The sequence below is a fragment of the Ranitomeya variabilis genome, chromosome 2, assembly GCF_051348905.1.
Source record: "Ranitomeya variabilis isolate aRanVar5 chromosome 2, aRanVar5.hap1, whole genome shotgun sequence".
In the NCBI taxonomy this organism is placed as follows: domain Eukaryota; kingdom Metazoa; phylum Chordata; class Amphibia; order Anura; family Dendrobatidae; genus Ranitomeya; species Ranitomeya variabilis.
The window spans coordinates 71487245-71628477 of record NC_135233.1 but is presented as its reverse complement, the minus strand read 5'-3'; the positions used below and the strand labels follow the sequence as shown (position 1 = coordinate 71628477).

The 141233-nt window shown below is 46.5% G+C and overlaps 1 protein-coding gene across 1 annotated transcript; it reads right to left on the bottom strand.

The window, feature by feature from the left end:
* Nucleotides 1-27448: 27448 nt before the first annotated feature.
* On the bottom strand, nt 27449-87250 carry CNRIP1 (cannabinoid receptor interacting protein 1). Its single transcript, XM_077282552.1, has 3 exons — nt 86924-87250; nt 80794-80938; nt 27449-30660 (listed from the first exon to the last, which is right to left on the bottom strand). Exons 1-3 carry the CDS (start codon nt 87100-87102, stop codon nt 30496-30498), a joined length of 489 nt encoding a protein of 162 aa, XP_077138667.1. The 5' UTR covers nt 87103-87250; the 3' UTR covers nt 27449-30495.
* Nucleotides 87251-141233: the final 53983 nt, after the last annotated feature.

Below are 141233 nucleotides of genomic sequence, written 5' to 3'. Positions count from 1 at the left end.
ACTACCAAACGTCCCTTAAGGTTGTAGCACCCTCGGCCAATGAAGCTAGTCAGCAACGCAACATCCCTTCCGTCACTGTAAGGCCACCATTTTCCGCACCACCGGCAGTATCTGTGCAGGTTTCTTTGCCAGCCAAAAGCAGTCAGGGTCAGGGAATCACCAGTTTTGTAGGAGGAAATATTGCATCTAGGGCACCGGCGGAAACAATACCGTCTCCAACCGTCTCTCAGTCTGCCATGTACACCGGCACACTCGAAAGTTCCACGATCTCCAGCTCTCCAGTCCAGCTCACCCTACATGAGACTCTGGTTAGAAAAAGGAAGTACTTATCCTCGCATCCGCGTACACAGGGTTTTAACGCCCACATAGCTAGACTAATCTCGTTAGAGATGATGCCCTACCGGTTAGTTGAAAGCGAAGCTTTCAAAGCCCTGATGGAGTACGCTGAACCACGATACGAGCTACCCAGTCGACACTTTTTTTCCAGAAAAGCCATCCCAGCCCTGCAACAGCATGTTAAACAGCGCATCGTCCATGCACTCAGGCAATCTGTGAGTACAAAGGTGCACCTGACTACAGATGCATGGACCAGTAGGCATGGCCAGGGACGTTATGTGTCCATCACGGCACACTGGGTGAATGTGGTGGATGCAGGGTCCACAGGCGACATCAATTTAGGGACAGTTGTGCCTAGCCCACGGTCTAGGAAACAGTTGGCTGTAGGCGTTCGCACCCCCTCCTCCTCCTCCTCCTCGTCCTCCTGCAGAAGCTACAGCTCTTCCACAGAACGCAGTCGGCCAACCACTCCATCGGCAGATGACACTGTTGCACACCAGTTGTCCCATTATGGGCCAGCTACTGCCAAGCGTCAGCAGGCTGTATTGGCTATGAAGTGTTTGGGCGACAACAGACACACCGCGGAAGTTCTGTCCGAGTTCTTGCAACAAGAAACGCAGTCGTGGCTGGGCACAGTAGATCTTGAGGCAGGCAAGGTAGTGAGTGATAACGGAAGGAATTTCATGGCTGCCATCTCCCTTTCCCAACTGAAACACATTCCTTGCCTGGCTCACACCTTAAACCTGGTGGTGCAGTGCTTATTGAAAACTTATCCTGGGTTCTCCGACCTGCTCCTCAAAGTGCGTGCACTTTGCTCACATATCCGACGTTCGCCTGTACACGCCAGCCGTATGCAGACCTATCAGCGGTCTTTGAACCTTCCCCAGCATCGCCTAATCATAGACGTTGCAACAAGGTGGAACTCAACACTGCACATGCTTCAGAGACTGTGCGAACAGAGGCGTGCTGTTATTTATTTGTGGGAGGATACACGGGCAGGCAGTAGGATGGCAGACATGGAGTTGTCAGGTGTGCAGTGGTCTAAGATACAAGACATGTGTCAAGTCCTTCAGTGTTTTGAGGAATGCACACGGCTGGTTAGTGCAGACAACGCCGTAATAAGCATGAGCATCCCCCTAATGCGTCTGCTGATGCAAAGTTTGACGCACATAAAGGAGCAGGCGTCTGCACCAGAGGAAGAGGAAAGCCTTGATGACAGTCAGCCATTGTCTGGTCAGGGCAGTGTACAGGACGAGGTAGCGGGCGAAGAGGAGGTGGAGGACGAGGAGGATGATGGGGATGAGTATATTTTTAATGCGGAACCTTTCACGGGGGCACAGGAAATTGGTTGCGTGTCACGGCCGGGTTCTGGTTTTTTGAGGGACACAAGTGACGTAGATTTGCCTGCAACTGCCCCTCAACCAATCACAACCGGAGATTTGACAACTGGAACTTTGGCCCACATGGCGGATTATGCCTTACGTATCCTAAAAAGGGACACACGCATTACGAAAATGATGAACGATGACGATTACTGGTTGGCCTGCCTCCTTGATCCACGCTATAAAGGCAAATTGCAAAATATTATGCCACATGAGAACTTGGAACTAATATTAGCAACCAAACAATCAACTCTTGTTGACCGTTTGCTTCAGGCATTCCCAGCACACAGCGCACGTGATCGTTCTCACACGAGCTCCAGGGGGCAGCAGACTAGGAGTGTTAGGGGTGCACACATCAGAAGTGGCGTTGGACAGAGGGGTTTTCTGACCAGGTTGTGGAGTGATTTTGCTATGACCGCAGACAGGACAGGTACTGCTGCATCAATTGAAAGTGACAGGAGACAACATTTGTCCAGTATGGTTACTAACTATTTTTCATCCCTTATCGATGTTCTCCCTCAACCGTCATTCCCATTTGATTACTGGGCCTCCAAATTAGACACCTGGCCAGAATTGGCAGAATATGCATTGCAGGAGCTTGCTTGCCCGGCAGCAAGTGTCCTATCAGAAACAGTATTCAGTGCTGCAGGGTCAATATTAACCGAAAAAAGGACTCGTCTGGCTACCCAAAATGTTGACGATCTAACATTCATTAAAATGAACCACAACTGGATTTCGAAATCTTTTGCCCCACCTTGCCCGGCCGACACCTAGCTTTCCTATGAAAAGCTCTTGCCTGTGAATTACTTTTCTAATGTCTAATTTGCTGCAGCTGATTGTACAGCATACGACATGTTTACACCTCCCTAAATGGCCAAACTCCCCACACGGGGCCGTGGTATCGCGACTTGGCGCAAGCACCCGTGAGACTGCTGTTTGTCTGAAGAGGTGGGTGTGCTCGCTTTTGGTTGACGGCATTGCTACTGGGTCCCTCATAGTACAATGTAGTGTCTCTGGCGGTGGTGGTGCGCACCCAACGTCAGACACACCGTTGTAACATGAGTGGCCCTGGGGCGGTCCCGCCGGCCTCAAGAGAGTTCCCCCCTACCCCAGCTCAAAATGGGCTCTACCACGTGCAAAATTATGTCGCACAGCTCCACCAATCTTTAGTCTATTCGCTGACATCATTCAATGTCTGGCACTGACAATACAAATTTGTAGACATCTATGATGCAACTTAAAGTAGTCTGTGTCTGTGTCCTATATTGGCACCATTAAATAGTTACTGCCAAATTACTATGTCAGAAACTCAGCAGATGAGCCCACCCCTGTACCTAAGTATGCCACCTTTTTTTTTGTTTTGGTTGTTTTGCGAGACATTAACATCTATTTATATTTTGGGAGTACTGGGACAGACACTCCTTGCACTACTCCTCCACTCACCACCAAGCTGCCTGTGTATCCATGTAACCGCTGTAAAACTGCCATGAGCCTATTGTTTGTTATTTTAGGCCTTTGATAGCCTGTCTGCGGTCCCTACTTTAAATACTCCTCCACTCACCACAAAGCTGCCTGCCCGTGTATCCATGTAACCGCTGTAAAACTGCCATGAGCCTATTGTTTGTTATTTTAGGCCTTTGATAGCCTGTCTGCGGTCCCTACTTTAAATACTCCTCCACTCACCACAAAGCTGCCTGTGTATCCATGTAACCGATGTAAAACTGCCATGAGCCTATTGTTTGTTATTTTAGGCCTTTGATAGCCTGTCTGCGGTCCCTACTTTAAATACTCCTCCACTCACCACAAAGCTGCCTGTGTATCCATGTAACCGCTGTAAAACTGCCATGAGCCTATTGTTTGTTATTTTAGGCCTTTGATAGCCTGTCTGCGGTCCCTACTTTAAATACTCCTCCACTCACCACCAAGCTGCCTGTGTATCCATGTAACCGCTGTAAAACTGCCATGAGCCTATTGTTTGTTATTTTAGGCCTTTGATAGCCTGTCTGCGGTCCCTACTTTAAATACTCCTCCACTCACCACAAAGCTGCCTGTGTATCCATGTAACCGATGTAAAACTGCCATGAGCCTATTATTTGTTATTTTAGGCCTTTGAAGCCTGTCTGCGGTCCCTCCTTCCACTAGTCCTCCACTGACCAGACCACTGCTGCCCGTGTACCCCTGGAACCAATTATAAAGTGCCTACAGCCAGCCCATTTTTTTATGTTAGGCCTTTGAAGCCTTTCTGCGCTCCCTCCTTCCACTAGTCCTCCACTGACCAGACCACTGCTGCCCGTGTACCCCTGGAACCAATTATAAAGTGCCTACAGCCAGCCCATTTTTTTATGTTAGGCCTTTGAAGCCTGTCTGCGGTCCCTCCTTCCACTAGTCCTCCACTGACCAGACCACTGCTGCCCGTGTACCCCTGGAACCAATTATAAAGTGCCTACAGCCAGCCCATTTTTTTATGTTAGGCCTTCGAAGCCTTTCTGCGCTCCCTCCTTCCACTAGTCCTCCACTGACCAGACCACTGCTGCCCGTGTACCCCTGGAACCAATTATAAAGTGCCTACAGCCAGCCCATTTTTTTATGTTAGGCCTTCGAAGCCTTTCTGCGCTCCCTCCTTCCACTAGTCCTCCACTGACCAGACCACTGCTGCCCGTGTACCCCTGGAACCAATTATAAAGTGTCTACAGCCAGCCCATTTTTTTATGTTAGGCCTTCGAAGCCTTTCTGCGCTCCCTCCTTCCACTAGGCCTCCACTGACCAGACCACTGCTGCCCGTGTACCCCTGGAACCAATTATAAAGTGCCTACAGCCAGCCCATTTTTTTATGTTAGGCCTTCGAAGCCTTTCTGCGCTCCCTCCTTCCACTAGTCCTCCACTGACCAGACCACTGCTGCCCGTGTACCCCTGGAACCAATTATAAAGTGCCTACAGCCAGCCCATTTTTTTATGTTAGGCCTTCGAAGCCTTTCTGCGCTCCCTCCTTCCACTAGGCCTCCACTGACCAGACCACTGCTGCCCGTGTACCCCTGGAACCAATTATAAAGTGCCTACAGCCAGCCCATTTTTTTATGTTAGGCCTTCGAAGCCTTTCTGCGCTCCCTCCTTCCACTAGGCCTCCACTGACCAGACCACTGCTGCCCGTGTACCCCTGGAACCAATTATAAAGTGCCTACAGCCTATTTTATTTTTTTTATTTAATATTAATAAAGCCAGGATGAACTACGATATACCACGCTATGAGCTACCCAGTTGACAATTCTTTTGCGTGAAAAGCCATCCCACCCCTCCACCTGCATGTTAAAGACCGCATTGTCCTTGCATTCTGTCAATTTGTCAGTCCAAAGGTATACCTGACAACAGACACATGGACCTGTAGGCCTGGCCACGGAAGGTTACGTGTCCTTTGTGGCTCAATGGGTTAATGTATTGGATGCATGGTCCACACAGGGGACAGCCTGCAAAGTCTGTCTGCAGTCCCTAATTCAAGGTGTCCTCAACTAAATAAAACTGAGCTCCAACCTTCTGTTCCAAATTACCATTTTAAAAAATGCAATAGGCTTTTCCGGCCTACTAAAGGTGTCTGTCTGTGTGCCCCTGCCTGGTGTTGTCCTCAACTAAATAAAGCTGAGCTTCAACCTTCTGTTCCAAATTACCATTTTAAAAAATGCAATTGGCTGTTCCGGCCTACTAAAGGTGTCTGTCTGTGTGCCCCTGCCTGGTGTTGTCCTCAACTAAATAAAGCTGAGCTTCAACCTTCTGTTCCAAATTACCATTTTAAAAAATGCAATTGGCTGTTCCGGCCTACTAAAGGTGTCTGTCTGTGTGCCCCTGCCTGGTGTTGTCCTCAACTAAATAAAGCTGAGCTTCAACCTTCTGTTCCAAATTACCATTTTAAAAAATGCAATAGGCTTTTCCGGCCTACTAAAGGTGTCTGTCTGTGTGCCCCTGCCTGGTGTTGTCCTCAACTAAATAAAGCTGAGCTCCAACCTTCTGTTCCAAATTACCATTTTAAAAAATGCAATAGGCTTTTCCGGCCCACTAAAGGTGTCTGTCTGTGTGCCCCTGCCTGGTGTTGTCCTCAACTAAATAAAGCTGAGCTTCAACCTTCTGTTCCAAATTACCATTTTAAAAAATGCAATAGGCTTTTCCGGCCTACTAAAGGTGTCTGTCTGTGTGCCCCTGCCTGGTGTTGTCCTCAACTAAATAAAGCTGAGCTTCAACCTTCTGTTCCAAATTACCATTTTAAAAAAATGCAATAGGCTTTTCCGGCCTACTAAAGGTGTCTGTCTGTGTGCCCCTGCCTGGTGTTGTCCTCAACTAAATAAAGCTGAGCTTCAACCTTCTGTTCCAAATTACCATTTTAAAAAATGCAATAGGCTTTTCCGGCCTACTAAAGGTGTCTGTCTGTGTGCCCCTGCCTGGTGTTGTCCTCAACTAAATAAAGCTGAGCTTCAACCTTCTGTTCCAAATTAGCATTTTAAAAAATGCAATTGGCTGTTCCGGCCTACTAAAGGTGTCTGTCTGTGTGCCCCTGCCTGGTGTTGTCCTCAACTAAATAAAGCTGAGCTTCAACCTTCTGTTCCAAATTACCATTTTAAAAAATGCAATAGGCTTTTCCGGCCTACTAAAGGTGTCTGTCTGTGTGCCCCTGCCTGGTGTTGTCCTCAACTAAATAAAGCTGAGCTTCAACCTTCTGTTCCAAATTACCATTTTAAAAAATGCAATTGGCTGTTCCGGCCTACTAAAGGTGTCTGTCTGTGTGCCCCTGCCTGGTGTTGTCCTCAACTAAATAAAGCTGAGCTTCAACCTTCTGTTCCAAATTACCATTTTAAAAAATGCAATAGGCTTTTCCGGCCTACTAAAGGTGTCTGTCTGTGTGCCCCTGCCTGGTGTTGTCCTCAACTAAATAAAGCTGAGCTTCAACCTTCTGTTCCAAATTACCATTTTAAAAAATGCAATAGGCTTTTCCGGCCTACTAAAGGTGTCTGTCTGTGTGCCCCTGCCTGGTGTTGTCCTCAACTAAATAAAGCTGAGCTCCAACCTTCTGTTCCAAATTACCATTTTAAAAAATGCAATAGGCTTTTCCGGCCTACTAAAGGTGTCTGTCTGCGTGCCCCTGCCTGGTGTTGTCCTCAACTAAATAAAGCTGAGCTTCAACCTTCTGTTCCAAATTACCATTTTAAAAAATGCAATAGGCTTTTCCGGCCTACTAAAGGTGTCTGTCTGTGTGCCCCTGCCTGGTGTTGTCCTCAACTAAATAAAGCTGAGCTTCAACCTTCTGTTCCAAATTACCATTTTAAAAAATGCAATAGGCTTTTCCGGCCTACTAAAGGTGTCTGTCTGTGTGCCCCTGCCTGGTGTTGTCCTCAACTAAATAAAGCTGAGCTTCAACCTTCTGTTCCAAATTACCATTTTAAAAAATGCAATAGGCTTTTCCGGCCTACTAAAGGTGTCTGTCTGTGTGCCCCTGCCTGGTGTTGTCCTCAACTAAATAAAGCTGAGCTTCAACCTTCTGTTCCAAATTACCATTTTAAAAAATGCAATAGGCTTTTCCGGCCTACTAAAGGTGTCTGTCTGTGTGCCCCTGCCTGGTGTTGTCCTCAACTAAATAAAGCTGCGCTTCAACCTTCTGTTCCAAATTACCATTTTAAAAAATGCAATAGGCTTTTCCGGCCTACTAAAGGTGTCTGTCTGTGTGCCCCTGCCTGGTGTTGTCCTCAACTAAATAAAGCTGAGCTTCAACCTTCTGTTCCATATTACCATTTTAAAAAATGCAATAGGCTTTTCCGGCCTACTAAAGGTGTCTGTCTGTGTGCCCCTGCCTGGTGTTGTCCTCAACTAAATAAAGCTGAGCTTCAACCTTCTGTTCCAAATTACCATTTTAAAAAATGCAATAGGCTTTTCCGGCCTACTAAAGGTGTCTGTCTGTGTGCCCCTGCCTGGTGTTGTCCTCAACTAAATAAAGCTGAGCTTCAACCTTCTGTTCCAAATTACCATTTAAAAAAATGCAATTGGCTTTTCCGGCCTACTAAAGGTGTCTGTCTGTGTGCCCCTGCCTGGTGTTGTCCTCAACTAAATAAAGCTGAGCTTCAACCTTCTGTTCCAAATTACCATTTTAAAAAATGCAATTGGCTGTTCCGGCCTACTAAAGGTGTCTGCCCCTCCCTGGTGTTGTCCTCAACTGAACAAAGCTGAGCTTCCACATTCTGGCTTTCGCCCTATACTATCAGATATTAAACTGCATTTGGCCTACTAGTGTGGTTAGGCCCTTGAAACAGTGTCTGCTGCTCTTGGGTTTGCTACTCCACTGAACAAAGCAATGCCGCCTGTTTAGTCCTGTTACCAATTTTGAACTGCATTTAGCCTACTTTATTCTTTGGCCCTATATCTGTTTCCTCCTCATCCTGCCCATTGCCCAGCCACTGCTAAATGAGTCTGCTGGTACATTGACCTAGACCACTACATTCCCCTTGTACTCTACACAGCCAGAATCTGACCCTGCTGAAAGTAAGGTTCCCCTTCCCGCATGTTATACCACCTTACACAGGGACAAAGAGGAAGGTGCAGATGAAAGTGCAGGTTCCTTCATCAGGTGGGGGGGGCATACTCGTTGGCGACGTCACTGGCACAGGGCCCCTCAGAGTACGCAAAAGTGTCGCTGCTGGTGGGAGGCGCCCCCGCCATGCAAACACACCGCCGTACTTTGAGGGGCCCTGTGCCAGTGCCAATGCGAACGAGTGGGCCCCCCCCTGCTTGCTCAGGATCACAGCACTTGCAACGTTGAAATACTTACCTCTCCCTGCTCCACCGCCGTGACGTAGTCCGCATTTCCTGGGCCCACGAAAAACTTGAGCCAGCCCTACTCCCCCCACAACTTTTGCCAAATGACCCCCAATTCCCTATGCCCAACTATTATTATAAAGTTAATTACGATTGGCAAGCTTCAGAAACAAGAATGGATGTTTTTGGCATTAAAATGGGCACTGTAGGTGTTTTCCTGGCCTCCACTCACTGCCGACTATGCTTCCCCATTGACTTGCATTGGGTTTCGTGTTTCGGTCGATCCCCGACTTTTAGCGATAATCGGCCGACTGCACTCGACTCGACTCTGGACAAAATCGGGTTTCCCAAAACCCTACTCGATCTTAAAAAAATGAAAGTCGCTCAACCCTACTTATGACCATGTGATATTTCAGTTTTTCTTTTTTAATAAATTTGCAAAAAATGTCTACATTTCTGTTTTTTTTCAGTCAAGATGGGGTGCAGAGAGTACATTAATGAGAAAAAAGGAACTTTTTTGAATTTACCAAATGGCTGCAATGAAACAAAGAGTGAAAAATTTAAAGGGGTCTGAACACTTTCCATACCCACTGTACACGAGCCAGGAACAGCCAATTGTGGATACACAGCATTGTATTTTAATTAACCAGATGTCTATTTTTAGCAAACCAAGAAGAATAGACTGTTACCTGTATGTTTGCTTTTGAATTTATATGTTGGTCAAGAAAACAGACTTTTGTTTGTGTAAGCCTGTAATATTGACATTTCAAATAACATATTGTGCTCTTATCCTTGATTACTAGTGATATTTACTGATATGCTAATTATGCATTGTGTAGGCCAGAAAGTTTGGTAATTTCGAAAAACAGAAGAGGAAAAATATGCAAATAGATTAAATAATTAAGTAATGCTACTTGATCTCATCTCCATTCTTACCCTTTATGTCATTACTGAATGAAGGACACTTGTTAAGTATAAAGAGGTTACATGCCTCTATAGAGAGACAGCCAGAGATTCTGCTAAGACAATAATGCAAACATCCAGGGGACCCTACAGAACTGCTGCCAATAAATCATGCCTCCATCACGACGGTCACGGATCTATCAATTTACAACAAACAATCTAGAGGACCTCGGCCCGGTTGGAAGAATTAAGATCTGCTCCTCTGACCATCACTGAACCATGGATATGTTTGGAGATAGGCAGGATTGGGACCCGCCTGTTGCATGGCTCCATGAAGATGTTCGGAGAAGCCAGGTCATGACTCTCAGGTCAATTGGCCTTGTACCTCAATGGACTGTCATCTTCCTACATTTGTCATTACCTCCTCTCTGTGTGTGTGCTGTTGTGGATTCTGTTTTTGGGCTCCCTCTAGTGGTTACGGCTGGTACTGGGTGACTTTGGTGGGTTGCGGCCTCTGGTTTCCACCTGTCCATCAGAGGCTGGGTGTTTCCTATTTAACCTGGCTTTCTTGTCATTCCCTTGCCGGCTATCAATGTACTCAGATGTGCTCAGTTTGGTTCCTGACTACCTGCTCCCAGATCTTTCAGGATAAGCTAAGTTTTGTTTTTCAGTTGTTTGGTTTTTTGTCCAGCTTGCTAATTATGACTCTATGCTAGCTGGTAGCTCTAGTGGGCTGAGGTTCTCCCCATGTGCCATGAATTGGCACATGGGTTCTTGTAATCTCAGGATGGTTTTTGATTAGGGTTTTTTGCTGACCGCTCAGACCCCTTTTGTATCATTCTGCTTTCTAGTTATAGCGGGCCTCAATTTGCTAAATCTATTTTCATCTCTATGTGCGTGCCTTCCTCTCATTTCACCGTCAATACATGTGGGGGGCAACTATACCTTTTGGGGTTCATTCCTCTGGAGGCAAGCTAGGTCTTTATTTCCTCTGTAGTGCTAGTTAGCTCTTAGGCTGGCGCGTGGCGTCTAGAATCAACGCAGGCACGCTCCCTGGCTATTTCTAGTTGTGTTTGTCAGGAGTAGGGCAGCGGTCAGCCCAGGTTCCATCACCCTAGAGCTCGTCCGTTATTTATGTTACTTTGCTTGTCCAGTACTATCCCTAGCCATTGGGATCCATGACAGTATAGCCGGCTTTCTTGTCATTCCCTTGCCGGCTATCAATGTACTCAGATGTGCTCAGTTTGGTTCCTGACTACCTGCTCCCAGATCTTTCAGGATAAGCTAAGTTTTGTTTTTCAGTTGTTTGGTTTTTTGTCCAGCTTGCTAATTATGACTCTATGCTAGCTGGTAGCTCTAGTGGGCTGAGGTTCTCCCCATGTGCCATGAATTGGCACATGGGTTCTTGTAATCTCAGGATGGTTTTTGATTAGGGTTTTTTGCTGACCGCTCAGACCCCTTTTGTATCATTCTGCTTTCTAGTTATAGCGGGCCTCAATTTGCTAAATCTATTTTCATCTCTATGTGCGTGCCTTCCTCTCATTTCACCGTCAATACATGTGGGGGGCAACTATACCTTTTGGGGTTCATTCCTCTGGAGGCAAGCTAGGTCTTTATTTCCTCTGTAGTGCTAGTTAGCTCTTAGGCTGGCGCGTGGCGTCTAGAATCAACGCAGGCACGCTCCCTGGCTATTTCTAGTTGTGTTTGTCAGGAGTAGGGCAGCGGTCAGCCCAGGTTCCATCACCCTAGAGCTCGTCCGTTATTTATGTTACTTTGCTTGTCCAGTACTATCCCTAGCCATTGGGATCCATGACAGTATAGCCGGCCCACAAAGTGTTAATTGTTTGGGCTGAAGCAGGAGAAAAAGAAGTGTTGAAGGGAATTTTTTTTTTTCCCCTCAGAGTTTTGCTGCCTAGCCCTTAATTGCTGTCTAGCTGCTTCTTACCTCCTCTTAACCCTTGAATGGCTCTGACCTTAGCTGTTTAACATGGATATCCAGAGTTTGGCTTCCAGCCTGAGTAATCTTGTTGCAAAAGTTCAAAACATACAGGATTTTGTTGTTCACACTCCCATGTCTGAACCTAGAATTCCTATTCCAGAGTTTTTTTCTGGAGATAGATCTACCTTCCTGAATTTCAGGAACAATTGCAAATTGTTTCTTTCTTTGAAATCTCGCTCCTCTGGAGACCCTGCTCAGCAGGTTAAGATTGTAATATCTTTCCTGCGGGGCGACCCTCAGAATTGGGCATTTGCATTGGCACCAGGGGATCCTGCATTGCTCAGTGTGGATGCGTTTTTTCTGGCACTGGGATTGCTCTATGAGGAACCTAACCTGGAGATTCAGGCTGAAAAGGCTTTATTAGCCCTCTCTCAGGGGCATGATGAAGCGGAAGTATATTGCCAAAAATTTCGGAAATGGTCGGTGCTTACTCAGTGGAATGAGTGCGCCCTGGCTGCAAACTTCAGAGATGGTCTTTCTGAGGCCATTAAGGATATTATGGTGGGGTTCCCTGCGCCTACAGGTCTGAATGAGTCTATGGCTATGGCCATTCAGATTGATCGGCGTTTACGGGAGCGCAAACCTGTGCACCAGTTGGCGGTGTCTTCTGAACAGGCACCTGAGACTATGCAATGTGATAGAATTCAGTCCAGAAGTGAACGGCAAAATTATAGGCGGAAAAATGGATTGTGTTTTTATTGTGGTGATTCAGCTCATGTTATATCAGCATGCTCTAAACGCACAAAAAAGGTTGATAAATCTTTTGCCATTAGTACTCTGCAGTCTAAGTTCATTTTGTCTGTAACTCTGATTTGTTCAGTCTTCCATTTCCGTCGATGCCTATGTGGATTCGGGCGCTGCCCTGAGTCTTATGGATTGGTCATTTGCCAAACGCTGCGGTTTTAGTCTGGAGCCTCTGGAAGTTCCTATTCCTCTGAAGGGAATTGACTCTACACCATTGGCTATGAATAAACCGCAGTACTGGACACAAGTGACCATGCGCATGACTCCCGTTCATCAGGAGGTGATTCGCTTCCTTGTACTGTATAATTTACATGATGTACTAGTGCTTGGTCTGCCATGGTTACAAACTCATAATCCTGTCCTGGATTGGAAAACAATGTCTGTGTTAAGCTGGGGATGTCAGGGGGTTCATGATGATGCACCTCTGATTTCATTAGCTTCATCTACTCCTTCTGAGGTCCCTGCGTTTTTGTCTGACTATCGGGATGTTTTTGAGGAGCCTAAGCTCAATTCGCTCCCTCCTCATAGGGATTGTGACTGTGCTATAGAATTAATTCCTGGCAGTAAGTTCCCTAAGGGTCGTTTATTTAATCTGTCAGTGCCAGAGCATACTGCTATGCGGAATTATATTAAGGAGTCCTTGGAAAAGGGGCATATTCGTCCATCTTCGTCCCCTCTGGGAGCAGGTTTTTTTTTCGTGGCAAAAAAAGATGGTTCCCTGAGGCCTTGTATAGATTATCGCCTTCTGAATAAGATTACAGTCAAATATCAGTATCCATTGCCATTATTGACTGATTTGTTTGCTCGCATTAAGGGGGCTAGGTGGTTCACTAAGATAGATCTTCGCGGTGCGTATAATCTTGTGCGGATAAAACAGGGTGATGAGTGGAAAACCGCATTTAATACGCCTGAGGGCCATTTTGAGTATTTGGTAATGCCTTTTGGACTTTCTAATGCTCCTTCAGTTTTTCAGTCCTTTATGCACAATATTTTCCGTGAATATCTGGATAAGTTTATGATTGTGTATTTGGATGATATTTTGGTGTTTTCTGATGACTGGGAGTCTCATGTCCTACAGGTCAGGAAGGTGTTTCAAGTCCTGCGGGCCAATTCTCTGTTTGTGAAGGGCTCAAAATGTCTCTTCGGAGTCCAGAAAATTTCTTTTTTGGGGTACATTTTTTCTCCTTCTACTATTGAGATGGATCCCGTCAAGGTTCAGGCGATTTGTGACTGGACACAACCTACATCTGTTAAGAGTCTTCAGAAGTTCTTGGGATTTGCTAATTTTTATCGTCGGTTCATTACTAATTTTTCCAGTGTTGTTAAACCTTTGACTGATTTGACTAAAAAGGGTGCTGATGTTGCGAATTGGTCTCCTACGGCTGTGGAGGCCTTTCAGGAACTTAAGCGCCGGTTTTCTTCTGCTCCTGTGTTATGTCAACCAGATGTTTCACTTCCTTTTCAGGTTGAGGTTGATGCTTCCGAGATTGGAGCGGGGGCGGTTTTGTCACAGAGAAGTTCCAATGGCTCGGTGATGAAGCCATGTGCGTTCTTTTCTAGAAAATTCTCGCCCGCCGAGCGCAATTATGATGTGGGTAATCGGGAGCTTTTGGCCATGAAGTGGGCATTTGAGGAGTGGCGTCATTGGCTTGAGGGTGCTAGACATCGTGTGGTGGTCTTGACTGATCACAAAAATCTGATTTACCTTGAGTCTGCCAGGCGTCTGAATCCTAGACAGGCTCGTTGGTCGTTGTTTTTTCTCGTTTCAATTTTGTGGTTTCATACCTGCCAGGTTCAAAGAATGTGAAGGCAGATGCTCTTTCCAGGAGTTTTGTGCCTGACTCTCCTGGAGACTCTGGGCCTACTGGTATCCTTAGGGATGGGGTAATATTGTCCGCCGTCTCCCCAGACTTGCGACGTGCATTGCAGGAGTTTCAGGCGGATAAACCTGATCGTTGTCCACCAGAAAGACTGTTTGTTCCGGATGATTGGACCAGTAGAGTCATCTCCGAGGTCCATTCTTCTGTGTTGGCTGGTCATCCTGGAATATTTGGTACTAGAGACTTGGTGGCCAGGTCTTTTTGGTGGCCTTCTTTGTCAAGGGATGTGCGCACCTTTGTGCAGTCTTGTGAAGTGTGTGCTCGGGCTAAGCCTTGCTGTTCTCGGGCCAGTGGGTTGTTGTTATCCTTGCCTATCCCAAAGAGGCCTTGGACGCACATTTCCATGGATTTTATTTCAGATCTCCCTGTCTCACAGAAAATGTCCGTTATCTGGGTTGTGTGTGACCGCTTTTCTAAGATGGTTCATTTGGTACCCTTGCCTAAGTTGCCTTCCTCCTCTGAGTTGGTTCCTTTATTTTTTCAGAACGTGGTTCGTTTGCATGGGATTCCGGAGAATATCGTTTCTGACAGGGGATCCCAGTTTGTGTCTAGATTTTGGCGGACGTTTTGTGCTAAGATGGGCATTGATTTGTCTTTCTCGTCTGCATTCCATCCTCAGACGAATGGCCAGACGGAGCGAACTAATCAGACCTTGGAAACTTATTTAAGGTGTTTTGTTTCTGCTGATCAAGATGACTTGGTTGCCTTTTTGCCACTGGCCGAATTTGCCCTTAATAATCGGGCTAGTTCTGCTACTTTGGTCTCTCCTTTCTTTTGTAATTCGGGGTTTCATCCTCGTTTTTCCTCTGGTCAGGTGGAGCCTTCGGATTGTCCTGGAGTGGACGTGGTGGTGGACAGGCTACATCAGATTTGGAATCAGGTGGTGGACAATTTGAAGTTGTCTCAGGAGAAGACTCAGCAGTTTGCGAATCGCCGTCGCCGCGTGGGTCCCCGACTTCTTGTTGGGGACTTGGTGTGGTTGTCTTCTCGTTTTGTCCCTATGAAGGTCTCTTCTCCTAAGTTCAAGCCTCGGTTCATCGGTCCTTATAAGATCTTGGAGATTCTTAACCCTGTGTCTTTTCGTTTGGATCTCCCAGCATCGTTTGCTATTCATAATGTGTTCCATCGGTCGTTATTGCGGAGGTATGAGGTGCCCGTTGTTCCTTCGGTTGAGCCTCCTGCTCCGGTGCTGGTGGAGGGAGAATTGGAGTATGTTGTTGAGAAGATCTTGGATTCTCGTGTTTCCAGACGTAAACTCCAGTATTTGGTTAAGTGGAAGGGTTATGGTCAGGAGGATAATTCCTGGGTGGTCGCCTCTGATGTTCATGCGACTGATTTGGTCCGCGCCTTCCATATAGCTCATCCTGATCGCCCTGGGGGTTCTCGTGAGGGTTCGTGACCCCTCCTCAAGGGGGGGGTACTGTTGTGGATTCTGTTTTTGGGCTCCCTCTAGTGGTTACGGCTGGTACTGGGTGACTTTGGTGGGTTGCGGCCTCTGGTTTCCACCTGTCCATCAGAGGCTGGGTGTTTCCTATTTAACCTGGCTTTCTTGTCATTCCCTTGCCGGCTATCAATGTACTCAGATGTGCTCAGTTTGGTTCCTGACTACCTGCTCCCAGATCTTTCAGGATAAGCTAAGTTTTGTTTTTCAGTTGTTTGGTTTTTTGTCCAGCTTGCTAATTATGACTCTATGCTAGCTGGTAGCTCTAGTGGGCTGAGGTTCTCCCCATGTGCCATGAGTTGGCACATGGGTTCTTGTAATCTCAGGATGGTTTTTGATTAGGGTTTTTTGCTGACCGCTCAGACCCCTTTTGTATCATTCTGCTTTCTAGTTATAGCGGGCCTCAATTTGCTAAATCTATTTTCATCTCTATGTGCGTGCCTTCCTCTCATTTCACCGTCAATACATGTGGGGGGCAACTATACCTTTTGGGGTTCATTCCTCTGGAGGCAAGCTAGGTCTTTATTTCCTCTGTAGTGCTAGTTAGCTCTTAGGCTGGCGCGTGGCGTCTAGAATCAACGTAGGCACGCTCCCTGGCTATTTCTAGTTGTGTTTGTCAGGAGTAGGGCAGCGGTCAGCCCAGGTTCCATCACCCTAGAGCTCGTCCGTTATTTATGTTACTTTGCTTGTCCAGTACTATCCCTAGCCATTGGGATCCATGACAGTGTGCCACAGATGGGGTAGTCGATCCTGGTAGCTCTGAAGTAACAGCTGTTATTATCCTGGTGAGTCAGCGGAAGGGTGAGTCTCTCTAATGTGCACCATCCTTGAGTATTTTGCTGGGACTGTTCTACATGTTATCTGCCTGTCTTGTGGTTCAATAAAGTATTGCCACACTGTTTTACCCTCACACTGCGTTGTCTGAGTAGCGTTATTCCCACGTTAAAAGGAGGGTGGGCATTCAGCAGTTTGATCCCTGGTCCATGCGGTTGCGCTAGCAGACCTGGGCACCCGCCGACCTCCCCCCCGTGTCTCCACACCAATGAACCCTGATATGGTGGGAAATTGCATTGGTTATGGCAACAGGTATACAATGTGAAACAGATAAAAAACAGGTGAATTATACAATACAGAGTGTACAGCTGTACTGGATGGAAGCTTTCATCCAACATATCCAATTTCACCAGTTGGAATGGGGTTTAGAGACACCCAGCCTATGGAATGTATAGCATTAGGGAGGTCTCTAGACAGTTCCTTTGACCATTATAGTTACATTATGGTGAAGGAATGATTAAAGAGGTATGTCCTAGTAAATATTGGTCAATATTATCATCTAAAACCTAATAATGCAGATTTGGTCTCTTGAAATTCTTTTGGGGTAATTCTTTTGGGGTTATCAACAGTCTTTCCATTCTATATATTTCAATATTGCATTTCATATTAAACATCGGATTTCAACCCAAAACCTTTAATCTGTAAAAAATAGTGAAAAGGAACCTAAAAGTATCTACAGTAGAATGGGTTTTGCCTTCCTGAAATTTATTTTCCCCACAGCATTCAGGACATTTTATGTAATTATATTGGCCATCCTGGCATGTCTTCAGTAAAACCTGAGTATTCTTAGAAAAAAACTAGTCACCGGACACTAGAAAAATTGATACTGCCTCTTCAAAAGTAGGAATTAGTCCTACCGGTATTAGTGTTTCCAGGAGTCCATCATGACAGCACCACCAGGAGGTTGTCCTTCATATCCTTGATAGGGACAGGAACACAGAAGAGGTTAAATAGCCCCTCCCCACCTCCACCCTTCAGTGATATTCCAAGGTACCATACCAGGATGGATGCAACGCAATTTTATTGAACTTCCTCTCTATACATGTTCATATCACACATCAGACAGGAAATTCAAGGGAGGGTAAATAAGGGGTGCTGTCATGATGGACTCCTGGAAACACTATTACCGGTAAGATTAATTCCTACTTTCCAGGACGTCCCTCCTGACAGCACCACCAGGAGAATTACCAAATAACTCCTATTTAGGGTGGGATTACAGCTTGGAGGACTTTCCTCCCAAAGACCATATGTTGATTTGACAGAATGTCTAGCTTGTAGTATTTGCAAAAGGTATTTGAGTTAGACCAAGTTGCCGCCCGGCAAATTTGGTCCATGGATGCACCCACACTCTCTGCCCATGAAGCAGAGATTGCTCTCAGTGAGTGAGCTTTAAGATTCTCTGGAGGAGATTTACCAGCTTAAATATACGCGGCACAAATGGTAGATTTAATCCATCTGGCTAGAGTAGCTTTTGAGGCTTTTTTCCCTCTGTTCTTCCTGGTCATCTGGATAAAGAGGTTTGAGTCAATTCTCCATCCTTCTGTAAGTTTCAAATATTGTAGAACTGTCCTTTTGACATCCAAAGAATGGAGAGAACGTTCTTTGTCGTTGTTGCAGTTCTGGCAGAACGTAGCTAATATAATTTCTTGATTTCTGTGGAAGTCAGTCATTACTTTGGGGAGAAACGTAGGATCCAATTTCAAGATAATACAATCCTCCTGGATTTTTAAGTATGGGTCTATTATGGACAGAGCTTGGATCTCACCTATTCGCTTTGCTGACGTTATTGCAACCAGAAAGACAGTTTTGAATGTTACAGACTTTAGGTCTGCTTGATCTAGCGGTTCGTATGGAGTTTTCCGTAATTCGTTTAGTACCAAACTGAGATTCCAGGGGGGTACTGAGCTTGGGTTCCCTGAAAAATGCCCACGGGAAAATTGCCCACGGGAAAATTGCCCACATGAAAAATGCCCACAGGAAAATTGCCTACACAGAAAATTGCCCACACGGAAAATTGCCCACACGGAAAATTGCCCACACGGAAAATTGCCCACACAGAAATTTGCCCACAGAAATTTGCCCACATGGAAAATTACCCACATGGAAAATTGACAATTGCAGCATCACAAAGTTTCAGATCTATGATATTTGAGGTGCAAGGTGAGGATGTTCACATAATATGTGATCAACTTGTGATTTACAGTTGACCTAGTGCAAAACTGCAAAAATGATGATCTGTGGTTTGCAGCAGTCTGTCATTATCAGCAATAGATAGATCTAGTCTGCTCTCATCTCTCACTGATTCTGCCTTACTCCTCCCACCAGCCCAGAGCAGCAGCACATGTAGAACCAGCAGCAGTGTGATCCAGAGAAGCCATCACTGCTATCAGTACCCACAAAAGTATCACTGCTGCTGGCAGAGATAGTTGGTCCTGGAAGCCCAGAGGGCACAGCAGAAAGGTGAGATTCTGTCACTTGTACCACTTTGGGTTCTTGCTGAGAATGTATGATATGCTTTTGCAGTGGAGTCCGATGGGCCCCAGTGCGAAATTTGGACCTTCCCCCCACACACACACGTTGGTCAGATGTATGGGCCCCTGTAGTGCTCTAAATTCTATAAAGACGTATGAATTGCCCCCTCCCCCTTCATTATGTAGTAATGTCCCCCATACTGGTATATATGCCCATCATCCTGGTGAATATGTCTGCATCCTGGTATATATGTCCTAATGCTGGTATATATGGTCCCCATCCTAGTATGTATGGTCCACATGATCTCCATCCTGGTATTTATGCCCCCTTTCTGGTATATATGTCCCTATCCTGGTTTCCATGGTCCCCAATCCTAGTGTATGTGTCCCCGTTCTGACCCTAATGCATAATTAAAAACAATAACATTCTACTCACCTTTCCTCTGCTCCCACGTCGCCCAGTGTCTTTTGTAGCCACCGCACAGCCCGGCAGCTGACATCGGAGCGCCATTTCATGCACCGCTCCCTGTGGCTGCACCTCTGATGTCAGCTCACAGCCAACGCGCCGGCAGCATGTATCGCAGTGCAGGGACCCCATGGGTCTCTGCAGCATGATGCATGTCATCTGGATCTGCATCTTCAGTGAAGACGCAGATCCAGCAGAAGCAGGCACCTGTACCCCCTTGTCTGGTTGTGGACTTGATGCCTGCGACCACAGTCGTTACACATCTGTGTTTATTTGTATTGTGAACCAATAGTCTTATCTATCCCCATATTAGTTAATTTATTTTCAATAAAAGTGTATTTTGAGTTCATCTAAAGTATTCTATTTCTTCTTGTAGTGCTAACAATGGAGTTTTCAAAAAGCCAGAGAAACAACAAAGTTATGATTTACTTGGGGTTTGAATAACTGCATTTCGTATCAACGCAGTGGTGACTTGGACATGCCGACTGCACCTGCTCTTCAAAGTGCCATTCAAATCTCAAAACAAAAGATGGCAACGTAGTTCAAGAACCAACAGAACATTGTCATGACTCCTGCCCTCAAAAAGCAGAAGCAAACGTTGCCAGAAGCAAAATGAGAGAAGACATGAGAGCAGTAAGTGCTACTCCTCGCAACGTGATGGGAAAGGTGTTGTCTGTGTTGAGTAATGATGTATTGGCCCATATGCCAAGACAATCATCTCTTGCGAGAAGCCTGGTCTATCATAGAACAGATGGTAATTTGCCTAACCCAAAAACTAATTCTACATTATTCTTCTGCCCTGCAGAGCATCTCACATATACCTGCATACTATCCCCCTGTCCTGCAGAGCATTTAACCTATAGATCTATGCTGTTCTCTGCCCTGCAGAGCATCTCACCTATAATTCTATATTATTCTTTTGCCCTGCAGAGCATTTCACATATTCCTGCATACTATCCCCTGTCCTGCAGAGCATTTAACCTATAGATCTATGCTGTTCTCTGCCCTACAGAGCATCTCACCTATAATTCTATATTATTCTTCTGCCCTGCAGAGCATCTCACATATACCTGCATACTATCCCCCTGTCCTGCAGAGCATTTAGCCTATAGCTCTATGCTATTATCTGTTCTGCAGAGCATCTCACCTATAACTCTCTACTGTTTTCCTGTGGGTATTCATGTCTGTGGGCACTTTTCACATATCATGTGAACACCTTGCACCTCAAATATCATAGATCTGAAACTTTGTGATGCTGTAATTGGCAATTTTCCGTGTGGGCAATTTTCCATGTGAGCAATTTTCCGTGTGGGCAATTTTCCTGTGGGCATTTTTCCTGTGGGCAATTTTCCTGTGGCATTTTTCCTGTGGGCATTTTTCTGGTCACCCTGAGCTTCGTATTGTTGGTCTAATGCGTTGCGTAGCTTTAATGAACCTTACTACCCAGGGATGGTCGGCTAGTGGATAGTCATAAAAGGCGCCCAAAGCGGAAATTTTTATTTTTAACCCCTTCATGACCGTGGGATTTTTCATTTTTCCGTGTTCGTTTTTCACTCCCCTCCTTCCCAGAGCCATAACTTTTTTTATTTTTCCGTCAATTTGGCCATGTGAGGGCTTATTTTTTGCGGGACGAGTTGTACTTTTGAACGACATCATTGGTTTTACCATGTCGTGTACTAGAAAACGGGAAAAAAATTCCAAGTGCGGTGAAATTGCAAAAAAAGTGCAATCCCACACTTGTTTTTTGCTTGGCTTTTTTCCAAGGTTCACTAAATGCTAAAAATTAACCTGTGATTATGATTCTACAGGTCATTACAAGTTCATAGACACCTAACATGACTAGGTTATTTTTTACCTAAGTGGTGAAAAAAATTCCAAACTTTGCTAAGAAAAAAAAAAAAATTGCGCCATTTTCCGATACTCGTAGCGTCTCCATTTTTCATGATCTGGGGTCGGTTGAGGGCTTAACTTTTGCATGCCGAGCTGGCGTTTTTAATTATTCCAATTCGGTGCAGATACGTACTTTTGATCGCCCGTTATTACATTTTAATGCAATGTCGCGGCGACCAAAAAAACTTAATTCTGGCGTTTTGATTTTTTTTTCTCATTACGCCGTTTAGCGATCAGGTTAATGCTTTTTTTATTGATAGATCAGGCGATTCTGAACGTGGCGATACCAAATATGTGTAGATTTTATTTTTTTTTATTGATTAATTTTGATTGGGGCGAAAGGGGGGTGATTTAAACTTTTATATTTTTTTTATTTTTTTCACATTTTTTTAAACTTTTTTTTTAAACTTTTGCCATGCTTCAATAGCCTCCATGGGAGGCTAGAAGCAGGCACAGCACGATCGCCTCTGCTACATAGCAGCGATCTGCTGTTCGCTGCTATGTAGTAGAAAATCAGGTGTGCTGTGAGCGCTGACCACAGGGTGGCGCTCACAGCTACCGGCAATCAGTAACCATAGAGGTCTCAAGGACCTCTATGGTTACAATGGAGAAGCATCGCCGACCTCCGATCATGTGACGGGGGTCGGCGATGCCGTCATTTCCGGCCGCCCGGCCGGATGCGGTAGTTAAGTGCCGCTGTCTGCGTTTGACAGCGGCATTTAACTAGTTAATAGCGGCGGGTGAATCGCGATTTCACCCGCCGCTATTGCAGGCACATGTCAGCTGTTCAAAACAGCTGAATGTCCTGGCTTTGATGCGGGCTCACCGCGGAGCCCTGCATCAAAGCAGGGGAGCTGACATCGGACGTACTATCCCGTCCGATGTCAGTAAGGGGTTAAAGTACTAGGTCGTAAACCTGTGTTGAAGCCTGCTTGAAGGAAATTTAACATCTGAGGAATATTTGGTCCTTGAAAGATGGATATTGGAGTTTTGCTGTGTGTGCAAAATTTTTTTCCAGATTTTTAAATATATAGCCAATGTCACTGGCTTCCTGCTTTTTTTTGCATGGTTGAGATGACTGAATCTGATAGACCTTTTGATTTCAGGATCTCCTTTTCAAGATCCACGATGAAAGTTGTAGCATCTCTAGGTTTTGATGGACCAGCGGTGCCTGCGTCAGAAGGTCCCACCTTGATAGTAGCAGGATCTTCCAATGTCATCCACTTCAAAGGGGGAAACCAACTCCTCTTGGGCCAATATGGCATTATTAAGATTACTGCTGTAGGACTTTCCTGTATTTTCCTCAAAATTCTCGGTATTACGGCGAGTGGTGGGAATGCATAAGCAAGTTCCATGTTCCAGTTTTGTGCTAAGGCGTCTACCCCGGTTGGATTGTCTCTTGGATTTAATTTAAAAAACTCTTGTCTTTGTATTTCGCCTTGAGGCGAATAAGTCTATCTGTGGAGTGCCTCATCGCTGGGTTAGCTGAACAAAGACTTTTTCGTTTAGAGACCATTCCGAGGGTTGCACCCTTTCTCTGTTGAAAGTCTGCTATCTGGTTCTTTGAACCTTTTAGATGTACCGCTGTGATGGACTTCACAGTGCGTTCTGCCCAAGAGAATATTGATTCAGCTAATCCCTGCAGGTGATGGTGCCTCGGACCTCCTTGATGAAGAAGGAAAGATACCGTGGTTGAGTTGTCCGAGAAGATCCTGAGATGACGCCCTTGCACCTCCTTTTGACATCTTTTCAGTGCATCCCAAACCGCTGAGTTCCCTGTAATTGGAGGAACTGTTGCGTACAGATGTGGGCCATGTTCCCTGAAGGTAACGTCCTTCTATGTGAGCTCCCCAGCCACTTAAGCTTGCATCTGTGGTTACATTTATGCATGTAGACACTCTCCAGGGTCTCCCTTTTTTGAGGTTCTTTATGTTGACCCACCAAGATAGGGATTGTTTTACCTCTCTGGATAACAGCATCTTGTTGCCCAACGAATCTTTCTTGCCATCCCATACTGAAAGGACCTCCCATTGAAGGGTTCTTGAATGAAACTGGCTCCACTCTATGCTGGGAATACATGAGGTCATTAGACCTAGAATCCTCATGGCTTTCCTGATGGATATGTGTCTGCGTTTTATTATTATTGAAATTCTTGCTTGATGTTTGTTGTTTTTGATCTGGTAGGAAAGAGTATTCCCGTTCAGAGTCTAGCAGTACTCCCAGGAATATTTTCTCCCTTTCTGGAATGAGATTTGATTTTTTTGAATTTATTATCCACCCCAGTCTCTCCAGGAGCAACGTGGTCAATGTTAAAGATTCTTCCATCTGATGTGGCGAGTCTGATATCAACAACAGATCGTCTAGGTATGGGACGATGAGAACGTTCTTTTCTCTTAAGTGAGCCATGACTTCTGTCATGAGTTTTGTGAATATCCGTGGAGCCGAAGCGAGACCGAATGGTAGGCACTGGAACTGGAAATGATTAATTTCCTCATGGTCTTTTATTACAAATCTAAGGAATTTCTGGTGTGGGGCATGGATGTTTACATGGTAATATGCATGTTTTAGATCTATCGTGCACATCACGGAGTTCTTTTTTATTAAAGGTATAATTGATCGGAGAGACTCCATCTTAAAGCGTTTCTAAGCTACCCACTGATTTAATGGCGTTAAGTTTATTATTGTACGGTATTCTCCACTCGGTTTTTTTATGGAGAACAGACTGGAGTAATGTCCATGAAACTGCTGGTGATGGGGTACCGAAACTATGACCTGCAGTTCTGAAAGCTCTTGTATATCTGTTAACAATCTTTGATGGACTGCTGGCGACTCGGTACGTGTTAGGCAGTACCTTTTGGGAGGTAGTTGAGTGAAAGCTATCTTGTACATTTGGGCGACCGGCTGAAGGATCCACTGATTTTGAGTGATATCCTGCCAGCCCTCTAGGAAGTACTGCAGTCTCCCTCCTATATTGTTGGTGTCATTGTCTGCTGGGTCCCGACGATTGGTCTCGAAAGGAACCTCTTCCTCTGCCGCCTTTAGGGTAGCTCCATCTGCCAGACTTCCCTTTCACTTTATAGTCCTGCCTAGGGTGGGAACGAGTTTTCCGAAAGAATGGCATTTTCTTTGGCTTTTCTTCAGGAAAGCCCTTCTTTTTATCAGATGCTTTCTCAAGCAGTTTGTGTAAGACGTGACCAAATACATGAGATCCTGAGAACAGAGTCGAACAAAGCTTGTTTTTCGACAGTATCTCCCGTCCAAGATCTCAGCCACAAGGCCGCCTTGCCGTATTTGACAGCGCATTATTTCTAGCTACAAAACGCACTGACTCTGCTGAAGCATCTGCCATGAAATCAGTCGCCATTCTTAGTATTGACAGTGATTTTAGAATTTCTTCCCTGGGAGTTGTCTTTAATGTGACCTTCCAGCTTGTCTACCCAGAGACTCATGGATCTTGCTACAGAGGTAGCCGCTATGTTTGTTTTCATAATGGCAGCTGATGACTCCCAGGCTTTTTTAAGGAGATCTTCCGACCTTTTATCCATCAGGTCTTTTAAACCAGATGAGTCTTCAAAAAGGAATAGATGTCTTCCTTGACATAAAAAAAAGCGCAAAAAAAAACGCATGCGGATTTCTGGCAGAAATGTCCGGATTTTGTCAGGAAAATTTCTGCAAGAAATCCTGACGTGTGCACATACCCTAAATGCTGGGCTCTACTTAACCCTGCACACACCACTGATTGCCAGCTTTTTGTGTACTGTATGCATAGGCAAAAAGCTGCCAATCAATGGTGGGAATTGGATTATTCAGAGCTCATGAATATGGAAGATACATGTCAGAAGCTTTACTAGACATCTAGTTGATAATTTCCTGCTAAAATAGTGATTTTATCAAAACTACAGCTAGCAGCTCAGTAAGTGTTACCCTGCTGTAAACAGGATCTCTGCTCCATAAATCACGCTGCTCTCAGATTAAAACTGGTAACAGATTCCTTTTTTGAAGGAGTTTTTTGTAGGAATAGAAAACAAAAATAAAATGTCATTATAAATCAATCTAAATAAACTTTAATTACAAAATTAATAGGACAGGTGCCTGTGAGCATGTGTAGTAAGAGTTTTGCCCCCTCCCTTTATGTGTGGAAAGATGTGTTCCGTGTGGATATTGTAATCTACAGTACAGACCAAAAGTTTGGACACATCTTCTCATGTGGAGGCCAGGTCATCTGGCGTAACACCCCATCACTCTCCTTCTTGGTCAAATAGACCTTACACAGCCTGGAGGTGTGTTTGGGGTCATTGTCCTGTTGAAAAATAAATGATGGTCCAACTAAACGCAAACCGGATGGAATAGCATGCCGCTGCAAGTGGTAGCCATGCTGGTTCAGTATGCCTTCAATTTTGAATAAATCCCCAACAGTGTCACCAGTAAAGCACCCCCACACCATCAAACCTCCTCCTCCATGCTTCACGGTGGGAACTAGGCATGTAGAGTCCATCCGTTCACCTTTTCTGCATCGCACAAAGACATGGTTGAAACCAAAGATCTCAAATTTTGACTGATCAGACCAAAGCACAGATTTCCACTGGTCTAATGTCCATTCCTTGTGTTCTTTAGCCCAAACAAGTCTCTTCGGCTTGTTGCCTGTCCTTAGCAGTAGTTTCCAAGCAGCTATTTTACCATGAAGGCCAGCTGCACAAAGTCTCCTCTTAACGGTTGTTGTAGAGATGTGTCTGCTGCTAGAACTCTGTGTGGCATTAACCTGGTCTCTAATCTGAGCTGCTGTTAACCTGCGATTTCTGAGGCTGGTGACTCAGATAAACTTATCTTCAGAAGCAGAGGTGACTCTTGGTCTTCCTTTCCTGGGGCGGTCCTCATGTGAGCCAGTTTCTTTGTAGCGCTTGATGGTTTTTGCAACTGCACTTGGGGACACTTTCAAAGTTTTCCCAATTTTTTGGACTGACTGACCTTCATTTCTTAAAGTAATGTTGGCCACTTGTTTTTCTTTACTTAGAATTTGTACTATGGCAAGAAAAAAGCAGCTAACAGTCTATTCAGTAGGACATCAGCTGTGTATCCACCAGACTTCTTCTGTGCTACATGTCTGATACGGTCATTGCTGATATAGGTGGTACGCAACTAAGCATAGTAATGTGCACTCTGTGCATACTGCTGCCAGATCCTATGTGGATCATCTCCTGAGTCCATAGAGAAGGGTAGTAGATAGAAAATCCAATGTAGTTGTCGGATTAAAACCAATTTTATTGCTTGTGTTTTAAAACCAGGACAAAACTGTAGTCAATTACAAAAATAAAAAACTGCATAGGTTAATCAAATGCATTTTTGGTCCAGTACTGAGACCTTCCTCAGGTTTACTAATTCATAGCAGTAGAGATTAGGCTGCCTGGTTTATATACAGTTTTTTGTCACTCATCACAAGACCAGTCTTTTCTTATTTTTGCAATTACCTCGGTTTTATCCTGCTTTCAACACACCATCAATAAAAGCCGTTTTAATCAGACAGCGCCACTGTACTTCCTGTTTTTCTATCTAATTTCCCCTTCACATTCTAGGAAAGGTTTTTCAGAGTAACAAATCGGCATTAATTTTAAAGTAATATAGACAAAATGAGTGTAATGTGCAATTTAAATGTATTTAGAAACAGGAGACAATGACATGTACAGTATTTGTTAATCATCATATTTCCACCAATCTCTCCATCCCATTGGTCCAGTTTTGTAGGGCATGGGACAAGGACATGTATGGGTTCATCACCATTTTACCATCAAAATCTTCATCCTGTTAGTCCAGTTTTGCAGGGAAGGAGGCAAGGACATGTATAGGTTCATCAGCATTATTCCACCAATATCTTCATCCTATTAGTCCAGTTTTGTAGGGTATGAGACAAGGACATGTATGGGTTCATCACCATTTTACCACGAAAATCTTCATCCTATTAGTCCAGTTTTGCAGGGCAGGAGGCAAGGACATGTATAGGTTCATCAGCATTATTCCACCAATATCTTCATCCTATTAGTCCAGTTTTGTAGGGTATGAGACAAGGATATGTATGGGTTCATCACCATTTTACCATCAAAATCTTCATCCTGTTAGTCCAGTTTTGCAGGGCAGGAGGCAAGGACATGTATAGGTTCATCAGCATTATTCCACCAATATCTTCATCCTATTAGTCCAGTTTTGTAGGGTATGAGACAAGGACATGTATGGGTTCATCAGCTTTTTCTGCAACTTATTTTTAAGAACTACATACATTAGAATAGCATAAGCAATGCCATGTAAAAAAAACCCCACACCAACACATTTTGCAAAACTTATTTATGTAACTTTACCAAAACAGACAAAAAAGACACATGGATAAAGGGAAACTATCATTTTCTGTTTTATATTTATTCACCTTCACATTCTGATTACGATACAGTGCAGTACATCATTTCCCATGGGTGTATGATATGCCTATTAAAATATCAAAATCTTCTGTATTAGGGTTCTCAGCAGCGTGATAAGTATTGAAGTCCAAATAATAATATCTCCATATTTTTAACACCAAAGCAAACATGTAAGATTTGCTGAGGTGCAGACACAACATAAAATTATAGCAATGAAAGAAACAAGAACAATTACATAAATTACATAAAAACATGATGCTTGTCAAGACAGCCAAGATAGAAAGGCACAAAGTAAAACATAGTAGTGATAGTTTCCCTTTAAACGCTTGATAAATAAAGGCAATGACGGCTATTCTCTAGTCTTCACATTTCATCTATCAGGATTTGATAATCATAAATACTAATGTTCCAAAGCCAAGAAGCAATAACACTTTAGACATAACAGTATATACAAAAATAATACATATCTACTAACACTACTGTAAACAGAAATAGGATATAAATATAGAAGAATCATGTCACAGAGCAATACTTCACATTGTCTCTTCTGTGACCAAAGAATTCCTGATCTTATCACAAGTAATGATTATGGGCTGTCCACTTTTTGGGAACAATATTTTTATTTACTTAAATACATTGATTTTGAGCTAAAACATTTTTTTTTTAGCAATTGGGTTTCATTAGAAATTTGTCACCGTTTGACTTTTGCAGGCTCTTTGTTTCCTCCACATTCAACTTTGATGTGGTCTATGGCCATAAATCAACTGAAAGGAGATCAGAAAAAGATAAATACAAAAGTTACAAACTCTGAATCAGACCTTCAGAGAATATCAGATAACTTATTCTGCAGCCAGCAATGAGCAGAACATCACAGAGGATATAGAAGGTAAACCGTGCAAAATTGTTATTGACGCCCAATTACAAAAAATTTTTTTAGCCCCAAATACATGCATTCATGTAAAAGAAAAACTGACCTCAAAAGTGGACGACCAAACCTGACCAACTTCTTACACATCATCATGTAATGTGTCAGTGATTTGGTTTACTCCCCTTCCCACAAGTGCAATAAAGAGAATGAAGGTCCATATGTTGTGGTTGTTTTGGTCATTTGGATGTGATGCAGGTAAAGACTTGAAGGTCCAACACTCCAGACCTTAACTTTAATAGTTCCTATCTTTTAATTTAAAGAGCATTTGCCTCTAATGTACAGCTATGGCAAAAATTAAGAGACCACTGCAAAATGTTCAGTTTGTCTGATTCTTCTCCTTATAGGTATATTTTTCAGTAAAATGTAAATTGTTCTTTTGGTCTATAAACTTCTAACAACATGTCTCCAAATTTCCAAGCAATACATTTTGTATTTTTTTTCTGACAAAGAAAAATGGTAAAAAAAACAAAAACAAAACAGTGCTTTCAGACCTCAAATAATGCAAAGAAAACAAGTTCATAATCATTTAGAAACAACAATACTAATGTATTAACTCAGGAAGAGTTCAGAAATCAATATTTTGTGGAATAACCATGATTTTTAATCACAGCTTTCATGCATCTTTGCATGCTTTCCACCAGTCTTTCACACTGCTCCTGGCACAAAAATGTAAGCAGTTCTTCTTTGTTTGATGGCTTGTGACCATCCATCATCCTCTTGATTACATTCCAGAGGTTTTCAATGGGGTTCAGGTCTGGAGATTGGGCTGCCCATGACAGGGTCTTTATGTGGCGGTCTCTTAATTTTTGCCAGTGCTGTAGTAAATGAACTGTAAATGACTTCAGTATTTCTCGTCTTGAACTTTTACCAAGTTTTTCCAGACTTCTAAATAACAAATGTGTCTGCTTCACCTCTCCAAAATTGCAATTCAGGATTCTGGAAAAGCTGGATGATATAATGTGTATTAGATGTGGTGGTGGCCATATTTGTTGTCAATTAACACGGGGTAAACAGCTCGAGACCATATTCAGAAGACCATAACATGGGTGATGTATATTTTAGCACTGATGGGATTGAATGCCTACGGATATAGTAAAGAAAACTTTCCCTTCCAGATGAGATCCAGTTCCATTCTTGATACTTGGCTTCCACACAGAGGAGTTGAATTTAGTAGACCATAAGGAGGACAGATAAAGTATATTATTTACCTGTTATTTGTGCTTTTATCATTTTTGGACAAATGCTCTTTACATAAAATGTAATGGGATATCGCTAAGATATAATTTAACATTAGAGCTGGTTGGGGTCCAGTATCTGTGACGGCCAACAATTTGTATGACAGAAATGGTCCTTCTTTGTAGAGAACCAAAGCGCAACTCTACTTTACTGAACAAGTGGATGCAGAAAAAAAACTGTGAATGTGCCAAAGCAGTAAGAAACTGCTTGAAGGCATATCTGACCTCAAAATACAGTCAGACCATATTAATCAGGAAGTGATGTGCCTTCCATTACAATATCAAGAAACCCTTTAAAACTGTACCTCCTGAAACACAGGTGGGGTGGTCGGCGCTCTGGCTGATACACACATACATACACACACACAAGACTGCAACCTCTCACTTCACTCTGAACCAATAATATTACGTGAACATGAAGAAGCAAATTTGGGCTACACAGCAACATGAGATCACCCATGATTTGAGGTCAAATTGATAGTGCACATTTTTTTGAATAAGGGAAAACTTACCCAGGAATTAAGGAAAAAAATTGTGAGATGTCAAACTGCTGTGTAGCCCTACCTATAAGCATTTAGGGTCTCAATGATATTAGTTGTCCATAGCGAACTGACAATATAATGTCTCTTACGGTCACCACCAACGACGTAGGGGATTGGTTTAACTCAAGTAAACATTATTCATCAAGGATTTTTTGGGTTCCTAATATGCTATTTACACTGTTTTCTGGCTTTAGTAGGCTTGTTGTGCTGGTCAAGTTGCATTCTCATGAGAAGATTGTCCAGCTTTGGTGGCTTCAGTGGAACATCTCTTTGTTGATCCACATCAGGCTGCGGGTCTCGTTGGGCTTACACTCGTATTCAATACTGCTAAAGCTGTTGCCCCACTGGCAATGATCTCTTTTATGGTAGTTGTAAAACTTCACTTGCCATACCGTCTCAAAGCTTCCAATGTCTTCAAACTGTGAACAAAGCAAAAGATAAAAAAGAACAAATTATATAAAGATTTCCCCCAAAGATATAGAAGCAATTTATGCTATAAAACCCCTACTTTTAAGGCCGGGATCACACACAGCGAGATAAGGCCGAGTCTCGCAGGTTAAAACCAAGCTCTGGCACCGGCACTCCAGAGTGGAGCGTGCGGCCGCATAGCAATACATGGAGCTGCACGCTCCGCTCTGGAGTGCCGGTGCCAGAGCTTGTTTTTAACCTGCGAGACTCGGCCGTATCTCGCTGTAGTGTGACTCCGGCCTAAAGGGAATCTGCCATCTAAATCATGATGCCGAAAACACTGGTACCATAAAACCGAGTCCCACAACTCAAGCTCCACCATCTTTAGTATCAAAACAGGATCCTACATTTCAAAAGCATAGTGCAGCAAGAATCTTGCGTGCCCTGCCAAAGATGAGCTAGCAAACAACACAGATAACCAGAAATACTAAAAAGCAGCTTCAGCGATCTAAGGACAAGCAAGTCTAAGGATGAAGATGGATGCTGATAGTTCAATGATAAAGGCAAACTCAAACCTGTAATAAGATCCGAAAAAATGCAGTCAGAACATATGACTAATACCTCACAGCCTCACACCTACCATGTACATGAAGCTGACGATTTTTCATATCGGGAGTCCTCTTCATTGAACTCAGCTTGCATAAAATGTCAGAGCAATCTTTTGCAAAGTGCGTACGTTTAGTGAGTTACAGGCAAACTTGTGTATGTGTACTGTAAAGGTGACTAAAGGAGACCACGGTGTCTGGCAGAGACTTGCCATATTCTCCACAAACAGAAGACATGAGTGCTTGGTTGAGCTGAGCATACTGGTGTATAAGGAGGAAGGAGGAGAGGTCACGAAAAATACCTGCTGGTTAAATAAGTAGTCAGGCGCCAGATATCTAAGCTACGCAGGCACCATAACAATTTGGCATCATTAGGGAGTCACTGTGTAGTGGTAACGAGATGGTGGCATTATGTAGGCTTTGTAGAGTGTTTTCATTGGTAGTATGGTCTTTGTACAGAGCGTTTTTCTCAATAACAGCATAAAGGTAATATTTCATCACAATGTAGATATTTCATCCTTGTATAGTTGCATTATTTGATACCTACTGTACACTCCTCAACATTAAAATGAAAACACTATGAAAGAAAAGTTCCGGAATTATGAAAATCTCATGATGGATAACAAAACCATAAATAAGACGCTGGGTGAGAAGGAGACAACTGTTGGTTCAATAGTAAGAAAATGGAAGAAATACGAAATGACAGTCAATCAACATCGATCTGGGGCACCATGCAAAATCTCACCTCGTGGGGTATCTTTCATCATGAGGAAGGTGAGAGATCAGCCTAAAATTACACGGGGGAACTTGTTAATGATCTCAAGGCAGCTGGGACCACACTCACCAAGAAAACCATTGGTAACATATTACGCCGTAAAGGTTTAAAATCCTGCAGTGTACGCAAGGTCCCCCAGCTCAAGAAAGCACATGTGCAGGCCTGTCTGAAGTTTGCCAGTGAACACCTGGGTGATTGTGTGAGTGATTGGGAGAAGGTGCTGAGGTCAGATGAGACAAAAATTGAGGTCTTTGGCATTAACTCAACTCGCCGTGTCTGGGGGAAAAAAAATGTTGCCTATGACACAAAGAACACCTTCCCCACTGTCATGCATGGAGGTGTCATGTTTTGGGGGTGTTTCTCTGCTAAGGGCACAGGACTACTTCACTACATCAATGGGAGAATGGATGGAGCCATGTACTGTAAAATCCTGAGTGACAACCTCCTTCCCTCCGCCAGGACATTAAAAATGGGTCGTGGTTGTGTCTTCCAGCAAGACAATGACCCAAAACATACAGCCAAGGCAACTAAGTAGTGGCTCAAAAGTAAGCACATTAAGGTCATGGAGTGGCCAAGCCAGTATCCAGCCCTTAATCCCATAGAAAACTTATGGAGGGAGTTGAAGCTTCTAGTTGCCAAGCGGCAGACTCAAAGTCTTAATGATTTAGAGAGGATCTGCAAAGTGGAGTGGACCAAAATTCCTCCTGACATGTGCGCAAACACCATCATCAACTACAAAAAAAGTCTGACTGCTGTGCTTGCCAACAAGGGTTTTGTCACCAAGTGTTAAGTCTTGTTTGCCAGAGAGATCAAATACTAATTTCTCAATGCAAAATGAAAATAAATGTATATAATTTATACAATGTGATTTTCTGGATTTTATTTTTGATATTCTATCTCTCAATGTTAAAATTATCCTACCCTTATAATTATGGACTGTTCATGTCTTTGTCAGTGAGCAAACTTACAAAATCAGCAAGGGATCAAATAATTATTTCCCCCACTGTAATAATGATTGGCTCAATCAAAGATAGTGAAGGTAGAGACTCCGCCTTAGGTATCATGTATATTACTGTGTGCAATTTTCCTATAATGCAGTATGCAATACATAATAGTAGTGCACAGTATATTGGGGGCTGAATAGTTTCATGTGTGGTGCTACCTTTGCACTAAAAAGCACCATTTCCGTATACAGCAATATATGGTCAAGTTTTTAGTAATCTATTTAACATGATGCATTTTTTAAGGCATAATGTTGGAGGGAGCTTATACGCTTTACAACTCTCTCTCCAAACTCCCCTTCACAACTGACCCTTTAGGGTTGGCTTAGCATAAAGTGCTTTCATTGGGTTGAGGGGAGAAAGCAGCCTATTTGGGGAGTTTTTGTGTGAAATTATGTCCAATTTGGCTTTTTTGTCTGTTTTTTGTTGCTCCAATACAGACAAAAGGAAGTAAACATGTGTAATTGCAATAATTTTCTGGGAGAAATACTGTATTTCTCAGACTATAAAACAACTTTTTTCTTCCAAAATTATGGAGGAAAATGGGGAGTGTGTGTCTTATAGTCTGGCTGTGGATGGGGTGGAAGAGTGGGTCACAGGAGGCAGCTGTGGCTAACTGTGCCCGCTGCTAAAGAAAATGAATATTCACTGCTTCCCACGTCCCTAGTCCCTCCCACCTCTATGCACTGAAGCTGGCGCCGAGAGGTGGGAGGGACTATGAGCGTGAGGAGCATTGTATATTAATTCTGTGTAATAGGCACACTGTTAGCCGACGCTGCCCACCTCCTGTAACTGCTGGGCAATCACGTGTGTCCGCTATTAATAAGAATGAGTATTCACTGCTCCCTACACCCATGGGAGTGTGGAGCAGTGAATATTAATTCTCTTTAATAGAGGGCACATGTGATCGCCCAGTCTCTGCAGGAAGCCGCTGGCTACTGCTAACATTGTGACCACTACTAAACAGAATGAATGTTCTGCTCCTCACACCCATAGTCCCGGGTGATCTCGGCATGTGATGGAGCATAGTAGTGACGTCATGCGCATGCTGAAATCAGTTGCTGTAGTCATAACAGGACGCAACGCAACGAGGGAGAGGAAGAAAGGTAAGTAGAATCTTTATTTTTGTATGTGTGCACTATAATGGGAGCCATGTTTACCAAAATGGGGATGGGGGCCATGTTTACCATGTGGATGAGGAGGTCATGTATACCAGGATGGGATGGATGCCATGTATAACAGGATGGGGATAGGGACCACGTATATCAGGATGGGGATGGTGGCCATGTATGCCAGTATGGGGATGGTGGCTAGGTATACCAGGATGGAGATGGTGGCCATGGATACCAGGATGGAGATGTAGCCATGGATACCAGGATGGGGCTGGAGGCTATGCATACCTGGATTGGGGGCCATATGTACCTGGGTGGGGACATATATACCAGAAGACATATATACCAGAATGGGGATCATATATACCAGGATGGGGACATATGTATACCATGATGGGGGATATTAGTACAGAATTGGGGGACATTATATATATAATAGTGTAATAACAGTGCGTTATGACCACATTTTTTAATTTTCATCCTTAAAAACCTAGGTGCGTCTTATTGTCCGTTGCGTCTTATAGTCAAAAAAATACGGTACTTAATTTTATGGAATAATTTCAAGGGTGCAAACACTTTCGGCCATGACTGTAAATGCTCTTTGATAACCATGGCTAAAATTAATAATAATAGACGTGATGCTGGGAGCTCGTACACCACAGCGGCATGCATCAGTTCTCATTGTTAAACATTGGCTAAAGATAGTAGCAAAGTACAAAAATACAGCAAAGTCAGCAAACTAAAACTCATGGACAGAAGTTTAGTTTTACCATTAAAAACAACACTACAGTTACAAACTGAGTGCCCATAATATACTGAACCTTTAAGAAGACACGTTACTAGGTTAAAAGTGACCAATTTTTGCTCTTATTTTATTCCTGCTCCTCCACTGAATAGTCTGTGTTTTTTAAATTTATTTTAAATCCCCCAAATGATTTCCGAAAAAAAAGTAAAAGCAGCATTTTTTAAATAAAAAAAAGTGACCTATTCAATTTTGAATAAACTTTGAGAGATCTATATACAGTATATTAAAAAAAAGTGCTAGCATTTAAAAAACTGCTTCAGAAAATTAATAGTGTATAGAGCAGTGATGGCGAACCTATGACACGCGTGTCAGTGCTGACACGCGTAGTCATTTTCAGTGACACGCCGGCCGCAGCCCCATAGAAATTGCATCTTTACATTGCATGGCATCCGATCCGATTTTTTATCGGATCGGATGCCATGCAGGAGGTCTGTGGGTCCAAACAACAGAGCTCCGGCACAGAGCGTCTAGGCCTGGGACTTCCGGTAGGCCCGGCACAGCTCCCGGAAGTCCCAGGCCTCCGCGCGGGTCGGATGCCATGCAGGAGGTCTGTGGGCCCAAACAACAGATCTCCGGTGCAAAGCGTCTAGGCCTGGGACTTCCGGTAGGCCCGGCGCAGCTCCCGGAAGTCCCAGGCCTCTGCGTCGGAGCTGTGTTGTTTGGGCGACATTGCGCTGCTCCCTGCTCCCTGCTTCGCCGGCCAGAAGTCCCAGGCTGCACTTCTGAGGACTGAGGAGATCGCTGTCTGGAGGCCCTGTGATTGCTGTCTGCAGGCCCTGTGATTGCTGTCTGCAGGCGCTGTGACAACTACTGCAACCATCATCCAGTGAACTGTGGGGTGTCATTGGCCATTACTAAGATAAGTGAGGGGGAGGCTGGAAGAGGCCTGTGCTATGGGTGCCGTTTCCCGCCATTAGGAACGCCATCTTGCAGTACAGACTCCATTTCACCACCATTACTGTTTGTGGTGCATCCTTATTAACCCCTATTTCTGCTAATTGCCTGCAGGGCTAACTATAAATCTTCTCTCATGGAGAAGCCACAAAATAAAAAACCAAAGTTAAGTAAAGGGAGTGGTAGTAGCAGTAGCCGACCCTTTCAAGAGACATGGACTGAGATGTATGGCATTATAGAAAAAAATGGCAGATCATTTTGCGTTCTATGTAGTGAAACGGTAGTAAGCAGAACGTGGAATGTAAATAGACATTTTGAAACTAATCATTCCCAGCTCTTGAAAAAAAGTGAGGATGAAAGGAAGGAATACATTTCCAGGCAGCTACACCTTCATAAGAGCCAATCTAATTCCATCCTTAAATTTGTAAAAAGCTCTACAAATTTAACATCTGCAAGTCTGAGCATTGCTCACTCCATAGCTCAGCATGGAAAAGCACTCAGTGAGGGAGAATTTATTAAAGATACTCTCTTAAGATGTGCACCAGTTCTATTTCATGATATGCAGAATAAAGATGCAATTATTAAGAGAATATCTGAGTTACCACCGCAACAGCTGGAGTGCCACAGGTTCGCCATCACAAGAATTCCCCCTCCTCCTCACTTATCTTAGTTCACGGCACCCCACACAAGTTAAATAATAGCAAGACCAACAAAAGAAACCAACTGACAGATGAACAAAGAAGTCACGAAGCAGGTAAGTTAAATAATTATAATTATACATATTTGTTATTTAAACTATACATGTCGCAAAATTATGGGTTTTTTTATCAAGGTGACACACCACCCAAGTTATGTTCGTTTTTTTGGCGAATTTTGACACACCAAGCTCAAAAGGTTGCCCATCACTGGTATAGAGGAATGGTACATTAAGCATTAGCACAAAAATAAATGCTTTTAGAATGTTTTTTTGTTTTTCTTCCCTTGTATCCAATTTTTTTTTATGACACCACAAGGTGAAGTATAGCAATGTTTTGGATAATGTACTCTTTGTTCAGTTTTTTCATCCAAAAAAGACAATCCATACATGCCCTCTATCTCCTCGAGGGCCTCCACCTGCGCCTCCAACCTCTGCCTTAATGAGACATGCATTCCAACAGTGCAGAGCGAATCCCCATTACCTCTGTACTGCACAGCCAGGGCTCACCGCAGTCAGGCAGTGTTAAAACTGATCTGCCTTGGAGATCACAGTCATACAGCTGAAGAGTTGTGGACAGCTCTCCAGGCTGAGTTTGATCAATGGCTGTCTCAGCTGAACCTGCATCCAGGGAAGGCCGTGCCCGATAACGGTCCAAACATGGTGGCGGCCCTACGGCGAGGCAAGCTTACACACGTGTCGTGCATGGATCACATCCTCAACCTGGAGGTACAGCATTTTCTCTGCCATTGTCTTGGCCTGGGTGAGCTGCTCCAGAAAGCACATAAGCCGTGTGGTCATTTCCGCCGTTCGCACCCCTCTGCTCATCGACTTGCATCGATACAGAGGTTTTTGTCCATGCCAGTTACCAGGTTGATATGCTATGTGCCGACACGGTGGAATGCCCTCTGCACATGTTGCGGCGACTGTGGCAGCAGCAAGGAGCCCCGACACAATATGTCATGTTGTATAGCTTGGGCCAACGCAGTACAGACGTGGCGCATATCACGTTTACAGAGTGGGCACAGATTAAGGACCTCTGTACCCTTCTGCAGTTTCAAAATGGCTACTAAGATGGTTAGCGTTGACAACGCTGTCATCAGCATCACTATTCCGGTAATGTATATGCTGGAGCAGACTTTGAATAGCATGTGGGAGTAGATGGTGGTCCCAGAAGAAGAGGAAGAAGCGGAGAAGGATGCGGAAGGGATAACATTTTCTCTAATTTCTAGACCGTCGTCACACAGGCGGGTGCCAAGAGAAGGTTGATTACTGCGATTGAGGGGGGCTGGTGACAACAGACAAACTGTTATCGAAGGTGCAAGATCTGAGGAACAAATTGAGGAGGACGAGGTGATGGGCGAGCAATTGTCATATGAAGAGGATAATCCTCCTCTCTCTGTTGTTCGTGGTTGGCGGGAGAGGACGGAGAAAACGAGCCTCATTGTTACCAAGCTACCAACACAGCATGGGCTTGGACCTCATGGTAGAGCCTGACATATGAGTGTCTTCTTGTTGCACTATCTGCAACATGATCACAGTATAGATATGATTAGGAAAATTCTCGAATTAATCAGCGAATATTGTAAATTTGGGGATCGTAATCCGAACCGAACATTGAAATATTCGCTCATCTCTAGTTATCACCTTTGGTCTGTTCGAAACAGCTATCAGGAAGTTTGTTAACCCTTTAAGTGCTTCAAAGGAATTAATGCAAAATAGAATGAAACATATTTTTTTTTTCAATACAAACATTTGCTAATATATTGTCCTTGGGTGGCCATGGAAATCTGTCAGCACCCCATCATTATTGTAAGAAAGCATACAGTATTGTTGGTCATTAAGGGGTAACATAAAATAACAAATGTTCGTAAAAACTCAGATACGGACAGATGCAATCAAAATTATTCAACCCCCAATGAAACCACAAACTAGTTTTATTCTCAAAATGTACAAACTTTCTGCTATTTGTAATAAAGCAAACAAGAAAAACGTTAACAGTTCAACACAACTAATATAATGAGAGGTTTCTCGAAATTCAACACAAAATGGCATGTCTAATGACTACTGCAGCCTCAAGCGTTACTTTAGTAGTGGACTTAGTAGAGCACCTGCTGGCTGTTATGACCTGCTGCACCTGTGATGCATAACTAGACACCAGCTACTTCCATTGTTTCTGAGGAATCTTAGCCCATGCCTCTTGGTCAAGAACGGGAGGTTGGAGAATATGGCTTCCATTATAAAGGGATAGTCTTTATAAGACTCGCAGGGGTATCAATGAAGAAATACAAAATTCTACCAATGCAAAACCCCTTAAAGGGGTTGACCACTACTAGGACAACCCCCTTCTTAAACTAAATGTTCAGCTGCGATAAAATAAACAAACCTATACTCCCATCCCGTGTCGGCTCCATTCCAGCGGTGTCAGCACTCGCAATTTCGGGGCTGTGATGCGGTGGAATGACACATGATGCCTGGTGACTAGTGTTGAGCGATACTTTCCGATATCGGAAAGTATCGGTATCGGAAAGTATCGGCCGATACCATCAAAATATCGGATCCAATCCGATACCGATACCCGATCCCAATGCAAGTCAATGGGACGAAAATATCGGAATTAAAATAAACCCTTTATAAACTTGTAGGTTCATTCTACATGAAGGAAAACAACTAAGAATAATGTAGGATGTATTGGGGGACGTGGCGGAGATATTAAAGGGACAGAGGTTTAGCCCAATGTAATAGAATAGCAGGATTTTTATTTTTTTTTTATGAAGTTCGGCGTTAGAAAGAATTTGACTATGTTATTTTTTTTTTTTTTTATGTCAGATATTGATGTTTCACTACTTCCACGCCCTTCACCTTCTTTTTTACTTCTCCCACGCTTTCTTCTTAATTATCCTCATCATCAGCTTCTTTGACATCAACTTCTTCACCTTATTCATCTTCTTCTTCATCTTCTACCTATTATTTTTTGGGTTACATTGTTCATATTCTTTTTATTTTACTATTATCTTCATCATATTCAACTTCTTCATCATATTCTTATTTGTGACAGGCATTCCCGTAGTTGTTATCTATAAAAGTTTGAAGATTACACCTTCCGTTCTGCCTGTCACAAACCAGTTACATTTGTCCGCGTTCAGTTTGGCCTGCAGCATCAGGCTTTATCCAGGGGCACCACGAGGAGGAACGGACTCACCCCCATACACTGCTTAGTCTTCTTCTGCTTATAATTTACATAATATTTTTTTGCTCTGATATTTTGTGTTATGCTTAATGTCCTTCTGCTCTTTGTTCTGCAGCCTCTTGTTCTTCTGCTTCTCGGTCTTCCAGGTCGTCGTCGTCTCCAGGGTCGTCGTCTCCGGGGTCGTCGTCATCGGGGTGGTCTCCGGGGTCGTCGTCATCGGGGTGGTCTTCAGGGTCATCGTCTCCAGGGTCGTCGTCATCACGGTGGTTGTCGTCTCTGGTGTCGTCGTCATCTTAGGGGTGTTCTTCCGGGTCATCGTGTTTAGTCTCTTGAACTTGGAAATGTAGCAGAAGGTACAAGAAGGCTGAGAAAATGCCGAGAACCAGCTGATGGAACTGGAACTCGGATGGCTACCCGAAGGTCCAAGAGCCAATGGAACTACCGAGGACCAGCTGACGTTACTGGAACCCGGTTACTAAGCAGGAGGTACCCGTGCCTGAAAGCACTACCAAGGACCACCTGACGTTGGTGGAACTCGGATACCCAGAGGGAGGCACCTAAGCCAAAGGCTCTGCCCGGAACCAGCTGACGGTACTGGAACCAGGATGGGGAGCAGAAGGTACAAGAGCAAAAGACACTGCCGAGAACCAGCTGACGGTGCTGGAACCCGGATGGGTAGCCGAAGGTCCAAGAGCCAATGGAACTACCGAGGACCAGCTGACGTTACTGGAACCCGGTTACTAAGCAGGAGGTACCCGTGCCTGAAAGCACTACCAAGGACCACCTGACGTTGGTGGAACTCGGATACCCAGAGGGAGGCACCTAAGCCAAAGGCTCTGCCCGGAACCAGCTGACGGTACTGGAACCAGGATGTGGAGCAGAAGGTACAAGAGCAAGTGTCTGCGTGGCTTTTGCAGGACACGTTGCCGGCTGCACAGCAGGGGAACAGCTGGCGGTGCTGGACCCCACTGACACATTGGCGAGGTGTTTGGCTCTGTGCAGCCAGCACTTCCGGACAGCAACGAGCGGTGTTGTAGCCCGGGCTCTGCAGGGGGAGCAGAGTGTAGGCCGAAGCCTACTTGAACCAATTTCAAAGGTAACCTTTAACCCCCCCTCAGGGGTTAGAAAGTAGAAGAGCCACAGCTTATGCAGCAGTAGTGCTGCACAAGTCAAAGGTTGCTCTTTTAATTTCGCTCCTTGCACACGCTGAATGAAACACGTATAACATTTAGCCCTTTATACAGTCAAACTGTGTTGGAGGCGCGAGTTCCCTTTGTAATGAGACGCAGCACAGGTGTCAAGAATCCCACCTTGGTGCTGGGTGCAGCCTCCCGAGCGTTGTTATTTGCTGTACAGGAGTCTGCGCTGTCGTGTTATCCCCTGGCCTAGCGCCGTTAGCGCTGCCCATCTTCTGGCATCATGTAATGTCGGCCGGTGCGGTTCGCGATGCCCATGAATCCCAGCCCCGCAGTGTCTTAACATTGTTAAAACACTGCGGGGCTGGGATTCAGGGCCTGGCGCAGCACATATGTTCGCCTCTCACACTCGGGTCCTTACACCCGCTTCAGACTGTGCGGCGTCATCTGATCCCTTATCGCATGCCACGGCCATGAAGCCGCACAGTCCGAAGAAGGCGGAAGGAGAGGAGGGACAGGCGAACTGATGCACTGATCCTGCCCATCAATCACACCCTCGCAGTCCCAATAAATAAGACACCGAGGGGCGTTGTGTGGGTCAGGGCGGCCGCAGAGGCGCAGGCAGCCAAACAATGATGCCAGAAGACGGGCAGCGCTACCAAGGGGGTTGCAGCGTGTCATTACAAAGGAAAGTCACACCACCGGGACGGTTAAATGGTCACACAGAGGACACATTGCAGACGTGTTTTCAGTTCCACATGTGCGAGGAGAATACGTTTCTGAGCCACCTTGCACACATGCAGCATTACCGCTGTACAAGGTGGCTGGATAACGTAAAAACGCCTGGGGGAGGGGGGACAGGTTCCCTTCAATTTCAGTTCTTGTGTCTGCGTGGCTTTTGCAGGACACGTTGCCGGCTGCACAGCAGGGGAACAGCTGGCGGTGCTGGACCCCACTGACACATTGGCTGGTGTTTTTCTCTGTGCAGCTAGCACATCTGGGCAAAAACTGGCGGTGTGTTAGAGCCCAGGGACAGCAGGAGGAGGAGCAGGAGGAGGAGGAGCAGGGGGAGGGGAGTGTAGGCCGAAGCCTGCACAGGCGGCAGCTTTGGGTGTGTTGTGTCTGCGTGGCTTTTGCAGGACACGTTGCCGGCTGCACAGCAGGGGAACAGCTGGCGGTGCTGGACCCCACTGACACATTGGCGAGGTGTTTGGCTCTGTGCAGCCAGCACTTCCGGACAGCAACGAGCGGTGTTGTAGCCCGGGCTCTGCAGGGGGAGCAGAGTGTAGGCCGAAGCCTACTTGAACCAATTTCAAAGGTAACCTTTAACCCCCCCTCAGGGGTTAGAAAGTAGAAGAGCCACAGCTTATGCAGCAGTAGTGCTGCACAAGTCAAAGGTTGCTCTTTTAATTTCGCTCCTTGCACACGCTGAATGAAACACGTATAACATTTAGCCCTTTATACAGTCAAACTGTGTTGGAGGCGCGAGTTCCCTTTGTAATGAGACGCAGCACAGGTGTCAAGAATCCCACCTTGGTGCTGGGTGCAGCCTCCCGAGCGTTGTTATTTGCTGTACAGGAGTCTGCGCTGTCGTGTTATCCCCTGGCCTAGCGCCGTTAGCGCTGCCCATCTTCTGGCATCATGTAATGTCGGCCGGTGCGGTTCGCGATGCCCATGAATCCCAGCCCCGCAGTGTCTTAACATTGTTAAAACACTGCGGGGCTGGGATTCAGGGCCTGGCGCAGCACATATGTTCGCCTCTCACACTCGGGTCCTTACACCCGCTTCAGACTGTGCGGCGTCATCTGATCCCTTATCGCATGCCACGGCCATGAAGCCGCACAGTCCGAAGAAGGCGGAAGGAGAGGAGGGACAGGCGAACTGATGCACTGATCCTGCCCATCAATCACACCCTCGCAGTCCCAATAAATAAGACACCGAGGGGCGTTGTGTGGGTCAGGGCGGCCGCAGAGGCGCAGGCAGCCAAACAATGATGCCAGAAGACGGGCAGCGCTACCAAGGGGGTTGCAGCGTGTCATTACAAAGGAAAGTCACACCACCGGGACGGTTAAATGGTCACACAGAGGACACATTGCAGACGTGTTTTCAGTTCCACATGTGCGAGGAGAATACGTTTCTGAGCCACCTTGCACACATGCAGCATTACCGCTGTACAAGGTGGCTGGATAACGTAAAAACGCCTGGGGGAGGGGGGACAGGTTCCCTTCAATTTCAGTTCTTGTGTCTGCGTGGCTTTTGCAGGACACGTTGCCGGCTGCACAGCAGGGGAACAGCTGGCGGTGCTGGACCCCACTGACACATTGGCTGGTGTTTTTCTCTGTGCAGCTAGCACATCTGGGCAAAAACTGGCGGTGTGTTAGAGCCCAGGGACAGCAGGAGGAGGAGCAGGAGGAGGAGGAGCAGGGGGAGGGGAGTGTAGGCCGAAGCCTGCACAGGCGGCAGCTTTGGGTGTGTTGTGTCTGCGTGGCTTTTGCAGGACACGTTGCCGGCTACACAGCAGGGGAACAGCTGGCGGTGCTGGACCCCACTGACACATTGGCGAGGTGTTTGGCTCTGTGCAGCCAGCACTTCCGGACAGCAACTAGCGTTGTTGGAGCCCGGGCTCTGCAGGTGGAGCAGAGTGTAGGCCGAAGCCTAATTGAACCGATTTCAAAAGTCACCTTTAACCCCCCCTCAGGGGTTACAAAGTAGAAGAGCCACAGCTTATGCAGCAGCAGTGCTGCGCAAGTCAAAGGTTGCTCTTGTAATTTTTCTCCTTGCACACGCTGAATGGAACACGTATAACATTTAGCCCTTTAGACAGTCAAACTGTGTAATGGAGGCGAGAGTTCCCTTTGTAATGAGACGCAGCACAGGTGTCAAGAATCCCACCTTGGTGCTGGGTGCAGCCTCCCGAGCGTTGTTATTTGCTGTACAGGAGTCTGCGCTGTCGTGTTATCCCCTGGCCTAGCGCCGTTAGCGCTGCCCATCTTCTGGCATCATGTAATGTCGGCCGGTGCGGTTCGCGATGCCCATGAATCCCAGCCCCGCAGTGTCTTAACATTGTTAAAACACTGCGGGGCTGGGATTCAGGGCCTGGCGCAGCACATATGTTCGCCTCTCACACTCGGGTCCTTACACCCGCTTCAGACTGTGCGGCGTCATCTGATCCCTTATCGCATGCCACGGCCATGAAGCCGCACAGTCCGAAGAAGGCGGAAGGAGAGGAGGGACAGGCGAACTGATGCACTGATCCTGCCCATCAATCACACCCTCGCAGTCCCAATAAATAAGACACCGAGGGGCGTTGTGTGGGTCAGGGCGGCCGCAGAGGCGCAGGCAGCCAAACAATGATGCCAGAAGACGGGCAGCGCTACCAAGGGGGTTGCAGCGTGTCATTACAAAGGAAAGTCACACCACCGGGACGGTTAAATGGTCACACAGAGGACACATTGCAGACGTGTTTTCAGTTCCACATGTGCGAGGAGAATACGTTTCTGAGCCACCTTGCACACATGCAGCATTACCGCTGTACAAGGTGGCTGGATAACGTAAAAACGCCTGGGGGAGGGGGGACAGGTTCCCTTCAATTTCAGTTCTTGTGTCTGCGTGGCTTTTGCAGGACACGTTGCCGGCTGCACAGCAGGGGAACAGCTGGCGGTGCTGGACCCCACTGACACATTGGCTGGTGTTTTTCTCTGTGCAGCTAGCACATCTGGGCAAAAACTGGCGGTGTGTTAGAGCCCAGGGACAGCAGGAGGAGGAGCAGGAGGAGGAGGAGCAGGGGGAGGGGAGTGTAGGCCGAAGCCTGCACAGGCGGCAGCTTTGGGTGTGTTGTGTCTGCGTGGCTTTTGCAGGACACGTTGCCGGCTGCACAGCAGGGGAACAGCTGGCGGTGCTGGACCCCACTGACACATTGGCGAGGTGTTTGGCTCTGTGCAGCCAGCACTTCCGGACAGCAACGAGCGGTGTTGTAGCCCGGGCTCTGCAGGGGGAGCAGAGTGTAGGCCGAAGCCTACTTGAACCAATTTCAAAGGTAACCTTTAACCCCCCCTCAGGGGTTAGAAAGTAGAAGAGCCACAGCTTATGCAGCAGTAGTGCTGCACAAGTCAAAGGTTGCTCTTTTAATTTCGCTCCTTGCACACGCTGAATGAAACACGTATAACATTTAGCCCTTTATACAGTCAAACTGTGTAATGGAGGCGAGAGTTCCCTTTGTAATGAGACGCAGCACAGGTGTCAAGAATCCCACCTTGGTGCTGGGTGCAGCCTCCCGAGCGTTGTTATTTGCTGTACAGGAGTCTGCGCTGTCGTGTTATCCCCTGGCCTAGCGCCGTTAGCGCTGCCCATCTTCTGGCATCATGTAATGTCGGCCGGTGCGGTTCGCGATGCCCATGAATCCCAGCCCCGCAGTGTCTTAACATTGTTAAAACACTGCGGGGCTGGGATTCAGGGCCTGGCGCAGCACATATGTTCGCCTCTCACACTCGGGTCCTTACACCCGCTTCAGACTGTGCGGCGTCATCTGATCCCTTATCGCATGCCACGGCCATGAAGCCGCACAGTCCGAAGAAGGCGGAAGGAGAGGAGGGACAGGCGAACTGATGCACTGATCCTGCCCATCAATCACACCCTCGCAGTCCCAATAAATAAGACACCGAGGGGCGTTGTGTGGGTCAGGGCGGCCGCAGAGGCGCAGGCAGCCAAACAATGATGCCAGAAGACGGGCAGCGCTACCAAGGGGGTTGCAGCGTGTCATTACAAAGGAAAGTCACACCACCGGGACGGTTAAATGGTCACACAGAGGACACATTGCAGACGTGTTTTCAGTTCCACATGTGCGAGGAGAATACGTTTCTGAGCCACCTTGCACACATGCAGCATTACCGCTGTACAAGGTGGCTGGATAACGTAAAAACGCCTGGGGGAGGGGGGACAGGTTCCCTTCAATTTCAGTTCTTGTGTCTGCGTGGCTTTTGCAGGACACGTTGCCGGCTGCACAGCAGGGGAACAGCTGGCGGTGCTGGACCCCACTGACACATTGGCTGGTGTTTTTCTCTGTGCAGCTAGCACATCTGGGCAAAAACTGGCGGTGTGTTAGAGCCCAGGGACAGCAGGAGGAGGAGCAGGAGGAGGAGGAGCAGGGGGAGGGGAGTGTAGGCCGAAGCCTGCACAGGCGGCAGCTTTGGGTGTGTTGTGTCTGCGTGGCTTTTGCAGGACACGTTGCCGGCTGCACAGCAGGGGAACAGCTGGCGGTGCTGGACCCCACTGACACATTGGCGAGGTGTTTGGCTCTGTGCAGCCAGCACTTCCGGACAGCAACGAGCGGTGTTGTAGCCCGGGCTCTGCAGGGGGAGCAGAGTGTAGGCCGAAGCCTACTTGAACCAATTTCAAAGGTAACCTTTAACCCCCCCTCAGGGGTTAGAAAGTAGAAGAGCCACAGCTTATGCAGCAGTAGTGCTGCACAAGTCAAAGGTTGCTCTTTTAATTTCGCTCCTTGCACACGCTGAATGAAACACGTATAACATTTAGCCCTTTATACAGTCAAACTGTGTAATGGAGGCGAGAGTTCCCTTTGTAATGAGACGCAGCACAGGTGTCAAGAATCCCACCTTGGTGCTGGGTGCAGCCTCCCGAGCGTTGTTATTTGCTGTACAGGAGTCTGCGCTGTCGTGTTATCCCCTGGCCTAGCGCCGTTAGCGCTGCCCATCTTCTGGCATCATGTAATGTCGGCCGGTGCGGTTCGCGATGCCCATGAATCCCAGCCCCGCAGTGTCTTAACATTGTTAAAACACTGCGGGGCTGGGATTCAGGGCCTGGCGCAGCACATATGTTCGCCTCTCACACTCGGGTCCTTACACCCGCTTCAGACTGTGCGGCGTCATCTGATCCCTTATCGCATGCCACGGCCATGAAGCCGCACAGTCCGAAGAAGGCGGAAGGAGAGGAGGGACAGGCGAACTGATGCACTGATCCTGCCCATCAATCACACCCTCGCAGTCCCAATAAATAAGACACCGAGGGGCGTTGTGTGGGTCAGGGCGGCCGCAGAGGCGCAGGCAGCCAAACAATGATGCCAGAAGACGGGCAGCGCTACCAAGGGGGTTGCAGCGTGTCATTACAAAGGAAAGTCACACCACCGGGACGGTTAAATGGTCACACAGAGGACACATTGCAGACGTGTTTTCAGTTCCACATGTGCGAGGAGAATACGTTTCTGAGCCACCTTGCACACATGCAGCATTACCGCTGTACAAGGTGGCTGGATAACGTAAAAACGCCTGGGGGAGGGGGGACAGGTTCCCTTCAATTTCAGTTCTTGTGTCTGCGTGGCTTTTGCAGGACACGTTGCCGGCTGCACAGCAGGGGAACAGCTGGCGGTGCTGGACCCCACTGACACATTGGCTGGTGTTTTTCTCTGTGCAGCTAGCACATCTGGGCAAAAACTGGCGGTGTGTTAGAGCCCAGGGACAGCAGGAGGAGGAGCAGGAGGAGGAGGAGCAGGGGGAGGGGAGTGTAGGCCGAAGCCTGCACAGGCGGCAGCTTTGGGTGTGTTGTGTCTGCGTGGCTTTTGCAGGACACGTTGCCGGCTGCACAGCAGGGGAACAGCTGGCGGTGCTGGACCCCACTGACACATTGGCGAGGTGTTTGGCTCTGTGCAGCCAGCACTTCCGGACAGCAACGAGCGGTGTTGTAGCCCGGGCTCTGCAGGGGGAGCAGAGTGTAGGCCGAAGCCTACTTGAACCAATTTCAAAGGTAACCTTTAACCCCCCCTCAGGGGTTAGAAAGTAGAAGAGCCACAGCTTATGCAGCAGTAGTGCTGCACAAGTCAAAGGTTGCTCTTTTAATTTCGCTCCTTGCACACGCTGAATGAAACACGTATAACATTTAGCCCTTTATACAGTCAAACTGTGTAATGGAGGCGAGAGTTCCCTTTGTAATGAGACGCAGCACAGGTGTCAAGAATCCCACCTTGGTGCTGGGTGCAGCCTCCCGAGCGTTGTTATTTGCTGTACAGGAGTCTGCGCTGTCGTGTTATCCCCTGGCCTAGCGCCGTTAGCGCTGCCCATCTTCTGGCATCATGTAATGTCGGCCGGTGCGGTTCGCGATGCCCATGAATCCCAGCCCCGCAGTGTCTTAACATTGTTAAAACACTGCGGGGCTGGGATTCAGGGCCTGGCGCAGCACATATGTTCGCCTCTCACACTCGGGTCCTTACACCCGCTTCAGACTGTGCGGCGTCATCTGATCCCTTATCGCATGCCACGGCCATGAAGCCGCACAGTCCGAAGAAGGCGGAAGGAGAGGAGGGACAGGCGAACTGATGCACTGATCCTGCCCATCAATCACACCCTCGCAGTCCCAATAAATAAGACACCGAGGGGCGTTGTGTGGGTCAGGGCGGCCGCAGAGGCGCAGGCAGCCAAACAATGATGCCAGAAGACGGGCAGCGCTACCAAGGGGGTTGCAGCGTGTCATTACAAAGGAAAGTCACACCACCGGGACGGTTAAATGGTCACACAGAGGACACATTGCAGACGTGTTTTCAGTTCCACATGTGCGAGGAGAATACGTTTCTGAGCCACCTTGCACACATGCAGCATTACCGCTGTACAAGGTGGCTGGATAACGTAAAAACGCCTGGGGGAGGGGGGACAGGTTCCCTTCAATTTCAGTTCTTGTGTCTGCGTGGCTTTTGCAGGACACGTTGCCGGCTGCACAGCAGGGGAACAGCTGGCGGTGCTGGACCCCACTGACACATTGGCTGGTGTTTTTCTCTGTGCAGCTAGCACATCTGGGCAAAAACTGGCGGTGTTAGAGCCCAGGGTCAGCAGGAGGAGCAGGGGGAGCGGAGTGTAGGCCGAAGCCTGCACTCGAGCAAGTTGAAAGGAAACCTTTAACCCCCCCCCCCCCAGGCGTTTGTAGCTGAAAGAGCCATTGTGTACAGCACTAATGCTGGAAAAGGTAAACTTAGCTCTTTTAATTATGGTCCTTGTACATGCGGAACCTAACATTTATGAAATGTGTCCCCACACAGCGTTAAACCGTCCGGTAGGTGGAACTTTCCTTTGTCGTGTGACGCAGCACAGCCATCATTTTTACCCCCTTGTCGCCGTTCGCCCCCTCCTCAGCGTTGTTTGAATCTGTCCCGGAGCCTGCGCTGTTAGGTTAGCCCATGGCCATGCACACATGTTGCGCTGCCCGTCTTCTGACCTCATTTGGTGTCAGGCTGGCTGCGCCTGTGCGGGTGCGCTGGCCGAGATCACGCCTCGCAGTGTCGTCTAATGTAATCCCACCGCGGGCCTGTGATCCGTGCCCGTGCGCAGTGCATATCCTCTCCTCTCACTCCCCTCCCTACGGCTTCTTCAGACTGTGCGGTGTCACGGCCGTGGCATGCTATTAGGGACCAGCTGACATCGCACAGTCTGAAGAAGCCGTAGGGAGGGGAGTGAGAGGAGAGGATATGCACTGCGCACGGGCACGGATCACAGGCCCGCGGTGGGATTACATTAGACGACACTGCGAGGCGGGATCTCGGCCAGCGCACCCGCACAGGCGCAGCCAGCCTGACACCAAATGAGGTCAGAAGACGGGCAGCGCAACATGTGTGCATGGCCATGGGCTAACCTAACAGCGCAGGCTCCGGGACAGATTCAAACAACGCTGAGGAGGGGGCAAACGGCGACAAGGGGGTAAAAATGATGGCTGTGCTGCGTCACACGACAAAGGAAAGTTCCACCTACCGGACGGTTTAACGCTGTGTGGGGACACATTTCATAAGTGTTTGGTTCAGCATGTGCAAGGAGCATCACGAAAAGAGGCACTTTTTCCCTTTGCATCATTACTGCTGCACAAGGTGGCTCCTTCAGTAACAAACGCCTGGGGGGGGGGGGGGTCAGGTTCCCTTACATTTAACTTGTTGTGCCTGCGTGGCGGTCGCAGTACACGTTGCCGTATACACAGCAGGGGAACAGCTGGCGGTGCTGAACCCCACTAACACATTGGCGAGGTGTTTGGCTCTGTGCGTACAGCACTTCTGGACAGCAACTAGCGGTGTTGGAGCCCAGGGACAGGAGGAGGAGGAGGAGGTGGAGGAGATAGGAGGGATTGCCACACACACAGCAGGGGAACAGCTGACGTTACTGAACCCCAATAACAGAGGAGGGACTGTTGACTGTGCGTACAGCACTTCTGGACGGCAACTGGCGGTGTTGGAGCCCAGGGACGGGTGGAGGAGGAGGAGGTTGGAGGAGGTAGGAGGGATTGCCACACACACAGCAGGGGAACAGCTGACGTTACTGAACCCCAATAACAGAGGAGGGACTGTTGACTGTGCGTACAGCACTTCTGGACGGCAACTGGCGGTGTTGGAGCCCAGGGACAGGTGGAGGAGGTGGAGGAGGAGGAGGTTGGAGGAGGTAGGAGGGATTGCCACACACACAGCAGGGGAACAGCTGACGTTACTGAACCCCAATAACAGAGGAGGGACTGTTGACTGTGCGTACAGCACTTCTGGACGGCAACTGGCGGTGTTGGAGCCCAGGGACGGGTGGAGGAGGAGGAGGTTGGAGGAGGTAGGAGGGATTGCCACACACACAGCAGGGGAACAGCTGACGTTACTGAACCCCAATAACAGAGGAGGGACTGTTGACTGTGCGTACAGCACTTCTGGACGGCAACTGGCGGTGTTGGAGCCCAGGGACAGGTGGAGGAGGTGGAGGAGGAGGAGGTTGGAGGAGGTAGGAGGGATTGCCACACACACAGCAGGGGAACAGCTGACGTTACTGAACCCCAATAACAGAGGAGGGACTGTTGACTGTGCGTACAGCACTTCTGGACGGCAACTGGCGGTGTTGGAGCCCAGGGACAGGTGGAGGAGGTGGAGGAGGAGGAGGTTGGAGGAGGTAGGAGGGATTGCCACACACACAGCAGGGGAACAGCTGACGTTACTGAACCCCAATAACAGAGGAGGGACTGTTGACTGTGCGTACAGCACTTCTGGACGGCAACTGGCGGTGTTGGAGCCCAGGGACAGGTGGAGGAGGTGGAGGAGGAGGAGGTTGGAGGAGGTAGGAGGGATTGCCACACACACAGCAGGGGAACAGCTGACGTTACTGAACCCCAATAACAGAGGAGGGACTGTTGACTGTGCGTACAGCACTTCTGGACGGCAACTGGCGGTGTTGGAGCCCAGGGACGGGTGGAGGAGGAGGAGGTTGGAGGAGGTAGGAGGGATTGCCACACACACAGCAGGGGAACAGCTGACGTTACTGAACCCCAATAACAGAGGAGGGACTGTTGACTGTGCGTACAGCACTTCTGGACGGCAACTGGCGGTGTTGGAGCCCAGGGACAGGTGGAGGAGGTGGAGGAGGAGGAGGTTGGAGGAGGTAGGAGGGATTGCCACACACACAGCAGGGGAACAGCTGACGTTACTGAACCCCAATAACAGAGGAGGGACTGTTGACTGTGCGTACAGCACTTCTGGACGGCAACTGGCGGTGTTGGAGCCCAGGGACGGGTGGAGGAGGAGGAGGTTGGAGGAGGTAGGAGGGATTGCCACACACACAGCAGGGGAACAGCTGACGTTACTGAACCCCAATAACAGAGGAGGGACTGTTGACTGTGCGTACAGCACTTCTGGACGGCAACTGGCGGTGTTGGAGCCCAGGGACAGGTGGAGGAGGTGGAGGAGGAGGAGGTTGGAGGAGGTAGGAGGGATTGCCACACACACAGCAGGGGAACAGCTGACGTTACTGAACCCCAATAACAGAGGAGGGACTGTTGACTGTGCGTACAGCACTTCTGGACGGCAACTGGCGGTGTTGGAGCCCAGGGACAGGTGGAGGAGGTGGAGGAGGAGGAGGTTGGAGGAGGTAGGAGGGATTGCCACACACACAGCAGGGGAACAGCTGACGTTACTGAACCCCAATAACAGAGGAGGGACTGTTGACTGTGCGTACAGCACTTCTGGACGGCAACTGGCGGTGTTGGAGCCCAGGGACAGGTGGAGGAGGTGGAGGAGGAGGAGGTTGGAGGAGGTAGGAGGGATTGCCACACACACAGCAGGGGAACAGCTGACGTTACTGAACCCCAATAACAGAGGAGGGACTGTTGACTGTGCGTACAGCACTTCTGGACGGCAACTGGCGGTGTTGGAGCCCAGGGACGGGTGGAGGAGGAGGAGGTTGGAGGGATTGCCACACACACAGCAGGGGAACAGCTGACGTTACTGAACCCCAATAACAGAGGAGGGACTGTTGACTGTGCGTACAGCACTTCTGGACGGCAACTGGCGGTGTTGGAGCCCAGGGACAGGTGGAGGAGGTGGAGGAGGAGGAGGTTGGAGGAGGTAGGAGGGATTGCCACACACACAGCAGGGGAACAGCTGACGTTACTGAACCCCAATAACAGAGGAGGGACTGTTGACTGTGCGTACAGCACTTCTGGACGGCAACTGGCGGTGTTGGAGCCCAGGGACAGGTGGAGGAGGTGGAGGAGGAGGAGGTTGGAGGAGGTAGGAGGGATTGCCACACACACAGCAGGGGAACAGCTGACGTTACTGAACCCCAATAACAGAGGAGGGACTGTTGACTGTGCGTACAGCACTTCTGGACGGCAACTGGCGGTGTTGGAGCCCAGGGACGGGTGGAGGAGGAGGAGGTTGGAGGAGGTAGGAGGGATTGCCACACACACAGCAGGGGAACAGCTGACGTTACTGAACCCCAATAACAGAGGAGGGACTGTTGACTGTGCGTACAGCACTTCTGGACGGCAACTGGCGGTGTTGGAGCCCAGGGACAGGTGGAGGAGGTGGAGGAGGAGGAGGTTGGAGGAGGTAGGAGGGATTGCCACACACACAGCAGGGGAACAGCTGACGTTACTGAACCCCAATAACAGAGGAGGGACTGTTGACTGTGCGTACAGCACTTCTGGACGGCAACTGGCGGTGTTGGAGCCCAGGGACGGGTGGAGGAGGTGGAGGAGGAGGAGGTTGGAGGAGGTAGGAGGGATTGCCACACACACAGCAGGGGAACAGCTGACGTTACTGAACCCCAATAACAGAGGAGGGACTGTTGACTGTGCGTACAGCACTTCTGGACGGCAACTGGCGGTGTTGGAGCCCAGGGACGGGTGGAGGAGGAGGAGGTTGGAGGAGGTAGGAGGGATTGCCACACACACAGCAGGGGAACAGCTGACGTTACTGAACCCCAATAACAGAGGAGGGACTGTTGACTGTGCGTACAGCACTTCTGGACGGCAACTGGCGGTGTTGGAGCCCAGGGACAGGTGGAAAAGCAGAGGAACACAATGTAGGCCGAAGCCTGAGAAAGTCGAAAGGGAACCTTTAACCCCCCCCCAAGGCGTTTGTAGCTGAAAGAGCCAGCTTGTGCAGCACAAAAGATGCAAAAGGAAAAGGTGGCTCTTTTCATCATGCTCCTTGCAAACACAGAACTAAACACTTATAAAATGTGTCCACTGATACCGTAAAACCGTCCCGGAGGTGGGACTTTCCTTCGTAATGTGACACAGCCCACCCGTCATTCCTACCCCCCCGGCGCCGCGCACCGGCTCCTCAGCGTTGTTTTATTCCGTCAAGGAGCCTGCGCTGTTATGTTATCCCGTGGCCAGGCACACTTAGCGCTGCCCGTCTTCTGGCATCATTTGGTGTCTGGATGGCTGCGCCTGTGCGGCCGCGCTGGCAGAGAGCCCGCCTCACAGTGTCTTCTGATTTAATCCCACTGGGGGCCTGGGATCCATGGACATGCGCAGTGCATATCTGAACCTCCACCTCTCACTCATCTCCCTATGGCTTCTTCAGACTGTGCGGTGTCACGGCCGTGGCATGCTGTTAGGGACCAGCTGACACCGAACAGTCTGAAGAAGCCATAGGGAAATGAGTGAGAGGTGGAGGTTCAGATATGCACTGCGCATGTCCATGGATCCCAGGCCCCCAGTGGGATTAAATCAGAAGACACTGCGAGGCGGGCTCTATGCCAGCGCGGCCGCACAGGCGCAGCCATCCAGACACCAAATGATGCCAGAAGACGGGCAGCGCTAAGTGTGCCTGGCCACGGGATAACATAACAGCGCAGGCTCCAGGACGGAATAAAACAACGCTGAGGAGCCGGTGCGCGGCGCCGGGGGGGTAGGAATGACGGCTGGGCTGCGTCACATTACGAAGGAAAGTCCCACCTCCGGGACGGTTTTACGGTATCAGTGGACACATTTTATAAGTGTTAAGTTCTGCGTGTGCAAGGAGCTAAACAAAAATAGCTACCTTTTCCTTGGGCAGCATTACTGCTGCACAAGGTGGCTCTTTCAGTAACAAACGCCTTGGGGGGGGGGGGACAGATTCCCTTACATTTCAGTTGTTGTGTCAGCGTGGCGGTCGCATGACACATTGCCGGCTACACAGCTGGGGATCAGCTGACGTTACTGAAACCCAATAACACTGGGTCGTATGTTTTGACTGTGCAGACGGCACGTCTGAGCCTCAACTGGCGGTGTTGGAGCCCAGGAATTTAAGTTCAGGTGGTAGAAAGATGAACACAACAGGAGACCTGGATAACGTATACAGTGACCTAATTATTCAATCAGGAGGAGGAGTGGCAAATTCCGGCGAGATCCAGGCCTTGTTCATTTTCAGGAAAGTAAGCCGGTCAACGTTATCGGAGGATAGTCGCATGCGACGGTCAGTTAGTACACCACCTGCAGCACTAAAGACACGTTCCGATAATACACTGGCCGCAGGGCAAGACAGCACCTCCAATGCATACTGGCTTAGCTCTGGCCATGTATCCAGCTTTGAGACCCAAAACTTGAAAGGGGAAGAGCCGTCTGGGAGTACAGCAAGAGGGCAAGACATGTAGTCTGTCACCATCTGACGGAACCGTTGCCTCCTGCTGACTGGAGCCGTCTGTGATGGTGTAGACTTTTGTGGCGGGCACAGAAAACTGTGCCACAGTTCGGCCATACTGGTCTTGCCTTGGGCAGAGGCACTGCTTCTGCTCCCTCTTTGTGCAGAGCCTCCACCACGGCCTGGACGCACTGAGCTGCTTTGGAATGCACTAGCAGCACTTCTCTCAGTTGGAATGGAGAAGATGATGGAATTGACCAGTGTGTCTTGGTACTCCCGCATTTTTCGCTCCCGGTTCAACGGTGTGATGAGGCTTTCTACGTTGTCCCGGTAGCGAGGATCGAGGAGGGTGAACACCCAATAATCAGACATGTTGAGAATGTGGGCGATGCGGCGGTCGTTTCTCAGGCACTGCAGCATGTAATCCACCATGTGCTGCAGACTGCCAACTGCCCAAGAAACGCTGTCCCCTGCTGGAGGCGTGATCTCTGCCCGCTCGTCATCACCCCACCCTCGCTGTACACACTGACTACTGGACAATTGTGTAACTCCCTCCTCTGGACGGATGTCTTCCTCCTCCATTGACTCCTCCTCATCCTCCTCACAAACGGTCCCCTGCCTACGCGTTTGTGAGGAACCACGTGGCGCTGACTGTCCAGAAGATGATGGAAATGGTGAATCCTCATCCTCCACCTCTTCCACAACATCATCCCTTAGCGCTTGCAGTGATTTTTCAAGCAGGCAGATAAGGGGGACAGTCATGCTGACTAGTGCATCATCTGCACTCGCCATCCGCGTGGAATAATCAAAGGGACGCAAAACCTGGCAGACGTCATTCATAGTGGCCCACTCTGTGGTTGTGAAGTCTGTACGGCGCTGACTGCGACTTTTTTGCGCCTGAAGCAGCTGGTACTCCATTACAGCTTGCTGCTGCTCACACAACCGCTCCAACATATGTAACGTGGAATTCCACCTGGTAGGTAGGTCACATATGATGCGATGTTCCGGCAGGCGGTGTCGGCGCTGCAGAGCCGCAATGCGCGCTTTTGCCGTGCTGGAACGCCGCAAGTGAGCACACTCTAGGCGGACCTTGTGCAGCAGTGCATCAAGATCCGGATAGTCCCTCAAAAAGCTCTGCACGACCAAATTGAGCACATGTGCCAGACATGGGATGTGAGTGAGGTTGCCGAGGCCCAGAGCTGCCACCAGATTTCGGCCATTATCACACACTACCATGCCTGGCTGGAGATTCGCTGGCACAAACCACACATCGCTCTCCTGCTTGATGGCATTCCAGAGCTCCTGCGCTGTGTGGCTACGATTCCCCAAGAAAATTAATTTCAAGACGGCCTGTTGACGTTTGGCCACGGCTGTGCTCATGTCGGTCGTAACAGGTACACGTTCATCACGGGTCCATGTGGAGGTGGACTGTGACGGCTCCTGCAGCGATGATTCTGAGGAACTGGTGTAGGAGGAGGAGTCAATGCGTACAGAATGGATTCCTGCAATCCTTGGAGTGGGCAGGACACGTCCTGCGCCACTCGCACGGTCTGTACCCGGCTCAACGACATTAACCCAATGGGCAGTGAGGGAAAGGTATCGCCCCTGTCCATGTTGACTGGTCCACGCATCGGTGGTGAGGTGGACCTTGCTACTGACGGCGTTCAGTAGCGCGTGTTTTATGTGTCCCTCCACATGCTTCTGCAGGGCAGGGACGGCTTGCCTGCTGAAGTAAAAGCGGCTGGGCACATTGTACTGTGGGACTGCCAATGACATGAAGTCACGGAAGCTGTCAGTCTCCACCAGCCTGAATGACAGCATTTCCAGTGACAGAAGTTTGGCAATGCCTGCAGTCAGAGCCTGTGCTCGTGGGTGGTTTGACGAGAAAGGCCGCCTTTTCTCCCATGCCTGTACTACCGATGGCTGTAGACTGGGCTGGGAGTGTGTGGATGACTGGGAAAGTGGCGCTGCGGGTGGAATTACAGCGGGTCTCTGGACAACAGGGGCAGAGGTTCTTCCACGGCGATCCTGGGAGGACGCCGAACCAGCTGCGTGTGAGGTAGAGGAAGAGGCAACACGAGCTGAAGAGGTGGTAGCTGCCGCTGTTGGTTGGCCTACCTCTTCAGTGTGTTTTTCTAACTCCGCCGGGTGCCTGTTGCGCACATGTTTCCACATGTTGGAGGTATTGAGGTTGCTGACATTTTTCCCTCTTTTGACTTTTTGATGACACACGTTGCATCTGACATAGCAAATGTCATCTGCAACTGTGTCAAAAAAGGACCAGGCACTGCAAGTCTTGGGAGCGCCCTTTTTGGCTTTTGGAAGAGACATGCTCCTAACGGGTGCCAAAGCGGAGGCTGCAGGATCCGCAGTCTTCCCCCTCCCTCTCCCTCTTTGGGCCGTACGGGGAATCTCTTCCTCAGAGCTGCTCCCACCACCTTCCTGTCCCTCACGCCAAGATGGGTCGAGGACCTCATCATCTACACTACCCTCTGCCCCCAACTGCTCCTCCTGGGTAGTCTCAGCAGCAGAGCACGCACCAGTAAGTGGCACCTGAGTGTCATCATCAGCTGATGCGGCCTGCGATGTGGTGACCGGAGCCACTGGCCCACCCGCCTCTTCAGAGGAAGACAGAAAAAGCTGTTGGGCATCACTGCACCCTGCCTCTTCTTCCATTTCTCCAATGCTGCTTGGCTGGCCCCCTGTTTCCAAGCCAAGAGATTCAGAGAACAGAAGTAGAGACGGCTCCTGTCCTGGGCTCTCTGTCTGCCTGGGCAATTTGGCAGGTGGTGAAGAGACAGATGGCTGCTCTCCAGTGCTCTGTGTCTGAGAGGATGTGGCACTAATGGAAGTTGATGCATTAGCTGCCATCCATCCGACAACAGCTTCAATTTGTTCTTCACGCAGCAGCGGTGTACGGCGCTCTGACACAAAGCTTCGCATGAACGACTGTTGCCTGGTGAATGTGGGTGCTGATGAGTCACCGGTGCCCGCAGCAGGCACAGAATCCCCACGTCCCCTCCCTGCTCCGCGCCCACGCCCACGCCCACGTGCCTTACTCACTGCCTTCTTCATCTTGGTTGACTGATAAAGATAAGCAGAAAAGTACTAACGGATTTGTGTGCTTATTCCTGAGCAACTCCTCCTAACAGGTATAAGAAGCACTAATTATCTAAAGTGTGGACTAGACTTTAATATGAGCTAATGTGGCCTACAGAAATGTAAAGTGGTGTAACTGGTGTGTTTGGTGAACTGTATTATTTATTTATTTTTTGGGGGCTGAACTGACAACAGATAGAGCTGCAGTCACACGGAGACCGTGCAGACAGACGTAAACGGCGCTGCAAGGCCCAAAAACCCTCCTCTACTTTATCCTATGTAGTGTTTTTCCACAAATTAGCTGGAGACGGGTGGAAAGACACTAATAGGATTTTTTAAAATAAATTAGCAGCAGACTACACTACTTTGAAAAAAAAGAAAATTGATTTGGCGGTATGACGCAGTGAAAAACCCTGAGCTGGAGACAACCAGGCTACAGCTGCTCACAGATTACAGGGCGAGCTGCAGTCACACGGAGACCGTGCAGACAGCCGTAAACGGCGCTGCAAGGCCCAAAAACCCTCCTCTACTTTATCCTATGTAGTGTTTTTCCACAAATTAGCTGGAGACGGGTGGAAAGACACTAATAGGATTTTTTAAAATAAATTAGCAGCAGACTACACTACTTTGAAAAAAAAGAAAATTGATTTGGCGGTATGACGCAGTGAAAAACCCTGAGCTGGAGACAACCAGGCTACAGCTGCTCACAGATTACAGGGCGAGCTGCAGTCACACGGAGACCGTGCAGACAGCCGTAAACGGCGCTGCAAGGCCCAAAAACCCTCCTCTACTTTATCCTATGTAGTGTTTTTCCACAAATTAGCTGGAGACGGGTGGAAAGACACTAATAGGATTTTTTAAAATAAATTAGCAGCAGACTACACTACTTTGAAAAAAAAGAAAATTGATTTGGCGGTATGACGCAGTGAAAAACCCTGAGCTGGAGACAACCAGGCTATAGCTGCTCACAGATTACAGGGCGAGCTGCAGTCACACGGAGACCGTGCAGACAGCCGTAAACGGCGCTGCAAGGCCCAAAAACCCTCCTCTACTTTATCCTATGTAGTGTTTTTCCACAAATTAGCTGGAGACGGGTGGAAAGACACTAATAGGATTTTTTAAAATAAATTAGCAGCAGACTACACTACTTTGAAAAAAAAGAAAATTGATTTGGCGGTATGACGCAGTGAAAAACCCTGAGCTGGAGACAACCAGGCTATAGCTGCTCACAGATTACAGGGCGAGCTGCAGTCACACGGAGACCGTGCAGACAGCCGTAAACGGCGCTGCAAGGCCCAAAAACCCTCCTCTACTTTATCCTATGTAGTGTTTTTCCACAAATTAGCTGGAGACGGGTGGAAAGACACTAATAGGATTTTTTTGAATAAATTAGCAGCAGACTACACTACTTGGGAAAAAAAAAAAAAAAAAGGAACAGTATGAGGCAATGAACCACCCTCCCTGAACTGAATACAACCAACTATGGATGGCCTATGTGGCTGCACTCAGACTGGAGACTGGGCTGCACTCACACACACACACACACAGACCCTGCAGATCGCTGTGAAAACAGCGCTACAAGGCAAAAGCAAGGTGAATAGTAGGTGAACACAGCGGTTGCTAAATTAGCCTTTGGAAAGCACAAAGAAGCAAATCGCTATCTCTAAACTGTCCCTCAGTCAGCAAACAGCGTCCTGTCACTAACTGAATTCACAGCAGAGTGATCGCAAAATGGCGCCAGCGACTTTTAAACTGCATCATGACATCATTACACCAGCCAATCACAGCCTTGCCAGTAGTTTCATGCCCTCCATGCTAAACAGGATGTGCCCACACTTGGAATCAATCTCATTGGCTGAATTTCTGCTTTTTGAATCTTAGAACTTCCGATTCCGGTATCCGATACGCGGCAAGTATCGGAATCCCGGTATCGGAATTCCGATACCGCAAGTATCGGCCGATACCCGATACTTGCGGTATCGGAATGCTCAACACTACTGGTGACCAATCAGTGCTGGCATCACTGTCTCCGCCTTCGTATGAACTGAACATTAAGAGGAAGTCCGGGCTGCAGCTGATCTCGGACTTCCTCTTCATGTTCATTTTTGACAGGAGGCGGAGACAGTGACGCCAGCACTGATTGGGTGCCGGGCATCACATGTCAATCCAGCACATCACATACCCGGAACGGCGAGGGCCGACATGGAGCCGACATAGGAGGGGAGTATAGGCTTGTGTATTTTATCGGGGCCAAACATTTAGTTTAAGAAGGAGTTGTCCTGGTAGTGTACAACCCCTTTAAGCCGAATACATAATGCACTCTACTTGGATCACTACACATCCTAATGGCAGAACTTCCAATACTAGAAACAAGGAATTTCTATACAAGGACTCATATAATATACCATAGGTTTAGTGTAGGAGCCTCCTGTGTCATGTTGAGTCTTCCAAAGCAGGTGTCATTCTTTACAGCAGTTCTTCTCTTCGGTGTTGAGTGATGGCGGTCCCAAGTAGCGGACCCCACTATGTGACATCTATGTGCCCTAGATGTTCACTCTACACATACAGCACTGTAAGCTCTAACGAGAAATGAGAAGAGCTAATACACGTCTGGTTGGTAATGAGCAGATCCCTCTGCTACGTAACACACCGGTTTAATGAGGCCAAGTCCATGGTGACTTTTCATAACATCTGGTAATAACAACCCTCATAGAAACTCCATTTCCCACTAATTACAGCTAAGGAAATCACTGTAATTGAAGTTTTTTTTTCAGTCTCTGGCTTCCTGTCCATTCATTTTAACATTGCAATGAATAGAAACACTGATCTTCAACTTTCCATGTACTAATGTACCGTAATTCTTCAGATTCAATAAAATCCTAAAATCAAAATGACAGTGTACATGGAAGATGTATGTAAGTCCAGTATTATGCTGCACTCTACCTCATGCCACGTCTGTGCTGTAAAGGTACCTTCACACTAAGCGACTTTGCAGCGAGAACGATGACGATCCGTGACGTGCAGCGTCCTGGATAGCGATCTCATTGTGTTTGACACGCAGCAGCGATCAGGATCCCGCTGTGATATCGCTGGTCGGAGCTAGAAGTCCAGAACTTTATTTCGTCGCTGATCACCCGCTGTCATCGCTGGATCGGTGTGTGTGACACCGATCCAGCGATGTGTTCACTTGTAACCAGGGTAAACATCGGGTTACTAAGTGCAGGGCCGCGCTTAGTAACCCGATATTTACCCTGGTTACCATTGTAAAAGTAAAAAAAAAAAAAACACTACATACTCACATTCTGATGTCTGTCACGTCCCCCGGCGTCCACAGGGTTACGCGCTGCTGCTCAGAGCTTCCTGCACTGACTGTGTCAGCGCCGGCCGTAAAGCAGAGCACAGCGGTGACATCACCACTGTTATTGCCGGCGCTGACACATTCAGTGCAGGAAGCTCTCGACAGCAGCGCAGCATTAGCAAGCGCTCCTGCCGAAAGCAGTTTTAACCCTGTGGACGTGACAGACATCAGAATGTGAGTATGTTGTTTTTTTTTGTTTGTTTTTTACTTTTACAATGGTAACCAGGGTAAATATCGGGTTACTAAGCGCGGCCCTGCACTTAGTAACCCATGTTTACCCTGGTTACCCGGGTGCTGCAGGGGGACTTCGGCATCGTTGAAGACAGTTTCAACGATGCCGAAGTCGTTCCCCTGATCGTTGGTCGCTGGAGAGAGCGGTCTGTGTGACAGCTCCCCAGCGACCACACAACGACTTACCAACGATCACGGCCAAGTCGTATCGCTGGTCGTGATTGTTGGTAAATCGTTTAGTGTAACAGTACCTTAAAGGAATGACAGTTTATGTATACAGCACATTGCTGTGTTTATCATTGCTTTCTATTGGTAAAAAAGGCTGCAAAAATGCACAAAATTGATATGCTGCATAGTTTAAAAAATGCTGCAGTGCTCGAAATCAGTCAGGGAAGAAAAGCAGCTTGGGCAGGAGATTTCTGAAATCTCATAGTTTTACACACACAGTAAAATGCACAAAAAAAGGATAAAAAAAAAAATTATGCAAAAATGGCGTGTGTGAGCATAGCGGAAACTGTGGCTTGTTCCTGTATATTACATTCATTCACGGGAATACTGTGCATATAAAGCAAAATTTCTCTGGCTGGGGCTTCTTCTGGACAGAACAGCTGATAACAGGGATTCTCTTATCCAAAACCACAGCAAACAGATGAGAAGTACTAGGTTTGTACATTTATAAATATTAGTTGGCCTCACAGATCCAGATTCTACAGCTCCCATTAAAATGAATACAACATGTACAGATTATATATAAATATATATATATAAGACATATTGAGATCATAGATGGAGGTCTCTAGCTCGGACCCTTCTCTTTTGCAGCAAAGAATGGCTTCTTCTCTGGGGGACTTTGTGTAAAAGAGTATGATGGGATACCAAATGTTACCTGCAGTGATTCCTGCAGGAGGTATGAGCAGCCAATTGGTCGGAGTTTAACTGGTAGACCTTCCGCGATCAGGCCTGGTGAGATGAGTCACAGAGAACCAGTGCAAGGTACGTAGGGTCCATGTCAGGAGGGTCAGTGTCGGCACCCGGCGCACCCAGGCAAGTGCCGGGGCCCTGAGCAGGCTGGGAGGCCCACTCGCTGTCAGGGACACCGGTGCGCTCTGGGGGCCTGGTGTTTGTGCCAGAATGAGCCGCGAATGAGCCCCCCTTCCCGTTTGCTCAGGGCCCCCGCACTTGTGATAGTTACCTCTCCCTGTTTCACCACTGCGGCATCTTTTGACTGACATTCAGGTCAGAGGGTGCGATGATGTCACGTCTGTGCACCCTCTGCCTGAGCAGTCACAGTGCAGAGAGCCAGAAGACGCTAAGGAGTCCAGAGCAGAGCAGCGACCAGAGGTGAGTATTTCATTTTTTTTTTATGTTTGAAGCATTATAAATGGTGACCATCATACACTGGAGCATCATATATAGGTACATCATATATGGGGCCCATTATACCCTGGAACATCTTATCTAGTGCCCATCATACACTGGAGCATTATATATTAGGCCCATTGTACACTAGAGTATCACATATGGGGGTCCATTATATATGCAGGATCATACGGAGCCCATTATATATGGAGCACCATATATGGAGCCCATTATATATGGAGCATGATATGGGGACTATTCTGTATGGAGCATTATATAGGGCCCATTCTGTATAGAGCCTTATATGGGGTCCATGATATACTGTATGGAGTATTATATGGGACTCATACTGTATGGAACAATATATGGGGCTCATTATACTATATGGGGTCCATCCTATATTGTATGAAACATTTTATGGGGCCCATTATATATGGAGCAATTTATGGGGCCCATCATATACTGTATGTAACTTTAGATGGGACCCATTATGTATGGAGCAATATATAGGGCTCATTATTCTTTATGGAGCATTATATGCGGCCCATTCTGTATGGAGCAATATATGAGGCTCATTCTGTACGGAGCAATATATGGCGCGCATAATATTATATGGAGCAATATATGGGGCTTATTATTCTGTAGGGAGCACTAAGTGGTGCCCATAATACTGTATGGAGCAATATTTGGGGCTCATTATACTGTATGGAGCGCTATGTGGTGCCCATAGTAATGTATGGAGCAATATATGGGGCTCATTATTCTGTATGGAGTACTATGTGGTGTCCATGAAACTGTATGGAGCAATATTTGAGGCTCAATATTCTTTATGGAGCACTATGTGGGGTCCATTATTCTGTATGGAACAATATTGGGGGCTCATTATTCTGCCTGGAGCACTATGTGGTGCCCATAATACTGTATGGAGGACTATAATCTCCAGTTTCTGAGCTATTAATATCACTCATGCAATGTAAGAAGTAAGTGAAATCTTTGCATTATATGGAGCCCATCATATACTGTATGGAACATTATATGGAACTCATTATGTATGGAGCAATATATAGGGCTCATTATACTGTATAGAGCATTATATGGGGCCCATTATTCTGTATGGAGCATTATATGGGGTCCATTATTCTGTATGGAGCAATATTTGGGGCTCATTATTTTGTATGGAGCACTATGTGGTGCCCATAATACTGTATGGAGGACTATACTGTCCGATTTCTGAGCTATTGATATCACTCATGTAATGTGAGAAGTGAAATCTTTGGCATTGTATTATACCCATATTTCTCTGCCATATCGGTGCATTATGAATCATGGTATGTATTAAAGGGGCCCACTGAGACTATTTCGCCCAGGTCCACATAAACCTGGAGCCGGCCCGGCGTGTCAGGTCAAAGAAGTGTGACTAAGGAGCGCCTTACAAATTTTAGAGATTGGTAAATATGTAAACAGAAGCTACAGGATTGAAGTCTGACAGACCACGAGCATTCCCTGCAGAAACAACCTGCAGATCAGATGCCACTACTACTAAGCCTCCACCTGCATCTGACCATTAAAGAGAATCTGTACATATGGCTCTTTCAAAGACAATTTCAGCAATACCGGTCCGTTACGTCTATTACTGAGAAATCAGCATTTTAATTGATATGCAAATGAATCTGAAGAGGTATTTGTAGATCTGAAGCCTCAGTCACTTCAGCTCTATTCCCCACCCAGTGCCGCCTCCTCCTGCTTAACTAATGGCTCATTTGCCTGAAGGAACACAGCAGAGAGGCTGTCAGTTAAGAGGATGAGGTAGCACTGGGCAGGAATAGAGCTGGAGTGACTGAGGCTTCAGATCTACAAATAGCTCTTCAGACTCATTTTGTATAATTCAAACACTCATTTCTTAGTGATGGAAGAGTAAACTGGCCACGTAAAGGTATTTTTGGACATGTGTATAAAAATAGTTGGGGTGATGACAAATACCCTCTGAGCTTTACATTTTTATGTGAGCCAAAACCGCTAAGAGTTATGCGCGAGTCAAAGTAACCGCATGGTTGGTTAGCATCAAACTTTGGCTGCGTTGCTCATTATGGCAACAGCACTATGCATCTATCGTTAGCATGGCTACTATGTTACACCGCTGACATGAACACCGTAATGGGCAATGATTGTGAAAAATGGTGATCACGCACAATCCTTGTGTGGTCTTTCCATTCCAGTATTACTAAATCTCACCTATGTACTAATACATCACCATGCCATATGATGTTGCGTGACTTACTGATCATAGTACATGTTGAGAACTACCTGGACGAGTTATTAGCTACAGAGTAAATCTTTAAAAGATCTGATCTAAATGCATCTTGTTAGCGTAACATTTTTATCGGAGATTTTCACACATGGCATACGGAGGCTCCCAAATCCCTCGTTGCTAATTAAGCAAAATATAATCCCAGATGGTGAGAACCTTGGCGGCAGGATGGAGGCTGTGATCGTCTACAGTGAACGACAATTTCTAGAAGCCTGGTAAATTCTGGTTTACGAATGTGTCATCAGAACCCTCATCTCTTGTGAGGCGACGTACACAGCAGGTGTATACAAGATAAGCAATAAACTAGATAAAATTAACATTTCCTGCCATATAATAAACAATTCTTTACTTTACTACTTTAGTTTGATTTACATTAATAACAAATATAAAAATATTGCGTTATTGTTTACTCTCATTGTCGTCATTACTGGAATGGCGCCGGAGGTCAGTAGGGGCTGGTATTTTAGAAGGGGAAATATAGAAATTGAGAAGGTGTTGTCCGAGTAGTGGAAGGAAAATATTTCCATACCAATGTGTGCTATTATACTTTTTTTTAATTATGTGTTTTTGAAGCCATAAATAAAAAGAAAATTATGTCATTCTTCATCAGATGCCCTAAAGTAAATGTTTCCTAATGGAAGAGATTGAAAATTTAAAAATAAAACCCACCTTAATGCTAAATTACATAAATATACATCTTTGTGATGGAGCGATATGAGCACTACAAGACCCCTGCAATCAGGAGGATCATGTAATCATGGGATGCTGATGAGGGGTATTCCCATCTCCAAGATCCTATCCCCGTATGTAGTAGATGTGATAACAATATTAGCAAATACCTCCAATTAGAAATGTTAGAAATGTAGTATTTTTTATTTAAGATTTACTTCCACATTATTATTTATTATTATAGCACCATTTATTCCATGGCGCTTTACATGTGAGGAGGGGTATACATAATAAAAACAAGTACAATAATCTTGAACAATACAAGTCATAACTGGTACAGGAGGAGAGAGGACCCTGCCCGCGAGGGCTCACAATCTACAAGGGATGGGTGAGGATATAGTAGGTGAGGATAGAGCTGGTCATGCAGCGGTTTAGTCGATCGGTGGTTACTGCAGTTTGTAGGCTTGTCGGAAGAGGTGGGTTTTCAGGTTCTTTTTGAAGGTTTCGATAGTAGGTGAGAGTCTGATATGTTGTGGTAGAGAGTTCCAGAGTTGGGGTGATGCGCGAGAGAAATTTTGTATGCGATTGTGGGAAGAGGAGATAAGAGGGGAGTAGAGAAGGAGATCTTGTGAGGATCGGAGGTTGCGTGCAGAAAAGTACCGGGAGACGAGGCCACAGATGTGTGGAGGAGACAGGTTGTGGATGGCTTTGTATGTCATGGTTAGGCTTTTGTACTGGAGTCTCTGGGTAATGGGGAGCCAGTGAAGGGATTGACAGAGGGGAGAGGCCGGGGAGTAGCGGGGGGACAGGTGGATTACTCGGGCAGCTGAGTTTAGAATAGATCGGAGGGGTGCGAGAGTGTTAGAGGGGAGGCCACAGAGCAGGAGGTTACAGTAATCGAAGCGGGAGATGATGAGGGCATGGACTAGGGTTTTTGCAGACTCTTGTTTTAGAAATGTGCGGATCCGTGAAATATTTTTGAGTTGAAGGCGTCAGGAAGTGGAAAGGGCTTGGATATGTGGTTTGAAGGGGAGATCAGTGTCAAGGATTACCCCGAGACAGCGAGCTTGCAGAACTGGGGAGACTGGACAGCCGTTTACTGTAATGGATAGGTTCGCTGGGGGGGGGGGGGGTCGCATAAGATGGGGGAAAGACGATGAATTCTGTTTTGTCCATGTTAAGTTTTAGAAATCTAGCGGAGAAGAAGGATGAAATAGCGGATAGACATTGAGGGATTCTGGTTAGTAGGGTGGTGATATCTGGTCCAGAGATGTAGATCTGTGTGTCGTCAGCATAGATATGATACTGAAAACCGTGAGATTCTATGAGCTGTCCCAGGCCAAAAGTGTAAATGGAGAAGAGCAGGGGCCCTAGAACTGAACCTTGTGGGACTCCGACACATAGGGGGCGAGGTGAGGAGGTGGTGTGTGAGTGGGAGACGCTGAAGGTCCGGTCAGTTAGGCATGATGAGATCCAGGATAGGGCCAAGTCTGTGTTGCCAAGGGATGAGAAAGTCCGCAGCAACAGTGAATGGTCCACTGTGTCAAAGGCAGAGGACAGGTCGAGGAGGAGGAGGATAGAGTAGTGTCGCTTTCTCTTGGCGGTTAATAGGTCATTGATGACCTTAGTTAGGGCAGTTTCACTGGAGTGATGGGACCTTAAGCCTGAATGTAAGCAGTCGAAGAGGGAGCAGGAAGATAGGTGGGAGTACAGTTCAAGATGGACGTGTTGTTCCAGTAGTTTTGAGGCATAGGGGAGAAGTGATATAGGGCGATAGCTACTGTAGATACAGAGGATGGGTAAAGAGAGGGCTTTTTGAGGATAGGTGTTTTATTGAGGCATGTTTAAAGCTTGAGGGGAAAACACCAGTTGTTAGTGATAGGTTGAAGAGTTGGGTTAGGGTTGGGATGAAGACTGTGGCGAGGTTTGGGATGAAGTGGGAAGGGATTGGGTCAAGTGCACATGTGGTGAGATGCGATCTTGAGAGTAGAGTGGAGAGTCGATCTTCTGTAATGGTGGAGAAGTTTGTTTTGGAGGTGGAGGGCTGGGTAGTTGGGAGGAAGGGGTCTGGGGGTTGTTGACTAAAACTGTCTCTGATGTTCTCAATCTTCTGCATGAAAAATGAGGCAAAGTCTTCAGCTGAGATGAGTGGGGAGGGAGGGGGTGCTGGAGGACGGAGGAGAGAATTGAAGGTGTTGAATAACTGTTTAGGGTTGTGAGACAGGGAGGATATGAGAGATGAGAAGTAGGTTTGTTTTGCTGTGGCGAGTGTGGTCTTGAAAGTAGTGAGGGACTGTTTGAATGCAATGAAGTGCTCGTTGGAGTGGGATCTTTTCCATCTCCCCTCAGCAGCCCTGGAAGCTCACCTCAGTTCTTTGGTCAGGATGGTGTGCCATGGCTGTCTGTTGATTTTGCGAGCTTTGGTGTGTGAGAGGGGCAAGAGATTCCAAAGCTACAGCTATTGTGGTGTTATATAGAGCGGCAGCGTCATCCGCATTGTGTAGGGGACTATGTCTGTGAGAGGGAGGAGGGATTCAGAGAGTGAGTGTAGATCAAGGTGTTTAAGATTTCTGTGAGGGTGTGCAAGTTTGTGGGGTGGGGATTGTAGACAAGGAGTGGAGAGGGAAGAGAATGTGAGTAGATTGTAGTCAGAAAGAGGAAGAGGAGAGTTAGAGAGGTTAGATAGGGAGCAGAGGCGGGTGAAGATGAGGTCCAGTGTCTGACCATCTTTGTGAGTGGCTGCAGAAGACCATTGAGTGAGGCCGAAGGAGGAAGTGAGAGATAGAAGATTAGTGGCAGCTAAGAGTGAAGTGTCAATGGGTATGTTGAAGTCGCCCATGATGATAGTGGGGATGTCCGCAGAAAGGAAATGAAGTAGCCAGGTGGTGAAGTGGTCAAAGGTGGTGGTGGCTGACCCTGGGGGGCGGTAAATGACAGCCAGTTGGAGGTTGGAGGGGGAGTAGATGCGCACAGAGTGAACCTCAAAAGGAATGGAGGGTAACAGAGGGTGGCAGTGGGATGTGGGTAAAGGAGCAGTTATCTGACAGGAGAAAACCAACTCCTCCACCATGCTTGCTGCTGGGGCGGGGTGTGTGAGAAAGGTGGAAGCCACCATACAAAAGTGCAGCAGGAGAGGCTGTGTCAGAAGGGCTGAGCCCGGTTTTGGTGATGGCGAGGACGGAAAGTTTGGTAGTAATAAAAAGATCATGGATGTGGGAAAGCTTGTTGCAGACAGAGCGAGCGTTCCATAGAGCTCCCGTTAATGGGACTGGGGAAGTGGGGGCCGGGCATAATGGGTATAAGGTTAGAGAGGCTACGGAAATTTGTGATAGATCGTGGATAGGAGGTAGAACTGACTGTGGGGATGTGGTGAGGAGGACCAGGATTTGGAGAGATATCACCAGCAGTGAGAAGGAGCAGAGAAAGTGTTAGCAGGTGGGAGCAGGAGAGGGCATGAGGTGGCTGTCTGTGCTTTGAGACAGAGGATTGTATGTTGAGGAACAGTTCTGAGGAGGAGGATTGAAGAGATGAACAGTTCCTTACTAGGAGTAGGGATTAGGGGAGTTAACAGAAAGTGAAGGATTATAGGGGTGAAAGTGAAAATAAACATGCTTAGGTATACATGGTTACGAGCACTAACAGCTAACTAACTGTCACTATATGAGTGGTGTAAGGCTGCAGTAGCATCGTACGCAGTGAAGGAGCAGTGACCCACAAATTCAAACACAAAAGTCTCTTTTAATGTGTTTCTTCACAGCATTAAAGTCCAATTCACATAAATGCATATAACTTCAGAGGATATTATCAGTGACCAGTTTACACCAGCTGAAAGCAATACATATCACATGGCTTTAGATTTGCTGTACCTGAACAGGCCAGACTTCCCTTGTCCAGTTTCCCTGGGCGACCGCACGTCATCTCACAGTCTCTATACTTTTCCATACACACAGCCTCATATGTTGCAGACACTACACACGCCAGCCCTCCTCTGACTAGTTCTCGTGGGTGTCCTGCATCGCTGTATCACAGTCTCCTTACAGACTCTTTACTCACACAGTCGTACACAGTTCAGGATATCCTCCGGATAGTAGCCGGGCACCATATCCACCTGTTTGCAATCGTTGCACATGCTAGTCCTCTTTCGGGCACAGGACATCCAACTCCGGGCACAGGACTGTCCACATCCGACTCCTTTGGGCACAGGACATCCACCTCCGGGCACAGGACTGTCCACATCCGAGACCAGTACCATAGAAGACTTGCATCTCTGTGTACGCTGCGGGTGCCAGGCTATTTAGCTGCCCTGGGTGCTGGCTCTGCTGGCCTGTGCCTCCATGCACTCTGCAGACCAGCACACACCAGACTGACACGGACGTGCACACCTGACCTGACACACCCATACCCCTTACTGCAGGGTTTTTAAACACATCCACAAACCTGTGGCCTTCAGCCACATGGAAAACCCGGACCGGAAATCCGTGACTCTCATGCACACCTATGGACTTCATCCGTCTGCATGCACATTCTGGGGAGAACAAACAGAGCCCCCTAGCTGTATCAGAGGCCCCAGCCTCACAGTGGTTGTAACTATGGATACCTAAACTACTGCACTGCCCTGCACATGGAGTAAGCGACATAGAGAATCAGAAGAACTATACTACATTTCTAATTGGAGGTATTTGCAAATATTATTATTACACCTAATACATATTGGAATAGGATGTTGGAAATGGGAATACTCCTTTAAGGTAGCACAGTGCCTAAAATGGAACACAGGCGACTTTAACTCTATGGTCTGGATCACACTTGCAAGAAACTCACACGAGTCTTGCATCTCAATACGCGGCACTGCGGCTGGCACTCGGGAGCGGAGCATGCGGCTGCATGTATTTCTATGCAGCTGATCCCTCTGGTCCAAGTGGCGGCAGTGTCGGGTATTGAGATGCGAGACTCGTGTGAGTTTCTTGTAAGTGTGATCCTGGCCTATTAGACAAAGCCAGCCAAAGAGCAAACACCATGAACTAGTAGAGCAGGTAAAATCATAGAAGGAAGAGTGCACGTCAAACTATCTAAAAATTAGTTTACTTAACCATAAAATGAAAAATGTATTGATATTAAAAGGGTTCCTACACTTTATTTTTTTAAGACAGACACATGTGTGGTGTTCGGGGAGCAGAAGCACTCTGCACCTACACATATCGGCCTGTAAAGGAGCAGAGCATTGTACAGACTCCATAGAAAGGCTATCAGCCCCTACACTGCTCTGCGTGCGTTCAGTGTACCTACAGAGGGTGCAAAGATTGCAATTGCACATAATCTGGTGCTGGTAAAGACGTGAGTGCACCATTATGAAAAATCCCAGTAATAGGGCCCTTGTTTTAGATTTTGCACCTGCAATTATTTTTGTCTGCTTGGGGAAATTGCAAGTTCCCTGTACTTTGTTTGCAGACACACTGGAAGAATATATTTAAAATGTGTTGTTTGTTTTTTAAAGTGACCGCTCAAAATAAAAAACCTTAAAACCTTTCTGTTACAGAGGAACTCTGCAGGTTTTCTGTTCCAAAAAAGTATTTTGGGGTCTTTGCACCTGTTTTTAATGTAATTTAACATTTTTAACCTTTCTTTATCCTCTTGATTTACGGTTCTAATTTTCCCTTGTTTTCCCCTTTTTTACATTTTTTTCCAGTTGGAAGAATATAGTCTACCATATCTTCATTCTTCCTTGGTATCGATGGTTACTGCTATAATCAGCTACCTTCAACAGTGTGATGCAGCAGCAAAAAAGCCAAACACAGTTCTGGGATGTATAAAGAGAAGCACAGAGCCTAGATCACGTGAAGTGATTATCCCCTCTGCTCCTCCTTGGTCAGGCCTCATCTGTGTCCAGTTCTGGGCACCACATTTTAAAAAAGACTGGAGCAAGTTCAGAGAAGGACGGTGAGCGGACTGCAAAATATGTCCTACTAGGATCAGTTAAAGGATCTGGGAATGTTTAACTTGCAAAAAAGAAAGCCAAGAGGAGACTTAATAGCTGTCTACAAATATCTGAAGGGATGTCAAAGTGTAGGGATCATCATTATTACTCTCATTTGCACATGGAAACACTAGAAGCAATGGAATTAAATGAAAGGGAGAAGATACAGATTAGATATTCGTAAAAAAACTTTTGACAGTGAGGGTGATCAATCAGTGGAACAGGCTGCCACCAGAGGTGGTGAGTTCTCCTTCAATGGAAGGCTGGATCGACATCTGTCTCAGATAGTTTAGTGAATCCTGTGATCCTCTATAACAGAAGTCCCCAAAGTTTCTGACCTTGAGCGCAACAATCAGCTATGAAAGAGGGTCGCTAGCCACATCCAGCCCCTGCCCACTCACGGTAGTGACACCCAGAGCCCCCATTACCGGTATAATGACAGCCAAAGCTTTTCCACTGAAATCACACCACACCTATCTCATCCCCATTCACATCTTCTCTTCTGTGCAGGGCTACACAAAAAAGTCACCAAGGAGAGAACTGCTTTTAATAGCGGTTTGTATACCTGGTGCTAATGCACCAATCTGGCAGACAGCCACGAGCCACATATCACGGGCCCGTGACCTGCTCTATAATATAACATTATGGCAAAATGTATTAAAAATACATATTTATTAGTAAGTGACATGCAAAGTCAATTTCCAGGCTGTTTAGCCAACAAAAAGAGATATTTTTGGTTTAAAGAGCTCATTGGCAACACAGCACAAACACCCTATTGTTCACATCACGGGGAAGGTGCCTTTTGTTGTTACATAATTGGGAACAATTCTGGGTTTTATCAGTGCTATAATGATATTAATGAAGCATTTCAGACTGCACACGGCCTCCTTCTTGTCTTTGTGTTATTAGAACATGGAATTTCCTCACTTTGTTGGGATATTTCCAAATAACTAAACATTAAGGCTCTTGCCAAATGTTCTATTTACTAAAAAATATCCCTTACTTCAGTCCTACCAGGCACCATCATCAATCTGTTGATAGAATTATAAGGACGTCTAATAGGTAGACTCGAAATATAATTTAGGACACCTAAAACAAACGGAATTGACTATTTAATGACAACGTGGTTAGATGGGACATTGCTTGAGCCTTATTTATCAAGAATGTCCCAAAAAAAAAACCAGTCTAGTTGTCAATAGCGACCAATCAGAGCTCGGCTTTCATTTTTTAAAGTCTGAGAAAATGAAAGCTGTACTGTGATTGTGTCAGGTGGGTGTCACATCCCCCTTGAAGACCTGAAGTTAGACGGTTACGTTGGGTAATGAATCGCAGGTCGTCTTTAAAGATGGTGTGATTTGTGTCCCATATTAAATGGAGTTTGTTTTCTCTGGTGCTGAAGATGTTAATAACCCTTTCTATTCTGGTCAGAAACATGCAGCTCCATTTCAGCTGCTTCTGATCTGGTCATTACCTGTTCCTATAAAAACTCGCCACACCTTCTTGTTCCTGCCGGTGAAAGCTTTGTCTTCCTGTGCTGTGTGGTAAAGCTAATTGGTTGGAGTGGAGTTGTTGTAGTATTGATCTGTGGTTTGCTGTAGTACGTGTGTGTGTGTTTATCTCCTGGTCCCTGTTTCCATTTAGTTTATTCCTCCCTATCCCTTTCCTCCTCCCTATTGTAGTTAGTGCTTCTGCATGATAGAGTTTTTCTGCTATCCCTGTTTTGTCTTTGTGTCTTGTTTACATTACATTTCTGTCCCATGCCTCATGGGGTGGGGGAGAGGACAGATCAGGGTTTAATAGGGTTTAACCTCAGCTGCCTGACTAATCCACCTTTCCCCCCGCTATTCCCCGGCCTCTCCCCTCTGTCAATCCCTTCACTGGCTCCCCATTACCCAGAGACTCCAGTACAAAACCCTAACCATGACATACAAAGCCATCCACAACCTGTGTCCTCCATACATCTGTGACCTCGTCTCCCAGTACTTACCTGCATGCAACCTCCGATCCTCACAAGATCTCCTTCTCTACTCCCCTCTTATCTCCTCTTCCCACAATCACATACAAGATTTCTCTCACGCATCCCCCCTACTCTGGAACTCTCTACCGCAACATATCAGACTTTCACCTACCATCGAAACCTTCAAAAAGAACTTGAAGACCTACCTCTTCCAGCAAGCCTACAACCTGCAGTAACCACCGATCGACCAAACCACTGCACGACCAGCTCTATCCTCACCTACTGTATCCTCACCCATCCCTTGTAGATTGTGAGCCCTCGCGGGCAGGGTCCTCACTCCTACTGTACCAGCTGTGACTTGTATTGTTTAAGATTATTGTACTTGTTTTTATTATGTATACCCCTCCTCACATGTAAAGCGCCATGGAATAAATGGCGCTATAATAATAATAATAGGAACATAGTAAGGTCGGAGACTAGGGCCTCTCTACCTTTAAGAGTACCCAAGGGAAAGGGATACTTAGGGTCCCAGGTACAATGACAGTATGAGGCCCCCCTTCCTTACTGAAGACCTTCACAGTGTGACAGATTGGTTTCTATGGACAACAAACAGCTCCTATATTACCTACCATGCGCCCTGTGAATGGAAGCTGTCAAAGGAAATTGTTGTGACTTGCCATGCAAGTTTATGGGTCCGTGAAAAAAAAAAAAAGAAATATATATATATAACCCCACTCAAATAATACCCGAGTGTGGTCACATTTGCTAGGACTATCAGAATGGAGATTTTTTTTTATTTTAATATACTTCACATGAGAGAAAAACCCTTTTGCCACTCAAATCCTACTCTGAACAAACTCTGAGTAGCATAATCGTACTTTTTTTCTCGGATGGAGAACATACGGTCTTTGTGTGTGACCCTAGCATATATGCCCGATAGTGGCCACAGTGATCGTGGATGTCTTCTCAGCTGTCCCTTGATCTTACTTACCCTAAGTCACTTCTCATTTTGGTTCCCTCAGCAAATGTCATAAAAACCCTGGAAGCTAATGGGTCATAGCATATTTTTTGTATGGCATGAGAAATCATGCAAGATAAACTCCCACTACAGTATTTAAATAGTTTTCCACCAATTCTTCCACACCTACATGACAGTTGTAGGACACAGCATGTAAGCACGTACAGGTCTTTGACTTTTGTTTCCTCAGCCAAATTCCTGCTTTACTTAACTCTGTAAAACTTATTAGACAATGTATGGCCTCATCCAGGCAAGTGTATTGGTAACAAGTTTTAATTTTTGGGACAAATGCTATAAGAATAAGGCTGGTTTCACACTAGCATTCAGCAGAGCTGTGGATGGTAGCCTTCTTCCTCCGTTAAGCCCAACTACTGCCGCACCTCTTCCTTCAGCTCCATGCAGCTGACTTAGGCGGAGCTGAAGGAAGTGGTGCGGCAATAGGCAGGGCCGAAAGCTAGTGTGAAACCAGCCTAAATAGGAGACTTCAATCCATTTTAAACTGTGGGATGCAGACATAAGCAGATTAGCCCAACAGAATGTGAAAGATGGCACCCAGTTTTCTTTTGGTTTAATGCTTTATTGGAAATCCATCCATATATGATATCTATGATTAAGGAATTATATTCCGAAAGGCGTAAGCTGTATATTGAGGATCACACTTGTATGTCATTTGTGCACATGGATTTCCAATAAAGCAGTGAACCAAAGAAAACGGAGTGCCGACTTTCTTCTTCTGTTAGACCTCCTTGCCTGCTCCGGCTGTCGTGCACCCAAAATGCAAGTGATGAGGGTGTGGTGAGCTGTCATTTTCGGTGTTTAGCCCCACTGAATGTCGGTAAAATTGAAAATCCACAGCAGAAATCTGATCGGAGGGTTTCCGGTGCAAATTAAAAAGGTTTTCCAACTACTCGAACGTCCCCTTCTCATTGGTATAAAATAACAGCAGCCTATCTTCACCTCCGCTGCCATTCCAGCGAAGGACCACATCACATTTGAAGCGACTTTGAGGGGTCTAGATGACAGAAAATACCCAAAAGTGTCACCATTTTAAAAACTGCACCCCATAAAATCATCAAAACCACATTCAAGAAGTTTATTAACCTTTCAGGTGCTTCACAGGAATTAATGGAATGTGGAAGGAAAAAATGAACATTTTAAGTTTTTTACAAAAATTTTGCTTTAGCCCCAATTTTTTTACTTTCACAATGGTATCAGGAGAAAATGGGCCCCAAAATTTGTTGTGCAATTTCTCCTGAGTGCGCCAATACCCTGTATATGGGGGAGAACTACTATTTGGGCACATGGCAGGGCTCGGAAGGCAAGCAGCACCATTTGACTTTTCGAATGCAAAAATGGCTGGACTAAAGAGCAGACGCCATATGTCGGGTTTGGAGAGCCTCTGACGTGGAGTGGAAACCAACCCACAAGTGACCCCATTTTGGAAACTACACCCTGAAGGATTTTATCCAATGGTATAGTGAGGGTTTTTAAACCAAACGTACTACACAGAATTTGATAACGTTAGGTCGTCATATTCAATATGTCATCATTAGTGGTGAGCGCAAGTGCTCGCTACTTGAGTTTGCATCGGAGTACTCATTTCTCTCTCCTCTGACATGTACAGTGGGGGAAATAAGTATTTGATCCCTTGCTGATTTTGTAAGTTTGCCCACTGACAAAGACATGAACAGTCTATAATTTTAAGGGTAGGTTAATTTTAACATTGAGAGATAGAAAATCAAATATAAATTCCAGAAAATCACATTGTATAAATTATATAAATGTATAAGCATTTTGCAGTGAGAAATAAGTATTTGATCCCTTACCAACCATTAAGAGTTCTGGCTCCTACAGACCAGTTAGATGCTCATAATCAACTCGTTACCTGCATTAAAGACAGATGTCTTACATAGTCACCTTTATAAAATGCTCCTGTCAAAAGACTCAATTAATCAGTCAGACTCTAACCCCTACAACATGGGCAAGACCAAAGAGCTTTATAAGGATGTCAGAGACAAGGTCATAGACATGCACAAAGCTAAAATGGGCTACAAAACACATAAGAAACACGCTGTGTGAGAAGGAGGAAACTGTTGGTGCAATAGTAAGAAAATGGAAGAAATACAAAATGACTGTCAATCGCCATCGATCTGGAGCACCATGCAAAATCTCACCTCGTGGGGGTATCCCTAATCATGAGGAAGGTGAGAGATCAGCCTAAAACTACACGGGGGGAACTTGTTAATGATCTCAAGGCAGTTGGGACCACAGTCACCAAGAAAACCATTGGTAACACATTACGCAGTAAAGGTTTAAAATCCTGCAGTGCCCGCAAGGTCCCCCTGCTCAAGAAGGCACACGTGCAGGCCATCTGAAGTTTGCCAATGAACACCTGCATGATTCTGTGAGTGATTGGGAGAAGGTGCTGTGCTCAGATGAGACAGAAATTGAGGTCTTTGGCATTAACTCAATTCACCGTGTTTGGAGGAAGAGAAATGCTGCCTATAACCCAAAGAACACCTTCCCCACTGTCAAGCATGAAGGTGGAAACATTATGTTTTGGGGGTGTTTCTCTGCTAAATGCACAGGACTACTTCATCGCATCAATGGGAGAATGGATGGAGCCATGTACCGTAAAATCCTGAGTGACAACCTCCTCTGCCAGGACATTAAAAATGGTTCATGGCTGGGTCTTCCAGCAAGACAAGGACTCAAAACATACAGCCAAGGCAACAAAAGAGTGGCTCAAAAAGAAGCATATTAAGGTCATGGAGTGGCCTAGCCAGTCTCCAGACCTTAATCCCATAGAAAACTTATAGAGGGAGTTGAAACTCCCAGGTGCTAAGTGACAGCCTCAAAATATTAATGATTTAGAGATGATCTGCAAAGAGGAATTGACCAAAATTCCTCCTGACATGTGGGCAAACCTCATCATCAACTACAAAAAACGTCTGACTGCTGTGCTTGCCAACAAGGGTTTTGCCACCAAGTATTGTTTGCCAGATGGATCAAATACTTATTTTTCACTGCAAAATGCAAATAAATTTATATAATTTATACAATGTGATTTTCTGGATTTTATTTTTTATATTCTATCTCTCAATGTTAAAATTATCCTACCCTTAAAATTATAGACTGTTCATGTCTTTGTCAGTGGGCAAACTTACAAAATCAGCAAGGGATCAAATACTTATTTCTCCCAATGTATATCATGTCAGAAAAGGGAGAAATGTTTTTAATAGAGGTAAAAAAAAATGTTTTCTTGTGTTATTCATTGAATAACGGCGATCGGGGACTGGAAAAAGGCCCTAATCGTGTTCTCCACGGTCTCAGCTAAATTTCCAACAATGGTGAGTGCTCTACCCTTATTCCCAATCGCGGTTATAAGCAATGACTGAATAAGGCCCCTTAAGGGCCGCCGTTTTAATGCATATCAGCAGTCGTTAAAGGGATTAATATTTTTTTTCATTAAATGTGTGTATATGTATATGGTGTGTAGTGTGAGTGAATATACTCACGTACCGCTGCTCTCTCTGGCATCTAGCCCCCTTCTGCCTCACTTGTCGGTGACGTCACCGCACTTCCGGCTCATGTGTAGATTGACTCAGAGAGTCTGAAGTCTCTTCTGGTTGTGTGCCTGCGATGAGTTTTTGGTAACTTTCATGCTGCAAATTTTTGATGTATCAAAAACACAGCGTCTTACAGTCTCAGCAAAAAGGATGGGATTTATAGAAATTTCATGCCCATTCTTCTTCTTTTCTACTCAGCATAAACTGACCTGTGATGCGGGTTTCAAATCCGCAACATGTCAATTTCTGCTGCGGGTATGGTGAGTTTTCTGTGCAAATTTTCCGCATAGAATTGCATGAAATGCAAACAATTCACATGTAGAAAAATGCACATGCATTTACACAGTGGATATGCATGTAATCTGCACATGACTATCAACATTTTGCTAAAGCCAAATACCGAGAAGTATCACCAGGATTTATTTAAAACATGACACACCAATTGGAGATACATAGTCTTACATTGTAAAAGAGTCTTCTGGGTCACGCACAGCACAGAATGACCCAGAGAGCCTGCAGATCGGTGACATCACTGAGAAGTGGAGGAGAACGGCGCTGGATCCCGGAGAGAGAGGATTTAGGTGAATATATTAATACACTCAGATTACAAAATATAAGGAGAAGTAGCTCCTCTGTCAACATGACGTCACAGAAAGCAGAAGAATTGCCACCATGAGTGGTCTGTGACCACTTTGAGCCATGAGAAATCGGTGCAGGGCATAACAGGCAAATAGGGAGTTCTCTGTGAGGAAGAGCAACGTCAAGTGGGAGCCTCTAATAAAACCTCTGAAGGTGCCAATGCCACCACTGCACATCAAGTTAGGCCTCATCAAGCAATTTGTCACGGCTCTTGACAAGGAGTCAGCAGCTTTCAAGTACCTCCAAGATCTCTTTCCAAAGCTGTCTGAGGCAAAGGTCAAGGCTGGTATCTTCGTCGGACCGCAGATCAAGAAGATCATAGAATGTGACGAGTTCGCCAAGCTGCTGAACAGGACGAAACAAGCAGCTTGGAACGGTTTCGTTGCGGTGGTTCATGGCTTCCTGGGTAATCACAAGGCTGAAAACTATGTGTAGTTGGTTCAGATTCTACGCCATAATGGGATGCAGAATGTCTCTCAAGTCCATATCCTTGATGCTAATCTTGACAAGTTCAAGGAGAACATGGTAGCTTAGGCTACTTTCACACTAGCGTCGGGCTCGGCCCGTCGCAGTACGTCGGGCCGAGGTTACCGACACTAGCGTTCTCTGCGCCACACAACGGGGGCAGCGGATGCATTTTTCCAGCGCATCCGCTGCCCCATTGTGAGGTGCGGGGAAGTGCGGGGAGGTGGGGGCGGAGTTCCGGCCGCGCATGCGCAGTCGGAAAAAGCGGACCGTCGGCAGCAAAAAACGTTACATGTAGCGTTTTTTTTGTGCCGACGGTCCGCCACAGCACGGCGCAACTGTCGCACGACGGTTGCGACGTGTGTCAATCCGTCGCAATACGTCGCTTAATGTTAGTCTATGGGTAAAAAACGCATCCTGCAAGCACTTTTGCAGGATGCGTTTTTTCTGCAAAACGACGCATTGTGACGGATTGCAGTTAACGCTAGTGTGAAAGTAGCTTTACTCAAAGGAGCAAGTCGAGTGCTTTCATCAAGATATATTGGACTGTGAACATCGTTACCAAGGACAGTATAACGAAAACATGATGGGGGACTACATTTGGGGGCTTCTTCGAGAAAGCAATTGGCAGTACACTTGCAAATCTAGAAAAACTACTCATTTCTGAACCTTTGTAAGTGATTTTTGACTCTGTCTATTTACCATGCAAGTGTTGTTTTTTTATCAGGCCGCATGAACGAAAATATAATAATTTCCTTTTTCTGTCACAATAAATACAAAATTTTTTCTGGCCTTTGGTCATAAAATCAAAGTTTGAGCTGAATGTAGTCCTTTTCCATAGTCTTTAAACGTAAGTAGTTGAAATATTACACTTGGAAGCCAGGAACAAAAATTGTGTTACATAGTGTAAGTGCTTGGCCCCGAAGAAAAAAAAATTCCTGGATGACCCATTTAATTTTCATATTCCAGTGCCAATATTACAAAAGATATAAAAATATCATGAAGCCCCACCCGTCAGGTTCTTACAATGACAATAATAATGCTAATCCACATCTTCCACCATTGAGAAGAAATACTGACGTTCCACTGGTCCCCCTTCTCCAGCTTACCATTTGGCCATGATAGAGCAGTGACTTTACATACAAATAAACAGGACTGTCGGAAAGAGTCAAGATCTCACATTCAACTACTTGCAAGTCTCTATCCAATTCTATAACCCAGAATAGTTATATGGATCTCCTCATCCTCATCTTCATCCTCATAACTGTATTATAGATCTAGAATTAAGATCATAGAGATCATATTTTTATGATCTTTATAACTGATCTGTCAGAAAAATGAAGTGTTGTCGAGGGGAAAAAAAAAAAAATCAAATAGCTGAAAAAAAGTAAATTCCTAAAAAGTTATAATTCACTTGCTTGGTACCTGGATCATGACTTGGAGCGGTTGCCTCTCCCCACTTTTGGTGTGAGTCACTCCCTCCGTATCATAGAAGGCTGTGTAACAAGCCATCTGAGGATCTCTGGATTTTTCTTCTAGGGGAATCACCAATCCTCCTAAATTCATTGTCCTGAAAGAGATGTAAAAAAAAAATATATATATATATATATATCATCAATAAATAATGACATGGGAGAAACTGGCCCTGGGGTGGTTTGGCTTACACCTTCTTCTCTAGCGGTTTTTGGTTGTTCTCCAAATACTGTGGCCCTTGTGCATAATGCATTTTATTGAACTATATCATAACATTCCGGCCTGTATCACTGTCAGTGTATGAGCGCCGTAACTGCACACAATCAATGCAGGATTTCACAGCCCATTAGGTCCTCAGCCTGGGGATAGGGTCAGGAGAGTCCCATCTAATTATACATCCTGGTAATCTGAAATAATCATCCTCAGGAATGTGTAATGCTTCAATGAAATGTTGAAGTGATGCATGTATTAATCAGGACACAATATAGGACTGATGGTAATAATGACTTTGATATAAGTAGGGGTAAAGACGAGGTTATAAAGCCTGGCCATTTGGTTCATTAGTGGGGAAAGCACTGGATAACCTTCAGGGATGGTGCTAGTAAATGCACACCAAAACTGAACATCATTTTCAACACATTAAAGCCTATACTATACTATCATTGACCTACAAAACCGTCCATAACCTTTCTCCTTCGTATATCTCCGAACTAATCTCCCAATATTGTCCAACATGTAATCTCTGGTCCTCTCAAGACCTCCTGCTATCCTCCACACTTATACGTTCCTCACCCAATTGCCTCCAAGACTTCTCCCAAATATCTCCCATCCTCTGGAATTCTGTGCCCCTATACGTCCGGTTATCCACCACATTCAGAACTTTCAGACAGAACTTGAAAACGCACCTCTTCAAGAAAGCTTACAGCCTGCAATGTCTCCCTGCCACCTCACCACCACCGAGCTGCTGAAACCACCCAGCCTACTGTCTCCTTCACGATTACCCTGTAGACTATAAACCTGCAAAGGCAGGACCCTCTCGTTTTTGTACCATTCTGTCATTGTTAGTTTGTTCTCTGCAGTTTATATTTGTAAAAAGATTTGTATAAGATTATTATTATTATTTGTACTTTGTATGTAACCCCTACTCAAGTGTAGCACCATGGATGCAATGGTGCTCTAAAAGTAAATAATAATAATAAAAAAATACCTTATGCTTCATTCAAATATCTGATTTTTTTTGTTATACATGAATAAAACTGAGCAATTTTGGTCCAGTTTTCCCTGTGATTTTCTCATTTGCCAGAAATACTTTGCAAAGTTTCTCCAAACCATTAAAGTGTTAAGGACAGACAGCAGATGTATTGAACACAGATGGCATCAGTGTACTGTTTGTGATGTCCACGGACTCATAGACTTGTATGGTTGATTTTTAATCTGTGACTCAAATAAAAAAAAAAGATATGCGAATATCACCATAGACCAGACCTGGGTAAAGTGCGGACTGAGACTTCCGAAGGGCTTAAACAGACCCCACTGTGCCCTCCCCTGACCCCCATCCGTTCGCCCCCCCACTGTCACCGCTATCCGCATTCTTGGGATGCAGACAGCGGTGAATAAATTGGTGAAGGAGGGGCCGCGGGCCCTTTCTTCCACCAATCAGCGTGTGAGACTACTGACACGATCACATCATTTCTTTGCATCAGCTGTGCAGTGCGGAGTCAGTACATCAGAGACAGGAGCAGAGAGTCGGGGGGATGGGGAAGAGGTGAATATGTGGTGGTTTTTCATGCGTTTGACATCTTTGAGTGTACATAGGGAGGCTATTCGGGGCTTGTACTATGTGAGGTTCAGGCTGCATATGATCGGGTATGTGGGGGCTCATACTGTATATAGAGGGGCTATGTGGGGCTCAGGCTGTATACGGGAGGCTATTTGGGTCTCTTTCTGTATATGGGAGGCTATGTGGGGCTCAGGCTCTATACAGGAGGCTATTTGGGGCTCATACTGCATATGTGAGGCCATATGGGGCTCAGGCTGTATACGGGAGGCTCTTTGGGGCTCCTACTGTATACGGGAGGCTCTTTGGGGCTCATACTATATATGGGAGGCTCTTTGGGGCTCATACTGTATACTGGAGGCTATTTGGGGCTCATACTGTATATGGGAGACTAGGTGCGGCTTATACTATATACGGGAGGCTATGTGGGGATCATACTGTAGGTGGCAGGTTATGTGGAGGATCATGCTGTATACAGGAGGTTATGTGGGGGCTCATATTGTATGTGGGAGGTTACGTGGGGGCTCATACTGTATGTGGGAGGTTATGTGGGGGCTCATACTGTATATGGGATGTTATGTGGGGATGCATGCTGTATATAGTAGGCTTTGTGGAGGGTCATACTGTATATAGGAGGCTATGGGTGGGCTCATATGGCATATATGGGAATGGCAGCATACTTAATTCTGTTCAATGTTAAGTGATGCAATTAATACTAATATAAAAATTAATTTTAATTAATATATTAATATTGAGCAGAAATAATAACAGCCTATTAGTTCGGACTAGCAGTCATCAAAGCAAAAGGTGGCTACTTTGAAGAACCTAGAATATAAGACATAATTTCAGTTGTTTCACACTTTTTTGTTAAGTATATAATTCCACATGTGTTCATTCATAGTTTTGATGCCTTCAGTGTGAATGTACAATTTTCATAGTCATGAAAATACAGAAAAATCTTTAAATGAGAAGGTGTGTCCAAACTTTTGGTCTGTACTGTATGTGAAAAAAATTGCAGCAAAAAACAAAGTATGCTGACCTCCCGAGCCAGGGCTGTGCTAGCAATGTTGGAGCTGCGTCCACTGACGATTGAATAATATTGCTATGTCACATGAGTGCTGCAGCCAATCAGTGACTGAAGCTCACACTTCCCTTGGATAAAACAGTAAAGGCTCATTCAGACGTCGGTGCAAATTGATTGGAATACGGCTCGCAATGCACGGACTGGCCGCGGAATAGAAATACATACAGGAGACCCGCAGCCAGTCCGTGCTCGGACCGATTTGCATGGACGTCTGAATGAGCTCTTACGTGAGAGAAGTGTGAGGTTCTGCAGCCACCGATTGTTGCAGGGCTCATGTGACATAATAATGTCACGCGAGAAACAGAGCAAGCCGCTCCAACATCACTGACACAGATGCGGCTCTGGGAGGAAGTACCGTATATGTTGCTTTTATTTCACATGGAGCACGGTTTATTTATGAACTGTTGCCCAAGTTGTGGACTACCCCTTTAAACATAGGAAACCGTATTTAACCTTGTATCATTTTATTATTGATGTAGAAAAACGGATGTCACAGATGTCAATACAGATGAAAAATCGTGCGTTTTTTGGATGAAAAGCTGATGTTTTTTCATAGGCTCCTGTGAACTTGGTCTTAGAAAGTTGTAATTAAAATGATGTAGATTATTTACTAGAAAATGGTATTGATATTAGTATTAAGAAAACCATAAGATAATCATATATGTAATATATAAGATATAATTAAAATAGCAGAAATGGGTCGGAACACCTGATGGTGTGAGTGCAATGTGTAGGTGCACATTCACACTGTGGTCATTAGCAGCCAAAACCTAGGATAAAAGCAAATAAGTAATAGTACACGTAAATAACGCAGCGTATTTGGTTGAAACTATTGTTATTAAAAAAGTGTAAAAGCCATCCCACCGCGACATGGAGTACCCAATCAGGATGGTCCTATCTCTAGTATTCAATCCCTGTATGTGCCATCAGGCCTCAATAGACGGGCACAGAGACCAATCTAGGGGAAACTGTAGTGAAACTGTTGTGAATTCTGCTCTTGGGTTCCCTCCGGTGGTTGCTGGTGGTAATGCAGTTGTCCCTGGGCTGCAATCCTGGTCAGGTGTCTCTGCTGATTGCAGTTCTGACTGGGGTATTTAGGTGTGCAGGATTCATTAGTCCTTGCCGTTGTCCACTGTTCATGGAGGTTTTGCATCTATGTCTGGTTCCTCCTGCCCTGCTGCCAAATCAGCCAAGATAAGTGTCTGGTTATTGTTTTTGCAGCACACATGCTGTGTGCTTTACAATTCAGTGTTGTTCATTGTTTTTTTTGTCCTGCTTAGACTGTGTTAGGATTTTCTCAGTCAAGTTGGATTCTCAGGAGATGCAGATATACATTCCATGTCTTTAGTTAGATGTGGAATTTTTGTATTATCTGCTGTGGATATTTTTAGGGTTTTAATACTGACCGCTTAGTATTCTGTCCTATCCTTTCCTCTCTCCAAATGCCTACTCCAAACACGAATTTCACCTCTAACTCCTAACCAGGCAGTAAGAACTATCACTGGCAATTCCCAAGTGCCAGTGGCAGCATATATAGCAAAGAGAAGTGGCCACCACTGAACAGCTGAGATAATTCAGGTTGGAGAGCTCCAGGAGATCAACTGAGTAACCCTCGTACCGACAGCAAGGAAAAAAACTGAACTGTTGTGAAGATGGTGAAGCAGGTCTAATCAGAGCGGGTGTTTGCGAAACAGGTCGCCGCAAGCTTGTGGCCCCTCTCTTGCGCAGTATTGCGTAACACCAGGTCTGACTGTTTTGCACTTTTCCATGGAAAGCTATATAGCTTAAATACACAGTCTAAAAAGGAGGAGGGAGCAAAAGATATATTTGTCTACAAACCCTTGACAGATCTACAATTATTGTCTAGAACTACCGAAATTTTCTTCTATTTTTTTTTTTCCTAGAAAGCGCACACAAGTCCTTACAGTAATATTCTAAGGAAATGACCATCGATCTGGAAGCAGCAAAACTATCATTTTCCGTTAACTTGATCCTAATTAAAGAAATACAAAAATAATGTAGAAATATTCCAATAATCCCCACATCTATTAATCACTGCATAATTTAACTACTTGAGCCTATGGGAAATATTAATATTGTATTTAGTAATTAATAGCATAGAAATGAATAGCTATTATATTATACACATGCCGGGGCTGGATGACCTGGTTGTATTCATTCTTGGCTGCACTGCATATAATAAATACACCCCCTGCCATGATCATCTGCAAATCCCCAAACATCTGTGCAAAATTGTGTTACACAACCCCCAAAAAACCGGACAGGAGCTTCTCGCACTAGTGTAGTGTGAGCCCCAGATGGCGGGTGCCGGGGGCAACCAACCACCCACTCCGGCCTAGACAGGGAATGTGGATTCAATGATGTAGAAGGGGAAGACAAGCTTTCATCTACAGGATACTAAGCGAGGCCATTAATATGTATCAACCTCGTGTCTCCATGACCTCTATGAGGATCTGATTTCTGAAAAGGCCTAATGGGCAAGGATGGATTCAGAGGCTCACAACATGGCTGAGCCAAACGATGTCTCTGACATTGATTGATATCGATCTCCATCACAATAATCGCCCCATACGCATCATCCGTACTGAACATATAAAGGCCCATTCACATGGTACTTCCATTTTTTTTTTTTTTGCTACAAAGACTCACCAGATTTGCAAAAGCTCTGCAGTTCTACAGGGATCAAAATGCCCAACGTGTGAACACAGCCTTTACTGCAAACTGATCAATTATCAATATTTATCCTATAAACATGGCAATATTGACAAGACGTGGCCCCGGGCCTGAAGGCAGGAAACCAGGATGTTATTTGTACACACTAATAAATACACAGGGTGCAGGGCGGTAATCCCGGGCACTGGCAGCAGGAATGTGCGGAGTGTGCAGTGCTGATGACAGCTCAGGAGGAAGAAGAGGAGGAAGAGGAGGAAGAGGAGGAAGAGGCAGATCACAGGGACGAGCAGGGAATGCAAAGGGAGAGGGGGCAGCGCTGAGCCCACCACAGGGACCAGCAGGGGACAGGGACCGCACAGGGCGAGGGGGCAGTGCTGAGCCCACCACAGGGACGAGCAGGGGAGAGGGGGCAGCACTGAGCCATCGCATGGACCAGCAGGGGACAGAGACCACACAGGGCGAGGGGGCAGCGCTGAGCCCACCATAGGGACGAGCAGAGACCCGCAGCGCAGCCCTGCACCACTTACTTGGCTCTCACCGCTCCCGGCTTCAGGGCGACCTCGATCTTGTATTTGGCTCCAGTTAACAGTTTGATCGTCCTGTTCTGGCCGAATCTCTGCCCGTCCACCTTAAAATACACTGGGCCGTCATTAGGCTGGATCTTAAGGGAGACCGAGATTTTCACCAGATTAGGGATCTCCCCCATGTTGGAGCAGAGGACACTGACAGCTCGGGGAGGAGGAGGAGGAGGAATCACACGCTCCCTATGGGACCAGCACTGGCGGATGATGCAGGCAGCAGGGCAGAGCCATCCACTGGCGGCGGCGGCACAATGCACGAACGTGAGAGCGCTGTAATCCTCTGCTGCATTATAATCCAATCTCTGGGAAGGGGGAGGGAAGGCAGGATCTCCTCCCTGCAAGACGGCAGCACCGGAGACAAGGAGCACACTGACTGCACCGGAGGCAAGGAGCACACTGACTGCACTGGAGAGGAGCACACTGACTGCACCGGAGAGAAGGAGCACACTGACTGCACCGGAGACAAGGAGCACACTGACTGCACCAGAGACAAGGAGCACACTGACTGCACCAGAGACAAGGAGCACACTGACTGCACTGGAGAGGAGCACACTGACTGCACCGGAGACAAGGAGCACACTGACTGCACTGGAGAGGAGCACACTGACTGCACCGGAGACAAGGAGCACACTGACTGCACAGGAGATAAGGAGCACACTGACTGCACCGGAGAGAAGGAGCACACTGACTGCACCGGAGACAAGGAGCACACTGACTGCACCGGAGAGAAGGAGCACACTGACTGCACCGGAGAGAAGGAGCACACTGACTGCACCGGAGAGAAGGAGCACACTGACTGCACAGGAGAGAAGGAGCACACTGACTGCACCGGAGAGAAGGAGCACACTGACTGCACCGGAGAGAAGGAGCACACTGACTGCACCGGAGAGAAGGAGCACACTGACTGCACCGGAGAGAAGGAGCACACTGACTGCACAGGAGAGAAGGAGCACACTGACTGCACAGGAGAGAAGGAGCACACTGACTGCACCGGAGAGAAGGAGCACACTGACTGCACAGGAGAGAAGGAGCACACTGACTGCACAGGAGAGAAGGAGCACACTGACTGCACCGGAGAGAAGGAGCACACTGACTGCACCGGAGAGAAGGAGCACACTGACTGCACAGGAGAGAAGGAGCACACTGACTGCACAGGAGAGAAGGAGCACACTGACTGCACCGGAGAGAAGGAGCACACTGACTGCACAGGAGAGAAGGAGCACACTGACTGCACCGGAGAGAAGGAGCACACTGACTGCACAGGAGAGAAGGAGCACACTGACTGCACAGGAGAGAAGGAGCACACTGACTGCTCCGGAGAGAAGGAGCACACTGACTGCACCGGAGAGAAGGAGCACACTGACTGCACCGGAGACAAGGAGCACACTGACTGCACAGGAGAGAAGGAGCACACTGACTGCACAGGAGAGAAGGAGCACACTGACTGCACCGGAGAGAAGGAGCACACTGACTGCACAGGAGAGAAGGAGCACACTGACTGCACAGGAGAGAAGGAGCACACTGACTGTACCGGAGAGAAGGAGCACACTGACTGCACAGGAGAGAAGGAGCACACTGACTGCACCGGAGAGAAGGAGCACACTTACTGCACAGGGAATAAGGAGCACACTTACTGCACAGGGAATAAGGAGCACACTGACTGCACCGGAGAGAAGGAGCACACTGACTGCACAGGGGATAAGGAGCATACTTGATGCTCTGCACAAGGGCATATTGACTGCTCTGTGCACAAGATAAGGAGCACATTGGCTGTTCTGCACAGGAGATAAGGACTAAGCACAGTGGTTTTCTAGCATACACTTTCTTCCAGATTTATATTTGCAGTAACCTCATTTTCCTCACTTGTAGGCATTGCTCCTACCATTGTCCAGTGTCTTGTCTGCACCAACTGATTGTACACATCACTGGTATACAGTTGTGGCCAAAAGTATTGACACCCCTGCAATTCTGTCAGATAATACTCAGTTTCTTCCTGAAAATGATTGCAATCACATATTTTTTGGTATTATTATCTTAATTTAATTTGTCTTAAATGAAAAAACACAAAAGAGAATGAAGCAAAAAGCAAAACATTGATCATTTCACACAAAACTCCAAAAATGGGCCAGACAAAAGTATTGGCACCCTCAGCCTAATACTTGGTTGCACAACCTTTAGCCAAAATAACTGCGACCAACCGCTTCCGGTAACCATCAATGAGTTTCTTACAATGCTCTGCTGGAATTTTAGACCATTCTTCTTTGGCAAACTGCTCCAGGTCCCTGATATTTGAAGGGTGCCTTCTCCAAACTGCCATTTTTAGATCTCTCCACAGGTGGTCTATGGCATTCAGGTCTGGACTCATTGCTGGCCACCCTAGAAGTCTCCAGTGCTTTCTCTCAAACCATTTTCTAGTGCTTTTTGAAGTGTGTTTTGGGTCATTGTCCTGCTGGAAGACCCATGACCTCTGAGGGAGACCCAGCTTTCTCACACTGGGCCCTACATTATGCTGCAAAATTTGTTGGTAGTCTTCAGACTTCATAATGCCATGCACACGGTCAAGCAGTCCAGTGCCAGAGGCAGCAAAGCAACCCCAAAACATCAGGGAACCTCCGCCATGTTTGACTGTAGGGACCGTGTTCTTTTCTTTGAATGCCCCTTTTTTTCTCCTGTAAACTCTATGTTGATGCCTTTGCCCCAAAACCTCTACTTTTGTCTCATCTTACCAGAGAACATTCTTCCAAAACGTTTTAGGCTTTTTCAGGTAAGTTTTGGCAAACTCCAGCCTGGCTTTTTTATGTCTCGGGGTAAGAAGTGTAGTCTTCCTGGGTCTCCTACCATACAGTCCCTTTTCATTCAGACGCAGGCGGATAGTACGGGTTGACACTGTTGTACCCTCGGACTGCAGGGCAGCTTGAACTTGTTTGGATGTTAGTCGAGGTTCTGTATCCAACATCTGCACAATTTGCGTTGAAATCTCTTGTCAATTTTTCTTTTCCGTCCACATCTAGGGAGGTTAGCCACAGTGCCATGGGCTTTAAACTTCTTGATGACACTGCGCACGGTAGACACAGGAACATTCAGGTCTTTGGAGATGGACTTGCAGCCTTGAGATTGCTCATGATTCCTCACAATTTGGTTTCTCAAGTCCTCAGACGGTTCTTTGGTTTTCTTTCTTTTCTCCATGCTCAATGTGGTACACACAAGGACACAGGACAGAGGTTGAGTCAACTTTAATCCATGTCAACTGGCTGCAAGTGTGATTTAGTTATTGCCAACACCTGTTAGGTGCCACAGGTAAGTTACAGGTGCTGTTAATTACACAAATTAGAGAAGCATCACATGATTTTTCGAACAGTGCCAATACTTTTGTCCACCCCCTTTTTTATGTTTGGTGTGGAATTATATCCAATTTGGCTTTAGGACAATTCTTTTTGTGTTTTTTTCATTTAAGACAAATTAAATGAAGATAATAATACCAAAGAATTTGTGTTTGCAATCATTTTCAGGAAGAAACTGAGTATTATCTGACAGAATTGCAGGGGTGTCAATACTTTTGGCCACAACTGTACCTGTGGGCAGTTTAATCCATCTTGACATCTCAGCTGCTAGAGATGGATTGCACAACAGGCAGCGGACAGCGAGTTGTACAGACGGGTGTCAACTATTGGCCAACACTTTGGAATAATATTTTAAGGTTAAGAACAGAATTTTTAAAGGGAACGTTTCACCTTGAGAAACATTATTTACCTGCAGATATAGGGTTAATCTGCAGATAAATAGCGCATAAATCTTGTGTAGCCGGCTTACAGGAAGCAAAGAAATGGAGCAAATTAAGTTTTACTGTCCCTGCTGTCATAGAGGCGGTGCACTCCAGACCAGAAGGGGGAGCTCTAAGCCTGTTTAAGGTGAACTCCCCTATAAGAACATCCTGATTTGGAGGGAAAGAGTTCAGTTCCTGTCAGAGAGACAGAGGGAAAGGAAGCAGAGGAGCCGTGTAGCCTGAAGTGCTACAGCTCCTGGAAAGAGACATTTTGAAAGCAGAATTGATTGTAGTGAGCATGAAGGAAAGCAAAGCACAGGAGAGGATATCAGAAGGGGACCAGCCCCGAGCAGGCTGCCTCCTTCTGAGGCGCAGATCGCCGGTAGCCGGAACACTGAGGTAGGAAGGACCTCTACGCCTTACTTCAGACATCAGCAGGACAGCTAATTGCACGTTACCTGTCTGCATCCACACCCAGGAGGCACGGTGGCACCCCTCAGAGGCTGGGGCATGCTAGAGTCCCTATAAACCGCCTCAAGCCACCAGCCATACGGGTTTTGTCCTGTCCGACTACGGGGGACAGAGAGAGAGACACAACATCTTTGAGGACCTTATTTGAAGCTTATGCTTATGTGGTTGTGTGAGCTTTTGGGGTGTTTGCTATTTAAGTTACCTTGTCTGTATTCCCTGTCTATTTGTCGTTTTGCTATTTTTGTACAATCCACCTTCCTGGGGGAGAGGGAGCCACTGACAGGGTCTGTTCAGGAGACAGGGATACGCTGGCGGCTCAGGCCTCCTAACCATTATAGGTACCCCTGAGATAAGGGCAAGTCAGGGCCCCTTTATAGAGTCAGGGACAGGAGCGGGTCCCAGTACGCCGGCCTGCCCCGTTATCGCCATTTACGGCGTGACAATATCACTGACCTAAAGATTTTTCTCGATCCAATATGGATCCTGTTGCTGCTTTGGCTGGACAATTGCAGCAACTCAGTCTAGAGGTGGCTAACCTCCGCTCGGCAGTTGTACAGCGCACTCCAGTGGCCACTGCAGGGGTTGCTACACCTCCACAAGCTTCACTGGAGCCTAAGATTGCATTACCTGACAGGTTCTCTGGGGGGCGCGAGAAGTTTGTTACATTCAGGGAGGCCTGTAAGTTATACTTTAAGTTGCGTCCCCACACTTCAGGTTCTGAGGAGCAGAGGGTCGGGATTGTAATCTCGCTCTTACAAGGTGATCCCGAAGGCCTGGGCTTTTTAACTTCCCGCTGTCGCTTTGCCGTCACGGACTGTGGAGGAGTTTTTTCGAGCCTTGGGTCATGTGTATGATGATCCTGACCGTGTCTCCCTCACTGAGTCCACAATACGTCACCTCCGGCAGGGAGATCGGCCACTGGAGGATTACTGCTCTGAGTTTCAGAGATGGGCTACTGATACTATGTGGAACGATCCCGCACTTCGCAGTCAATTCTATCAGGGATTATCTGATAAGATAAAAGATGCCTTCGCCCTACAGGAGAGACCAGCCACTCTGGAGGCTGCTATGTCTCTAGTGATTCGTGTAGACCGCCCCCCACCTGTGCCAGAGACTTAAGGAGCCGCTTTTTAAGGGTGACTAGAATTTGGAGTTACCAGAACCTGAGTCTCTAGCCCCTTTCTGCCATTGGACGTACTATTCCGTCCATGTGGGGTGGGCCTTCCCAAGGATGGAATAGTACGTCCAGCACGATCAGCCGCGCTCACGGGGGGAGCGCGGCCGATCGCGGCCGGGTGTCAGCTGACTATCGCAGCTGACATCCGGCAGTATGTGCCAGGAGCGGTCACGGACCGCCCCCGGCACATTAACCCCCGCCACACTGCGATCAAACATGATCGCAGTGTTCCGGCGGTATAGGTAAGCATCGCGCAGGGAGTGGGCTCCCTGCGGGCTTCCCGGAGACCCCCGGAGCAACGCGATGTGATCGCGTTGCGAGGGTCTCTTACCTCCTCCTCCCTGCAGCAGGCCCGGATCCAAGATGGCCGTGGCATCCGGGTCCTGCAGGGAGGTGGCTTCACAGCGCCTGCTCAGAGCAGGCGCCGGGAAGCCTGAATCTGTGCACCTCAGATCGCCGATCTGACACAGTGCACAGCAAAGTGTCAGATCGGCGATCTTACACTATAACATGATGCCCCCCCCCCCCCCCCGGGGCAATGTTATAGTGTAAAAAAAAAATATTCACATGTGTAAAAAAAATTAAAAAAATTCCCCCCCCCAAAAAAAAATATATATATATATGTATTGCTCCTATAAATACATTTCTTTATCTAAATAAAAAAAAAACAATAAAAGTACACATATTTAGTATCGCCGCGTCCGTAACGACCCGACCTATAAAACTGTCCCACTAGTTAACCCCTTCAGTGAACACCGTAAAAAAAAAAACGAGCCAAAAAACAACACTTTATTATCATACCGTCAAACAAAAAGTGGAATAACGCGATCAAAAAGACGGATATAAATAACCATGGTACCACTGAAAACGTCATCTTGTCCCGCATAAAACGAGCTGCCATACAGCATCATCAAAGAAAAAAATTATAGTCCTCAGAATAAAGCGATGCAAAAATAATTATTTTTTTCTATAAAATAGTTTTTATCATATAAAAGCACCAAAACATAAAAAAATGATATAAATGAGGTATCACGGTAATCGTACTGACCCGAAGAATAAAACTGCTTTATCCATTTTACCAAACGCGGAACGGTATAAACGCCTCCCCCCCAAAAAAATTCATGAATAGCTGGTTTTTGGTCGTTCTGCCTCACAAAAATCAGAATAAAAATCGATCAAAAAATGTCATGTGCCCAAAAATGTTACCAATAAAAACGACAACTCGTCACGCAAAAAACAAGACCTCACATGACTCTGTGGACCAAAATATGGAAAAATTATAGCTCTCAAAATGTGGTAATGCAAAAAATATTTTTTGCAATAAAAAGCGTCTTTCAGTGTGTGACGGCTGCCAATCATAAAAATCCGCTAAAAACCCAGCAATAAAAGTAAATCAAGCCCCCCTTCATCACCCCCTTAGTTAGCGAAAAATTAAAAAATTACAAAAATGTATTTATTTCCATTTTCGGGCTAGGGTTAGGGCTAGGGATAGGGCAAGGTTTAGGGTTGGGGCTAGGGCTAGGGTTAGGGCAAGGGTTAGGGCTATGGTTAAGGCTACAGTTAGGGTTGGGGCTAAAGTTAGGGTTAGGGTTGGGGCTAAAGTTAGGGTTAGGGTTTGGATTACATTTACGGTTGGGAATAGGGTTGGGATTAGGGTTAGGAGTGTGGTTAGGGCTACCGTTGGGATTAGGGTTAGGGATGTGTTTGGATTAGGGTTTCAGTTATAATTGGGGGGTTTCCACTGTTTAGGTACATCAGGGGCTCTCCAAACGCGACATGGCGTCCGATCTGAATTCCAGCCAATTCTGCGTTGAAAAAGTAAAACAGTGCTCCTTCCCTTCCGAGCTCTCCCGTGCGCCCAAACAGGGGTTTACCCCAACATATGGGGTATCGGCGTACTCAGGACACATTGGACAACAACTTTTGGGGTCCAATTTCTCCTGCTACCCTTGAGAAAATACAAAACTGGGGGCTAAAAAATAATTTTTGTGGAAAAAAAAGGATTTTTTATTTTCACGGCTATGCGTTATAAACTGTAGTGAAACACTTGGGGGTTCAAAGATCTCACAACACATCTAGATAAGTTCCTTGGGGGGTCTAGTTTACAATATGGGGTCACTTGTGGGGGGGTTTCTACTGTTTAGGTACATTAGGGGCTCTGCAAACGCAATGTGACGCCTGCAGACCAATCCATTTAAGTCTGCATTCCAAATGACGCCCCTTCCCTTCCTGTCATGTCGGACGCTGTTCAGACCAGGTCGTCCGACAGACAGCGGTAATTCCTCTTTTGTCCACTATGTGATCATTGGCGTCTGCTAGATTTTATCTAGCTGATCCGGGGTTAATTTATCTGGTGCTCGGATTGGAAGCTGGGCCATGCCCACTGCCTTTAAATAGTTCTCCTGAACATTGGGCGTCGCCGATTATAGCTTCTGTCTAGTGATTGGTTATCTCGGTCTGGAGTGGTGAGCTAGGAGTTGGAGTATCGTATCTGGTGGTGTATTTCCCTTTGTCTTATTTACTCCTTCCTATATTTGTATTTGTTTTGTCCTGTGCATTTATAGTGTGTTCCTGAGTGACTGCGGCGTGGTGTAGATTTTCCGTTATCCTTGTCTGTGCTTACTGTGGGTATTGGTGTATGATCTCTTCACTGGGTGGTGGGTTGTGGTTTCAGCCTAGGGTTGCAACAGGAGACAGGGTGAGGGTGGAGGCCTAGACATGCACACCATCAGTGTAAACTCTAGGTAGTGGGTCAGTCAGGATTTCCCTGGTCTGAGGGAAATTGCAGGGGCCCAGGTTATTAGCTCTTGCCCACCTAGGCTTCCCGTGTCATTTCCGAGCTCTGCCATACGCTCAAACGGTGGTTTCCCCCCCCCACATATGGGGTATCAGCGCACTCAGAACAAATTGGACAACAACTTTTGGGGTCCAATTTCAACTGTTACCCTTGGAAAAATACAAAACTGGGGGCTAAAAAATAATTTTTGTGGAAAAAAAAAAGATTTTTTATTTTCATGGCTCTGCATTATAAACTGTAGTGAAACACTTGGGGGTTCAAAGTTCTCACAACACATCTAGATAAGTTCCTTGGGGGGTCTAGTTTCCAATATGGGGTCACTTGTGGGGGTTTCAATGTTTAGGCACATCAGTGGCTCTCCAAACGCAACATGGCGTCCCATCTCAATTCTTGTCAATTTTGCATTGAAAAGTCAAACGGCTGAAATTGATGGTCAACTTTTAACCCTTATAACCCCCTAACAAAAAAAATTTTTGTTCCAAAATTGTGCTGATGTAAAGTAGACATGTGGGCAATGTTACTTATTAAGTATTTCGTGTGACATATCTCTGTGATTTAATTGCATAAAAATTCAAATTTGGAAAATTGCAAAATTTTCAAAATTTTCGCCAAATTTCAGTTTTTTCACAAATAAACGCAGGTAATATCAAAGAAATTTTACCACTATCATGAATTACAATATGTCTCGAGAAAACAATGTCAGAATCACCAGGATCCGTTGAAGCGTTCCAGAGTTATAACCTCATAAAGGGACAGTGGTCAGAATTGTAAATATTGGCCTGGTCATTAACGTGCAAACCACCCTTGGGGGTAAAGGGGCTAGGGGAACCTATGTAGTTAGGTGGCGCAACTCACTCTAAAGGGGCAGCAGTAGTATGGCATAAGGGAGGTGTATGTTTTTTCTGTGGCAGAAAGGGTCATTATGCGTATGTGTGTCCTTCTAGAAGACAACCGCCGGAAAACTAGTGAGTCCGGGTTGTGGGGAGGTTGGCAACTCGGGTATACTTGTGTCCTCCATTGGTAAGCCACAATTTTTCTTACCTGCCGAGATTCGTCTTGGTGAAAATAAGCTCATAGTTTCTGCCTTCTTAGACTCTGGGGCAGGGTTTAATTTAATCGATGCTGGGTTCGTTCTGGCCCAGGGGTTTAAAACTCAGGAGTTGCCTAGACCCATACCCATAATTGCGATTGACTCTGCACCTTTGAGCCAAGGGACTTTCACCCAGATTGTCCAAGGGGTGAGTGTTATGATCTGGTGGCCTAGGAGCAGCATGAGACGTACTCTGGAGAAGGTGGTACCTGTACTGACCGTAGACCCTGAACTTAACACCGCAACTAGAAGTAGCTGTGGGATGTACCTAACACTTCCTAGACACCTCGACACAGCCGGAGGACTAAATACCCCTAGAGATAGAAAAGGGAAAACTATCTTGCCTCAGAGAAAATCCCCAAAGGATAGACAGCCCCCAACAAATATTGACTGTGAGAGGAGAGGGAAATAACATACGCCGACTGAAATCAGGATTTAGCAAAGGAGGCCGCTTTTAGCTAAATAGAAAGGATAGGACAGAGTACTATGCGGTCAGTATTAAAACGCTAGAAAATATCCACCACAGAAAATACAAAATCTCCACATCTTACTAAAGATATGGAGGGTATATCTGCATCTCCAGAGATACCAGCTTGGTTGAACAAATCCTTATACAGACCAAGCTGGACAAGACAAAACATGGAAATGAACTGAACTATAAGGTCCACAGCATGTGGACTGCAAAAAACAAAGCCAGAACTTATCTTTGTTGAAATGAACAGCAAAGCAGGAGAGACCAGGCAGGGATGTGAATACTCCAGGAACAATGGACAACTGGCACTGACTAAAGGGTCAAGCAAGACTAAATAGCCCAGTCAGAATTGCAATAAGTGGACACACCTGATGAATGCTGCGATCCACTTATAACCACCGGAGGGAGCCCAAGAGCAGAATTCACAAGAGGTGAGCCTGCAAATAGGGGCATTGCACTCCGAGTCAATAGATTGTTATGTGTTGGCGGGATTACCATCGCCTATAGTTCTCGGTTTACCCTGGCTCACGCTACACAATCCGGTGCTAGACTGGCAGACTCGAGAGGTTACTAGATGGAGTGAGTTTTACCAGGAACATTGCCTGGGCACCCGACTGGCCGGGGTGGCTTCTCAGGTTCTGCCAGAATTCATCTCAGATTTTGAGGATGTATTCTCTGAGGAGGGAAGTCAGGAGCTACCTCCACACCGCCCTTATGATTGTGCCATAAGTCTCGTTCCTGGAACTAAACTACCTAATAGTAGGCTATACAACATCTCTGCTCCTGAGAGACAAGCCATGAAGGATTATATCACGGAGAGTCTGGCCAAAGGTCATATCAGACCCTCCTCATCTCCCATTGCAGCTGGGTTCTTCTTTGTAAAGAAGAAAGACGGGGGTTTACGCCCATGCTTAGATTTCCATGAATTAAACCAAATTACGGTCTGGAACTCTTTTCCGCTGTGGGGGCTAAGTGGTTCTCCAAATTGGATCTCAGGGGAGCATATAATCTCATTCGCATGAGGGAGGGGGATGAATGGAAGACGGCATTTAATACTCCAGAGGGGCACTATGAGAACCTGGTTATGCCTTTTGGGTTATGTAATGCCCCTGCCGTGTTTCAACACTTTGTCAACGATATATTTAGTCACCTGGTAGGTTTGTGGTGGTATATCTCGATGACATCTTAATTTATTCTCCTGACCTCGAGTCTCATCATGTTCATGTTAGGCAGGTACTCAGGGACAATAAATTATTTGCCAAACTTGAGAAATGCATGTTCGCAGTTAAAGAGATTCTGTTTTTGGGTTATTTTTTGTCCTCCACAGGTTTTTGTATGGATCCGGCTAAGGTCAGGGCGGTCTTGGAGTGGGATCGTCCTGAGGACCTTAAAGGGACACTGTCTAAGATTGCCTTGTGCAGGCATGTACTACGGAGGACAGAGAATGAACTTCAATCCAATATTGCAGCCAGCATGCAGCCGGCGGGTAAGGAAAGGGTGCATCATACATCCGAAAACCCCGCCCCTATGGCTAAAGATTGTTCCCTCCAAATTCAGGTGACAGTGTCCCTTTAAGGCCTTACAGAAGTTTTTAGGTTTTGCAAATTTCTATCGCAAATTTATTAAAGCCTTTTCAGTGGTAGCCAAACAGTGACAGACATGAACAAAAGAGGCACGGACTTCTCTGTATGGTCCAGTGCGGCCTGCAAGGCTTTTGAAACTTTGAAAAAGTGTTTTTCCACTGCACCCATATTAATACAGCCTGACATCACTCAGCCATTTGTGGTAGAGGTGGAAGCCTCTGAGGTAGGGGTGGGAGCTGTATTGTCACAGGGGATTTCTCCGAGTAAGTGGCGTCCATGTGCATTTTTCTCCAAAAAGTTATCTCCTACGGAGAAGAATTATGATATTGGTAATAGGGAGCTGTTAGCAATTAAATGGGCATTTGAGGAATGACATCATTTTTTGGAGGGAGCACTTCACCCTGTCATGGTGATCGCAGATCACAAAAATCTGTTGTATTTAGAATCTGCGAAGCGTCTTACGCCTAGGCAAGCAAGGTGGTCTCTGTTCTTCGCCAGGTTCAATTTCAACATTACGTACAGGCCAGGAAGTAAGAATGTCAAGGCTGACTCGTTATCCCGTTGTTTCCCGGGGGTGGGGATAATTGTGAACCAGGTCCTATACTGCAGAAGGGTGTAGTAGTCGCCGCTATTAATTCTGATCTTGAGAAAGAGGGGGTATAGGCACAGGGGGACGCCCCAGCAGCCTATCCGTTAGGTAAACTTTTTGTTCCAGCTAATCTCCGTCTCAGGGTCATAAATGAGCATCGTGACCCGGTTTTGGCCGGACATCCTAGAAGTAAGGTTACCGCGGACCTACTCTCTCAGCGTTTTTGGTGGTCTGGGGTAAGACATGATGTACAAGAATATGTCGCTGCCTGCAGTGTGTGTGCGCGTTCCAAGTCCTCTCGTTCTCGTCCGTCTGGGTCTCTCCAACCTTTGGAGATTCCCAGAAGACCTTGGACTCATTTGTCAATAGATTTCATCACTGACTTACAGGTTTCGGAGGGTAATACAGTTATCTTAGTCGTAGTTGACAGATTTAGCAAGGTGTCTCATTTCATTGCGCTCCCCGCGTTACCAAATGCTAAGACTCTGGCACAGGTCTTTATCAAGGAGGTTGTGAGACTGCATGGTATTCCTTCAGATATTGTCTCAGACCGGGGGGTGCAGTTTATTTCCAAGTTTTGGAGGGCTTTCTGCAGCCGGCTGGGGACTCATTTGTCATTTTCTTCAGCTTTTCATCCTCAATCCAATGGTCAGACTGAACGCATAAATCAAAATCTTGAAACTTATCTCAGGTGTTTCATCTCAGAGACTCAGGAGGACTGGGTTAAGTACTTACCGTTAACAGAATTTGCAATAAATTGTAATAATTGTACTCATGAGTCTACTGGTAAGTCCCCGTTTTTCGGGGCATATGGTTTTCATCCTCAATTTAGTTCATTTAATAGGAGGGATTCCTCAGGTGTTCCTGAAGAGGAGAGGTTTTCTTCATCCATCTTCATCCGTATGGCAAGAGTTTCTTGATAAATTAAAGAGGATGGGTTCCAGGTATAAGAATGCGGCTGATTGGAGATGTGTGGAAGGTCCGGACCTGTGTGTGGGTGATTGGGTTTGGTTGTCCTCGAAAAATATTAAGCTGAGAGTTCCCTCGTGGAAATTGGGCCCTAGGTTCATTGGCCCTTATAGGATTGTGGCCGTAGTGAATTCTGTTGCTTTTCGGCTGGCTTTGCCTCAGTCATTTAAGATCCATAATGTTTTTCGTCGCTCCTTACTCAAGAAGGTTGTGGCGTCATCCAATCCGTCCCCTTCACCTCCATCTCCGGTCCTTGTTGATGGAAATCTCAAGTTCCAGATTTCAAGGGTCGTGGATTCTCATTTAGTTCGTCGGTCCCTACAATATCTGGTACACTCGAGAGGGTATGGTCCTGAGGAGAGGACGTGGGTACCTGCTGCCGATGTCCATGCGGTTAGGTTGGTTTGGGCATTTCATACAGCTCATCCTGAGAAACCTGGTGCTGAGGTTCCGGAGGTCCCTCGTAGAAGGGGGGGTACTGTCACGGGGCTACTGCGACTGAGAGGTGTCAGAGAACCACAGAGCTCTGGGCCTCATTCACACACAGTGAACAGAAGCTCTTCTCCTGAATTCTGAACTGGCTGCTTTGTGCCAGCAGTGCAGGAGTTAACCATGTTGCTGAGTTGCTGAGAGCTGGGTCTCTCAGCTGAAGTGGTATGGATTTTGTAATCTCATCCTCTATATAGACCCAGCCTTGACTACAACTGTTGTCAGTGATCAGTTCAGCTGCCTGGCTTGGAGTGTGAAGGAGCGTGGTATTAGGAACTTGGAGGTTTTTCTATTGAGATTGTTGTCTGCTTATTTGGTTTTGTCAGTTTGGATTAATATTTTTAGAGTAAAAGTTCATGGAAAGCATAAATTACTCAAAAAAACAAAACATTTTTATTAAATATATCTCTTTAAAAAGCCACCAACCTGTGGCTGCCCCTAAAACACCAAAACAAACACTGTGAAAAACTAGTGAGGGGAACTAGGAATGCCCTGTATACTCTCTAGGTTGAGGTCTGCCTGTCAGCGGGGGTTGGCACCTTAGGGGAAATGTTATGGTGCCCCCGCTCCACGTCGGCTCTCCCTAGGGTCCCTGTACAGCCCTGACCACACGTTGGCCCCCTCTACCCACACAGTCATGAACTAAGGGTTCCCCTATGGACTAAACATAGACCACACCTGCGTCTAGGGAATCCTGTACCCCACACCGTGTGTTTAAAAACGTAATAGAGAACATGAAAGCATAGGCATATGGCAGAGATAAACTAATCACTCAACCCACTTTTTCAAATTGATAATGACTTTCGTGGTTTTCTAAAAGTTCAGGTAATTAGTAAATACCATTATACTTCATAAGATAGTGACTCATGTTATTTAATCAATATCTCTGCATGCTGAAACTGATGGCCTTTGGCCTATGCACATATGAAATCAATTTATGGCCCATCCATCTATAGTATATCCTATCTGGGATGTCTACCATCTAACAAGCCACCAGTTGTACCAAGATCACATAATTACATGCCATCCATCTTATAGCTTTATGGCCACCCGGGCGCGATTAACAAATTCCATCAGGAATGTAATACATTCAGCATCGCCGGGGTTGGTACTTATCATGCGGTTTAGATGCCATCCGCCTCGTCACTGTGTAGCCTCAACGCGTTTCGCCCCTCTGGCTCATCAGGAGGCTTGATCTATTGCCATGTGTCTCGATGGTTTGATGATCCTTCGAGTGTGAAACAACTGAAAATATGTCTTATATTCTAGGTTCTTCAAAGTAACCACCTTTTGCTTTGATGACTGCTTTGCACACTCTTGGCATTCTCTTGATGAGCTTCAAGAGGTACAGAGTTTTGGTTCAGTCTCCCCCCAAAAAAAGTGAGATTCAAATTCTCACAAAGTGGATATACTTCAGCCCTGTTAGTTTGTCGTATACCAGCCAGCCACTTTCTGCCACTTACATTGTGTTGTTTTATACACTGGGCCTGAGTTTTGGTTCAGTCTCCCCCCAAAAAAAGTGAGATTCAAATCCTCACAAAGTGGATATACTTCAGTCCTGTTAAGGTACCGTCACACATAGCGACGCTGCAGCGATACAGACAACGATGCCGATCGCTGCAGCATCGCTGTTTGGTCGCTGGAGAGCTGTCACACAGACCGCTCTCCAGCGACCAACGATGCCGAGGTCCCCGGGTAACCAGGGTAAACATCGGGTTGCTAAGCGCAGGGCCGCGCTTAGTAACCTGATGTTTACCCTGGTTACCAGCGTAAAATGTAAAAAAACCAAACAGTACATACTTACATTCGCGTCCCCCGGCGTCCGCTTCCTGCACTGACTGACCGCCGGCAGTAGCAGGGCACAGCGGTGACGTCACCGCTGTGCTGTGCTTTCACTTTCACTTTGCGGCGCTCAGTCAGTGTGGGAAGCGGACGCCGGGGGACGCATGTAAGTATGTACTGTTTGTTTTTTTTACATTTTACGCTGGTAACCAGGGTAAACATCGGGTTACTAAGCGCGGCCCTGCGCTTAGTAACCCGATGTTTACCCTGGTTACCAGTGTAAAATATCGCTGGTATCGTTGCTTTTGCTGTCAAACACAACGATACACGGCGATCGGACGACCAAATAAAGTTCTGAACTTTATTCAGCGACCAGCGACATCACAGCAGGATCCTGATCGCTGCTGCGTGTCAAACTAAACGATATCGCTAGCGAAGACGCTGCAACGTCACGGATCGCTAGTGATATCGTCTAGTGTGACGGTACCTTTAGTTTGTCGTATATCAGCCAGCCACTTTCTGCCACTTACATTGTGTTGTTTTATACACTGGGCCTGAGTTTTGGTTCAGTCTCCCCCCCAAAAAAAAGTGAGATTCAAATCCTCACAAAGTGGATATATTTCAGTCCTGTTAGTTTGTCGTATGTCAGCCAGCCACTTTCTGTCAATTAGATTGCGTTGTTATATACACTGGGCCTGAGTTTTGGTTCAGTCTCCCAAAAAAAGGTGAGATTCAAATTTTCACAAAGTGGATATACTTCAGTCCTGTTAGTTTGTCGTATTTCAGCCAGCCACTTTCTGCCACTTACCTTGTGTTGTTTTATACACTGGGCCTGAGTTTTGGTTCAGTCTCCCATCAAAAAAGTGAGATTCAAATCGTCACAAAGTGGATATACTTCAGTCCTGTTAGTTTGTCGTATGTCAGCCAGCCACTTTCTGCCACTTAGATTGCGTTGTTATATACACTGGGCCTGAGTTTTGGTTCAGTCTCCCCTCAAAAAAGTGAGATTCAGATTCTCACAAAGTGGATATACTTTAGTCCTGTTAGTTTGTCATATATCAGCCAGCCACTTTCTGCCACTTACATTGTATTGTTTTATACACTGGGCCTGAGTTTTGGTTCAGTCTCCCCCCCCAAAAAAAGTGAGATTCAAATTCTCACAAAGTGGATATACTTCAGTCCTTTTAGTTTGTCGTATATCATCTAGCCACTTTCTCCCACTTACATTGTGTTGTTTTATACACTGGGCCTGAGTTTTGGTTCAGTCTCCCCCCAAAAAAAGGGAGATTTAAATTCTCAGCAAGTTGATATACACCTTCTACCTTGTTTTACAGTACCATATAACGGTTGTTATTTTGGTTCGATTTTCCTAAAAATGAGGAAGTCTGGTGGAAGAGCCTGTGGGCGGTCATTGCCAGCTGGTACTGATGGTGGTGGTAGTGCATCTGGTGGTAGTGGGAAAAGCACAATAGCACCTAAGGCTGGAGGTGTTGAGCCAGCGTCATCGTCTGGCTACACAAGGTCTTGAAGGCTCTCTTATCTGGGAGTAGGAAAACAGCTTTTAAAGCCGGAGCAGCAGGAAAAAGTTTTGGCTTTCCTTGCTGACTCAGCCTCTAGCTATTTCGCCTCCTCTTCAGAAAGTTCCAAATATAAAAGCAGCGAGTCGTCAGTGGATGCTCCCAGTCAGGAACAAGACGTTTCCTTGTGTCCTTCACCCAAACCAAAAGTGAAGGATGCGTCAGGCAACACTACAGGTTACTCCATGGAGCTCTTTACACATACCATGCCTGGGTTGGAAAGGGAAATTGTTAACAGCCCATTACAAGATGAATCGGACATGGAGTGCACTGTTGCACAGCCAGAGCTAGATTATTATGCTGTTCCATTGACTCAGATAACTACATTGCCCTCGCAGTGTACTGAGCCAGAATCTGACCCTGATGAGACTATGGTGCCCCGTCCTGAATGCTATAGCACCTTACACGGTGAGACAGAGGATGGTGGACATGACATTGAAAAGGAGGTGATAGATGACCCAGTTGTTGACCCAGATTGGCAGCCATTGGGGGAAGAGGGTGCCGCTGCCAGTAGCTCACAAGCGGAGGAGGATGATCCGCAGCAGCCATCAACATCACAACAGCTGTCATCTTGCAGGCCCGTATCAGGCCAAAAACGTTTGTCAAAAACAAAAACAGTTTTAGGACAGCGTGGCCATCTGGTGAAAGCTGTTATGGACCTGGTGGTTAGGAGCACCTGGAATGACCTGATAGTCAAACTGCAAAATAGGATGAGCTCTGGGAAGTGGGAGCTCTGCTGACCGCAACCCTAATCCTATTATCACACACACTAGAATTAGCCGTGGATCTTGCCTGACTCTGCCTAGACGACTCTTCACAGCCTGAGAGGTAACTACCCCTAAAGAGAAATAAAGCATCACCTTGCCTCAGAGAAATTCCCCAAAGGAAAAGGGCAGCCCCCCACATATATTGACTGTGAGTTAAGAGGAAGGCACAAACACAGGAATGAAACAGGTTTCAGCAAAGGAGGCCAGTCTTACTAAATAGACAGAAGATAGACAAAGGGATCTTTGCGGTCAGCACAAAAAACTACAAAAAGCCATGCAGAGTGAGCAAAGACCCCCGCACCGACTAACGGTGCGGTGGTGTCACTCTGCAACCCAGAGCTTCCAGCTAGCGAGACAATATTATGACAACCAGCTGGACAGGAACTTAGCAGGTACTAAGAAATATATTCAGCACACAAATGAACAACAAATGAGCTTAGCAGGGACTTAGCTTCTGCTGAAGTAGACAGGTCATCAGGAGATCCAAGAGAGATCTGAACCAGTACTGATACATTGACAGCTGGCATCAAGTAACGATCTGAGCGGAGTTAAATAGAGGAACCAGCCCAGTCCTAAACGATGCAGCTGAGGAAGTGGACTTTGTCCTTTTGTTTTGTATCTTTTGTCCAGTTTGCAGTTTTGTTATTCTCTGTAGCTGGAAGCTCTTGTGGGCTGAAATTGCCACTCCTGTGTCATGAGTTGACACAGGAGTCTTAAAGTAATTTCAGGATGGTTTTTTGATAGGGTTTTCAGTTGACCGTGAAGTCCTCTTTTGTATCCTTCTGCTATCTAGTAAGTGGACCTCTCTTTGCTAAATCTACCTTCATACTGTGTATGTCTTTTCCTCTAAACTCACCGTCATTACATGTGGGGGGCTGCTATCATCTTTTGGGGTATTTCCCTAGAGGTAAGCCAGGTCTGTTCCTTCCTCTACCAGGGGTAGTTAGTCCTCCGGCTGGCGCGTGGCATCTAGGGTTAATCAGGTATGCTCCCTGGCTACTATTAGTTGTGTGGTAGATTTAGCTCACGGTCAGCTCGAGATTCCATCACCCAGAGCTCGTCCGTTATCTTTGTATTTTGATGTTTCCCTGCCATTGGGAATCATGACAGTATGACCGGACCCCTGTTAAAGTTACTGGCAGAAGAAAGGAGAGAAAAAGAAGTCTGTAGAGTTTTTTTTTTTTTCCTATGTTTGCTCCATAGTTGGATCAGTTGTATTTCAGCTCTAATTACAGCCTTTTGCCTTTCTCTCCTTCTAATCCTTGAATGGCTCTGATCTCACCTGTTTAAAGATGGATCCTCAGAGCTTGGCTGCAGGTTTAAATAATCTTGCTACTAAGGTTCAAAATTTACAAGAATTTGTTATACATACTCCGATGTCTGAACCTAAGATTCCTACACCAGAGGTGTTTTCCGGAGATAGATCTCGGTTTCTGAATTTCAAACATAATTGTAAATTATTCCTTTCTCTCAGACCTCACTCCTCTGGAGATCCTGTCCAGCAGGTTAAGATTGTGATTTCTTTGCTGCGAGGTGACCCTCAAAACTGGGCATTTTCATTGACACCAGGGGATCCTGCGTTGCTCAATGTGGATGCCTTTTTTCTGGCTTTAGGCTTGCTTTATGAGGAACCTAATTTGGAGATTCAAGCTGAAAAAGCTTTGATAGCCCTATCTCAAGGGCAAGATGAAGCTGAGATATACTGCCAAAAATTTCGTAAATGGTCTGTGCTTACTCAGTGGAATGAGTGCGCCCTAGCGGCAAATTTCAGAGAGGGCCTCTCTGATGCCGTTAAGGATGTTATGGTCGGGTTCCCTGCGCCTACAGGTCTGAATGAGTCCATGACAATGGCTATTCAGATTGATCGGCGTTTGCGGGAGCGCAAGCCTGTGCACCATTTGGCGGTATCTTCTGAAAAGTCGCCAGAGAATATGCAATGTGACAGAACTCTGTCCAGAAGCGAGCGGCAGAATTACAGGCGTAAAAATGGGTTATGTTTCTATTGTGATTCTGCTCATGTTATATCAGCATGCTCTAAACGCACAAAAAAGGCTGACAAGTCTATTTGCACTTTACAGTCTAAATTTATTCTGTCTGTAACCTTGATTTGTTCATTATCAGTTATTACTGTGGATGCCTATGTGGACTCTGGCGCCGCCCTGAGTCTTATGGATTGGTCCTTTGCCAGGCGCTGTGGGTTTGATTTAGAGCCACTGGAAGTCCCTATACCTCTGAAGGGTATTGATTCTACCCCTTTGGCTAGTAATAAACCACAATTCTGGACGCAAGTGACTATGCGTATGACTCCAGACCATCAGGAGGTGATTCGCTTCCTTGTGTTGTACAATTTACATGATGTTTTAGTGCTTGGATTACCATGGTTACAATCTCATAACCCAGTCCTTGACTGGAAAACAATGTCTGTGATAAGCTGGGGATGTCGGGGGGCTCATGGGATGTACCTTTGGTTTCCATTTCGTCATCTACTCCCTCTGAGATTCCAGCATTTTTGTCTGATTATCGTGATGTTTTTGAAGAGCCTAAGATTGGTTCTCTCCCTCCCCACAGAGATTGTGATTGCGCCATAGATCTGATTCCTGGCAGTAAATTTCCAAAGGGTCGTTTGTTTAATTTATCTGTGCCTGAACATGCTGCTATGCGAGAGTATATTAAGGAGTCCCTGGAAAAGGGACATATTCGTCCTTCTTCATCTCCTTTAGGAGCTGTTTTTTTCTTTGTGTCTAAGAAGGATGGCTCTCTGAGGCCTTGTATTGATTATCGACTCCTGAATAAAATTACAGTCAAATATCAGTATCCGTTGCCTTTGTTGACTGATTTGTTTGCTCGCATAAGAGGGGCTAAGTGGTTCTCTAAGATTGATCTTCGTGGGGCGTATAATTTGGTGCGAATTAAGCAGGGGGATGAGTGGAAAACCGCATTTAATACGCCTGAGGGCCATTTTGAGTATTTAGTAATGCCTTTCGGCCTTTCAAATGCACCTTCGGTCTTTCAGTCCTTTATGCATGATATTTTCCGTGAATATTTGGATAAATTTATGATTGTGTATTTGGACGATATTTTGATTTTTTCTGATGACTGGGAGTCTCATGTTCAACAGGTCAGGAGGGTTTTTCAGGTTTTGCGGACTAGTTCTTTGTGTGTAAAGGGTTCAAAGTGTATTTTTGGGGTTCAAAAGATTTCTTTTTTGGGGTACATTTTTTCCCCTTCTTCTGTTGAGATGGACCCTGTTAAGGTTCGGGCTATTTGTGACTGGACGCAGCCTACTTCTTTTAAGAGTCTTCAGAAATTCTTGGGCTTTGCTAATTTCTATCGTCGATTTATAACTGGGTTTTCTGGCGTTGCTAAACCTTTGACTGATTTGACTAGAAAGGGTGCTGATGTTGCCGATTGGTCCCCTGCTGCTGTGGAGGCCTTTTGGGAGCTTAAGCGCCGCTTTTCGTCTGCTCCTGTGTTGCGCCAGCCTGATGTTTCTCTTCCCTTTCAGGTTGAGGTCGATGCTTCCGAGATCGGAGCAGGGGCGGTTTTGTCGCAGAAAAGTTCCGATTGCTCAGTGATGAGACCTTGTGCGTTCTTTTCTCGTAAATTTTCGGCCACCGAGCGAAACTATGATGTTGGTAATCGGGAGCTTTTGGCCATGAAGTGGGCGTTTGAGGAGTGGCGTCATTGGCTTGAGGGTGCCAGACATCAGGTGGTGGTTTTGACTGATCACAAGAATCTGATTTATCTGGAGTCTGCCAGGCGCCTGAATCCTAGACAGGCACGCTGGTCGTTGTTTTTTTCTCGGTTTAATTTTGTGGTCTCATACTTACCGGGTTCTAAAAATGTGAAGGCAGATGCTCTTTCTAGGAGTTTTGAGCCTGACTCTCCTGGGGATTCTGAACCTGCTGGTATCCTTAAGGATGGGGTGGTTTTGTCTGCTGTCTCCCCAGACTTGCGACGTGCTTTGCAAGAATTTCAGGCAGATAGACCTGATCGTTGTCCACCTGGTAGACTGTTTGTTCCTGATGATTGGACCACTAGAGTCATCTCGGAAGTTCATTCTTCTACTCTGGCAGGTCATCCTGGAATTTTTGTTACTAGAGATTTGGTGGCTAGGTCCTTCTGGTGGCCTTCCCTGTCTCGAGATGTGCGTGTTTTTGTGCAGTCTTGTGATGTTTGTGCTCGGGCCAAGCCTTGTTGTTCTAGGGCTAGTGGGTTATTGTTGCCCTTGCCTATTCCGAAGAGGCCTTGGACGCACATCTCTATGGACTTTATTTCTGATCTCCCTGTTTCTCAGAAGATGTCTGTCATCTGGGTGGTGTGTGACCGTTTTTCTAAAATGGTCCATTTGGTGCCATTGCCTAAGTTGCCTTCCTCATCTGAATTGGTCCCTCTGTTTTTTCAAAATGTGGTTCGCCTGCATGGGATTCCGGAAAACATCGTTTCTGACAGGGGAACCCAGTTCGTGTCTAGATTTTGGCGGACATTCTGTTCCAGGTTGGGAATTGATTTGTCTTTTTCGTCTGCATTCCATCCTCAGACTAATGGCCAGACGGAGCGAGCTAATCAAACTTTGGAGACTTATTTGAGTTGTTTTGTGTCTGCGGATCAGGATGACTGGGTTGCCTTTTTGCCGTTGGCAGAGTTTGCTCTTAATAATCGGCTAGTTCTGCCACTTTGGTTTCCCCTTTCTTTTGCAATTCAGGGTTTCACCCTCGTTTTTCATCTGGTTAGGTGGAATCTTCGGATTGTCCGGGAGTTGATGCTGTGGTGGATCGGTTGCATCGGATTTGGGGACAAGTGGTGGACAATTTGAAGTTGTCCCAGGAGAGGACTCAGCAGTTTGCTAACCGCCGGCGTCGTGTTGGTCCTCGCCTTCGTGTTGGGGACTTGGTGTGGTTGTCTTCCCGTTTTGTCCCTATGAGGGTTTCTTCTCCTAAGTTTAAGCCCCGGTTCATCGGTCCTTATAGGATTTTGGAGATTCTTAACCCTGTGTCCTTTCGTTTGGACCTCCCGGCATCTTTCGCTATCCATAATGTATTCCATCGGTCGTTGTTGCGGAGGTATGAGGTACCGGTGGTTCCTTCTACTGAACCTCCTGCTCCTGTGCTGGTAGGGGGTGAATTGGAGTACGTTGTGGAGAAGATCCTGGACTCCCGTATTTCCAGACGGAGACTTCAGTATCTGGTTAAATGGAAGGGCTATGGTCAAGAAGATAATTCTTGGGTAACTGCCTCTGATGTTCATGCCTCGGATTTGGTTCGTGCCTTTCATAGGGCTCATCCAGATCGTCCTGGTGGTTCTCGTGAGGGTTCGGTGCCCCCTCCTTAAGGGGGGGGTACTGTTGTGAATCCGCTTTTGGGCTCCCCTGGTGGTTGCTGGTGGTACTGGTGACTTGTGTGTCTTTGCTGTCTCAGTTCACCTGCTCCCATCAGTGTTTGGGAGTTTCCTATTTAGCCTTGCTCTCCAGTCATTTCCTTGCCGGTCATCATTGTAACCAGAGTCTTCGGTTGCATGTTCCTGCTACTAGTCTGCTGATCAGCTAAGTGGACTTTGTCCTTTTGTTTTGTATCTTTTGTCCAGTTTGCAGTTTTGTTATTCTCTGTAGCTGGAAGCTCTTGTGGGCTGAAATTGCCACTCCTGTGTCATGAGTTGACACAGGAGTCTTAAAGTAATTTCAGGATGGTTTTTTGATAGGGTTTTCAGTTGACCGTGAAGTCCTCTTTTGTATCCTTCTGCTATCTAGTAAGTGGACCTCTCTTTGCTAAATCTACCTTCATACTGTGTATGTCTTTTCCTCTAAACTCACCGTCATTACATGTGGGGGGCTGCTATCATCTTTTGGGGTATTTCCCTAGAGGTAAGCCAGGTCTGTTCCTTCCTCTACCAGGGGTAGTTAGTCCTCCGGCTGGCGCGTGGTGTTGTGAATTTACCTTTTGGCTCCCTCTAGTGGCTACTAGTGTTTTTACTCTGGGTATGTCTATCATCCCTTGTATTCTCACCTGGGTCGTTAGGTCAGGGGTGTTGCTATATTAGCTCCCTGGACCTTCAGTTCAATGCCTGGCAACGTTGATATCAGAGCTAATCTGTAGTGCTCTTGTCTACTGATCCTGGTTCCTGCTTGATTAAGCTAAGTCTGCTTTCTTGCTTTTTGCTATTGTTTTTGTTTTGCATTTTTGTCCAGCTTGTACATAATCTGTATCCTATCCTTGCTGGAAGCTCTAGGGAGGCTGGAGTTCTCCCCCCGGGCCGTTAGACGGTTCGGGGGTTCTTGAATCTCCAGTGTGGTTTTTTGTTAGGGTTTTTGTTGACCATATAAGTTATCTTACTACATTCTGCTATTAGTGAGTGGGCCTCTCTTTGCTAAACCTAGTTCATCTCTGTGTTTGTCATTTCCTCTTACCTCACCGTTATTATTTGTGGGGGGCTTGTATCCAACTTTTGGGGTCTATTCTCTGGAGGCAAGAGAGGTCTTTGTTTTCATCTTCTAGGGGTAGTTAGTCCTCCGGCTGGCGCGAGACATCTAGCGACCAACGTAGGCATGTTCCCCGGCTACTTCTAGTGTTGGCGTTAGGAGTATAAATATGGTCAACCCAGTTACCACTGCCCTATGAGCTGGATTTTTGTACTTCGCAGACTTGCTGATATCTCTGAGACCCTCGCCATTGGGGTCATAACAGTTTGCCAGGCCCGTATTAAATGTTAAATGCATTGCAGAAGCGGGATTATAAGAAAGAAAGTTCTGAGTTTTTTTTTCTCTCTCTCATTTTTTTTTCTTTTCCCCTTTACCTCTGAGTGGCTTGTGATTGCTGCAGACATGAATGTCCAGACCTTGATTACAGGTGTGGACCAGCTTGCTGCTCGTGTGCAGGGCATACAAGATTATGTTACCAGAAATCCTATGTCAGAACCTAAGATACCGATTCCTGAACTGTTTTCCGGAGACCGATTTAAGTTTAGAAATTTCAGGAATAATTGTAAATTGTTTTTGTCCCTGAGACCCTGTTCCTCTGGAGACTCCGCTCAGCAAGTGAAAATTGTTATTTCTTTTTTACGGGGCGACCCTCAGGATTGGGCTTTCTCGCTGGTGCCAGGAGATCCGGCATTGGCTGATATAGATGCGTTTTTTCTGGCGCTCGGTTTGCTTTATGAGGAACCCAATCTTGAGATTCAGGCAGAAAAAGCCTTGCTGGCTATGTCTCAGGGCCAGGACGAGGCTGAAGTGTATTGCCAAAAATTTCAGAAATGGTCCGTGCTGACCCAGTGGAACGAGTGTGCATTGGCTGCAAATTTTAGAAATGGTCTTTCTGAAGCCATTAAGAATGTGATGGTGGGTTTTCCCATTCCCACAGGTCTGAATGATTCTATGGCCCTGGCTATTCAAATCGACCGGCGGTTGCGGGAGCGCAAAACCGCAAATTCCCTCATGGTGTTGTCTGAACAGGCACCTGAATTAATGCAATGTGATAGAATCCTGACTAGAAATGAGCGGAAAATTCATAGACGCCAGAATGGCTTGTGTTACTACTGTGGTGATTCTACACATGTTATCTCAGCATGCTCTAAACGTCTTACTAAGGTTGTTAGTCCGGTCGTCATTGGTAATTTGCAACCTAAATTTATTCTATCTGTAACTTTGATTTGCTCACTGTCATCGTATCCTGTCATGGCGTTTGTGGACTCAGGTGCTGCCCTGAGCCTTATGGATCTGTCATTTGCCAAGCGCTGCGGATTTGTTCTTGAGCCATTGGAAAATCCTATCCCTCTTAGGGGTATTGATTCTACGCCATTGGCAAAAAATAAACCGCAGTTTTGGACACAGGTTACCATGTGCATGACTCCCGAACATCGGGAGGTAATACGTTTTCTTGTTCTGCATAAAATGCATGATTTGGTTGTTTTGGGTTTGCCATGGTTATAGACCCATAATCCAGTCTTGGACTGGAAGGCTATGTCAGTGTCAAGTTGGGGCTGCCATGGAATTCATGGAGATTCCCTGCCCTTGTCTATTGCTTCTTCTACGCCTTCGGAAGTTCCGGCGTATTTGTCTGATTATCAGGATGTCTTCAGCGAGTCTAAGTCCAGTGCACTGCCTCCTCATAGGGAATGTGACTGTTTAATCTGTCGGTACCTGAACATACCGCGATGCGTTCATATATCAAGGAGTCTCTTGAGAAGGGGCATATCCGTCCTTCTTCTTCCCCTCTAGGTGCGGGATTCTTTTTTGTGGCCAAAAAGGACGGATCTTTGAGGCCTTGTATTGACTATCGGCTTTTAAATAAGATCACTGTCAAATTTCAGTATCCTTTGCCGTTGTTGTCAGATTTGTTTGCCCGGATTAAAGGTGCCAAGTGGTTCACCAAGATAGACCTTCATGGTGCGTACAACCTTGTGCGCATTAGGCAGGGCGATGAATGGAAAACCGCATTCAATACGCCCGAAGGTCATTTTGAGTACTTGGTGATGCCATTTGGGCTCTCTAATGCACCTTCAGTTTTTCAGTCCTTCATGCATGACATTTTTCGGAAGTATCTGGATAAATTTTTGATTGTTTATCTGGATGATATTCTGTTTTTTTCTGATGATTGGGACTCGCATGTGGAGCAGGTCAGGATGGTTTTTGAGATTTTGCGTGAAAATTCTTTGTTTGTAAAAGGCTCAAAGTGTCTCTTTGGTGTACAGAAGGTTCCCTTTTTGGGGTTCATTTTTTCCCCTTCTGCTGTGGAGATGGATCCAGTCAAGGTCCGAGCTATTCATGATTGGACTCAACCCTCGTCAGTTAAGAGTCTTCAGAAGTTCTTGGGTTTTGCTAACTTCTACCGTCGTTTTATCGCAAATTTCTCTAGCGTTGTTAAACCGCTGACGGATATGACCAAGAAAGGCTCTGATGTAGCTAACTGGGCTCCTGCTGCCGTGGAGGCTTTCCAGGAGTTGAAACGCCGGTTTACTTCGGCGCCTGTTTTGTGCCAGCCTGACGTCTCACTTCCCTTTCAGGTTGAGGTGGATGCTTCGGAGATTGGGGCAGGGGCCGTTTTGTCGCAGAGAGGCCCTGGTTGCTCTACTATGAGACCTTGTGCCTTTTTCTCTAGGAAGTTTTCGCCGGCAGAGCGAAATTATGATGTGGGCAATCGGGAGTTATTGGCCATGAAGTGGGCATTTGAGGAGTGGCGTCATTGGCTCGAGGGTGCTAAGCATCGGGTGGTGGTCTTGACTGATCACAAAAATTTGATGTATCTCGAGTCTGCTAAACGCCTGAATCCTAGACAGGCCCGCTGGTCATTGTTTTTCTCCCGTTTTGACTTTGTGGTCTCGTATTTACCAGGTTCTAAGAATGTGAAGGCCGATGCTCTGTCTAGGAGCTTTGTGCCTGATGCTCCTGGAGTCGCTGAACCTGAGGGTATTCTTAAGGAAGGAGTTATCTTGTCAGCGATTTCTCCAGATCTGCGACGTGTGTTGCAGAGATTTCAGGCTGGTAGGCCTGACTCTTGTCCACCTGACAGATTGTTTGTGCCTGCTAAATGGACCAGCAGAGTCATTTCCGAGGTTCATTCCTCTGTGTTGGCAGGGCACCCGGGAATTTTTGGCACCAGAGATCTGGTGGCCAGGTCCTTTTGGTGGCCTTCCTTGTCAAGGGATGTGCGGTCATTTGTGCAGTCCTGCAGTACTTGTGCTCGAGCTAAGCCTTGCTGTTCTCGTGCCAGCGGGTTGCTCTTGCCCTTGCCTGTCCCGAAGAGACCTTGGACACACATCTCTATGGATTTCATTTCGGATCTCCCGGTGTCTAAAGGCATGTCTGTCATCTGGGTGATATGTGATCGTTTCTCCAAGATGGTCCATCTGGTTCCTTTGCCTAAGCTGCCTTCCTCTGCTGATCTGGTTCCTGTGTTCTTCCAGAACGTGGTTCGTTTGCACGGCATTCCTGAGAATATTGTGTCGGACAGAGGATCCCAGTTTGTTTCCAGGTTCTGGCGATCCTTTTGTGGTAGGATGGGCATTGATTTGTCGTTTTCGTCCGCTTTTCATCCACAGACTAACGGACAAACGGAACGAACTAATCAGACTCTGGAGGCGTATTTGAGGTGTTTTGTCTCTTCTGATCAGGATGATTGGGTGACCTTCTTGCCGTTGGCTGAGTTTGCCCTTAATAATCGGGCTAGTTCTGCCACCTTGGTTTCACCATTTTTCTGCAACTCCGGTTTCCATCCTCATTTTTCCTCGGGACATGTGGAGCCTTCTGACTGTCCTGGAGTGGATTCTGTGGTGGATAGGTTGCAGCGGATCTGGAATCATGTGGTGGACAACTTGAAGTTGTCACAGGAGAAGGCTCAGCGTTTTGCCAATCGCCGCCGCGGTGTGGGTCCCCGACTTCGTGTTGGGGATTTGGTATGGCTGTCTTCTCGATTTGTTCCTATGAAGGTCTTCTCTCCCAAATTTAAGCCTCGATTCATTGGTCCTTACAAGATATTGGAGATCCTTAATCCTGTATCCTTTCGCCTGGATCTTCCGGTGTCGTTTGCCATTCACAACGTATTTCATAGGTCCTTGTTGCGGCGGTACGTTGTGCCTGTGGTTCCTTCTGCTGAGCCTCCTGCTCCGGTGTTGGTTGAGGGCGAGTTGGAGTACGTGGTGGAGAAGATCTTAGATTCTCGTCTCTCCAGGCGGAGGCTTCAGTACCTGGTCAAGTGGAAGGGCTATGGTCAGGAGGATAATTCCTGGGTGGTCGCCTCTGATGTGCATGCGGCCGATTTAGTTCGCGCCTTTCACGCCGCTCATCCTGATCGCCCTGGTGGTCTTGGTGAGGGTTCGGTGACCCCTCACTAAGGGGGGGGTACTGTTTTGAATTTACCTTTTGGCTCCCTCTAGTGGCTACTAGTGTTTTTACTCTGGGTATGTCTATCATCCCTTGTATTCTCACCTGGGTCGTTAGGTCAGGGGTGTTGCTATATTAGCTCCCTGGACCTTCAGTTCAATGCCTGGCAACGTTGATATCAGAGCTAATCTGTAGTGCTCTTGTCTACTGATCCTGGTTCCTGCTTGATTAAGCTAAGTCTGCTTTCTTGCTTTTTGCTATTGTTTTTGTTTTGCATTTTTGTCCAGCTTGTACATAATCTGTATCCTATCCTTGCTGGAAGCTCTAGGGAGGCTGGAGTTCTCCCCCCGGGCCGTTAGACGGTTCGGGGGTTCTTGAATCTCCAGTGTGGTTTTTTGTTAGGGTTTTTGTTGACCATATAAGTTATCTTACTACATTCTGCTATTAGTGAGTGGGCCTCTCTTTGCTAAACCTAGTTCATCTCTGTGTTTGTCATTTCCTCTTACCTCACCGTTATTATTTGTGGGGGGCTTGTATCCAACTTTTGGGGTCTATTCTCTGGAGGCAAGAGAGGTCTTTGTTTTCATCTTCTAGGGGTAGTTAGTCCTCCGGCTGGCGCGAGACATCTAGCGACCAACGTAGGCATGTTCCCCGGCTACTTCTAGTGTTGGCGTTAGGAGTAGATATATGGTCAACCCAGTTACCACTGCCCTATGAGCTGGATTTTTGTACTTCGCAGACTTGCTGATATCTCTGAGACCCTCGCCATTGGGGTCATAACAGCGTGGCATCTAGGGTTAATCAGTTATGCTCCCTGGCTACTATTAGTTGTGTGGTAGATTTAGCTCACGGTCAGCTCGAGATTCCATCACCCAGAGCTCGTCCGTTATCTTTGTGTTTTGATGTTTCCCTGCCATTGGGAATCATGACAGGAGGGAGTTCGAGAACAGAGTTCACAACAGAAAACACAACGTGCAATGCCTGAAAAGGTATTCCATAGCAGGAAGAGTATAGTGTGGCAATTTTTTAACCAAGATCCGAATGATCAGTGCAAAGTTATCTGTAAGAAATGCTCAAACCTTTAGCAGAGGGAAGAATCTTCAAAATTTAAATACAACGTGCATGCTTAGACATTTAACCAGCATGCACTTGCAAGCCTGGACTAACTACCAAACGTCTCGTACCGTTGGTGCACCTGCTCAGAATGAAGGTAGTCAGCAACGCTACATTGCTTCCCTCACTGTAAGCCCACCGGTTAGGACACCACCAGCAGCAAATGTGGAGGTATCGTCGCAAGGCCAAAGCAGTCAGGGAATCACAAGGTTATAAGTAGGAAACTGTTGTGTATCCGCTTTTTGGGCTCCCCTGGTGGTTGCTGGTGGTACTGGTGACTTGTTTGCACTTTGCTTCTTCTGTTCACCTGCTTCCATCAGTGTTTGGGAGTTTCCTATTTAGCCTTGCTCTCCAGTCATTTCCTTGCCGGTCATCATTGTAACCAGAGCCTTCGGTTGCATGTTCCTGCTACTAGTCTGCTGATCAGCTAAGTGGACTTTGTCCTTTTGTTTTGTACCTTTTGTCCAGTTTTGCAGTTTTTGTAATTCTCTGTAGCTGGAAGCTCTTGCGGGCTGAAATTGCCACTCCTGTGTCATGAGTTGACACAGGAGTCTTAAAGTAATTTCAGGATGGTTTTTGAAAGGGTTTTCAGTTGACCGTGAAGTCCTCTTTTGTATCCTTCTGCTATCTAGTAAGTGGACCTCTCTTTGCTAAATCTACTTTCATACTGTGTATGTCTTTTCCTCTTAATTCACCGTTATTACATGTGGGGGGGCTGCTATCATCTTTTGGGGTATTTCCCTAGAGGTAAGCCAGGTCTGTTTCTTCCTCTACCAGGCGTAGTTAGTCCTCCGGCTGGCGCGTGGCATATAGGAAGCCGTAGGTATGCTCCCTGGCTACTGTTAGTTGTGTGGTAGATTTAGCTCACGGTCAACTCGAGTTTCCATCACCCGAGAGCTCGTTCGTTACTTATGTGTTTTTTACGTTCCCTTGCCATTGGGAACCATGACAGTATGACCGGCCACAAAGTGTTAATTGTTTGGGCTGAAGCAGGAGAAAAAGAAGTGTTGAAGGGAAATTTTTTTTTTTTTTTTTTTCTTTCCCTCAGAGTTTTGCTGCCTAGCCCTTAATTGCTGTCTAGCTGCTTCTTACCTCCTCTTAACCCTTGAATGGCTCTGACCTTAGCTGTTTAACATGGATGTCCAGAGTTTGGCTGCAGGTTTAAATAATCTTGCTACGAAGGTTCAAAATTTACAAAATTTTGTTATACATGCTCCTATTTCTGAACCTAAAATCCCTACACCAGAGGTGTTTTCCGGAGATAGATCTCGGTTTTTGAATTTCAAATATAATTGTAAATTATTCCTTTCTCTCAGACCTCACTCCTCAGGAGATCCTGTCCAGCAGGTTAAGATTGTAATCTCTTTGCTGCGAGGTGACCCTCAAAATTGGGCATTTTCATTGGCACCAGGGGATCCTGCGTTGCTCAATGTGGATGCGTTTTTCCTGGCTTGAGGGTTGCTTTATGAGGAACCTAATTTGGAGATTCAAGCTGAAAAAGCTTTGATAGCCCTATCTCAAGGGCAAGATGAAGCGGAGATATACTGCCAAAAATTTCGTAGGTGGTCTGTGCTTACTCAGTGGAATGAGTGCGCCTTAGCGGCAAATTTCAGAGAGGGCCTTTCTGATGCCGTTAAAGATGTTATGGTCGGGTTCCCTGCGCCTACAGGTCTGAATGAGTCCATGACAATGGCAATTCAGATTGATCGGCGTTTGCGGGAGCGCAAACCCGTGCACCATTTGGCGGTATATGCTGAAGAGACGCCAGAGAAAATGCAATGTGACAGAGTTATGTCCAGAAGCGAGCGGCAGAATTATAGGCGTAAAAATGGGTTATGCTTCTATTGTGGTGATTCTGCTCATGTTATATCGGCATGCTCTAAGCGTACTAGGAAGGTTGATAAGTCCATTTCAATTGGCACTTTACAGTCCAAATTTATTTTGTCTGTAACCTTGATTTGTTCATTATCAGTTATTACCGTGGATGCCTATGTGGACTCGGGCGCTGCTCTGAGTCTTATGGACTGGTCCTTTGCCAGGCGCTGTGGGTTTGATTTAGAGCCTCTGGAAGTCCCTATACCTCTGAAGGGTATTGATTCTACGCCTTTGGCTTGTAATAAACCACAATTCTGGACGCAAGTGACTATGCGTATGACTCCAGACCATCAGGAGGTGATTCGCTTCCTTGTGTTGTACAATTTACATGATGTTTTGGTGCTTGGATTACCATGGTTACAGTCTCATAACCCAGTCCTTGACTGGAAAGCTATGTCTGTGTTAAGCTGGGGATGTCGGGGGGCTCATGGGGACACTTCTATGGTGCCCATTTCGTCATCTATTCCATCTGAGATTCCGGCATTTTTGTCTGATTATCGTGATATTTTTGAAGAGCCTAAGATTGGTTCACTCCCTCCTCACAGGGATTGTGATTGCGCCATAGATCTGATTCCTGGCAGTAAATTTCCAAAGGGTCGTTTGTTTAACCTATCTGTACCTGAACATGCTGCTATGCGCGAGTTATTTAAGGAGTCCCTGGAAAAGGGACATATTCGTCCTTCTTCATCACCTTTAGGAGCCGGTTTTTTCTTTGTCTCTAAAAAGGATGGCTCTCTGAGGCCTTGTATTGATTATCGACTCCTGAATAAAATTACAGTCAAATATCAGTATCCGTTGCCTTTGCTGACTGATATGTTTGCTCGCATAAGGGGGGCTAAGTGGTTCTCTAAGATTGATCTTCGTGGGGCGTATAATTTGGTGCGAATTAAGCAGGGGGATGAGTGGAAAACCGCATTTAATACGCCTGAGGGCCATTTTGAGTATTTGGTAATGCCTTTCGGCCTTTCTAATGCACCTTCTGTCTTTCAGTCCTTAATGCATGATTTTTTCCGTGAATATTTGGATAAATTTATGATAGTGTACTTGGATGATATTTTGATTTTTTCTGATGACTGGGAGTCTCATGTTCAGCAGGTCAGGAGGGTTTTTCAGGTTTTGCGGGAGAATTCTTTGTGTGTAAAGGGTTCAAAGTGTGTTTTTGGGGTTCAAAAGATTTCCTTTTTGGGGTACATTTTTTCCCCTTCTTCTATTGAGATGGACCCTGTCAAGGTTCGGGCTATTTACGACTGGACGCAGCCTACTTCTCTGAAGAGTCTCCAGAAATTCTTGGGCTTTGCTAATTTTTATCGTCGATTTATAGCTGGTTTTTCTGGCGTTGCTAAACCTCTGACGGATTTGACTAAGAAGGGTGCTGATGTTGCCAATTGGTCCCCTGCTGCTGTGGAGGCCTTTCGGGAGCTTAAGCGCCGCTTTTTGTCTGCCCCTGTGTTGCGCCAGCCTGATGTTTCCCTTCCCTTTCAGGTTGAGGTCGATGCTTCCGAGATTGGAGCGGGGGCGGTTTTGTCGCAGAAAAGTCCCGACTGCTCAGTGATGAGACCTTGTGCGTTCTTTTCGCGAAAATTTTCGGCCGCCGAGCGAAATTATGATGTTGGTAATCGGGAGCTTTTGGCCATGAAGTGGGCATTTGAGGAGTGGCGTCATTGGCTTGAGGGTGCCAAACATCAGGTGGTAGTTTTGACTGATCACAAGAATTTAATTTATTTGGAGTCTGCCAGGCGCCTGAATCCTAGACAGGCACGTTGGTCGTTGTTCTTTTCCCGGTTTAATTTTGTGGTCTCGTACTTACCGGGTTCTAGGAATGTGAAGGCAGATGCTCTTTCTAGGAGTTTTGAGCCTGACTCTCCTGGGAATTCTGAACCTGCTGGTGTCCTTAAGGATGGAGTGGTTTTGTCTGCTGTCTCTCCTGATTTGCGACGTGCTTTGCAAGAATTTCAGGCGGATAGACCTGATCGTTGTCCGTCTGGTAGACTGTTTGTTCCTGACGAGTGGACCACTAGAGTCATCTCGGAAGTTCATTCTTCTACTCTGGCAGGTCATCCGGGAATTTTTGGCACCAGAGTTTTGGTGGCTAGATCCTTCTGGTGGCCTTCCCTGTCTCGAGATGTGCGTGTTTTTGTGCAGTCTTGCGATGTGTGTGCTCGGGCCAAGCCTTGTTGTTCTAGGGCTAGTGGGTTGTTGTTGCCCTTGCCTATTCCGAAGAGGCCTTGGACGCACATCTCTATGGACTTTATCTCGGACCTCCCTGTTTCTCAGAAGATGTCTGTCATCTGGGTGGTGTGTGACCGTTTTTCTAAAATGGTTCATTTGGTGCCATTGCCTAAGTTGCCTTCCTCATCTGAGTTGGTCCCTCTGTTTTTTCAAAATGTGGTTCGCCTGCATGGTATTCCGGAAAACATCGTTTCTGACAGGGGTACCCAGTTCGTGTCTAGATTTTGGCGGGCAGTCTGTGCCAGGTTGGGCATTGATTTGTCTTTTTCGTCTGCATTCTATCCTCAGACCAATGGCCAGACGGAACGAACTAATCAAACTTTGGAGACTTATTTGAGGTGTTTTGTGTCTGCGGATCAGGATGATTGGGTTGCCTTTCTGCCGTTGGCGGAGTTTGCTCTTAATAATCGGGCTAGTTCTGCCACTTTGGTTTCTCCTTTCTTTTGCAATTCAGGGTTTCATCCGCGTTTTTCATCTGGTCAGGTTGAATCTTCGGATTGTCCTGGAGTGGATGCGGTAGTGGATCGGTTGCATCAGATTTGGGGACAAGTGGTGGATAATTTGGAATTGTCCCAGGAGAGGACTCAGCAGTTTGCTAACCGCCGTCATCGTGTTGGCCCCCACCTTCGTGTTGGGGACTTGGTGTGGTTGTCTTCCCGTTTTGTCCCTATGAGGGTTTCTTCTCCTAAATTTAAGCCTCGGTTCATCGGTCCTTATAGGATTTTGGAGATTCTTAACCCTGTCTCCTTTCGTTTGGACCTCCCGGCATCTTTCGCTATCCATAATGTGTTCCATCGGTCGCTGTTGCGGAGATATGAGGTACCGGTGGTTCCTTCTACTGAACCTCCTGCTCCTGTGCTGGTGGAGGGTGAATTGGAGTACGTCGTGGAGAAGATCTTGGACTCCCGTATTTCCAGACGGAGACTTCAATATCTGGTTAAATGGAAAGGCTATGGTCAGGAAGATAATTCTTGGGTAACTGCCTCTGATGTTCATGCCTCGGATTTGGTTCGTGCCTTTCATAGGGCTCATCCAGATCGCCCTGGCGGTTCTTGTGAGGGTTCGGTGCCCCCTCCTTAAGGGGAGGGTACTGTTGTGTATCCGCTTTTTGGGCTCCCCTGGTGGTTGCTGGTGGTACTGGTGACTTGTTTGCACTTTGCTTCTTCTGTTCACCTGCTTCCATCAGTGTTTGGGAGTTTCCTATTTAGCCTTGCTCTCCAGTCATTTCCTTGCCGGTCATCATTGTAACCAGAGCCTTCGGTTGCATGTTCCTACTACTAGTCTGCTGATCAGCTAAGTGGACTTTGTCCTTTTGTTTTGTACCTTTTGTCCAGTTTTGCAGTTTTTGTAATTCTCTGTAGCTGGAAGCTCTTGCGGGCTGAAATTGCCACTCCTGTGTCATGAGTTGACACAGGAGTCTTAAAGTAATTTCAGGATGGTTTTTGAAAGGGTTTTCAGTTGACCGTGAAGTCCTCTTTTGTATCCTTCTGCTATCTAGTAAGTGGACCTCTCTTTGCTAAATCTACTTTCATACTGTGTATGTCTTTTCCTCTTAATTCACCGTTATTACATGTGGGGGGCTGCTATCATCTTTTGGGGTATTTCCCTAGAGGTAAGCCAGGTCTGTTTCTTTCTCTACCAGGCATAGTTAGTCCTCCGGCTGGCGCGTGGCATATAGGAAGCCGTAGGTATGCTCCCTGGCTACTGTTAGTTGTGTGGTAGATTTAGCTCACGGTCAACTCGAGTTTCCATCACCCGAGAGCTCGTTCGTTACTTATGTGTTTTTTACGTTCCCTTGCCATTGGGAACCATGACAGGAAACACTGTATGTAGGCCAACATCAAGAATACCTTCACCAACCCTCTCTCAATCCGCCATGTCCACCACCACCACCACCACTAGTTCCACCATATGCAGCTCTCGAGTCCAGCTCACCCTACAAGAGAGTCTCGTTAGGAAAAGAAAGTACTCATCCTCTCATCCACGTACACAGGGTTTGAACGCCCACATTACTATACTAATCTCATTTGAGATGATGCCCTACCGGTTGGTTGAAAGCGAAGCTTTCAAAGACCTGATGGCCTATGCAATACCACACTATGACCTATCCAGTCAGCACTTCTTTGCGAGAAAAGCCATCCGAGCCCTCCAACAGCATGTCAAAGACCGCATTGTCCATGCACCGAGGCAATTAGTCAGTGGAAAGGTGCACCTCACCTCATTGAACAGCTAGTGGGAAGCGTCAGCAGGCTGTGTTACAAATGAAGTGTAACCGCAGTAGTACTGGCCGAGTACTTGCAGCAACAAACTCAGTCATGGCTGGGCAGTGTACATCTTGAGACAGGCAAGGTAGTCAGTGATAACGGAATGAATTTTATGGCTGCCATAGCCCTTTCAGAACTAAAACACACACCTTGCCTGGCTCACACCTTGAACCTGGTGGTGCAGTGCTTCCTGAAAAATTATCCGGGGTTACCAGCCCTGCTCCTGAAGGTGCGAAGACTGTGCTCGCACATCCGCAGGTCACCCGTACACTCCAGCCGTATGCTGAACCATCAGCGATCGCTGAATCTTTCCAGGCACCGTCTGTCATGAATCCCAATGGCTAGGGATAGCAAGGGACAAGCAAAGTAATACAAAATATCGGACGAGCTCTAGGGTGATGGAACCTGGGCTGACCGCTGCCCTACGCCTGACAAACGCAACTAGAGATAGCCAGGGAGCGTGCCTACGTTGGTTCTAGACGCCACGCACCAGCCTAAGAGCTAACTAGTACTGCAGAGAAAATAAAGACCTCACTTGCCTCCAGAGGAATGAACCCCAAAAGGTATAGTTGCCCCCCACATGTATTGACGGTGAAATGAGAGGAAGGCACACACATAGAGATGATATATATAGGTTCAGCAAATTGAGGCCCGCTGTAAACTAGAAAGCAGAACGATACAAAAGGGGTCTGAGCGGTCAGCAAAAAACCCTAATCAAAAAACCATCCTGAGATTACAAGAACCCATGTGCCAACTCATGGCACATGGGGAGAATCTCAGTCCACTAGAGCTACCAGCTAGCATAGAGACATAATAAGCAAGCTGGACAAAAAAACCAACAACTGAAAATCAGCACTTAGCTTATCCTGAAAGATCTGGGAGCAGGTAGGCAGGAACCAAACAGAGCACATCTGAATACATTGATAGCCGGCAAGGGAATGACAGAAAGGCCAGGTAAAATAGGAAACACCCAGCCTCTGATGGACAGGTGGAAACCAAAGGCCGCAATCCACCAAAGTCACCCAGTACCAGCAGTAACCACCAGAGGGAGCCCACAAACAGAATCCACAACAGTACCCCCCCCTTGAGGAGGGGTCACCGAACCCTCACGAGAACCCCCAGGGCGATCAGGGTGAGCTCTATGGAAGGCGCGGACCAAATCAGTCGCATGAACATCGGAGGCGACCACCCAGGAATTATCCTCCTGACCATAACCCTTCCACTTAACCAAATACTGGAGTTTGCGTCTGGAAACACGAGAATCCAAGATCTTCTCAACAACATACTCCAATTCTCCCTCCACCAGCACCGGAGCAGGAGGCTCAACCGAAGGAACAACGGGCACCTCATACCTCCGCAACAACGACCGATGGAACACATTATGAATAGCAAACGATGCTGGGAGATCCAAACGAAAAGATACAGGGTTAAGAATCTCCGAGATCCTATAAGGACCGATGAACCGAGGCTTGAACTTAGGAGAAGAGACCTTCATAGGGACAAAACGAGAAGACAACCACACCAAATCCCCAACAAGAAGTCGGGGACCCACGCGGCGACGGCGATTAGCAAACTGCTGAGTCTTCTCCTGAGATAACTTCAAATTGTCCACCACCTGGTTCCAAATCTGATGCAGCCTGTCCACCACCACGTCCACTCCAGGACAATCCGAAGACTCCACCTGACCAGAGGAAAAACGAGGATGAAACCCCGAATTACAAAAAAAAGGAGAGACCAACGTGGCAGAACTAGCCCGATTATTAAGAGCAAATTCGGCCAGTGGCAAAAAAGCATCCCAGTCATCTTGATCAGCAGAAACAAAACACCTCAAATAAGTTTCCAAGGTCTGATTAGTTCGCTCCGTCTGGCCATTCGTCTGAGGATGGAATGCAGACGAGAAAGACAAATCAATGCCCATCTTGGCACAAAACGTCCGCCAAAATCTAGACACAAACTGGGATCCCCTGTCAGAAACGATATTCTCCGGAATCCCATGCAAACGAACCACGTTCTGAAAAAATAAAGGGACCAACTCAGAGGAGGAAGGCAACTTAGGCAAGGGCACCAAATGAACCATCTTAGAAAAGCGGTCACACACAACCCAGATAACGGACATTTTCTGTGAAACCGGGAGATCAGAAATAAAATCCATGGAAATGTGCGTCCAAGGCCTCTTCGGGATGGGCAAGGATAACAACAACCCACTGGCCCGAGAACAGCAAGGCTTAGCTCGAGCACACACTTCACAAGACTGCACAAAGGTACGCACATCCCTAGACAAGGAAGGCCACCAAAAAGACCTGGCCACCAAGTCTCTAGTACCAAATATTCCAGGATGACCAGCCAACACAGAAGAATGGACCTCGGAGATGACTCTACTGGTCCAATCATCCGGAACAAACAGTCTTTCTGGTGGACAACGATCCGGTTTATCCACCTGAAACTCCTGCAATGCACGGCGCAAGTCTGGGGATACGGCGGACAATATTACCCCATCCCTAAGGATACCAGTAGGCCCAGAGTCTCCAGGAGAGTCAGGCACAAAACTCCTGGAAAGAGCATCTGCCTTCACATTCTTTGAACCTGGCAGGTATGAAACCACGAAATTGAAACGAGAAAAAAACAACGACCAACGAGCCTGTCTAGGATTCAAACGCCTGGCAGACTCAAGGTAAATGAGATTCTTGTGATCAGTCAAGACCACCACACGATGTTTAGCACCCTCAAGCCAATGACGCCACTCCTCAAATGCCCACTTCATGGCCAAAAGCTCCCGATTACCCACATCATAATTGCGCTCGGCGGGCGAGAATTTTCTAGAGAAGAATGCACATGGCTTCATCACCGAGCCATTAGAACTTCTCTGTGACAAAACCGCCCCCGCTCCAATCTCGGAAGCATCAACCTCAACCTGAAAAGGAAGTGAAACATCTGGTTGACACAACACAGGAGCAGAAGAAAACCGGCGCTTAAGTTCCTGAAAGGCCTCCACGGCCGCAGGAGACCAATCAGCAACATCAGCACCCTTTTTAGTCAAATCAGTCAAAGGTTTAACAATACTGGAAAAATTAGCAATGAACCGACGATAAAAATTAGCAAACCCCAAGAACTTCTGAAGGCTCTTAACAGATGTAGGTTGTGTCCAGTCACAAATCGCCTGAACCTTGACGGGATCTGTTGTGAATTTGGATTCTGGGCTCCCCCGGTGGCTACTGGTGGAATTGAACTGGTGTCTTCATCTTCTCTGTTCACCTGTTCCCATCAAGATGTGGGAGTCGCTATATAACCTTGCTGCTCTGTTAGTTGCTTGCCGGTCAACAATGTTATCAGAAGCCTCTCTGTGCTTGTTCCTGCTCCTAGACAACTACTAGATAAGTTGGACTCTTGTCCATGTTTGTTTTTGCATTTTGTTCCAGTTCACAGCTGTAGTTTCGTTACTGTGTCTGGAAAGCTCTTGTGAACGGGAATTGCCACTCTGGTGTTATGAGTTAATGCCAGAGTTTTAAAGTAATTTCTGGATGGTGTTTTTTGATAGGGTTTTCAGCTGACCATGAAAGTGTCCTTTCTGTCTTCTGCTATGTAGTAAGTGGACCTCAAATTTGCTAAACCTATTTTCATACTACGTTTGTTATTTCATCTCAACTCACCGCCAATACATGTGGGGGGCCTCTGTCTCCTTTCGGGGTATTTCTCTAGAGGTGAGCTAGGACTAATATTTTCCTCTGCTAGCTTTATTTAGTCCTCCGGCTAGGCTGGGCATCTAGAATCAACGTAGGCATGCTACCCGGCCACTGCTAGTTGTGCGTTAGGTTTAGTTCATGGTCAGCTCAGTTCCCATCTTCCAAGAGCTAGTTCCTATATATGCTTATGCTATGTTCTCTTGCCATTGAGATCATGACAGTTTGACCGGACCGCAAAGTGTTAATTGTTTGGGCTGAAGCAGGAGAAAAAGAAGTGTTGAAGGGAAATTTTTTTTTTTCCCCCTCAGAGTTTTGCTGCCTAGCCCTTAATTGCTGTCTAGCTGCTTCTTACCTCCTCTTAAACCTTGAATGGCTCTGTGTCCACCTGTTTGTAATGGATCTTCAGAGTGTAACTGCAGGTTTGAATAATCTCGCCACGAAGGTACAAAATTTGCAAGATTTTGTTTGTCATGCACCTGTATCTGAGCCGAGAATTCCTTTGCCGGAATTTTTCTCGGGGAATAGATCCGGGTTTCAGAATTTTCGAAATAATTGCAAATTATTTTTGTCTCTGAAATCTCGCTCTGCCGGAGACCCTGCACAGCAGGTCAGGATTGTGATTTCCTTGCTCCGGGGCGACCCTCAAGACTGGGCTTTTTCATTGACACCAGGGGATCCTGCGTTGCTCAATGTGGATGCGTTTTTTCTGGCCTTGGGGTTGCTTTATGACGAACCTCATTTGGAGCTTCAGGCAGAAAAAACTTTGATGTCCCTATCTCAGGGGCAAGATGAAGCGGAAATTTACTGCCAAAGATTCCGTAAATGGTCTGTGCTTACTCAGTGGAATGAGTGCGCCCTGGCGGCGACTTTCAGAGAGGGTCTCTCTGATGCCATTAAGGATGTTATGGTGGGGTTCCCTGTGCCTGCGGGTCTGAATGAGTCCATGACAATGGCTATTCAGATCGATAGGCGTTTTCGGGAGCGCAAACCAGTGCACCATCTGGCGGTGTCCACTGAGAAGTCGCCAGAGAGTATGCAGTGTGATAGAATTCTGTCCCGAAGCGAGCGGCAGAATTTTAGACGGAAAAATGGGTTGTGTTTCTATTGTGGTGATTCTACTCATGTTATATCAGCATGCTCTAAGCGCACTAAAAAGCTTGGTAAATCTGTTTCCATTTGCACCTTACCGTCTAAATTTATTCTATCTGTGACCCTGATTTGCTCTTTGTCATCTATTACCACGGACGCCTATGTCGACTCTGGTGCCGCTTTGAGTCTTATGGATTGGTCCTTTGCCAAACGCTGTGGGTATGATTTAGAGCCTTTGGAGACTCCTATTCCTCTGAAGGGGATTGACTCCACCCCATTGGCTAATAATAATCCACAATGCTGGACACAAGTAACTATGCGTATTAATCCGGATCACCAGGAGATTATTCGCTTTCTGGTGCTGTATAATCTACATGATGATTTGGTGCTAGGATTGCCTTGGCTGCAATCTCACAACCCAGTCCTCGACTGGAGAGCTATGTCTGTGTTGAGCTGGGGATGTAAGGGGGCTCATGGGGATGTACCTGTGGTTTCCATTTCATCATCCATTCCCTCTGAAATTCCTGAGTTCCTGTCTGACTATCGTGACGTCTTTGAAGAATCCAAGCTTGGTTCGTTACCTCCGCACCGAGAGTGCGATTGTGCCATAGATTTAATCCCGGGTAGTAAATACCCAAAGGGTCGTTTATTTAATCTGTCTGTGCCTGAACATGCTGCTATGCGAGAATATATAAAGGAGTCCTTGGAAAAGGGACATATTCGTCCATCGTCATCTCCCTTAGGAGCCGGTTTTTTCTTTGTGTCAAAAAAAGACGGCTCTTTGAGACCATGTATTGATTATCGGCTTTTGAATACAATCACTGTTAAATATCAATACCCATTGCCGTTGCTGACTGATTTGTTTGCTCGCATAAAGGGGGCCAAGTGGTTCTCTAAGATTGACCTTCGTGGGGCGTATAATTTGGTGCGAATCAGGCAGGGGGATGAGTGGAAAACCGCATTTAATACGCCCGAGGGCCACTTTGAGTATTTAGTGATGCCTTTTGGTCTTTCTAATGCTCCGTCAGTTTTCCAGTCCTTTATGCATGATATTTTTCGCGATTATTTGGATAAATTTATGATTGTGTATCTGGATGATATTCTGATTTTTTCGGATGACTGGGACTCTCATGTACAGCAAGTCAGGAGGGTTTTTCAGGTTTTGCGGTCTAATTCTTTGTGTGTGAAGGGTTCGAAGTGTGTTTTTGGGGTACAGAGGATTTCCTTTTTGGGATATATTTTTTCCCCCTCTTCCATTGAAATGGATCCTGTCAAGGTTCAAGCTATTTGTGATTGGACGCAGCCCTCTTCTCTTAAGAGTCTTCAGAAATTTTTGGGCTTTGCTAACTTTTATCGTCGATTTATTGCTGGTTTTTCGGATATTCCTAAGCCATTGACCGATTTGACTAAGAAGGGTGCTGATGTTGCTGATTGGTCCCCTGATGCTGTGGAGGCCTTTCGGGAGCTTAAGCGCCGTTTTTCCTCTGCCCCTGTGTTGCGTCAGCCTGATGTTGCTCTACCTTTTCAGGTTGAGGTCGACGCTTCTGAGATCGGAGCTGGGGCAGTGTTGTCGCAGAAAAGTTCTGACTGCTCCGTGATGAGGCCTTGTGCCTTCTTTTCCCGTAAATTTTCGCCCGCTGAGCGGAATTATGATGTTGGGAATCGGGAGCTTTTGGCCATGAAGTGGGCTTTTGAGGAGTGGCGCCATTGGCTTGAGGGGGCCAGACATCAGGTGGTGGTATTGACTGACCACAAAAATTTGATTTATCTTGAGACCGCCAGGCGCCTGAATCCTAGACAGGCGCGCTGGTCATTATTTTTCTCTCGGTTTAATTTTGTGGTGTCATACCTACCGGGTTCTAAGAATGTTAAGGCGGATGCCCTTTCTAGAAGTTTTGAGCCTGACTCGCCTGGTAACTCTGAGCCCACAGGTATCCTTAAGGATGGAGTGGTATTGTCAGCCGTTTCTCCAGACCTGCGGCGGGCCTTGCAGGAGTTTCAGGCGGAGAGACCTGATCGTTGCCCACCTGATAAACTGTTTGTTCCTGATGATTGGACCAATAGAGTCATCTCTGAGGTTCATTCTTCTGCGTTGGCAGGTCATCCTGGCATTTTTGGTACCAGGGATTTGGTGGCAAGGTCCTTCTGGTGGCCTTCCCTGTCACGAGATGTGCGAGGCTTTGTGCAGTCTTGTGACGTTTGTGCTCGGGCCAAGCCTTGTTGTTCTCGGGCTAGTGGATTATTGTTGCCCTTGCCTATTCCTAAGAGGCCTTGGACGCACATCTCGATGGATTTTATTTCAGATCTGCCTGTTTCTCAGAAGATGTCTGTCATCTGGGTGGTGTGTGACCGTTTTTCTAAGATGGTCCATTTGGTTCCTCTGCCCAAGTTACCTTCTTCTTCCGAGTTGGTTCCTCTGTTTTTTCAAAATGTTGTTCGTTTGCATGGTATTCCTGAGAATATCGTTTCTGACAGAGGGACCCAATTCGTGTCTAGATTTTGGCGGGCATTCTGTGCTAGGATGGGCATAGATTTATCTTTTTCGTCCGCTTTCCATCCTCAGACGAATGGCCAGACCGAGCGGATTAATCAGACCCTGGAGACATATCTGAGGTGTTTTGTGTCTGCTGACCAGGATGATTGGGTTGCTTTTTTGCCATTGGCGGAGTTCGCTCTCAATAATCGGGCCAGCTCTGCCACTTTGGTGTCCCCGTTTTTCTGTAATTCGGGGTTTCATCCTCGATTTTCCTCTGGTCAGGTGGAATCTTCGGATTGTCCTGGAGTGGATGCTGTGGTGGAGAGATTGCATCAGATCTGGGGGCAGGTGGTGGACAATTTGAGGTTGTCCCAGGAGAAGACTCAGCTTTTTGCCAACCGCCACCGTCGTGTTGGTCCTCGGCTTTCTGTTGGGGATTTGGTGTGGTTGTCTTCTCGTTTTGTCCCTATGAGGGTCTCTTCTCCTAAGTTTAAGCCTCGGTTTATCGGCCCGTATAAGATATTGGAGATTCTTAACCCTGTTTCCTTCCGTTTGGACCTCCCTGCATCCTTTTCTATTCATAATGTTTTTCATCGGTCATTATTGCGCAGGTATGAGGTACCGGTTGTGCCTTCCGTTGAGCCTCCTGCTCCGGTGTTGGTTGAGGGTGAGTTGGAGTACGTTGTGGAGAAAATCTTGGACTCTCGTGTTTCCAGACGGAGACTCCAGTATCTGGTCAAGTGGAAGGGATACGGCCAGGAGGATAATTCTTGGGTGAATGCATCTGATGTTCATGCCTCCGATCTGGTTCGTGCCTTTCATAGGGCCCATCCTGATCGCCCTGGTGGTTCTGGTGAGGGTTCGGTGCCCCCTCCTTGAGGGGGGGGTACTGTTGTGAATTTGGATTCTGGGCTCCCCCGGTGGCTACTGGTGGAATTGAACTGGTGTCTTCATCTTCTCTGTTCACCTGTTCCCATCAAGATGTGGGAGTCGCTATATAACCTTGCTGCTCTGTTAGTTGCTTGCCGGTCAACAATGTTATCAGAAGCCTCTCTGTGCTTGTTCCTGCTCCTAGACAACTACTAGATAAGTTGGACTCTTGTCCATGTTTGTTTTTGCATTTTGTTCCAGTTCACAGCTGTAGTTTCGTTACTGTGTCTGGAAAGCTCTTGTGAACGGGAATTGCCACTCTGGTATTATGAGTTAATGCCAGAGTTTTAAAGTAATTTCTGGATGGTGTTTTTTGATAGGGTTTTCAGCTGACCATGAAAGTGTCCTTTCTGTCTTCTGCTATGTAGTAAGTGGACCTCAAATTTGCTAAACCTATTTTCATACTACGTTTGTTATTTCATCTCAACTCACCGCCAATACATGTGGGGGGCCTCTGTCTCCTTTCGGGGTATTTCTCTAGAGGTGAGCTAGGACTAATATTTTCCTCTGCTAGCTTTATTTAGTCCTCCGGCTAGGCTGGGCATCTAGAATCAACGTAGGCATGCTACCCGGCCACTGCTAGTTGTGCGTTAGGTTTAGTTCATGGTCAGCTCAGTTCCCATCTTCCAAGAGCTAGTTCCTATATATGCTTATGCTATGTTCTCTTGCCATTGAGATCATGACAGGGATCCATCTCAATAGTAGAAGGAGAAAAAATGTACCCCAAAAAAGAAATCTTCTGGACTCCGAAGAGACACTTTGAGCCCTTCACAAACAGAGAATTGGCCCGCAGAACCTGAAACACCTTCCTGACCTGTAGAACATGAGACTCCCAGTCATCAGAAAACACCAAAATATCATCCAAATACACAATCATAAACTTATCCAGATATTCACGGAAAATATTGTGCATAAAGGACTGAAAGACTGACGGAGCATTGGAGAGTCCAAAAGGCATTACCAAATACTCAAAATGGCCCTCAGGCGTATTAAATGCGGTTTTCCACTCATCACCCTGTTTCATCCGCACCAGATTATACGCACCGCGAAGATCTATCTTAGTGAACCACCTAGCTCCCTTAATGCGAGCAAACAAATCAGTCAATAATGGCAATGGATACTGATACTTGACTGTAATCTTATTCAGAAGGCGATAATCTATACAAGGCCTCAGGGAACCATCTTTTTTTGCCACGAAAAAAAAACCTGCTCCCAGAGGGGACGAAGATGGACGAATATGTCCCTTTTCCAAGGACTCCTTAATATAATTCCGCATAGCAGTATGCTCTGGCAGTGACAGATTAAATAAACGACCCTTAGGGAACTTACTGCCAGGAATCAATTCTATAGCACAGTCACAATCTCTATGCGGAGGGAGCGAATTGAGCTTAGGCTCCTCAAAAACATCCCTATAGTCAGACAAAAACGCAGGGATCTCAGAAGGAGTAGATGAAGCGATTGAAATCGGAGGTGCATAATCATGAACCCCCTGACATCCCCAGCTTAACACAGACATTGTTTTCCAGTCCAGGACAGGATTATGAGTTTGTAACCATGGCAGACCAAGCACTAGTACATCATGTAAATTATACAGTACAAGGAAGCGAATCACCTCCTGATGAACGGGAGTCATGCGCATGGTCACTTGTGTCCAATACTGCGGTTTATTCATAGCCAATGGTGTAGAGTCAATTCCCTTCAGAGGAATAGGAACTTCCAGAGGTTCCAGACTAAAACCGCAGCGTTTAGCAAATGACCAATCCATAAGACTCAGGGCAGCGCCCGAATCCACATAGGCATCGACGGAAATGGAAGACAGTGAAAAAATCAGAGTCACAGACAAAATGAACTTAGGCTGCAGAGTACCAATGGCAAAAGATTTATCAACCCTTTTTGTGCGTTTAGAGCATGCTGATATAACATGAGCTGAATCACCACAATAAAAACACAATCCATTTTTCCGCCTATAATTTTGCCGTTCACTTCTGGACTGAATTCTATCACATTGCATAGTCTCAGGTGCCTGTTCAAAAGACACCGCCAACTGATGCACGGGTTTGCGCTCCCGTAAACGCCGATCAATCTGAATGGCCATAGCCATCGACTCATTCAGACCTGTAGGCGTAGGGAACCCCACCATAATATCCTTAATGGCCTCGGAAAGACCATTTCTGAAGTTTGCAGCCAGGGCGCACTCATTCCACTGAGTAAGCACCGACCATTTCCGAAATTTTTAACAATATATTTCCGCTTCATCATACCCCTGAGAGAGGGCTAATAAAGCCTTTTCAGCCTGAATCTCCAGGTTGGGTTCCTCATAGAGCAATCCCAATGCCAGAAAAAACGCATCCACATTGAGCAATGCAGGATCCCCTGGTGCCAATGCAAATGCCCAATTCTGAGGGTCTCCTCGCAGGAAAGATATTACAATCTTGACCTGTTGAGCAGGGTCTCCAGAGGAGCGAGATTTTAAAGAAAGAAACAATTTACAATTGTTCCTGAAATTCAGGAAGGTAGATCTATCTCCAGAAAAGAACTCTGGAATAGGAATTCTAAGTTCAGACATGGGAGTGTGAACAACAAAATCCTGTATGTTTTGAACTTTTGCCACGAGATTACTCAGGCTGGAAGCCAAACTCTGGACATCCATGTTAAACAGCTAATATCAGAGCCATTCAAGGGTTAAGAGGAGGTAAGAAGCAGCTAGACAGCAATTAAGGGCTAGGCAGCAAAACTCTGAAGGAAAAAAAAAAAAAAAAAAAAAAATTTCCCTTAAACACTTCTTTTTCTCCTGCTTCAGCCCAAACAATTAACACTTTGTGGGCCGGCTATACTGTCATGAATCCCAATGGCTAGGGATAGCAAGGGACAAGCAAAGTCATACAAAATATCGGACGAGCTCTAGGGTGATGGAACCTGGGCTGACCGCTGCCCTACGCCTGACAAACGCAACTAGAGATAGCCAGGGAGCGTGCCTACGTTGGTTCTAGACGCCACGCACCAGCCTAAGAGCTAACTAGTACTGCAGAGAAAATAAAGACCTCACTTGCCTCCAGAGGAATGAACCCCAAAAGGTATAGTTGCCCCCCACATGTATTGACGGTGAAATGAGAGGAAGGCACACACATAGAGATGATATATATAGGTTCAGCAAATTGAGGCCCGCTGTAAACTAGAAAGCAGAACGATACAAAAGGGGTCTGAGCGGTCAGCAAAAAACCCTAATCAAAAAACCATCCTGAGATTACAAGAACCCATGTGCCAACTCATGGCACATGGGGAGAATCTCAGTCCACTAGAGCTACCAGCTAGCATAGAGACATAATAAGCAAGCTGGACAAAAAAACCAACAACTGAAAATCAGCACTTAGCTTATCCTGAAAGATCTGGGAGCAGGTAGGCAGGAACCAAACAGAGCACATCTGAATACATTGATAGCCGGCAAGGGAATGACAGAAAGGCCAGGTAAAATAGGAAACACCCAGCCTCTGATGGACAGGTGGAAACCAAAGGCCGCAATCCACCAAAGTCACCCAGTACCAGCAGTAACCACCAGAGGGAGCCCACAAACAGAATCCACAACAGTACCCCCCCCTTGAGGAGGGGTCACCGAACCCTCACGAGAACTCCCAGGGCGATCAGGGTGAGCTCTATGGAAGGCGCGGACCAAATCAGTCGCATGAACATCGGAGGCGACCACCCAGGAATTATCCTCCTGACCATAACCCTTCCACTTAACCAAATACTGGAGTTTGCGTCTGGAAACACGAGAATCCAAGATCTTCTCAACAACATACTCCAATTCTCCCTCCACCAGCACCGGAGCAGGAGGCTCAACCGAAGGAACAACGGGCACCTCATACCTCCGCAACAACGACCGATGGAACACATTATGAATAGCAAACGATGCTGGGAGATCCAAACGAAAAGATACAGGGTTAAGAATCTCCGAGATCCTATAAGGACCGATGAACTGAGGCTTGAACTTAGGAGAAGAGACCTTCATAGGGACAAAACGAGAAGACAACCACACCAAATCCCCAACAAGAAGTCGGGGACCCACGCGGCGACGGCGATTAGCAAACTGCTGAGTCTTCTCCTGAGATAACTTCAAATTGTCCACCACCTGGTTCCAAATCTGATGCAGCCTGTCCACCACCACGTCCACTCCAGGACAATCCGAAGACTCCACCTGACCAGAGGAAAAACGAGGATGAAACCCCGAATTACAAAAAAAAGGAGAGACCAACGTGGCAGAACTAGCCCGATTATTAAGAGCAAATTCGGCCAGTGGCAAAAAAGCATCCCAGTCATCTTGATCAGCAGAAACAAAACACCTCAAATAAGTTTCCAAGGTCTGATTAGTTTGCTCCGTCTGGCCATTCGTCTGAGGATGGAATGCAGACGAGAAAGACAAATCAATGCCCATCTTGGCACAAAACGTCCGCCAAAATCTAGACACAAACTGGGATCCCCTGTCAGAAACGATATTCTCCGGAATCCCATGCAAACGAACCACGTTCTGAAAAAATAAAGGGACCAACTCAGAGGAGGAAGGCAACTTAGGCAAGGGCACCAAATGAACCATCTTAGAAAAGCGGTCACACACAACCCAGATAACGGACATTTTCTGTGAAACCGGGAGATCAGAAATAAAATCCATGGAAATGTGCGTCCAAGGCCTCTTCGGGATGGGCAAGGATAACAACAACCCACTGGCCCGAGAACAGCAAGGCTTAGCTCGAGCACACACTTCACAAGACTGCACAAAGGTACGCACATCCCTAGACAAGGAAGGCCACCAAAAAGACCTGGCCACCAAGTCTCTAGTACCAAATATTCCAGGATGACCAGCCAACACAGAAGAATGGACCTCGGAGATGACTCTACTGGTCCAATCATCCGGAACAAACAGTCTTTCTGGTGGACAACGATCCGGTTTATCCACCTGAAACTCCTGCAATGCACGGCGCAAGTCTGGGGATACGGCGGACAATATTACCCCATCCCTAAGGATACCAGTAGGCCCAGAGTCTCCAGGAGAGTCAGGCACAAAACTCCTGGAAAGAGCATCTGCCTTCACATTCTTTGAACCTGGCAGGTATGAAACCACGAAATTGAAACGAGAAAAAAACAACGACCAACGAGCCTGTCTAGGATTCAAACGCCTGGCAGACTCAAGGTAAATGAGATTCTTGTGATCAGTCAAGACCACCACACGATGTTTAGCACCCTCAAGCCAATGACGCCACTCCTCAAATGCCCACTTCATGGCCAAAAGCTCCCGATTACCCACATCATAATTGCGCTCGGCGGGCGAGAATTTTCTAGAGAAGAATGCACATGGCTTCATCACCGAGCCATTAGAACTTCTCTGTGACAAAACCGCCCCCGCTCCAATCTCGGAAGCATCAACCTCAACCTGAAAAGGAAGTGAAACATCTGGTTGACACAACACAGGAGCAGAAGAAAACCGGCGCTTAAGTTCCTGAAAGGCCTCCACGGCCGCAGGAGACCAATCAGCAACATCAGCACCCTTTTTAGTCAAATCAGTCAAAGGTTTAACAATACTGGAAAAATTAGCAATGAACCGACGATAAAAATTAGCAAACCCCAAGAACTTCTGAAGGCTCTTAACAGATGTAGGTTGTGTCCAGTCACAAATCGCCTGAACCTTGACGGGATCCATCTCAATAGTAGAAGGAGAAAAAATGTACCCCAAAAAAGAAATCTTCTGGACTCCGAAGAGACACTTTGAGCCCTTCACAAACAGAGAATTGGCCCGCAGAACCTGAAACACCTTCCTGACCTGTAGAACATGAGACTCCCAGTCATCAGAAAACACCAAAATATCATCCAAATACACAATCATAAACTTATCCAGATATTCACGGAAAATATTGTGCATAAAGGACTGAAAGACTGACGGAGCATTGGAGAGTCCAAAAGGCATAACCAAATACTCAAAATGGCCCTCAGGCGTATTAAATGCGGTTTTCCACTCATCACCCTGTTTCATCCGCACCAGATTATACGCACCGCGAAGATCTATCTTAGTGAACCACCTAGCTCCCTTAATGCGAGCAAACAAATCAGTCAATAATGGCAATGGATACTGATACTTGACTGTAATCTTATTCAGAAGGCGATAATCTATACAAGGCCTCAGGGAACCATCTTTTTTTGCCACGAAAAAAAAACCTGCTCCCAGAGGGGACGAAGATGGACGAATATGTCCCTTTTCCAAGGACTCCTTAATATAATTCCGCATAGCAGTATGCTCTGGCAGTGACAGATTAAATAAACGACCCTTAGGGAACTTACTGCCAGGAATCAATTCTATAGCACAGTCACAATCTCTATGCGGAGGGAGCGAATTGAGCTTAGGCTCCTCAAAAACATCCCTATAGTCAGACAAAAACGCAGGGATCTCAGAAGGAGGTGCATAATCATGAACCCCCTGACATCCCCAGCTTAACACAGACATTGTTTTCCAGTCCAGGACAGGATTATGAGTTTGTAACCATGGCAGACCAAGCACTAGTACATCATGTAAATTATACAGTACAAGGAAGCGAATCACCTCCTGATGAACGGGAGTCATGCGCATGGTCACTTGTGTCCAATACTGCGGTTTATTCATAGCCAATGGTGTAGAGTCAATTCCCTTCAGAGGAATAGGAACTTCCAGAGGTTCCAGACTAAAACCGCAGCGTTTAGCAAATGACCAATCCATAAGACTCAGGGCAGCGCCCGAATCCACATAGGCATCGACGGAAATGGAAGACAGTGAAAAAATCAGAGTCACAGACAAAATGAACTTAGGCTGCAGAGTACCAATGGCAAAAGATTTATCAACCCTTTTTGTGCGTTTAGAGCATGCTGATATAACATGAGCTGAATCACCACAATAAAAACACAATCCATTTTTCCGCCTATAATTTTGCCGTTCACTTCTGGACTGAATTCTATCACATTGCATAGTCTCAGGTGCCTGTTCAAAAGACACCGCCAACTGGTGCACGGGTTTGCGCTCCCGTAAACGCCGATCAATCTGAATGGCCATAGCCATCGACTCATTCAGACCTGTAGGCGTAGGGAACCCCACCATAATATCCTTAATGGCCTCGGAAAGACCATTTCTGAAGTTTGCAGCCAGGGCGCACTCATTCCACTGAGTAAGCACCGACCATTTCCGAAATTTTTAACAATATATTTCCGCTTCATCATACCCCTGAGAGAGGGCTAATAAAGCCTTTTCAGCCTGAATCTCCAGGTTGGGTTCCTCATAGAGCAATCCCAATGCCAGAAAAAACGCATCCACATTGAGCAATGCAGGATCCCCTGGTGCCAATGCAAATGCCCAATTCTGAGGGTCTCCTCGCAGGAAAGATATTACAATCTTGACCTGTTGAGCAGGGTCTCCAGAGGAGCGAGATTTTAAAGAAAGAAACAATTTACAATTGTTCCTGAAATTCAGGAAGGTAGATCTATCTCCAGAAAAGAACTCTGGAATAGGAATTCTAAGTTCAGACATGGGAGTGTGAACAACAAAATCCTGTATGTTTTGAACTTTTGCCACGAGATTACTCAGGCTGGAAGCCAAACTCTGGACATCCATGTTAAACAGCTAATATCAGAGCCATTCAAGGGTTAAGAGGAGGTAAGAAGCAGCTAGACAGCAATTAAGGGCTAGGCAGCAAAACTCTGAAGGAAAAAAAAAAAAAAAAAAAAAAATTTCCCTTAAACACTTCTTTTTCTCCTGCTTCAGCCCAAACAATTAACACTTTGTGGGCCGGCTATACTGTCATGAATCCCAATGGCTAGGGATAGCAAGGGACAAGCAAAGTAATACAAAATATCGGACGAGCTCTAGGGTGATGGAACCTGGGCTGACCGCTGCCCTACGCCTGACAAACGCAACTAGAGATAGCCAGGGAGCGTGCCTACGTTGGTTCTAGACGCCACGCACCAGCCTAAGAGCTAACTAGTACTGCAGAGAAAATAAAGACCTCACTTGCCTCCAGAGGAATGAACCCCAAAAGGTATAGTTGCCCCCCACATGTATTGACGGTGAAATGAGAGGAAGGCACACACATAGAGATGATATATATAGGTTCAGCAAATTGAGGCCCGCTGTAAACTAGAAAGCAGAACGATACAAAAGGGGTCTGAGCGGTCAGCAAAAAACCGTAATCAAAAAACCATCCTGAGATTACAAGAACCCATGTGCCAACTCATGGCACATGGGGAGAATCTCAGTCCACTAGAGCTACCAGCTAGCATAGAGACATAATAAGCAAGCTGGACAAAAAAACCAACAACTGAAAATCAGCACTTAGCTTATCCTGAAAGATCTGGGAGCAGGTAGGCAGGAACCAAACAGAGCACATCTGAATACATTGATAGCCGGCAAGGGAATGACAGAAAGGCTAGGTAAAATAGGAAACACCCAGCCTCTGATGGACAGGTGGAAACCAAAGGCCGCAATCCACCAAAGTCACCCAGTACCAGCAGTAACCACCAGAGGGAGCCCACAAACAGAATCCACAACAGTACCCCCCCCTTGAGGAGGGGTCACCGAACCCTCACGAGAACCCCCAGGGCGATCAGGGTGAGCTCTATGGAAGGCGCGGACCAAATCAGTCGCATGAACATCGGAGGCGACCACCCAGGAATTATCCTCCTGACCATAACCCTTCCACTTAACCAAATACTGGAGTTTGCGTCTGGAAACACGAGAATCCAAGATCTTCTCAACAACATACTCCAATTCTCCCTCCACCAGCACCGGAGCAGGAGGCTCAACCGAAGGAACAACGGGCACCTCATACCTCCGCAACAACGACCGATGGAACACATTATGAATAGCAAACGATGCTGGGAGATCCAAACGAAAAGATACAGGGTTAAGAATCTCCGAGATCCTATAAGGACCGATGAACCGAGGCTTGAACTTAGGAGAAGAGACCTTCATAGGGACAAAACGAGAAGACAACCACACCAAATCCCCAACAAGAAGTCGGGGACCCACGCGGCGACGGCGATTAGCAAACTGCTGAGTCTTCTCCTGAGATAACTTCAAATTGTCCACCACCTGGTTCCAAATCTGATGCAGCCTGTCCACCACCACGTCCACTCCAGGACAATCCGAAGACTCCACCTGACCAGAGGAAAAACGAGGATGAAACCCCGAATTACAAAAAAAAGGAGAGACCAACGTGGCAGAACTAGCCCGATTATTAAGAGCAAATTCGGCCAGTGGCAAAAAAGCATCCCAGTCATCTTGATCAGCAGAAACAAAACACCTCAAATAAGTTTCCAAGGTCTGATTAGTTCGCTCCGTCTGGCCATTCGTCTGAGGATGGAATGCAGACGAGAAAGACAAATCAATGCCCATCTTGGCACAAAACGTCCGCCAAAATCTAGACACAAACTGGGATCCCCTGTCAGAAACGATATTCTCCGGAATCCCATGCAAACGAACCACGTTCTGAAAAAATAAAGGGACCAACTCAGAGGAGGAAGGCAACTTAGGCAAGGGCACCAAATGAACCATCTTAGAAAAGCGGTCACACACAACCCAGATAACGGACATTTTCTGTGAAACCGGGAGATCAGAAATAAAATCCATGGAAATGTGCGTCCAAGGCCTCTTCGGGATGGGCAAGGATAACAACAACCCACTGGCCCGAGAACAGCAAGGCTTAGCTCGAGCACACACTTCACAAGACTGCACAAAGGTACGCACATCCCTAGACAAGGAAGGCCACCAAAAAGACCTGGCCACCAAGTCTCTAGTACCAAATATTCCAGGATGACCAGCCAACACAGAAGAATGGACCTCGGAGATGACTCTACTGGTCCAATCATCCGGAACAAACAGTCTTTCTGGTGGACAACGATCCGGTTTATCCACCTGAAACTCCTGCAATGCACGGCGCAAGTCTGGGGATACGGCGGACAATATTACCCCATCCCTAAGGATACCAGTAGGCCCAGAGTCTCCAGGAGAGTCAGGCACAAAACTCCTGGAAAGAGCATCTGCCTTCACATTCTTTGAACCTGGCAGGTATGAAACCACGAAATTGAAACGAGAAAAAAACAACGACCAACGAGCCTGTCTAGGATTCAAACGCCTGGCAGACTCAAGGTAAATGAGATTCTTGTGATCAGTCAAGACCACCACACGATGTTTAGCACCCTCAAGCCAATGACGCCACTCCTCAAATGCCCACTTCATGGCCAAAAGCTCCCGATTACC

Coding starts and splice junctions, on each gene's coding strand:
- CNRIP1 (XM_077282552.1), bottom strand. CDS start 87,102: ATGGGGGAGATCCCTAATCTGGTGAAAATCTCGGTCTCCCTTAAGATC. Junction 80,939..86,923: donor CCGGGAGCGGTGAGAGCCAA/GTAAGTGGTGCA, acceptor CATCTCTTTCAG/GACAATGAATTTAGGAGGAT. Junction 30,661..80,793: donor CGCTCCAAGTCATGATCCAG/GTACCAAGCAAG, acceptor CTTTGTTCACAG/TTTGAAGACATTGGAAGCTT.